The sequence below is a fragment of the Epargyreus clarus genome, unplaced genomic scaffold (assembly GCF_041222505.1).
Source record: "Epargyreus clarus isolate Ecla_fem2 unplaced genomic scaffold, WU_Ecla_fem_2.2 ptg000036l, whole genome shotgun sequence".
Classification (NCBI taxonomy): Eukaryota; Metazoa; Arthropoda; class Insecta; order Lepidoptera; family Hesperiidae; genus Epargyreus; species Epargyreus clarus.
Genome location: NW_027332241.1, coordinates 734,215 through 850,046, shown reverse-complemented (window position 1 = coordinate 850,046; position 115,832 = coordinate 734,215). Strand labels below are relative to the sequence as shown.

The 115,832-nt window shown below is 36.8% G+C and overlaps 1 protein-coding gene across 1 annotated transcript; it reads left to right on the top strand.

Moving 5' to 3' along the window:
• Positions 1-297: 297 nt before the first annotated feature.
• LOC140756908 (uncharacterized) lies at positions 298-95,803 on the top strand. Its single transcript, XM_073092445.1, has 13 exons — positions 298-419; positions 34,803-34,987; positions 82,341-82,434; positions 83,020-83,142; positions 84,051-84,205; positions 85,001-85,117; positions 85,591-85,700; positions 87,194-87,255; positions 88,131-88,350; positions 88,855-89,035; positions 89,694-89,886; positions 93,064-93,277; positions 94,074-95,803. The coding sequence occupies exons 2-13, from the start codon at positions 34,806-34,808 to the stop codon at positions 95,750-95,752; spliced, it is 3,330 nt and encodes a 1,109-aa protein (XP_072948546.1). The 5' UTR covers positions 298-419; positions 34,803-34,805; the 3' UTR covers positions 95,753-95,803.
• Positions 95,804-115,832: the final 20,029 nt, after the last annotated feature.

The following is a 115,832-nucleotide window of genomic DNA, read 5'->3' as shown; positions in this document are numbered from 1 at the left end:
TTACGCAGTATTAGTTATTTATTCGTAAATTTTCTCTTAAAAATGTTTTTATTTGTCAAGAATTCAAAAAAAGAACTTACTAAAATAAGCCATTTGTGGCTTCATTCAATTTCAAGGCGGCGAGGTATCTTTACTAATCTATGTTATAGTGTAAATATTTTGACGAAAACCTTTGTAATTTCACTTGGCCTTTTATTTTTTTAAGTATACACATTTGTGAGCATTCACTTGGCCGTCTTCCGGACAAAAACGTAAGCATCCTACGATAATCGGATCGGTCATTGCATATACCTCTAAGCGACGTCATCGGAGGTCGTCGTAAGAAATGACCACAGCTGTTACGAAAGACAGTGCCCACCAGTCAGTGTTGAGACGAAAGTAGCGTAGCACGTCCAGTGATAGTGGGAATTATTGTGGTGGTGAGTCTTTTTTTTTTTTAGTTTTTTTAGTGCAGGTTTTTTATGACGCTTCTGATTTTAAATTTAGAGTGTTTTTTTAAGTGTTTGTTCTTTTTTATTTAGAGATTTTTACATCATTTTAGATTCTTAATTTTGAGTTTTTTTAAGAGTGCTTAGGATGTTTATGACACTCTACAGTATTTTAAAATTACGGTGTTTTTAAATGTTTGGGATATTTTTATGTAACTTAAGATTTTTAAATATAGATGTTTTTTAATATAGTGCTCAGGATTTTATACGTTATTTTAAATTTTTAATTTAGTGTTTTTTTAAAGTACTACAGATTTCTAACGTACATTCAGATTCTTTAATATAGGGTGGTTTTATAAGCAGAATGCTTGGGAATTTTTTACACAACGTTAGGTTAGGTTAGATTTTTAAATTTAGAGCTTTTTTAAAGATTTTTTGGGATTTTTTTATACAACTTAAGATTTTCAAATTAAGTGTTTTCTTTTTTTAATACAATGCTGGGATTATTTTACGGAACTTTAGTTTTATAAATGTAGAGTTTTTTTTAAGTAGAGCGTTAGAATTTTTTTATAAACTTTTTTTAACCGACTTCAAAAAGGAGGTGGTTATCAATTCGGCCGGTATCTTTTTTTTTTTTTTATTAGTAAAGTGAATATATACCTTGGAATTAGTTCCTAGAATTTCTAATGACAGTTGTATTTTTTTTATTACAGAGTGAAATTGTACGATTATTTATCAAATTAGGTTTAAACGGTTTTTTATTTATTTATTAAATTTTTCTTTAAATAATCAATTCAAACTGACGGGTGATTTTTTAATTTGTAACTTTGTGAGCTGAAATTTTTATATGTAGAAAAATCTAGTTAAATGATTTTTTGATAATACCATTCGAAATAAATATTCTTACTATTTAAAAGTAATAAAACATTTTGGAAACTCTACAGTGGCTCAACTTTAGGTAGTATTTAAATTCCATTTTTATTTTTTATTCGGTAAATTTATTTACATTTCTCGATCCTTTACTTTTATAGACAGTGATCAGGAATACATTAAAATACGTTTAAAAATATTTCCATCTAAGCATCTAAAAGATTAAACAAATAATGTATGTATATTTAAAAATGTATTTTTATTATTTCCTTCATTTAAATTTTCGATAAAATATTGAATTAAGTTGATCACTAATATAATATAGTAAATAAAACGTTACAAGCATAAAGATGCAATCAAAATCGAATAAATCGCAGTAAAATAATAAATGATGCCATAAAATTAAAAATATTGCAATGTCGACAAGTTTTTAAGTTGAAATGCAATAAACTAACATACATAAAATTGCAATTAATCATTTTATTTCAATGTAGTTATCTTTTAAGTTTTATCGTTGATTTGAACCCAATATTATTATATTTCAAATCTTTATGCCGCTTGGCGTTTGCCGTAAACTCTTAAATAACTTTCAAATTTAAAGGTGATGATGATGAAGATGAGACCCTTTGTGGTTCGACTCTATTTCATTTTCATTTTATGTATTAATTAAAATTTTGCATACCTCTAAGAGGTGTAATATAGAGGACAATTTTGAGGATATAACAACTGTATACCTATATTAAGCAAAATAAATGATTCGATTTGATTTGATTTGATTTGATTCTGCTTAATAATAGCCGTTAAACCCTGCTGTGTTATAGTTTGAAGGGTGTGGTAAGGTATATATATTTTTCCGAGGAGTTCCAACTTATTCTTCAGGGGTAGCGACCTCAGGGAGGAATCTATTCCTATCTTGAGTTGATTATTAATGTCAATGAGCGGCAGAAGCCAATTACCATCAGGTGGACTGCATGCTGGTCAGCTACTCTTATATAAAAAAAAAAGAAAATAACTAGAGATAGAGCCATGTGACACACGGACTACGGGGGCTTAGTAATAGGGTTCCGTAATTACCCTTTGCGCACGAAACCCAAAATAAAATGCAAGCCGAATAAAAAGCAGTGTTTTACCCTTCGATCACTGTTTTACCTCAGATTTTTCTTATGTGCGTGTGTATGTCACTGAACTCCTCCTAAACGGCTGGACTGATTTTGATGAAATTTTTTGTGTGTGTTCATGGGGACTTGACAATGGTTTAGATTCACAATTTAGTCCGTGGGAAAAGGTTTTTTTAATTAATTTTTAATTCGTAAGTAGTTGTTGATTTTGGAATGTTTCACATTGGATTCGACAGACTTCGCTACCATCGCAGTTTCAAATATCTGGAGGCACGGCAGTGCCTCCGCCAAGTCGAGCCAAAAGAAGCGGCACGGCCGTACCATACTTTTCCCGAAGCAATTCGGCCCATTTTTGACCCCCTGTAACTTCGTTGCATATGAAGCTAGAAGCCTGAATTTTCAGGACCCAAGCAAGCATTGTATAGACACGGTACATTTAAAATTTCATGCAATTTGAACCAGTAGTTTAAGAATTACAAGTAGTTAAAGTTCGTAATTTTGTCACTCACTCACTGACTGACTGACCGATCATCAAAAGTTTAAGGCACTTCCAGCAGACATAGAAGGTTGAAATTGAGGGTACAATTAGTGTTTAGTATATAACTCATGGAAAAACTAAAATATTTTGCAATTTCTGTCCAGTTATCTAGATACACCAACTACATTAAATAACTTTGTATCCTATATAAGTTATATAGGATTACAAAGTTATATTTGCAGTTAATGAATCTGTGTTTCTGTCCGCGAAATGTACGAGTAGTAGGGGAGCCCATGATGTTAAATGGGTAGAAACTCGAGCGTCAATAGGACGTATACGATTGTGTAGATTACACGTTAGAGTGAAGAAAAGGTTGTGTGATATTTTTCGTTTCACCGTGGAAATAGTTTCTAGATGATTCGAAAAATGTAAAAAGCAGAGTCAGACATACTCAAGGCGCGGAAGGTTAGTGATAGAGTATATATCTCTGATGCCGGAAATATGTTTATCTGCTGGTTTGCATAGGGGGACAGCCATACGAGAGGTAAAAATGGAAAAAAAGTAACCAGCACATTAGATTTTCAAAGGGGATATGAAGTTACCCCAGATGAGTCCCCCATTCGAAAGTCTGACGATTCGATTCGAAAGACTGTCAGTGACTCTTCGAAAATGCAAAAAAAAAACGTTATCTTGACACACTCGAGGGCGTAAGATTATTATACAGGAAATTCCAGCTGATGTTTTACTTATCATAACCCTTCATCTGACGATTTAGTGGAGGGGTTTTTTATACTGACGATTTGAAAAAAAAAACAGAATGAGAATATATAAAGAATAATGTATTTTCCATAAAATTTGCCTTTTCCTTTAGTTTGTTGTACACCATTACTTTCCAGGGATCCATGCTAATAAATGGCGCTATCAGATAGTGCATATTTTCTAGCATTATTTCCTTTGTATTAAAAAAAATACCGCACTCGAGTATGTCCAGGTATAGATTTTTTGCAACCTTATTACTCCCTAACGCCGCCCTCAAACCATCAGATTATAAATTTATTGTTTTCAGCATGTAATTAAGCTACTATAGATAATACGATTTTTTATTAATGGACTTCCCTGGTTGAACCCCCCAAATGGATAGTTTAAGATACTCTATAGGATGTAAGGTATCTCCCATATCTTAATCTGCCGCGTTCGAGTCACTCTCGAAATCCCGTCTTGGGCTCCCCTACTATTATAGGCGACGTCAATTGTTTTTATTCTCGAGATAAAAGACGTTTTCAATTCCAACTTCAATTTAAATTCAATTCAAATAATGGGTGAAGTGCGAATCGAACTCGTACACTGAGGGTTCCGTACCACAAAAATATTTGTTTATTTTATTTTTATTTTTACTAATTGATGTTATAGCAGCCATATAATGCATTGTGAACATTTCAAATGAAAAACGCTAAAAAATAGCAGGTCCTTATATGTTTGTCTCTGTAGTTCCTGGACTAAAAAAGGGTTACGATATCCCGTGCCTGTCGTAAGAAGCGACTACAAGGGGGCTTCCGAAGTTGGGAGTGGCAACAGCGAGCTCGAACCGTCCAATAAGTGTCCCCGGGAAGGACGGCGGTATGTGTAGTCGCATACCGTCGTGAACACCGGATAGTTTAGGAGGAGCGAAAACTGTTCTCCCAGGGCAGAGCTCGATCGAGGCATCGCGCTTAAAGGACTTCTGTTACGTTCAGTCGGAGATCCCGGAGTTCTCCAACAAACGTTGAGGACGGCCACCGGAGGATTTTAGTGCGGCTAAAGTCCCACATAACCCGGCGTCACTCCCACGTCGTCGAGTACCTTTTCAAGATTTCCTTCTTATAAAGAAAAAGAAGGTCCTTGTATGGCAACTCTCCTTTATTTGAAAGTTTTTCGTTTTACTTTTAGTACTTATTGTTAAAGCCATTATACATATTCCGTAAAAAATTTAAATTTCTATCTATTAAGGTTCCAGAAATAGAGCTCTATGTCAGACAGACGAACGGACAGCTTAGAAATAGGGTTCCGTTTTAACCTTTGGGTATGGAACCCTAAAAAGTTATATAATATCAAAAACATTCCGAATTTCTGACAAATGTCATGAGAAAAAAACTAGATGTTACGGCTAATGTGCCTAAATCAGTTAAAACGCAGATTAGCTTGTCCATTACCTAAAGTACAAAACGAGATTGTATCAATTTTCACCCCTTGACGTCGACCCGTGCATGCCATGATGCGTCGTCGTGTCATGAATTTACGACAAACATTGTATATTTTCACGAAACAATATCGCTTTGCGGCACGATGTCGCTATGTGTCACGATACGTCGTCGCGTCGTAAAAAGGCATGTGTTTTAGCCCTAAGAATAAGTCTGAAAAGATGTTTCGAATTTTGACTACATAGTTAATCTGCATATTTTCTAGCTAATCTTAAGCCTAGTTAATGTGTATGCTAACGTATTCTACAATCTAACGGTAACATACAAAAAATACAATAACTGTCGTGAGGTTTAGCAACTGTCACCGCATTATAAAATAATAATAAGTTTGTTTCCAAGGAAACAAGTGTTTAGGCAAAGGAGATGTTTCATTTTCGGCCATCTCATGTACATTATAACTAAAAAACACGAATAATTTGTATAATTGAAGAAAAATACACATATATTTTGATAACCTAAAGTATTCGTGTTTAAAAATATTTAAAATAAGCAATCCTCATTGAAATATTAAAAATGGCGGAATACTGTCAATGTCAAGTTTTCAAAACTGTCGATGTCGGGAACCTATGTGTACCCCATACATAGGTTACTATACTCTTTGGATGTCGGTAATTCTGTATTTCGCTGTTTTTGTCGTAAAGTTATTGTTACCTTAGTACTTTACAACCTGGCTTTTGTTTTGGGTATCCCGTCATTATTTCTGAATTTAATTAATTATTTATAACAATAATAACAAAACCACCTTTTAAATAGTATCTGGTTTTATAGATGTAAGTGACATGTCAAATTAAAAAAGAAGAAGTTGTCAATTTGATATGCGTAAAAGTGGATATATACATATTATAATAGTGGACTCCAATGTAAACGTTGAATAAATATGTAGGTACTGATGAGAAGATTCCATTTTAATCCTGAATATGTTTCTGCTCTGTGCTGCTTACGATTATGGAGTGATTCTACCTTACTTGTTTACCCAGCTTATGTTTTATGGACTCTTGTGATTTTCGTGCGATCGCTGTGGATTGTGTTGACAAGGATTCAATATCATCAGGTAAAATATACATCAGTTGTTGTATTAATCGTGAAATAATCGTAAATAATTTTAAACTACAGAAGCTAATATTTTTACATTTCTCTTTTTTAGATAATTACATTAGCAAGACTAGGACATTCTTGGGATGACAAAATAATCAGTTATTATTGCAACTGCATCGCTGGGCAACGAACCGTACTCGTAGGTAGTTGCGCTCACATTATGCCCATTGTTTGATGTTTGGGCTGAGCTCGTCACAGGATGAAAATATTGATAAGGGAAGATATTTAAAATGAATAAATAATGTATCTAAGTGAAGAGTAAGTAAAATATGATCAAATGTGTACTTAAAGTTGTTTTATTTACACACTTAAATGTTTTAACTAAAATAAATTGGTATAGAAGTACATATTTTGGTATGTTTGTTTTAAGTCAAGATTTATGAAAGTAAATATAATTAATGTTTATCAAATATAGGCCTTGTTTCTCAATACACATAATACAATGTTTATATATCTACGCCCATTCGCGTAAAAAATATATTAAAAAGTATATAATGTATATAGTAAGTTAAAATAGAATGACAGATGACATTATTATGGTAATCACTACCGCCATGATGTTTTTGCACTGTTGTGTTGCAAGTTTAAGTGTAAATTATTGTTTTTTAACAATTAAACGAACATGATTTGAAGAAAATTAACCCCCTTCTTTGCATGTTTTCTTAATTTTTAATATAGTGTACAAAAGGTGGCCGGGAGCCCATACATTTTGAAACATCTCCTTTCGGCCTTATTGAGCATAAATAAATGTCTATGAAAATAATTTTTATATGTAAGCACATAAAAAATTACAATGTTCACAATAGAAAATCCCTAATAACTTCTAAACGGATTACCCTAATTACACAATTCCTTTTGCCCTATCCGTTTTAGACATAAACCTACCAAATGGCATTAAAGACAAACCAATATATATACGAACAAAAAATCATGTTTTCAACTTACGTAATATTAGGTACGTAACATTTCAACGCAATATTACAAAAATTTAGTTAAGTTCGTTTCAAATGATTCGAAATAGGAAACTGTTATATAAATCGAGCTTAGATATCCACTTTATAACATATTCTTGCCATGATCACCAAAAATATCAGCTCCTAGTGGCTTGATAATTGATAGCTATAAAAAAACGAAAATCCACAGTTTAACGTTGAATTTAAACAACCGTCCATTGCACAATTAGGGTATTTTATTTTGCTCCATTGCTTGTACAAAACAGTTACAAACGCGTGTCAGAAATGAACTGACAGTCGCGCACGTATGCGCTCGAGTCCCCCCGAGATAACGAGTCGGTAAGTGGTGTCTACGTGTGCGTTACTCCAGCCCACTTTGTATGAAGATTGACTTCTGTTAGTTTTTATTTTGTGTTAGTACCTACCCGGAAAAACGTGGAAATTATTATAAGAAACCTTTTTAATATAAATAATTTTAAGTATGAATTTGTTAGCGGTGAGTAAACTTACTGAAAAAGGATTTACTGTTAATTTCTTGAAAAATGGTTGCACTATTAGTAACTCTATGGATATTATCATCGCAACTGGCCACAACGTAAATGGTATATATACAATTTGTCAAATCACCGATATGTAATTTGACAATGTCAAATAAATATTGGCATAGAAGACTAGCCCATATTAATCCGGAATATATGCGAATTTTAAAGAATATTATGACTGGTCTTGATAATGAACATTACCGACGGATATGACGACTAGTAAGAAACCATTTCCAAACCTCTGAACGCGAACGAACGATATACTGGAGATCGTACATACAGATTTATGTAGTCTCATGGAAGCTAGTTCACTCAACGGTTCAAGGTACATGTTATTATTTATCGACTATTATTCTCGAATGACACGATGAATGTTTATTTTCTAAAACATAAGAGTGAGTCTTTAAGAAATTTCAAAAATATAAAGTGTTGAAAAAGGAACTAGCAAGTCGAACAAATGTATGAGATCAGATGGTGGGACGACATTTTGTAATAGAGCTTTCAATATTTTCTTATCAACAAATGGAATTCTACATTAGAAGGCGATACTGTATACCCCTAAACAAATTGTTGTGGCTGAAACAGCTAACAGAACTATTATTGTATATGCGAGAAGTCTAAAACGAATGTTATCATTATTAAATAAATATTTCATTTCATTTCAGAAGTCAGAAGTCTATTATAAATTGAAACTAATTTGAGCAAGAGCAGTAAATACTGTGGTTTATATCAAAAACCGGAGTCCGACGAAGTCAGTGAAAGATTACCAATGATTTTTGTCGGATATTCAGAAGAAAGTAAGGAATGTCGATTATTTAATACGAAGACACGTTAAATCCCAATAAATAAATAAATAAATCACAATCAGTAGAGATGTTTTTAGAAGAAGTTTTTCCTGAGGATAACGGGCATAATTTCAGTTGTCAAAATAGTAACTTTTTTAGATTTAATTTATTGTCATGTTCGAATGAAAGTGATGATGAATGGCAAGATTATTTACATAACTACAAAGACTACCTAAACAATTTAATTGCCTTTAAAAAATCTGTTGTTGAGATTCAACTAGTGGAAGGTACCGGAAAGGAAAAGAGTAGAAATATCTACAAAAAGGAATGAGATGCCATCAAAAACAATGCTTGTAAAAAGATCCAAGTCTCGCCATTCAATTCTTCTACCGTAAAAAGTCTTGAGATCTATGTAATACCAAGCCGGTAATGTATGCAGTCCCTACTTAAGGGACCTTCTGTCTTAAGGTATTATCTCACTATCTAACCTAACAACATCTCATGGGACCATACCAATTTTAAAAATATTTTATGTTCTAAATAAATTGACGTGGCAATCGTACTTGTGTGATGCGATATGATAAGATGAAAACACAATGTGACTTGCAGTACGATTGCCACGTTAATTTATTTAGAACATAAAAGATTTTAAATATTGGTATGGTCCCATGAGATGTTGTTAGGTTAGATAGTGAGAAAATACCTTAAGACAGAAGGTCCCTTAAGTAGGGACTGCATACATTACCGGCTTGGTATTACATAGATCTCAAGACTTTTTACGGTAGAAGAATTGAATGGCGAGACTTGGATCTTTTTACAAGCATTGTTTTTGATGGCATTATATCTATTTTTCAAACCCGTAAGTAATAAGGGTTGGTCACCCTTAAGATTTTTTTATTTATATGGCAACAACGTTTGCCGGGTCAGCTAGTATATAAAATAAATTAATAATAATAATAATAATAACCATTTATTTCAGACAATATAGACAAAGATACAAAAGTATAATTGAATACAGAGGTCCATATCATATATACCTTACAGACTAACATACATATTAATATATACTTATAACTATATATAATAAAATTACATAACTTCATAAAAGTATTCATTGCTTGTATTCGATTATATACACGTGTGTATATAACTGATTGCTTACTATAAGGACATTTGCTACAACTAATACATGAGCAGTAAAAAGCAGTGATAGCCTAGTGGTTAAGAAACGCGGCCTCTCGATCGAGGGGTCCGAGGTTCAAATCCCAGGCACGCACCTCTGATTTTCAAATTTATGTGCGTATTAGAAATTAATTATCGCTTGCTTAAACGGCGAAGGAAAACATCGTGAGGAAACCTGCATACCTGAGAGATATATAAAAAAAAATGTGAGCCGTCACGGGACGCCTGGCAGATGTGAAACATCGACATTATTTTGTAAAAGTAATATGCAGAAAAGAACATATTGTGATAGGAACTAAATATGTCATAATGATAAAATAAAATATTACGATTTTTTTCCAGATAACGATGACTATTTATTGAATAAACATTTATTTTCATTAAATACAAAAATTTACGAATTTATTTCAAATCGTGACTACTTAATTCGTTTAATCAGTGACTTCGGTAATAGTTATTGCGCATGGCGACGCGTCGCCACACCGTACACACTACTGCATATAGACTGTATATATATACCATCGTATAGCGTGTCGCCACGGCATGCGTCACCACGCCAGAAATCGGTTTTACGTGCGGCTATAGATGTTTCACATCAATAACTAACTGAAAAGGGAAGTAATTAGACGTATAGTGTACCACAAATTAGACGTAGTCACTCCCATACTTTAGACGAATCCAACGACACCTCATATGTGAAATCGGTCAAGCCATGAATGGGAATAGGACATACATACATACAACATACATACGTAAAAAAAAGAAAGAGAAAGCAATAAAAAAAGTCTTCGAGAAAGAGCTCGAACGACTGGTAGGAAACAATACGTGGAAACAGCTTATAAGCAGCTAACTTCTTTCCAAGTGAAGAAATAAACTAAATAAAATAACCTAACCTAACCTAACCTAACGTGATCCCACGGGGAGCAATGAAGGCAGACGAGAGAGTTTTTTAGTCGGTAAGGTCGCTACCAGGCCAAGCCCGACATACGGGGTCCAAAAAATCTAGATCCTATGATACGTAATAGTATTTTTACCCTCAGAACGAAAAAAAATGTGAGCCGTCACGGGACGCCTGGCAGATGTGAAACATCGACATTATTTTGTAAAAGTAATATGCAGAAAAGAACATATTGTGATAGGAACTAAATATGTCATAATGATAAAATAAAATATTACGATTTTTTTCCAGATAACGATGACTATTTATTGAATTCGATTGCGCATGGCGACGCGTCGCCACACCGTACACACTACTGCATATAGACTATATATATATACCATCGTATAGCGTGCACGGCATGCGTCGCCACGCCAGAAATTGGTTTTACGTGCGGCTATAGATGTTTCACATCAAAAATATCTCAAAAGGTATGTGAAGTCTACCAATACGCACTTGGCCAGCGCGGTGGACTATGGCCTAATTCTTCTCATTCTGAGAGGAGACCCGTGCTCAGCAGTGGGACACAGTAATGGGTTGATGATGATGATACATGAGCACGCCTGCGTAGTGAATAATTGGCCAAGTGCAAGTTGAACTCGCACGGAGGGTTCCGTACCAATACATTTTTTTAATTGATAACTTCGTCGTTTATGAACCGATTTTGATGTTTTTTTTGTTAAAAAAATAGAACAAAGGTGATCCCATTATAAGGAAATCATTTTATTTTAGTATTCGTTATTATAGAAGTTATTAAAAAAATGCATTGTGAAAATTTGCACTGTCTTCCTATTACGGTTCAATAGATAGAGCGAAAGACGTCGAAAAATATGGGTGTCTTTTATGGAAACCCTCATTTATTTTCAACTTTTTTATTTTTAGTATTTGTTGTTATAGCGGCCACTAAATACTTGTAAAAAAATCAAGTGTCTATCTATTACGGTTCAGGAGATAGAGCCCTGTGACAGACGGACAGACAGAGGAGGCTTAGTATTAGGGTTACGTTTTTACCCTTTGAGTACGGAACCCTAAAAAAGTACAGGGTTTTTACAAACTTGCTTTATTACATACAGCGAATCTTGCAACCGAATTTTAATTTAGCGCTCGTTTTAAAGAATTGATCTCTATATTTTTTTATGTAACAAAGATGTAAATACAAATTTTAATATTCAGGCAAAAATTTAATTATTTTATTTAAGTATGTTAAATACAATAATTATAATAGTTGTACTATTATTAGATAGTATTATAGTTTTTATATGCCATGTGTTTTTTTTTAAATGTGCTTATTTTTCTCATTATTTATAAGTGAAGGTGGTAGAACCCCTTGTGGTTCGACTCCGGCGGCACCACCGCCACACCTATTTCTACCTAATAACACCAGTGTTAGGCGCTGCTGTGTTCCGGTTTGAAGGGTGTGGTAAGGGAAACAGACTTTTCCGAGGCGTTCCAGCTTAGTCCTCAGGGGTAGCAGCGCATCTGTGGCTGACCTCAGGTAGGAATAATCCTATCTGGAGTTGATTACAGATGTCCATGGGCGGCAGCAGCCACTTACCATCAGATGGACTGCATGCTCGTCTGCTACTCCAATATTTTATAAAAAAAAAAGTGAAAGAGTTAGTTATGTGTACCTATATGTGTTATACAATGTTGTAGAACATAAGGTACTCGTTATAAATTTAAAATCATTGTAAAAATACAATGTTCTACCAAATAAATGATTTCACTTGATTTGAAAACAATAGTTTGCAAAGGGCGAACTTCGTGTCAGTTAAGCCTTGGTCATAACGAAAAGTTATAGTGGGTGGCAAAAATTTGGCAAATTTCGATCTTTGGCACGCAGGGCATGTATAGAATGGATATTGGTAACAGGTGTAACCTGAATTGCAAACACGTTTGGTTCGGATAACAATTTAGTGACGTCATTGTACAAATTCAAATTCAAATTCAAATCTCATTTATTCAAAATTGATTCAGATATACATTTTATGAAGTTAGTTTAGTTACATATTTATGAAGTCGGCGTTCAATATATTTCGGTGGAAAACGGCGTAAACAGTGTGTCCAATCACAGCAGCGCTTCACTGCCGTCATTTTATAATATAGGAGTAGCAGACGAGCATGCAGTCCACCTGATGGTATATGGCTACTGCCGCCCATGGACATATATAATCAACCCCAGATAGGATTAGATATTCCTACTAATAATGCGCCGCTACCCCTGAGGACTAAGCTGGAACGCCTCGGAAAAGTCTGTCTCCCTTACCACACCCTTCAAACCGGAACACAGCAGCGCCTAACACTGCTGTTATTAAAGAAATAGGTGTGGCGGTGGTGCTGCCTTCGAACCACAGAGGGTTCTAGCACATTTAAAAAATATTTCTTATTCTCAGTTTTTCTACTTTTTTAACCAACTTCTCAAAGAGGAATCATCTATTCGACGCGTGTATTTTTTTTTGCAAATATATTCGATGTATAGACACACAAATCGTATTATATGTAGGTTTAGACTAGTGGTGCCCGCGGCTTCGCCCGCATTTTAAAGAAATAATATGACATACATAAAACGGAAAATTTGTACCTGCATTGGAATGACAGTGGTGCCATCTGTCGAAAATTGGTCTTACCAACTCCCAAGCCCTCGTGGGCTCTTGAACAACAACTCTGCTAAAGATCATCACTTAATAAAATGCATAGTTTCCGATTCTATAACTACTTACGAATTAAAAATTAATTTATAAAACCTTTCCCCACGGACTAAATTGTGAATCTAAACCATTCAAGTCCCCTTGAACATACACAACAAATTTCATCAAAATCAGTCCAGTCGTTTAGGAGGAGTTCAGTGACATACACACGCACATAAGAAATATATATTTATATATATATATAGATTTAGAAGTAACTTGATAAATAATGTATGTTACGAGTGAACGTAAGTAATTTGTAAACTATTGCGATTAAAATAAACGTATGTTTCCATTACTTTAATTAACACATAAATTAACAATTTAATTAACCCATTGTACAAATCTAATAAATATTTACTTCATATACATATTTTAAATGTAATAGATATTATATACAATGTGACTATTTGTACAGGTACTGGACTAATAAATTATATTTATTCGTACATTTATTCAATTTCTTTTTTCTTTAAACAATGTGACAAATTCATTTTTTTTTAAATATATTTATTCGTACATTTATTCAATTGGTTAGGTTAGGTTAGGTTAGAATTAGAAAGAAAGAAAGAAAGAATTAATCGATTTCGAACGGGCTGATGGCGATCGACGTCATTTTTTGATGTTAAGAGCTTAGTTTCTAAAATCGATCGGTAGAGCCGTTTAAAATTTATAAAAAAAAAACATTTCAAAAAATTTTTTTTTGTAGTTTTTTTGAGATTTCTCAAAATCTACCGGATCGAATCGGATAATAATAAATTGTTTGTCCAGTACCCGTATTAATAATTATAAATTATTTGTACGGTAACCGTATTAATAATTATAAATTGTTCGTACAGTACCTGTATTAATAGACTCAGCCTATTATATACTGTAAATAAATAATCGTTTAAAAAAACTAAAAAAATACACTTTTTATAGAAAATCCAACTAAAAAATAGAAAATATTTTTTTTTAAATTTGAATTAAGATATAAAAAAATCGTGGGGTGCATGGTGTCAATAGTTATAAATATTTTATTGATAGTAGTAGTAGTATTGATAGTAGTAGAAGGATTATAATTTTGATAATATCTTAAAAAGCACCCCACGCTTTTTTTAATCAAGTTAATCCGACGTTTTGAAGGGGGTTAAAATCATGTTCAAAGATTCCGTTACATACTAACATACCAACATACATACGTCTGAAGCTAATAAAAGCGTATTAAATACGTTTTGTTGATTGCATAAACACTTAGCATTTTTGTACGGGTTATGTTTTTCATGCGTATGTATGTATGTGTGTGTATGTATGTATGTATGTTTTTTGTCTTTTTGATGTGAAACATCTATAGCCGCACGTAAAACCGATTTCTGGCGTGGCGACGCATGCCGTGGCGGCGCGTCGCCACGCTATACGATGGTATATATATACAGTCTATATGCAGTAGTGTGTACGGTGTGGCGATGCGTCGCCATGCGCAATCGAATTCAATAAATAGTCATCGTTATCTGGAAAAAAATCGTAATATTTTATTTTATCATTATGACATATTTAGTTCCTATCACAATATGTTATTTTCTGCATATTACTTTTACAAAATAATGTCGATGTTTCACATCTGCCAGGCGTCCCGTGACGGCTCTCATTTTTTTTTCGTTCTGAGGGTAAAAATACTATTACGTATCATAGGATCTAGATTTTTTGGACCCCGTATGTCGGGCTTGGCCTGGTAGCGACCTTACCGCTTAAAAACCTCTCTCGTCTGCCTTCGTTGCTCCCCGTGGGATCACGTTGGGTATTTCTTCACTTTGTCCCTGTAGTTCCGGGACTAGAATAGGGCTACGGTATCCCCTGCCTGTCGTAGGAGGCGACTAAAAGGGGGCTTCCGGGGTTGCGGGCGGCAAGAGTGGGAGCTCGAACCGTCCAGCTAGCGACCCCGGGAAGGACGACGGTATGTGAGGTCGCATATCGTCGTAAACACTACATGGTGTGGGAGGAGCGAAAACTGCTCCTCCAGGGTAGAGCCCGATTGGGGCATCGCGCTCCGACTCCGGTTGTGTTCCGTCGGAGATCCCGGAGTTCTCCGCCAAGCGCTGAGGACGGCTACCGGGGGGGTTTTAGTGCGGTAAAAGTCCCACATTACCCGGCGTCGCTCCCACGTCGTCGGGTACCTTTTGAAGGTTTCCCCCTCGTCAAAGACTATACGTCTAATTACTTCCCTTTTCAGTTACTTATTTTTAACAGGGGTGCTTTTTTAATAAATACTAGTTTAGACTGTATGTGGGAGTGATATTTTTATCAATTTATTATTTTACCAGTGGTGGCATGGATTCCACAGAGTTAGAGGGGATTTGGCCATAATCCAGTGGTAGCGGTTAAGAAACTCGGCCTCTTGATAGAAGGTTCTGGGGTTCAAATCCCAGGCATGATTTTTCAAAGTTATGTGCGCATTAGAAATGTATTATCTCCTGCTTAAACGGTGAAGGAAAACATTGTGTGGAAACCTGCATACTTGCGAAATCTAAAAAAAATATTCAGAGGTACGTGAAGTCTACCAATACGCACTTGTCCAGCGCGGTGGACTATGGCCTAATCCATTTCATTTGAGAGAAGACCCGTGCCCAGGAGGTGCGCCAGTAATGGGATGATCATGATGAGGATGAGGATAATCTACATCTGGCCAAGTTCGTGGAAGATATCGAATTAAAAGTCTAGACGAACCTATTTTTAGAAGTTATGTGTGAAATCAAGTCATCTTGAAGGTCTTGAAGTCATGTAATAATATAGTCACATAAACGGTACAGAGTAACGATATAACAATTATACGTAAGTAAGTTCACACTAGTGATTAGAAGTATTATAACTACACAAGTATCTCCGTTATTTGACTGCTCTTGCTGAAGTCTCCGACCAGAATGTCGCTCTCTGTTAATTCGAGCGCCGCCATAGTGTCGTCCCCACTTCACCTACCCGCATCTGTTTTTAAACTGTAGTATCAAATGAGTCACTTATTACTTTAATGTAACGTTATAAAAATGTGATATTGTTAATATCCAAGCTTCTTATTAACGACGATAACATGTGCGTATTAGAAATTAATTATCACGTGCTTAAATTCTTAAGGAAAACGTGATAAAACCTGTTCATATGGAGTTCTCTAACAAAGTAACGTGTGAAGTCTACCAATCTGAACTTGACCAGCGCGGGGCACTATTGCCTATGTCACAGTCACATCACTATTTTGAAGGTGGTAGAACACTTTGTGGTTCGATTCCGGCGGCACCACCGCCACACCTATTTCTGTTATAACAGCAGTGTTAAGCGCTGCTGTGTTTTGGTTTGAAGTGTGGTAAGGGAGACATACTTTCGGAGGCGTTCCAGCTTAGTCCTTGGGGTAGCGGCGCATCTGTGGCCGACCTCCGGTACGAATACCTAATCCTATCTGGGGTCGATTACAGATGTCCATGGGCGGCAGTAGCCACTTACCATTAGGTGGACTGCATCCTCGTCTGCTACTCCAAATTATAAAAAAAGATTAAGTTGTGATAACCTTTATCATTCATTGATAAAGCGTCTCATTACACACATAATAAGACGATGTTGCTTCCATATGCTCGGCACTTGCCGCATACGACGATTGGCGACCCGCGTGGTCGAGCGATCACCACACCGGTCCGATGCGCAAAGGGTCGATCCCCGAGTTCGATCCCCGGCCAGACAGATATCTAAAAGATGAATTTAGATTTCTGTTTCTGGGTCTGGGTGTTTGTGTATTTGTCTGTGTGTGTCCATGGCACCCACGACGGAGAACCCTAGTGTGGGGCTATGAGTGTAGAAAGCGTTTATTTATAAACGCCAAACCTCTTCAAACGGAAAAAACCTTCTTATTGTCGTAAGGAAGAATACCTTCTAATTGTACGGAAAAACCCTTACCCCCTCTACGAAGAGCCCTTATGCACTCTAATTGTAAGTTAGAGCCCTTACCACCTCTAAGTATAACTTGTAAACAACCGAAATTTCGGCAAATCCTTGGCCAAAAAACAAGTTTCGGTCGAAGTTTTGCTTCCGGCCAGAAATTAACCAAACTTACCGTCCGATAAATACATTCATAAAATCTTTGATTGGGTTCCTTATACACGATATGCGAAGGATACGATATTTATCATTATTTTAAACGAGTTGTGCCTGCGACTTTGTTCGCTTGGATGCAGAATATGACGTCAATTGTAAATTTCCATGTATGAAGCTTAGAAAACGCCGGTAAACTGACACTCTCTGCTCTGCACACGTCATGCAATGTTAGAAAAAACTTCTGACTTTAATTTACTTTGATAAGCATAGATTAGTAAAGATACTTCGCCGCCTTGAAATTGAATGAAGCCACAAACGGCTTATTTTAGTAAGTTCTTTTTTTGAATTCTTGACAAATAAAACATTTTCAGAGAAAATTTACGAATAAATAACTAATACTGCGTAATTTACTTAATAAATAAATAATTATTTCAAATATTTTAGCATTATTTTATGGATATTTTAGCACGGAGACGTGGCAAAACTTTTTTACGCAACTATTTCAATTCTCAAAACTGGGTACATTTTCTTGTTAGGAGTGAGTAATCTTCACTAATCTATGTTGACAAGTAAAATATCTTGTTTCTGACAAAAAATATCATCAAAATCGGTTCATAAACGACGAAGTTTATCATCAACCCATTACTGTCCCACTGGGCACGGGTCTCCTCTCAGAATGAGAAGGATTAGGCCATAGTCCACCGCGCTGGACAAGTGCGAAAGATACTTCACCGCCTTGAAATTGCAGCAACAAAAGGATGTTTTTATCATTTATTTTTCGAATTCTTGACAAATAAAAAAACATTTTTAGAGAAAATTTACGTAATTATAAGTAACTAATAATACGTCAATTAGGTAATAAATAGGTATTTCAAAAATTTTAGGGACATTTTAGAACGGACATCGCAACACGATATTTATTTACGCAACAATTTCAATTCTCAAAACTTTACACTTTCTTGTTAGGAGTGATCAATCGATCTAAGTTAATTTGTAATGACTTCTCATAGAGTTGACCGATTTGAATGAAATGAAGATTAAACTTTAGGTCAAGAAACGGACTATGAATATATTATATTAGTTCATTGAATTAAATTTAACTTGGCAGTGTTGGTTTGACGCGATTTCAAACACAGATTTTTTTTTTAAATATTACAATGTAAATGTTATATTACAAATATTTTTTTTTTATAATATAAGGGTAGCAGACGAGCATGCAGTCCACCTTATGGTAAGTGGCTACTGCCGCCCATGGACATCTGTAATCAACCCCAGATAGGATAAGATATTCCTACCTGAGGTCGGCCACAGATGCGCCGCTACCCCTGAGGACTAAGCTGGAACGCCTCGGAAAAGTCTGTCTCCCTTACCACACCCTTCAAACCGGAACACAGCAGCGCCTAACACTGCTGTTATTAGGTAGAAATAGGTGTGGCGGTGGTGCCGCCGGAGTCGAACCACAAAGGGTTCTACCACCTTCAAAAAATAAAATGTCTATTATTAGTTAAACGTCACTTTTACCACTCTTTTATTAGCTGAATCTGTATGTATCTAGGTATGTAACGGAATCTTTGAACTCGATTTTTACCCACTTTGAACGGTCAGATTAATTTAAAATTTTGAATAATTATCAACCGTTAGAATTTTTACCCGATTTTAGCGTGATCTTTGATTGTTTAAACTATATATTTTTTATAATATAGGAGTAGCATACGACCATGCAGTCCACCTTATGATAAGTGACTACTGCCGCCCATGGACATCTGTAATCAACCCCAGATAGGATTAGATACCTACATGAGGTCGGTCACAGATATGCCAGCTACCTTTGAGGACTAAGCTGGAACGCCTCGGAAAGTATGTCTCCCTTACCACATGACAAAACAGAACACAGCAGCGCTTAATACTGCTGTTATAACAGAAATAGATGGGGCGGTGCTGCCGGAGTCGAACCACAAAGGGTTCTACCACGTTCAAACTTTTTTATAACCATACTATAATTATTTGTAAATATATTCGATGTATAGACACGAAGCATGTCTTATTGTATGTGAAGAGTAATAAATATTTATACAGTATTTTAATGGTACAGGTTTTTCCCTATAGAGTTACTATACATATTATACATACATTTCTTTGAAATGCTATACTATTACGAATAAGATTATAATAAAGATTTCTATGAATAAATAAAGTTCTAGCTAAACTCGACCACAGCTGTAGCTAAACCAGATATAAAGGTGATTTTCCACCAGTACCCTTACCATGCGTTTTTACGGTTTGACAAATATTACTGTTTTGGTGTTTGTTTACGTATTTGCCCATACAAATTCAAATCAGCGCCCCTAGTGGATTGTATCAGAAGTAAAGTGTCAGTAACGTAACATTATATGTGTAAATTGACAAAATGGCGCTTTATGTTTGGTCTCTCTTTTTTGCGAACATGTGAGGCAGACAAAAACACTTGAGCACTAACTTTTTTACGTTTACTCAGTCTACTGAATCAAACGGAACAGAATAATGGATTGAGGAAACGTAACGTAAAATTGTGGGATATTTTGAAAACTCATGGTAAGGGTAGAGAGATGTGTGAGGTATACTAAGTTTAGAACCCTTTGTGGTTCGACTCCGGTGGCACCACCGTCACATCTATTTCTTCCTAATAACAGTGTTAAGCGCTGCTGTGTTCTGGTTTGAAGTGTGTTAAGGAAGACATACTTATGCGAGGCGTTCAAGATTAGTCCTGGGTAGCGGTGCATCTGTGGCCGACCTCAGGTAGGAATCTAATCTTATCTGGGGTTAATTACAAATGTCCATACGGCAGTAGGCACTTAACTTCGGATGGACTGCGTGCTCGTCTGCTACTCCTATATTACAAAAAAGATTAGGTGAATCTCAGCTTCAGTTAATATTTTTGAGGTTTTTATATTAATGTAATACTTCTTTTGGTAATAAAACAACGTCTGACCTACTCAATGACAGCTAATGTCAACAAAAAATCTGTAATAAAACAATAGGTATAAACAGGCAAGTTGTGTAAATCGGAAATTTACATTGTTTTTATAATATAAAGGAGCAGAGGGCTTTGTGGTTGAAACTCGGCCTTTCGAGGTGTCCAAGGTTCAGATCCCAGGCACCTCTAATTCGTAACCGACTTCAAAAAAGGAGGTTTCTCAATTCGGACGTATATATGTTTTGTCGTATATGAACCGATTTTCATGATTGTTTGTTGTTATGTGCGTATTAGAAATTAATTATAACTTCCTTGAACGGTGAAGGAAAACATCGTGAAGAAACCCGTGAGGAAAAAAAGTTCTGAAAGGTATGTGAAGTCTACCAATACGCACTTGTCCAGCGCGGTGGACTATGGCCTAATCCTCATTCTGAGAGTAAACCCGTCCGCAACACGACAGTAATGGGTTGATGATAATACTCGAGAGACTTTTTTTTTATAATATAGGAGTAGCAAACGAGCATGCAGTCTACCTGATAGTAAGTGGCTACTGCCGCCCATGGACATCTGTAATCAACCCCAGATAGGATTAGATATTCCTACCTGAGGTCGACAACAGATGCGCCGCTACCCCTGAGGACTAAGCTGGAACGCCTCGGAAAAGTCTGTCTCCCTTACCACACCCTTCAAACCGGAATACAGCAGCGCCTAACATTGCTGTTATTAGGTAGAAATAGGTGTGGCGGTGGTGCCGCCGGAGTCGAACCACAAAGGGTTCTACCACCTCCCAAACTGAGTTTAAACATATTTTTTCACAGAAAATCTACGTTTCACGGAAGAGTATGACTAGGTATTATTAATAATTTCTTTCGTAACAACAATACAATGTACAATTATTATTGTTCTGTTTACGTTTTGTTTCCTCAACAACCTGACATTGCAATGTTTGTGGACTTATTCTACTAGGAACTTTGTAATTCTACTACTAATTTGAAGTTGGTACAAGCCTTCGTGTTTTTTTATATAATATAAAAGTAGACAGGCATGCAGTACACCTGATGTTAGATGATTAGCAAATGCCGTCCATGAACATCTGCAAGCAATACCAGACAAGCCGGATTACCACCTGAGGTCGGCCACAGATGCGCCGCTACCCCTGAGGACTAAGCTGGAATGTCTTGGAAAAGTATATCTCACTTACCACCCTTTAAACCACAACACAGCAGCGCTCAACATAGGCAGAAACTAGTTTGGCGGTGGTGACGCCGGACTCGAAAAACAGGGTTCTATCACCTTTAAAATGACCCTCTTTTTGATGGTGGGAGAACCCTTTGTGCGTCTCATCGAAATCCGTTAAGCGTTTTCGGAAATATTAGACATACGAACATAGTGACACGTGATTTGTATATATAGGACTATAAACTGAAGTTAAGTTATGCAGATTTGTCATTAAAATACCTGCTGGGCCGGTAATCGAATCCGGAACCGTGAAAACCGGTATTGTGACTGTCGAGCATACGTTGATACGAATTTCCCGTGTATTTTTGATATCATTTTCGACGATTTTAAACTATTTTTCATGCTTTTTACCCGAATGTATGTTTATATATCTTATTTTTTGCATGCCCTTCTTTTTTTTGATATTATAGGAGTAACAGATAGACTGCATGTCCACCTGATTATAAGTGGCTTCTGTCGCCCATGGACATCTGGAATTAACCTCAGATAGGATTAGATATTCCTACCTGCGGTTGGCCACAGATACGCCGCTACCCCTGAGGACTAAGCTGGAGCACCTCGGAAAAGTATGTCTCCCTTACCACACTTCAAACCAGAACACAGCAGCGCTTAACACTTCTGTTATTAGGCAAAAATAAGTGTGGCGGTGGTCCCGTCGAAGTCGAACTACAAAGGGTTCTACCACCTTCTCGTAGTGACCTACCTACCTACCTTTAAAAGTTATCCGGTGTCGTGGGAGCAAAATGACGTTATGTGGGATTTTTACCGCACTAATAATATGCGTATCAAACGAGATGATTTTTTTGAGTTTACGTTACCAATGGTATCGGTACGTAATGGTATCTACATTTATAATCAACCACAGATAGAATAACAATTCTACTTGAGGTCGGTCTCAGGTGCATTTGACCACACTTCAAACCAGAACACAGCGCTACACTGTTGTTATAACAAACATGAAATAACTTGAAGGTTGTCGAACCACAAGAACCCTTTGTGGTTCGACTCCGGCGGCACCACCGCCACACCTATTTCTACCTAATAACAGCAGTTTTAGGCGCTGCTGTGTTCCAGTTCGAAGGGTGTGGTAAGGGAGACAGACTTTTCCGAGGCGTTCCAGCTTAGTCCTCAGGGGTAGCGGCGCATCTGCGGCCGACCTCAGGTAGGAATATGTAATCCTATCTGGTGTTGATTACAGATGTCCATGGGTAGTAGCCACTTACCATCAGGTGGACTGCATGCTCGTCTGCTACTCTTATATTATAAAAAAAATAATAACAGACATAGGTTTGGCGTTGCCACCGGAGTCAAACCACGAGAGTTCTACGGTCTTGAACACCAAATACCTAACCTTAGTTCGTAGACCAAAGTCGTAAATATTTTCTGGGTTAAAATACCTATTAAGTAATCAGTCAACAACAACGGTGAAGGAAAACATCGTGAGGAAACCTGCATATCTGAGAATAAAAAAAAGTTTTTAAAGGTATGTGAAGTCTACCAATACGCACTTGTCCAGCGCGGTGGACTATGGCCTAATCCTTCTCATTCTGAGAGGAGACCCGTGCCAGTGGGACAGTAATGGGTTGATGATGAATCAACAGGCGAATTTTTAATGAGTAATTTACCCAGCTGTGTTATGTATTTGACATTAAATTAATTTATTTTGCATACAGATGCATGCTTCCGATTGTATTGAATTTCAAATGATGCTTATAAATCTGATTTATATTTGTCATTAATTTTCCGGTGTTATTAAATTTAATTTACTCCTTGTTTAATATTTGTTGCATTTTAGGGTTCCGTACCTTTTTTTTTGTTTACGAGGGAACCTTCAAAAGGTATGGCATGGCAGCGACACGGGGTTATGTGGGATTCTTACCGCACTAAAACCCCCCCGGTGGCCGTCCTCGGCGCTGCGTAGAGGACTTCGGGATCTCCAAAGGAACGCAACCGGAGTTCTCTTAGCGTGTTGCCCCGTCGGGCTCCGCCCAGGCGAGCGTGGTGCTCGCCACTCCGTCTGATGTGCACGACGGTATGCGACCACACATACCGCCGTCCTTCCCGGGGTCGCTTGCTGGACGGTTCGAGCTCCCACTCTTGCCACCCGCAACCCCGGAAGCCCCCTTTTAGTCGCCTCTTACGACAGGCAGGGGATACCGTAGCCCTATTCTGGTCCCAGAACTACAGAAACAAGGATTCCGTACCCAATGGGTGAAAACGGAACCCTATTAAGACGTCGCTGTCTGTTACCGTACTTCTCCGAAACGGCTTTAATAATGTTCACCAAATTTTATATGCATATTCAGTAGGTCTGAGAATCGGCTATTATCTATTTTTATACCCCTAAGTGATAAGTGTTGTTCACTTAACATTTTTTTCTTTATATGGCAACACAACGTTTGCCAGGTCAGCTAGTACGTACATACATATAACGTAACCTTCGTCTTCGAGACCTCAGATTTGTTGTTTTTTACTTTTACACTTTCATTCTTCAATCTTATTACAAGTACACTTTCTCTCGACATTAGATCAGATTCTCGTAACACTTTAAATTAATAGTTACGTAAAATTAGCAACTTCTTAAAGATAAGATTAAATAAAATCGCGTTGCAGCACGTACCTGTCAGTTTGATATAAAAACTAATGAAGGAAGCGAACTTTGAAGGTAGAACCCTTTGTGGATCGACTCCGGCAACACCGCCACACCTATTTCTGTTACAGCAGTGTTATGCGCTGCTGTGTTCTGATTTGAGGTGTGGTAAGCGAGACATACTTTTCCGAGGCGTTCCAGCTTAGTCCTCAGGGGTAGCGGCGCATTTGTGGCCGACCTCAGGTAGGAATATCTAATCCTACCTGGGGTTGATTACAGATGTCCATGGGCGGCAGTAGCCACTTACCATCAGGTGCACTGCATGCTCATCTGTTACTCCTATATTATAAAACCGTCTGTCATAACATATTTAGCTAGAAAGCTTAATACAGACATGTAAGGCATAGTAATTTCTTATTATCACATATATAGACATACATTAGGTAAGGCACCTTACACATTAGTATTGTACCGTGTTATTGGATGTACAACGGATTACAAAGATATTTTTGAAGGTAGGGTAGGTTAGGTTAGGTTAGGTTTGTCCCTGTAGTTCCGGGACTAGAATAGGGCTACGGTATCCCCTGCCTGTCGTAAGCGGCGACTAAAAGGGGGCTTCCGGGGTTGCGGGCGGCAAGAGTGGGAGCTCGAACCGTCCAGCAAGCGACCCCGGGGAGGACGGCGGCATGTGTGGTCGCATGCTGTCGTAAATACCAGGTGTGCGGGAGGAGCGTAAAGTGCTCCCCCCAGGGCAGAGCCCGACCGGGGCATCGCGCTCGGAGGACTCCGGTTGCGTTCCTTTGGAGATCCCGGAGCCCTCTACGCAGCGCCGAGGACGGCCACCTGGGGGGTTTTAGTGCGGTAAAAATCCCACATAACCCGGCGTTGCACCCACGTCGTCGGGTACCTTATGAAGGTTTCCCCCTCGGGGAAAAAAAAGGATAGGTTAGGTTAGAGTCCATTGTGGTTCGACTCCGGAGGCGCCACTTATGTAATAACAGCTGTATTAAACGCTGCTGTGTTCTGGTTTGAAGTGTGGTAATGGAGACATACTTACATGAGGCGTTTCAGCTTAGTCCTCAGGGATAGCGGCGTATCTGTGGCTAACGGTAGTAATCTAAACTTATCTGGGGTTGATTACAGATGTCCATGGACGACAGTAGCCACTTACCATCAGGTGGACTGCATGCTTCTTTGTTACATTATTAAAAAAAAAACATTTCAGATTTATAAAAGCAGTGTCTTTTAAAGGGTAGGGTCTTCGGTAGGATACACGAAACATTCTCCTTTAGTTCGCGACTTTAATTATTTCATTCTTACCTATTAACGTCAATTTTTAGTATTCAATCCATCTAACTACCAAAGATGTACCAGAGACCGATTGACAATTTCATACATGATCAAGTTTTAATCTTTGGTAGGTAATAATAGTTAAATATTAATAACTTTGCCCTTTGTAGAACAATTTAACTATTTCGAAGGATAGGGCAGAGAAGCATTCTAATTTAGCCTTTAGGGCAAGCAAGGACAAACAACAATTACAAAAAAAGACTATTTTGTCAGTTCACGATAGTTTATTTTATTTAAATTACTATGATGTCTACTGATCGTATTACTTGATATTCTCGTTTTATTTTGTTATTATTTAAAGTGGTTTGTATTTACAGTTACTTAAAGGGTAAAAAACATAGTAGGATAATATGCATAATAACAACGCAACCGGAGTCCTCAACGCAGCGTTGAAGACGGTCACCGTTTTAGTGCGGTAAGAATCCAAACGTTTAAGAAAGTTTAAAGGTGGTAGAACCCTTTGTGGTTCGACTCCGGCGGCACCACCGCCACACCTATTTGAACCTAATAACAGCAGTGTTAGGCGCTGCTGTGTTCCGGTTTGAAGGGTGTGGTAAGGGAGACAGACTTTTCCGAGGCGTTCCAGCTTAGTCCTCAGGGGTAGCGGCGCATCTGTGGCCGACCTCAGGTAGGAATATCTAATCCTATCTGGGGTTGATTACAAATGTCCATGGGTGGCAGTAGCCACTTACCATCAGGTGGACTGTATGCTCGTCTGCTACTCCTATATTATAAAAAAAGAATCCCACATAACTCTGTCTCTCCCACGGCACCTATTTTAAAGTTTCCCCCTCGTTAAAAAAAAGAATAATATATCTATGGTAAAAACGGAACCCTATTACAAAGCCACTGCTGTCTGTCCGTCTGTCACAGGGCTCTATCTCCCGAACCGTAATAGATAGACACTTGATTTATTAGAGTTCCGTTCTCAAAGATTAAAACGGAACTTTTACTAAGCCTCCGCTGTCTGTCTGTCTGTCACAGGGCTGTGTCTCCTGAACCGTAATAGATAGATACTTGATTTTTTACAGAACACAAAAAATAAAAAAACTTAAATATAAATGGGGGTCACTATACACGAAAACGCTATTTTTTGACGTTTTTTGATTTATCTATTGAACCGTAATAGGTAGACAGTTCAAATTTTTGAAATATATTTACTAACTGGACCTTATATAGCGGTCACTGTTACGCAAAATGTGTAAAAAAATTAAAAGTCTATCTATTACGGTTCAGGAGACAGAGCCCTGTGACAGACGGACAGACAGCGAAGGCTTAGTAATCGGGTTCCGTTTTTACCCATGGATACGGAACCCTAAAATAGTCGATTTTATGGCAAATATTTGAAACAGACCTCAGAATTGAATATTCTAGATCTAGACTAAAGTGAAGGGGATTGGTTGCACTTATTACTAATTAGGTACTTTAGTAGGCTATTTACGATTACGAAACATTCTATCTACTGATCTAGGAATTTCTAGAAGGTTTGCAGAACATTTTAAATAGATAAAGTAGTAGGTATTTTTTAACCAACTTCAAAAAACGAGGGTATATATTTGACCGCTTTGTATGTATGTATGTGTGTATGTATGTGTATGTTTGTATGTATGCATGTATGTATGTATGTATGTATGTATGTATATATATTAGAGATGTGCCGAATAGTGGTTTCACCGAATAACCGAATACCGAATAATATTCGGTTTAACCTTTACCGAGCCGAATATTCGGCCAAATTATTTGGTTTACCATTTCTTTATTGTCAATTTGCCAGTTATGTGTGTTCATTCACACTTTAAAATGTTGATTTGAGTTTTAAAAATGAATACCGACTTTAGCTTTAAAATAAATGTTGACTATACTATCTATAGATTAAGTAATAAATGTGTTGACTTGAGGTTTCAAAATAAATGTTGATTTGAAGTTTAATTGATTTGTTTTATTAGCTTTATTCTATATATTCTTCATAGGATTTGAGTTTGACTTATAATATAACATAAATCGTATATAAAAAGGTTTGTGGTTTAGTCCCGTACCATGTCGTGTATACAAGAAAATAGAAATACTCCTACCGAATATATTCGGCACCAAAACCGAATAATTCGGCCGAATACAAATAGCAAAAAAGATGCCGAATACACCGAATACCGAATACCAAACGAATATTCGGCGCATCCCTAATATATATGTATGTTTGTGTGTCCACTACTTTCTCAAAAAATACTAATCCTATTTGGGACTAACGCCTTGGATAAGTATGTCTTCCTTACCACACCCTTCGAACCAGAACACAGCAGCGCTTAACACTGCTGTTATAACAGAAATAGGTGTAGCGGTGGTGTCTCCGGAGTCGAACTACAGAGGGTTTTGAAGGGCGTGGTAAGGGACACAGACTTTGCCGAGACATTCCAACTTAGTCCTCAGGGGTAGCGGCGCATGAGTGGCCGACCTCTGGTAGGAATATAATTTTAACTGGGGTTGATTACAGACGTCCATGGGCGGCAGTACCCACCCAAAACAAACTATCTTTGTGAAGTCATCTTGCCCAGCAGTGGGATGAAATAGGTCAATGATATATAAAGTAAACATAAAATACCATAAAAAAAAACCAACATAATATACATAAATTGATAAAAACACGTGAATAAAACCAGTTTGCAAATTTTTGTCATTATTATTCGTCTTCGCCATTTTAGACTATGATGACTTGATGACGCATATACTGAAATAATGTCAAGTGCGAGTCGAACCCACATACTAAGGATTCCGTATAAACTATTTTTTTATTTCGTTTTTAATTCATAATATTTTTTTATCATAGTATAGTCCGATTAAAACTGCTAGTCCGCTCTGAATATAGATATGAATCGCGTCGCCATAGCATATTGTAGACTACACCTGCTCGCAATAACTTCAGAGCGGACTAGCAGATTGGTGCAGACTTTTTCTTTTTATATAAGAGTAGCAGACGAGCATGCAGTCCACCTTATGGTAAGTGGCTACTGCCGCCCATGGACATCTGTAATCATCCCCAGATAGGATTAGATATTCCTACCTGAGGTCGGCCACAGATGCGCCGCTACCCCTGAGGACTAAGCTGGAACACCTCGGAAAAGTCTGTCTCCCTTACCACACCCTTCAAACCAGAACACAGCAGCGCCTAACATTGCTGTTATTAGGTAGTAATAGGTGTGGCGGTGGTGCCGCCGGAGTCGAACCACAAAGGGTTCTACCACCGTCAAAGCTATAGAATATGGACTATAGAAGCACATTATAAGAGGCATTATAATAATAAACATGCACTGTGAAAATTATTTATTTATTTTGAAGTTTTTATAGCGACCATAATATACGTCCTGTAAAAAAAATCAAGTAAATAAGTACACCGGTTCAAGAGATAGAACCCTGTGACAGCGGTGGTTGAGTTATAGGGTTTTGTTTTTAGCCTTTGTGTACCGAACCCTAAAAAGTCATTATTTAAACCAATTTGCATATTAAAACAGTCAAATGGATACCTTTTACGGGTATGTTAAATAATTACTGATGGGATTTTTATTACTTTACAACTTAGTAATGAATATAGAAGTTTACACAACTATCCAAAACCACATAGCAACATACATATTATTATGTACTGTCAACGGCAAAAGTAGATGATCAAAATCGGACACACAGTACTAATGATCGTAATTTGCGTCAAAATAGTGTGACGGTGAAGTTTCTAAAGCACGAGATTGTCAAGTGTACCAAATATTAAGTAATAGTACTGCCGCCCAATATCGATGATCAATCATATACACAAGATATATAAACTTATTTAGCGTCAAAACTAAGAAATGAAAAATTGTTTCAAAAGAAGATGAATATCATATGTGTTGGGAGTATCTCCAATGAAAGACTTGAATCCAGCTAGTTATTTTTAATTAATTCCATGACCTCCACAAACATCGTCCTTGACATCTGCCGTTTCCCGCCATAATCCACTTTTGTTTTTTTTAAATCACGAATACAGCGTTACAGCCAATTTAAATATGTGGCCAGCATTATTTTTCGAGTGAAAGGTGTTAAACTTATTTTAATTTTATTTATTTTTATAATGTTAAACTAACGCAATAAGGTATAATAATAAATGTGACCTTACATATGTATCAAAAATTAGATGATGTCAAATATTCATGCTACACAGTGTTTATCACTAAAACTGCCGCGAGCCTTATTATACTAGCTGTGCCCCGCGGTTTCACCCACGTTAAAAAAAATCTTACATCATGACGACCCGCGTGGCGGAGCGGTCACTATACTAGTCGGACGCGCAAAGGGTTCCAGGTTCGATCGCCGGCCAGACAGACATCTATAATTATGATGAATTTGGATATCTATTCTGGGTCTGAGTGTTTGTGTATTCGTCTGTGTGTATGTGTCCATGGCACCCACGATACAGGGAATCCTAGTGTGGGGCTATGAGTGTAGAAAGCGTCTTTATCATAAACAAAAAAAAATCGTCAAGACTAAGGTTTTTGAAATGTGCCTCCAGGGGCCATAATTTAATTTCAAGGTCTTCCTTTGGGATATACACGTAAAATAATACACAAACGCTATTTTCCCCCCTAAATGTGTAAACCTTGGTGAACCTTCGTTCCCGAAAAGCTACACCTTTTTTTATGCGGCTTTCTAGAATGTGATCTGCTTATAGTATATGATGGCTATTTAAATCCCCACGCACTCAAATCACCTAAAAAACTAAATATTTATGTGCAATAAGTTATTCATGTGTGTCACAGATAATATTGAAAATTAATTCTTAAATATACGAAGGAGTTTCTATATACATTTGAAAAGAGAACCGAAATAAACGCATGAATACTCATTGAAATCGATTCGAATTGTGATTTTGTTTTACATCCGTCACTTTTTTGTCATTATTTTTGGCACCAGTATTATCACCAATTTTGGTATATTTGACAATCATCTTGTTTTGAAACAATTTTTCATTTCTTAGTTCTGACACTAAATAAGTTTAGAGATTTTGGGTATTTGAATGATCATCGATATTGGGCGGCAGTACTATTAGTTAATATTTGGTACACTTGACAATCTCGTGCTTTAGAAACACTTCACCGCCACACTATTTTGACGCAAATTACGATCATTAGTATTGAATGTCTGATTTTGATCATCTACTTTTGCCGTTGACCGTACTAGTATATAATAATGAATATTTGTATGTAGGTATGTTCTTTATAGAATCGTAAACTATGCATTTGATCATGTGATCTTTAGCAAAGTTGTTGTGCATGAGCCCACGATTATTTCTGGGTTAGTACGACCAATTTTCGGCAGATGGCGCCACTGTCATTCCAATGAAGGTACAATTTTCCAGTTACATACATGTATGTCATGCTATTTTTTTAAGCAACAGACATTCTTAGTAAGTATGTTAATAATAATGTGTAATTTTGTAACGCCATCTTTGCGAAATATAATAATTAGTTTTCAAAGTAGATAAAACGATAACAATGTTTTTAGAAAACATTACAAAATCTAAGATAAGTATGAACCGAACAGTTATGTTGAGATGTAATCAAATAACTAACTGTAGCTTGCACCATTCACTAATTTCTACGCACGGCAGTGGGACAGCCAAGTTATGCTATTTATGACTTATTATTTATAACTTACTTATATTATATTGAAGTAGCAGACGAGTATGCAGTCCACCTGATGGTAAGTGGCTACTGCTGCCCATGGACATCTGTAATCAACCCCAGATGAGATTAGCGTCCTACCAGAGTATTGCCATAAATCGATTGGTACTGAGGACTAAGTTGGAACGCGTCGGATTATTATCTCCCTTACCACACAATAAAATTTGTGCGCTGTCGATATTATATAAAACTTCATAAAGAACCCTTTACATACAGGGTTTTACTTGAAGCTGATTACAGACGCGTTGTCACTCCTGAAGACGAAGACGGCTTTTTCAAATCAAATCAAATCAGTCTTTATTTGCAAATAAGTTTTATATATGTCTTTCGCCGCTTCTTCTCCATAACTAGAACACCTTGTGAAGTGGTGATAGTGGTATTGACATTCAAAAAGTGCTCTGTAAAGAACCTATTATAAATTAAAAAAAAATTGAATTGATTTTGATTTATAAGTCAGCCGGTATTCACACTCATTCATTGAAACACAAAACTCATCATCAACCCGTTACTGTCCCATAGTCCACCGCGCTGGACAAGTGCATATTGGTAGACTTCACATACCTTTGAGATTTTTTTTTATAAATCTCTCAGGTGTGCAGGCTTCCTCGCCGTGTTTTTATTCACCGTTTAAGCAAGTGATCATTAATTAAACACAAATATTTCACGCTAAGAAAATGATGTAGAGGTCGTACCTTCTCATTTAGACCTGTTTCTATTTCTACCAACTTCGTTGACAAGGAACTCGTTGACAGAAACGGGACAGACAGATTTATGTTCATTAATCTACTTTTAAACAAATTGATAGCCAACTTTTAAAATTAATTTGCAACTTGGCTGTTTTTTTACAGTCAACTTCCGTCACTCGTACTGGCCTGATTAATAACAAATTAATCAAGATTGTAATTATATTCAATGTTGAATATAGTATTTTTTAATTATTTTTAATCCTTTGCTAAATAATTTATTTTTATTTAGCAAATGAGTATGCAATTCATGTGATGGTAAGTGGCTACTGCCGCCCATGGACATTTGTAATCAACCTCCGATAACATTAGATTTCAATCTGAGATTGGTAACGGATACGTTGTAGGACTAAGTTTGTAAACCTCGGATAAGTATGTCTCCCTTACCACACTCTTCAAACCAGAACACAGCAGCGTTTAACACTCAGGGGTCCGGGGCGAACCACCCCTTCCGCCTCCCCTAATTCCACTAGAGATTCAACCCCAGACAGGATTCGTTATTCCCACCTGAAGTCGGCCACAGATGCGTCGCTACCCCCGAGGATTAAACAGGAACGCCTCGGAATAGTACCACAACCTTCTAACCAGAACACAGCAGCGCTTAACACTGTTGTTAAAAGGTAGAAATAGGTGTGTCGGTACTGCCGTCAGAGTCGAACCACAAATGGTTCTACCACCTTCTAACTTCCTTTGTATAATAATCAGAAAATCTCACATTCTTACGTGCACACACACACACACACACACACACACACACACACACACACACACACACACACACACACACACACACACACTCACACGCACACACACACACACACACGGGCACGAACGTACGCACAAACAAACATAATTGTCTATCAGTGTAATCCTATTCAGGCTTTAACAACCTACTGTATTATGCGAAAATATTCTACATACCACTCCTGGATTACATAAATAAATGAATAATGAAAACTATTTACTACGGCTGACCTGCAAAGGTGCCGAAACAGTATTCTCTATAGAATTGTAATTTGTCTGTATGTACATCACGTAGGATTACTAAACGGTGATCAGATCGTTCTATGATTACCTAATGAGTATATTAGGTATTTCTAGTATTACGTAGTTGTCATACGAATGATGTATACTATAGAAGTAGTAACATAATTTAGATTCACTTATGTATTGAAACTCTATATTGTTTAAAATGTATATTAAGTATATAGTTTTAATTATATCGTTTGTATATCGAAAAACAATATATCTATACTAATATTATAAAGAGGAAAACTTTGTTTGTTTGATTGTAATGAATAGGCTCAAAAACTACTGGACTGATTTTAAAAATACTTTCACCATTCGAAAGCTACATTATCCACGTGTAACATAGGCTATGTTTCATATGAAATATATTTGATAAATAGATTTTGAGGGTCAGCTAGTGTTATATATAGGGAAAACAAACATTATTTTTTTCATTAGTTTTTATTCATTGCAAGGTATTTAGGCATTTGGTAATTGAATCAGGAATTTATTAATTTAAAACGAGTTTGGGAATTTTAAAAATGGTGTGTGATTTAAAAAAGGCTGAGTCTATTAATACAGGTACTGTACGAACAATTTATAATTATTAATACGGTTACCGTACGAATAATTTATAATTATTAATACGGGTACTGGACAAACAATTTATTATTATCCGATTCGAACCGGTAGATTTTGAGAAATCTCAAAAAAACTACAAAAAATTTTTTTTTGAAATGTTTTTTTTTTTAATAACTTTTAAACGGCTCTACCGATCGATTTTAGAAATTAAGCTCTTAACATCAAAAAATGACGTCGATCGCCATCAGCCCGTTCGAAATCAATTTAAAAAAAAAAACAAAAAAAAAACCTAACCTAACCTAACCAATTGAATAAATGTACGAATCAATATATTTAAAACAAAAAAAAATTGAATTTGTCACATTGTTTAAAGAAAAAAAAATTGAATAAATGTACGAATAAATATAATTTATTAGTCCAGTACCTGTACAATAAGTCACATTGTTTAAAAAAGTGAATCGAATAATATAGAAATTTGAATTAGGAATGTATGAATTTAGATCACAATGTTACGAATTGTTTACAAAATTTGGGAATTTCAATAAAAACATGAGAAATTCGAACTATATAGTAATTTAAAAATTCAAAGTTATACGTAATGCAAATTAGAATTGTTGTAATTAAAAATAAATTATTCGAATCAGGAATTTACGAATTTGAATAAAGAATTTAAAAAATTGAATATGAATGAGATATTCGGGAATTTGAATAAGCTTAATAAATCGAATTCTAAATTTAGCAATTTTAATAAGTAATAATTACTTTTAATAATTCGAATATGTAATTTCGAACTTGTTAAGGAGTTATTCAAATTACATATTTTAGTATTTACGAGTTAAGTTTGAATAAGTTATTAATTTACAAATTTGAATATGAATTAGAATTCCGTTCATGAACACATTGTTCATGAACCGTAATTGAAGGTGATAGAACCCTTTGTGGTTCGACTCCGGCGGCACCACCTCCACACCTATTTCTACCTAATAACAGCAGTGTTACGCGCTGCTGTGTTCCATTTTGAAGGGTGTGGTAAGGAAGACAGACTTTTCCGAGACGTTCCAGCTTAGTGCTCAGGGGTAGCGGCGCATCTGTGGCCAACTTCAGGTAGGAATATCTAATCCTATCTGGGGTTGGTTACAGATGTCCATGGGTAGCAGTAGCCACTTACCATCAGGTCGACTGCAAGCTCGTCTGCTACTCCTATGTTAAAAAAAATATGAACAACTACGGGAATTTCAGAAACACTAAACATTATTTAATTTCGCAGAACATGGCAGTGACAACACTGAGTTATCCAGAGAAGCAGGGTGGAGACATCACGTACGAGCACATGGTGGATGAAACGGAGGCCCTGGGTGACTCTCAGATCCAGAAGCTGTTTACTGGAGCCACCGTGCTGCTGACCGGAGGCACTGGCTTCCTTGGGAAGCTGCTTGTGGAGAAGCTGCTGAGGTTAGTCGTTACTTTATTTACATCCTAATTTCACGGCTGGATCTCTTTCTATCTTACTTTTAGGGCTTTGAATCAAAAGGTAAAAACGGAACTGTTTTACTAAGGCTCCGGTACCTGTCTATGTGTCCATCTGTCTGTCTCTCCGTCGACGTACGTGTCCGTTTGTTCGTCTGTCCATCCGTCCATATCTCTGTCTGTCTGTCCGTGTATCCGTCTATCGGTCTGTTGGTCTTCGGTCTATCGGTCTGTCCGTCTATCGGTCTGTCGGTCTATCGGTCTTTCGGTCTATCTGTGTTTCACGGGGATCTATTTGTTCAACCTTAATAGATAGATACTTGATATTTTAACAGAGTATGTATAACGATGTCGACTATATATATATATATATATATATATATATATAACAACAAATACTAAATAAAATAAATATAGTGCAAAAAACTAAAAACACGCTTTTATGATCAAATCAACTAAAAAGCTTTCGGTATTCTATTTCATTCTTTCATACATGCAGGGTAAGATAAGGATGTATGTTGATCTCTTTCTTCTGAAAAACGGAGTTACTCACTGACAAACATACAAGTGAAGCTAATATAAAGCGTGTAAAAATGAAGATATCTTCAAAATTTAGGTCTCGCATACATGAAATCGCTATTTTTCGACGCTTTTCGCTCTATTTTTTCAATCCTAAAAGGTAGACAGTTCAAATGTTCACTATGCATTTATTTCTATAGCTGCTATGATTACAAAACAATGAAAATTTTGGTAGTACGGAACCCTCCATATGCAAGTTCGACTTGCACTTGGGCAATTATATATTCAAATTCAATATGACTAACAACTTTTCAGAAATTAAATAAACTTCCTTATATATAACTATATAACTACGGCTTATAACTATATTCCACGCTTAATCGATTACCATTGATTTGCGATAATTATACCAGATCCATAATTACCTGTCTTAGATAAGTAAAATACATAGATATGTCACTCCTAACAACTTGATTTTTTTATATAATATGGGAGTAGCAGACGGGCATGCAGTCCACCTGATGGTAAGCTACTGCCCATGGACATCTGTAATCGACCCCAAATAGGATTAGATATTCCTACCTGAGGTCGGCCACAGATGCGCCGCTACCCCTGAGGACTAAGCTGGAACACCTCGGAAAAGTCTGTCTCCCTTACCACACCCTTCAAACCAGAACACAGCAGCGCTAACCCTTCTGTTATGAGGCAGAACTTGTTGCGTAAATAATGTGTTGCCACGTCACCGTGCTAAAGTCCCTAAAATGTTTGAAATACTTATTTTTTTGGTACTTAAATTACGTAGTATTTGTTATTTATAATTATTTTTTCTCTAAAAATTTATTTTTTTCCAAGAATTAAAAAATAACTAAAAGCAGTGATAGCCTAGTGGTTAAGAAACTCGGCCTCTTGATCGAGGGGTCCGAGGTTTTAATCCCAGGCACGCCTCTGATTTTTCAAAGTTATATGCGTATTAGATTTTAATTGTCACTTCCTCAAACGGTGAAGGAAAACTTCGTGAGGAAACCAGCATACCTGAGAAATCCCAAAAAAATGTTTTCAAAGGTATGTGAAGTCTATCCAGCGCGGTGGACTATGGCATAATCCTTTTCATTCTGAGAAGAGAACCGTGCCCAGCAGTGGGACAGTATTGTGTTGATGATGATGATAAAAAAATGACAAGACAGCCTTGTGGCTGTATCCAATTTCAAATGAAGTATCTTTCTATTTTACTTATCAAAGATTACCTATAACAAATATCACGTGATAATCTAATATCATTGAGCCGTGAGAGTGGAAGATTTATAAAGGAAACTTAGACTATAAAATCAGATAACACCGCGAAACCACCGTTCGGTACCCGATAGGTAAAAACAGTACCCTACTATTACTAAGCCTATTACTAAGCCTCCGCTGTCTGTCCGTCTGCTCTATCTCCTGAACCGTAATAGACACTTGAAATTTTGACAGAGTGTATATAATGGTAGCCGCTACAATGACAAATACTAAAATAAAAAATAGGGGTCGCAATAAAAGAAACCGCTATTTTTCAGCGTTTTTCGCTTTATCTTTTAAACTGTAAAAAAATTCACAATGTTTTTTTTACTGCTATGATAACAAATCCTAAAAATAACAAAAATATAAATTTGATGCATAGATTAGTAAAGATACTTCGCCGCCTTGAAATTGAATGGAGCCACAAACGGCTTATTAGTAAGTTCTTTTTTTGAATTCTTGACAAATAAAAACATTTTAGAGAAAATTTACGAATAAATAACTAATACTGTGTAATATACATAATAGATAAATAATTATTTCAAATATTTTAGGGACATTTTTCTCGGAGACGTGGCAAAACTTTTTTACGCAACTATTTCAATTCTCAAAACTGGGTACATTTTCTTGTTAGGAGTGAGTAATCTTTATAGTCTAGTCCACAAGTTCAAAAACGTGAAAAATAGAGATAAAGGTCCTAAAAATATGAGCGATGACTCATTCGATTCGTAATCACCTCTAGAATAATGTTTTTGAAGGATTTTGGTCCAGGTTAAAAATTGCAATTGTTATTAACAAAATAAGATGAAAAAAATGATGTTGGCAAATATTTCGATCCCCGGCAGACATATATCTGAATAATTAATTTATATATCTTTTTTGGGTCTGGGTGTTTCGTCTTTGTGTGTGGCACACAGAACAGTGTTAGTTATAAAATGAAATGAAATATATTTATTTCGTATGGGCATATGGAGGTACTTACAAATTGTCTTACAATATTTCTTAAACTATACGACCTCAACTGAGAAGATCTAGTAAGAAACTCTGGGATTTTTCTTTCTTCAAGTTGAAGGCTAAGTCTGTATTTTTAGTCTGTGGTTGCAAACAACTTGAAATTTAACATTGACGTCAATAAAATACGGCGAAGTACCCTCAGGGGCATAGATAATGGCCTTAGATCCGGCTTTATGGTTTTTTCAATCATTTTTTTTAAACTAACATACCTTTTTTATAATATAGATGAGCATGTATACTGCCTTATGGTAAGTATCCACTGCCGCCCGTGGATATCTGTAATCAATCCCAGATAGGATTAGAACCACAGAGGGTTCTACTACCTTCTTATACTTAATACCAGGGGGCCTACCTCCATCTTTTAAAAACCATCATAGATCAGGAAAATTTTATTTCCTCCTTAAAACAGTAAAATATTCCGTCATACACAGCTGAACAAACTTAAACCCCTATTAATGTTTGCTTATCCATTGTATAAAACCAACTGAAATTGTCATATTTTGCATCAAAATAATATTGTTTTAAGATATGGTAATAACCCTGACCGCGGAAGGTAATGTTTTTCGAGCGTATGTACGTATTACTGTGGATTTTCAGAACGATATGCTTGATCAGCTACATTTTTTTATAATAGGAGTAGTAGACGAGCAGACCACTTGATGGTAAGCTACTGCCGTACGGACACCTGTAATCAACCCCAGATACGATTATATTCCTACCTGAGTACGGTCACATGCGCCGCTACTCAGGACTAAGCTGGAACGCCTCGGAAAAGTATATCTCCCTTACCACACTTCAAACTAGAACACAGCAGCGCTTAACACTGCTGTTGTAACAGAAATAGGTGTGACGGTGACGCCGCCGGACTAAACAAAGGGTTCAAACCAAACAAACAAATTATTAGAATTTAATTACATATTTTACAATAGAGCTGAATCAATGAATAGTAGAGGTGTAACTGCCTAAACGTTTGGCTGCAACATTGTTATCTAAAATTGCAAATTCGAAATTGAAAGAATTTATTTAATGTCATAAATTTTATTATTATTATTATTTATTATTAATCTCCAACTACATAAAGAAAAGGCAATTCTGTCAAGTTAGTCTTGTTACCAATGCAGTCTGGATCTCAAGACCCATTCTCGTGTTTTCTCATAGAAATGTGGTTTAAAGCGAGATAACCCAGATGATTGACCTCAAAAATCCAAACCCCTAGCAACGGGCCACTGTCATAAATTTTAACTAAGTCCAGTAAGTTAAGTCAGTACCAAGGTCAGTCCATTAAGTTAGTACCAAAATCTACTTCAGTGTTCAAAAATAACAACCAGGAAATTAAATGTCTTAGTGTATAAAATAGTCATATAGATTTAGTTTATATAGCATCGAACAGGTCTTCATGTGTGGACCTCTTTTTTATAGCCATTCTCACATCAAAGGTATTGTGAAGCTAGAAGTTTCAGTAAATATTTGACTTCCGAGCTATTTAATACCCGTGTTCCTTTTGCGATTGGTTAGGGATACCATCTAAACATATGACAAGAATATGAACTTCACATATCTATACAACAAATATTTTTTTTGCATGAGAATTAATTAGTAGTAATAAGAGATTGAGAATAAGTAATAATATCAATTTACATAGGCTTTATACTTGGGACATAGTCCGTTCAAATTCTCATTAAGAAACATTTATAAATGCTTTTCTACAAATCTATAGTAAATCTGTAACTCATTTGAGAAGGTATTAAATTAAAAGAAAACTTTTGTAAAAATATCCAAATTCATATAAATTTAGCCATTTCGTGTGTAAGTAGGTAATAATATCAAAATACTAAATAAGTCATTTTAAGCCAATGGACAAACAGTCTACTAGCCTCTTTAGTCCGGTGAACAATCATAGTTCACCAGCTTCATTCATTTAATCCGGAATGTATTGAATCCCTAGAACAACAGTGATCCCAGTGAACAATGAACAGTGATCCTAGATCCCTAGAGTAACAGTAGTGTTAACATTACGTTTCTTAGGGTGGGTTGCATCATGTAATTTTAACGCAAATTTTAACCGGGCTTTCGATGCAACGCACCCTTACCAGCGAGCATCATTGCTCACTCAATTATTATCCAGCGTACATCATTGTCCGCTCAATCATTATCTAGCGAGCATCATTTCTCACTCAATCATTATCCAGCATACATCATTGTCCGCTCAACCGTTATCTAGCGAGCATCATTGCTCACTCAATTATTATCCAGCGTACATCATTGTCCGCTCAATCATTATCTAGCGAGCATCATTTCTCACTCAATCATTATCCAGCATACATCATTGTCCGCTCAACCGTTATCTAGCGAGCATCATTGCTCACTCAATTATTATCCAGCGTACATCATTGTCCGCTCAATCATTATCTAGCGAGCATCATTGCTCACTCAATCATTATCCAGCATACATCATTGTCCGCTCAATCATTATCTAGCGAGCATCATTGCTCACTCAATTATTATCCAGCGTACATCATTGTCCGCTCAATCATTACCCAGCGAACATTCATTGTTCGCTCAACCAGTATCCAGTGAACATCCTTGTTCACTGGATACTGGCTGTCCCAATCCCACTGTCACTGTCACTGTTCCCACAAACATGTTAATTCTCCACTGTCTAACCGTTCAAAGCGATAATTCCAACTGACATTTATACAAAAAAAAAAAAAAGTAAGTAAATGATTCGCACAAAAATAAAGTCTCATAAATAAAATAGAAACCTATTATATTTTTCTCTGTTGGGAGTTGTCGCTTGTATAACTATAAAATCATTACCCATATTAAATTTCAAAATATCACGTAAAACGTTTAAAATTCCGAAGAATTCAAAGTAGGTAGTATCATCATACATCATATACATTAAGTAAATTGAAAATACGAGGTTAAATTACATTTAATACCTTATAAATAAATATTTTCAAAGTCTTTAACATGTACGCATGACTTGCATTTTTGGAGAATAGCCCCGATCAAATGCAGTGTAAAAGTGTCATACTTGTGCATTACCGGAGAGTAGCCCCGATCAAATGCATTGTTACGAGTATGTAAAATTGTCGTAAGTATTTGTGCATTACCGGAGAGTAGCCCCGATCAAATGCATTGTTACGAGTATGTAAAATTGTCGTAAGTATTTGTGCATTACCGGAGAGTAGCCCCGATCAAATGCATTGTTACGAGTATGTAAAATTGTCGTAAGTATTTGTGCATTACCGGAGAGTAGCCCCGATCAAATGCATTGTTACGAGTATGTAAAATTGTCGTAAGTATTTGTGCATTACCGGAGAGTAGCCCCGATCAAATGCATTGTTACGAGTATGTAAAATTGTCGTAAGTATTTGTGCATTACCGGAGAGTAGCCCCGATCAAATGCATTGTTACGAGTATGTAAAATTGTCGTAAGTATTTGTGCATTACCGGAGAGTAGCCCCGATCAAATGCATTGTTACGAGTATGTAAAATTGTCGTAAGTATTTGTGCATTACCGGAGAGTAGCCCCGATCAAATGCATTGTTACGAGTATGTAAAATTGGCGTAAGTATTTGTGCATTCTTGGAGAGTAGCCCCGATCAAATGCAATGCTATGTACAAGTGTGGTGCTTTTGTGCATTACCGGAGAGTAGCCCCGATCAAATGCAATGTAATAGTGTCATATTTGTGCAGTATCGAAATAAAATAAATTTTAACAAGCGTTATAGTTACATTTTGATGTAAGTTTAACTAGAGTTTCCTCCTTTTCTCTTTTTTGCTAATAATATTTAAAATTCTGAGGGCGTACATACCTGGATTTTTATATCCCCCTTCTGAAATATCAGAAAAACTCCCAAGTCGCAGCACATTAAATACTTTTATTCCATTTTTAACACTTTTATCAGCCAACTAGCATAGTTACCACTAAACAACTTATCACCTTGATGGTTAACGTACGAATCCCCAACTGACTACTCGAGCCGACGTTATCACAGACTTTTAGGATTTTTAGGTGCATACTACCCACAATACAAGTTTATTTTAATATCAAACTACCTATTTTAATATTAATTTTTCAATCATTGCTGTTAAGACTACAACAAAATAATTATAAAATTCAGAAATCATGACACGTTCAAAAAAACATTATACTCCACAATTAGGTAAAAGAGGAAATCAAAAATAGTATATGTAATTTATTACCGGAGCTTTTTTTCCAAAATATCTACCTTATTCCTGTATTTTTATTTATTTCCTTAATCCTTATAAGGCTTTAATTTCTGGCTTTTAAATTGTAGGTCAGACGGAAGTAACCTACAGAAGGTTTGCCAAAAATAGGTTTTAAAATTACAAACTGGTTTTAGTTTACTCAAACACGAAAAACAAAAACAATATTATTTGAAAGTAGATTTTTTACAGAACGTCTTTTTAATGTCAATCGACTACCACTTCGCAAGGTGTTTCGTTATGGAAAAGAAGCGGCGAAAGAAACTCCATAACACACATCTTTTAAATTTCATAACATTAATTGACTCAATACCATCCCACTGCTGGGCACGGGTCTCCTCTCGGAATGAGGATTAGGACATAGTCCACCGCGCTGGCCAAGTGCGTATTGATAGACTTCACATACCTTTGAGAACATTTTTTTAAAGTTTTAAGGTATGCAGGTTTCCTCAAAATATTTTCCATCACCGTTAAAGCAAATGATAAATAATCTACGACTTAATTTCGAAAATCAGTGCATGCCTGGGATTTGAATCCGGATCTTCGTAAGCTATTTAAACCACCAAGCTACTATTGTATTACATACAACAGATTAAATAATATTAAATGAAAAACGTCATCTTGTCGTAATATTAAACGAAGGGATGTCCGTTATGATGTTTTTATCGAAATATCGATACAACACTAAACTTATTATGAAATAATCGACTACCCATTATTGTCCCACTGTTGGGTATGTGTCTCATCTTATTATCAGAAGGATTTTTTATGGACTTTCTTTCGCCGCTTCTTCTCCATAACGAAACACCTTGTGAAGTGGTGGTAGTTGTATTGACATTCAAAATGTGTGTAAAGTACTGTGTGTGTGTGTAATTTTGAATAATAAGTAATAGATCTGATTGATTTGATTTGATAACGGCAATTTCTGATATTCCTTGGTATCCTCGTTGATATTCGGATAGCAAGTATAAAAGCAAAATTGATATTCCTGTTCGGTCCACACACGAAGAATTAAGAAAACAAGCCTGATTATATTTGATATCGTTAAAATATATCGATTTTGTGAGGCATTAATATTATAAATCTATGTGTTACATATTTAGTCTCCAGGCAACGCAATTGTTGATTGTCGTAATTATGTAAATATGGAAATAATCGATTAAAATAATATTATACATATCTTTATTATTTTTATTTTAAATTAATTATTTCCATATTTATATATTGATCAATAATTTCGTTGCCTGGCGACTAAATATGTAATACTATGTAAATTCGATACGATTACGATTTATCGATAAAGTAGCCTTTAATGGGCATCCCTAGTTAAGATGCAGGTCACTTCTGCAGGTTTTATTAAGGCCAGTAAGTTAATTATTCGTAAAATGTCAAGCGATGACATATAGCCGTACTAGTTTTTGCTGGCGGCTTCGCCCGCGTTTAAAAGAATATAACATACTAACATACATAAAACTGAAAATTCGTACCTTCAACTTTGCTTAAGATCATCACTTGATCAAATGCATAGTTTACGATTCAATCCTTACTAATATCGATTAAAATAATCGATTATTTGGGTCCAAAAGATCGATTCTCCGATTAATCGATCTTAAATCGCATCGCTCATAACTTGTGCTTATGGACAACAACTTTGCTAAAGATCATCACTTGATCAAATGCATAGTTTACGATTCAATGCTTACTAATATCGATTAAAATAATCGATTATTTGGGTCCAAAAGATCAATTCTCCGATTAATCGATCTTAGATCGCATCCCTAGTTCCCGTGGGATTTCCGGGATAAAAACTATCCTATGTCCTTTCTCGGATCTCAGACTATCTTTGTACAAAATTTCATTAAAATCAGTTCAGTGGTTTGGGCGTGAAGAAGACACAACCAGACAGACAGACAGACAGAGTTACTTTCGGATTTATAATATTAATAAGGAGTAAGGATTATGAAGCTCCGTTTATATCTACAAACATTAACCGTGTCAGACAAGGAACGTCACAGACAAAATCAAGGTAGAACCCTTTGTAGTTCGACTCCGGCGGCACCTCCGCCACACCTATTTCTGTTATAACAGCAGTGTTAAGCGCTGCTGTGTTCTGGTTTGAAGTGTGGTAAGAGAGACATACTTTTCCGAGGCGTTCCAGCTTAGTCCTCAGAGGTAGCGGCGCATCTGTGGCTGACCTCGGTAGGAATTTAATCCTATCTGGGGTTGATTACACATGTCCATAGGCAGTAGTCACTTACCATCAGGTGGACTGCATGCTCGTCTGCTACTTCTATATTATATAGAATCGGTATAGCATTGGTGCCCTATACCCAGTGGAGGACTAAGCTCGTAGGAGGCCTGGGGCGGAAAGTTGGTCGCGTACCGTCGTACGCACCAGACGGTGCGGTGAGCGGTAAGCTCACCTGGGCGGAGCCCGACGGGGCAATGCGCTAAGAGGACTCCGGTTGCGTTCCTTTGGAGATCCCGGAGTCCTCTACGCAGCGCTGAGGACGGCCACCGGGGGGGTTTTAGTGCGGTAAGAGTCCCACATAACCCTGTGTCGCTCCCAAGGCATCGGGTACGTTTTGAAGGTTTCCCCCTCGTCAACAAAAAAAAAAAAGGGGCGGAAAGTTGAATGGAGACCCCCAGTGTAAAACGTCGATCTGGAAGCACGGCAGTGCCTCCGCCAATTCGAGACAAAATAAAAAGCGGCACGGCCATACCATTCTTCTCTCGAAGCAATTCGGGCCATTTTTGACCCCCTGTAACTTGTATATGAATTTAGAAGCCTGAAATTCAGGAATTTAGGAACCAAGTAAGCATTGTATATGCACGGTATATTTCGAATTTCATTCAATTTGAACCAGTAGTTTAAGGATTAGAAATCAAAGTTCGTAATTTTGTCACTCACTCACTGACCGATCATCAAAAGTCTTAGGCACTTCTAGCAGACATAGAAGGTTGAAACTGAGAATATAATTAGTGTTTAGTATATATATCATGATAGATCAACAGCAGTGATAGCCTAGTGGTTAAGAAATTAATTATCACTTGCTTAAACGGTGAAGGAAAACATCGTGAGGAAACCTGCATGCCTGAGAGATTTATAAAAAATCTTAAAGGTATGTGAAGTCTACCAATACGCACTTGTCCAGCGCGGTGGACTATGGCCTAATCCTTCTCATTCTGAGAGGAGACCCGTGCCCAGCAGTGGGACAGTAATGGGTTGATGATGATGATATATATCATGGATAAACTAAAATATTTCGCAATTTCTGTGCAGTTATTTGAATTTACAAAATAACAGATGTGTCATACACTTATTCGCACAAATACGTATGATTTTGGCGACTTTTTTTCGCTGTTTAAAATTTCACAGATTATTTGCAGTGACGACCTTTTTAGGGTTCCGTACCCAAAGGGTAAAAACGGAACCCTATTACTAAGCCTCCACTGTCTATCAATCACAGGACTCTATCTGTGAAACAGTAATAGATAGACATTTGAAATGCAGTTTATATTTTTACAATGTATTTACTTCCATGGCTGCTATAATAACAAATCCTAAAAATGAAAATTTTGGTAGTACGGAACCCTCCGTATGCGAGTAGGACTTACACTTGGCCATTTTTTTTTACTACTGAGCAACTGTTTTGGAGCCTCCAGGGTCGTCCTTTCGCCCCCTTCCTTTAGTCCGCTAGAGCTTATAGCACTTCGGGAAGACGGGATCTTGACAACAAGGTTACATATATAGGTCAAGCTAGTAAAATAATATTAAAGGTAATATTTAAAATGATTCATTAATAGTTTAAACTAAATGTCATTAACGACCCAAGGCGAGGTACCGGGTGACCTTTGCGAAATAAAGTTTTGCATTATTTCGAGATACGGCCTTGCCCTTGTGTGGTCATTACGTAGGCATAATAGTTATCTAATGATGTGTAATATAAAAAGCAGTGATAGCCTAGTGGTTAAAAAACTCGGCCTCTTGATCGAGGGGTCCGAGGTTGAAATGCCCTACGATTTTTCAAAGTTATGTGCGTATTAGAAATTAATTATCACTTACTAAATCGGTGAAGGAGAACAACGTGAGGAAACCTGCATACCTGAGAAATGTAAGAGAAATCTAAGAGTCTAAAACTGATAGGGAAACAAAAGGAATTGTGTAATTAGGGTAATCCGTTTAGAAGTTATTAGGGTTCCATTGTGAACATTGAAAAATGTGAAATTTTGTGCGTTTTGTTTTTGTTGTGTGAACTATTTGCATTTTAAAACTATATTTAGTGCTTTGTTATAATATTGTAGAATATGTTTTTTCTATACGGGGTCCAAACCCACGCTGGGTTTTGGAGTATGGGTGCATAAGCTAATGGTCAACCCTAGCGCGACCGTCGAGCGTAGGTAAAAGAAATGATATATATTGTCCCTGTAGTTCCGGGACTAGAATAGGGCTACGGTATCCCCTGCCTGTCGTAGGAGGCGACTAAAAGGGGGCTTCCGGGGTTGCGGGTGGCAAGTTGGAGCTCGAACCGTCCAGTATACGACCCCGGGAAGGACAGCGGTATGTGTGGTCGCATACCGTCGTAAACACTACATGGTGTGGGAGGAGCGAAAACTGCTCCCCCAGGGTAGAGCCCGATCGGGGCATCGCGCTTGGAGGGCTCCGGTTGTGTTCCGTCAGAGATCCCGGAGTTCTCCAACAAGCGTTGAGGACGGCCACCGGGGGGGTTTTAGTGCGGTAAAAATCCCACATAACCTGGCGTCGCTCCCACGTCGTCGGGTACCTTTTGAAGGTTTCCCCCTCGAGAAAAAAAAAAAAGGTAAAAGAAATGAGGCACATACATGAATTTCGATTGACGTCTGTACCCTTACAGTCGTCACAATTTAATAGGCCCTTTTTGACATCCCGTCCTAACGTCATTAATGTCTTAAACTAACTTTTTTATATGCAGTTTACCACCACGTGATGGCTAGAGCTTGCGCCTTCAAAGCATTCAGAAGAAACTATAATCGATTAACTTTAAAATAATCGAAACATAGAATTACCAATAACTTTATCCCTTTTTCATCATAACAACAATAAAATAATCAAGACTTTGTTTCTTAGTGAATAATAAAACGAAAAAAAATACAGTTTACGAGCGATGTTTTATTTAATCTTCTAAACATAATTAAATTTTTAAATTACACAAGAATTTATTTTCTTTTTTACTTTTTAATAAATATTTGATAATTTAGAAAAATATTAAATAAATATTCCGTTAACAAAATATTAAGTAATCTATACAATACGATGTGGAGTTGTAATCGACTTGTCGTATAAATCGGTTTCTTTGGTTATCGATTTGTATGTGCTTAGAGCCTTTTTTTTTTTGTTTACGAGGGGGAAACCTTCAAAAGGTACCCGAGGACGTGGGAGCGACGTCGGGTTATGTGGGATTTTTACCGCACTAAAACCCCCCCGGTGGTCGTCCTCAACGCTTGTTGGGGAACTCCGGGATCTCCGAGGGAACACAACCGGAGTCCTCCAAGCGCAATGCCCCGATCGGGCTCTACCCTGGGGGAGCACTTTTGGCTCCTCCCACACCATCTGGTGTTTACGACGGTATGCGACGACACATACCGTCGTCCTTCCCGGGGTTGCTTGCTGGACGGTTCGAGCTCCCACTCTTGCCGCCCGCAACCCCGGAAGCCCCCTTTTAGTCGCCTCTTACGACTGGCAGGGGATACCGTAGCCCTATTCTATTCCCGAGACTACAGGGACAATGTGCTTAGAGCCTAGCGATGACATGTGTCAAAATGGGCCTATTAAATTGTGACGACTATAGTATGAGTTTTTACGTTTTGACACAAATGAGTGTTTTTGTATTTGTTTACGTATTTCCCATATATTTCCAATCAGTTCTGATACAGTCCGATACAGTCCGAGTCCGGGGCGCTGTTTGGAAATGTATGGGCAAATACGTAAACAAATACCGAAACAGTCATTTTTGTAAAAACGTAAAAACTCATACTAAGGGTACTATTCCTTTTTATTTTGTGGTACGGTACCGGGTACCCGAGCGTCCCGTGCTACCGACGTGCGTTTGACCTGTACTGGCAAATCTGCGCACATAGATATTATTATGTTATTAATAAGTATAGATATCTCACCGCCTTGTAATTGAAGGAAGCCATAAATGGCTTAACGGCGGACAATTATGTCAGCTGTTTAATGGCTGTCATGGTGTAATTTACGCGGAACAATGCCGACGAGCGCAGTTAAGTAGTGCAAAAACACGAAATCGAAGAAAAAGTGCGGAGAAATATCGTTGCATTCGTAAACGATCTAAAAACTACATTTCTTTAATACTTTTCGAACACGAAAATAGATGACAGTGACAATTTCAATTGTCAAAACTGGTTACATTTTCTTGTTAGGAGTGAGTCATCATCAACTCATTACTGTCCCACTGCTGGGCACGGGTCTCCTCTCAGAATGAGAAGGATTAGGCCATAGTCCACCGCGCTGGACAAGTGCGGATTGGTAGACTTCACATACCTTAAAGATTTTTTTTTTTTTATAAATCTCTCAGGTATGCAGGTTTCCTCACGATGTTTCCCTTCACCGTTTAAGCAAGTGATAATTAATTTCTAATACGCACATAAATTTGAAAATCAGAGGTGCTAGGGATTTGAACCTCGGACCCCTCGATCGAGAGGCCGCGTTTCTTAACCACTAGGCTATCACTGGTTTTTAGGAGTGAGTAATCTTTATTATTCTATGCGCAGGTAACTATCCGGTAGAACGTAGCGTGTATGGCTTCATCATCATCATCAGCATCAACCCATTACTGTCCCACTGCTGGGCACGGGTCTCCTCTCTTAATGAGAAAGATTAGGCCATAGTCCACCGCGCTGGACAAGTGCGTATTGGTAGACTTCACATACCTTTTTTCTTTCTTTCTTTTTTTTTTTTTTTTTTATAAATCTCTCAGATATGCAGGTTTCCTCACGATGAACGTAGCGTGTATGGCTTGCGTTTATGTATTATTTGCACAACTAAACGCTTAAGTTAAGTTATGCAAGCACAGTTCGTGTAATGTTTGGATTACAAAGTAAATTGACGTGTTATCAAATTTGCACTATACTCTGTCAAGTATGATATTAGCTTATGCGTAGACTTTTAGGGTTCCGTACGCAAAGGGTAAAACGGAACTATTACTAAGCCTCCGCTGTCTGTCAATCACAGGGCTCTATCTCTTGAACCGTAATAGATAGACATTTGAAATTTTCATGAAGTATGTATAAGTATAAATGTGGCCGCTGTAACAACAAATATTAAAAAATAAAAATAATTGGGGGTCGCCTTACAAGAAACCGCTATTTTTCGAATTTTTTTAGTTTTATCTATTAAAGTATTACGTAACGCAATTTTTGAAGATTTTACGTAACGTGTATTAAGAAAGACCCCCTCCCGCCCCTGTAACGCATCGTAACGTTTTACAAGACCCCCCTCCCCCCCAAATTGCGTTACGTAATACTTGAACGCCCCCTTAACCGTAATACTTAAATAGGTAGTCAGTTAAATTTTTCACATTGCATTTACTTCTATGACTGCTATGATAAAAAAGATACTAAAAAAAAAATAGGAGTAAAATTGGTACGGAACCTTTTATGTGCGAGTTCGACTCACATTTGGCCAATTATTTAAAATATGTAAGTAGTAGACGAACCGGCCTGATGCAATGTAATTACTGCCTCCCATGGTAAGCCTTAAACCATGAAGGTTTAAGTATCTAAGTGAATTTAAATTTAAAGGTAGAGTTCTGAAGGTGGTAGAACTCTTTGTGGTTCGACTCCGGCGGCACCACCGCCACACCTATTTCTGTTATAACAGCAGTGTTAAGCGCTGCTGTGTTCCGTTTTAAATGTGGTACGGACATACTTATCCGAGGCGTTCCAGCTTAGTCCTCATGGGTAGCGGCGCATCTGTGGCCGGCCTCAGGTAGGAATATCTAATCCTATCTGGGGTTCATTACAGATTTCCATGGGCGGCAGAAACCTGCATAACTGACAGATTTAAAAATCTCAAAGGTATGTGAAGTCTACCAATACGCACTTGTCCAGCGCGGTGGACTATGGCCTAATCCTTCTCATTCTGAGAGGAGACCCGTGTCCAGCAATGGAACAGTAATGGGTTGATGATGTTGTATAAAAACCAAGAGCCCTACAACAGCCTCGTAGACATTAGTTTATATAATTAATAGGCTGAAGCTACAATGGACAGCCGACGCCTTGTATGCATACTAAACATTTGCTCTAAAAACTCTCCATTAAAAAAGTAACCCTAAAATAAAGCCATAGAATTCAAATTCAATTCAACACAACATTCAATTTGCACAACGCATTTCTGTTGTATTTTCAACTGATTTCAACTTTAGTTTAATATATTTAGAGTTGTTATTCGATTGGGTGGTAGATTACGATAATCTCGCCTTGTGACCACCTTGTGCTAGAATGTACTGCTGTTTGTAATGTTGAAATGTTTCCGGGGATTTTTAGTTCACTTTTTTATTTCGACGTGCAGATCACTTGATGGTAGGTAAGTGCCCATTGTCCCTGTAGTTTCGGGAGAATAGGGCTACGGTATCCCCTGCCTGTCGTAAGAGGCGACTAAAAGGGGCTTCCGGGGATGCGGGCGGCAAGAGTGGGAGCTTGAACCGCCCGGCTAGCGACCCCGGGAAGGACGGCGGTATGTGTGGTCGCGTTCCGTCGTGTACACCAGACGGTGTGGTGATACAATATCACCTGAGCGGAGCCCGATGGGGCAGTGCGCTGTGAGGACTCCGGTTGCGTTCTGGAGATCCCGGAGGTCTCTCCGCAGCGCCGAGGACGGCCATATCCTAAGTTACTTAGTTTCTTATTCCTCAATTAATTCATAGTTTCAATATGTCGGTTTTTTCTAAAGTCGGTTTGTTGTTTTTTATCATTTATTAACTAAATTTTCCGCCATTGTGTTCCGAATTAGCATTTTTATTACCATGGCCATGATTCAGTGTATTTATGTATGTATGAGGTCATTATACCAGTAATTTAATAAAGATCTTTATATGCTAGTTTACCATATTTTTTATAACATAGGAGTAGCAGACGAGCATGCAGTCCACCTGATGGTAAGTGGCTACTGCCGCCTACGGACATCTGTAATCAACCACAAATAAGATTATTCCTACCTGAGGTTGGCTACAGATGCGCCGCTACCCTAGAGGACTAAGCTGGAACGCCTTGGAAAAGTATATCTCTTACCACACCCTTCAAACAAGAACACAGCAGCAATACACTGCTGTTATTAGGCAGAAATATGTGAAGAGGGTTCTACCTTTAAAATAATATACATCAAATGTAATTAAATCCAATAAATTAATATAATTGCCAGTTCACGGAATGTTAATTAATTTAAGACATTCATAATTAATATTATAAATGTAAATGATTAATTAAATCGAGTACAAAGTTTACAAAATAAATCCCAGTAGAAATATAGCATGATATGTTTAGCACTTGTTTGACTGTAAGCGAGTAACTTATTTTCTCGTAAGCATACATAATTTACTAAAAATTGAAGGAAATTAGGAAATCATTATAAAAACAAAAACCACTGCTTGAAATAATAGTTTTTTTTTTTATAATATAGGGGTAGCAGACGAGCATACAGTCCACCTGATGGTAAGTGGCTACTGCCGCCCATGGACATCTGTAATCAACCCCAGATAGGATTAGATATGCCCACCTAAGGTCGGCCACAGATGCGCCGCTACCCCTGAGGACTAAGCTGGAACGCCTCGGAAAAGTCTGTCTCCCTTACCACACCCTTCAAACCGGAACACAGCAGTGCCTAAAACTGCTGTTATTAGGTAGAAATAGGTGTGACGGTGGTGCCGCCGGAGTCGAGCCACAAAGGGTTCTACCACCTTCAAAGTTTAGATCACTTTCATAATTTAGACGAATCCAATGATACCTCTTATGTTATTCAAATTCAAATCTCATTTATTCAAAATTGATTCGCTATGGAGAAGAAACGGCGCAAGAAACTCCCGTTAAAACCCGTTAAGCCCGGGCTTGAGTGCCAAAGACATACATACACAATACACACACATATATAAGCTCGAAAAATATTACCTCCTCAGTTAAGTAAAAATACTATTTGAACGCTTTGTGTTTCGACTTCGGGGGCACCACCGCTATACCTATTTCTGCCTTTACCAGCAATGCAGAAAAAGAAAAAATGAAAATGCAGAAATTTGACCTCTCGAACGAGGGGTCTGAGGTTCAAATCCTAGGCACCTCTGATTTTTCGAAGTTATGTGTGTATTAGAAATTAATTATCACTTGCTTAAAACGGCGAAGGAAAACATCGTGAGGAAACCTGCATACCTGAGAGATTTATGTAAACAAAATCAAAGTTATGTGTAGTCTACCAATACGAACTTGGCCAGCGCGGTGGACTATGGCCTAATCGTTCTTATTCTGAGAGGATACCTCTGAGTGGGACAATAATGGGTTGACGTGATCAGCAATGCAATTCTGTAGGGTGTGGTAAGAGAGACACATTTATATAAAGCTTTCTAACCTTTTTTTTTTCTTAACGAGGGGGAAATCTTCAAAAGGTACCCGACGACGTGGGAGCGACGCCGGGTTATGTGGGATTCTTACCGCACTAAAAACCCCCCGGTGGCCGTCCTCAACGCTTGTTGGAGAACTCCGGGATCTCCGACGGAACGTAACCGAAGTCCTCCAAGCGCGATGCCCCGATCGGGCTCTGCCCTGGGGGAGCAGTTTTCGCTCCTCCCGCACCATTTGGTTTACACGACGCTATGCGACCACACATACCGCCGTCCTTCCCGGGATCGCTTACTGGACGGCTAGAGCTCCCACTCTTGCCGCCCGCAACCCCGGAAGCCCCCTTTTAGTCGCCTCTTACGACAGGCAGGAGTTACCGTAGCCCTATTCTAGTCCCGGAACTACAGGGACAAAAGCTTTCTAACCTAGTCTTCGGTTCTTCGATCAGTCTTTTTTATTCCGACTTCCTTCTCTTTTTTTTCTTTTTCTTTTATTTACGCTTCCATGCGACCTCTGAGGAATAATTTAAAATACCTCAGTATATAACTCTTAGCATACCCCTCAAACTAACAGCCGCGCTTAACACTGCTGTTATAACAGAAATAGATGTGGCGGTGATGCCGCTAGAGTTTACCACAAATATTTCTGCCACCGTCAAGTTGGTTTTACTCTTCTGCTAGTTCAAATAAATTATAAAATTTCGCTTATATTCATTCGCTTACAGTGAAACCATTACCCAATGGAAATATAAACTTATTTCAAGGTATTAAAAACCGTATCAAGATCTGTCATTATTTTTGATAGTAGCCATATGTTTTAATTCAATTCCACAATATGCTTTGATATTCGTGTTTTTAAAATTAAGATGCAATTGTGGATAAATAGGATTTTATTATTATTTTGCCCCGCGGTTTTACTCGCATTTAAAATTTATTTATTTATTTATTGGACCTCTATAAAAATAAAAAGATACAATAGAGCAAACTTAAATTGTAATTAATTATGTTAAGTTTTATCGTTCTTGTTATAAAATATTTGTGGCGATGGTAAAGTCGAACCCAAAAGGGGTAGAACCCTTTTTATCTCTGAGGACTAAGCTGGAACGCTTTGGAGAAGTATGTCTCCTTTATCACACCCTTCAAACCAGAACACAGCAGCGCTTAACACTGTTGTTATAACAGAAATAGGTGAGGCGGTGACGCCGGAGACGAACCACAGAGGATTCTACCAGTTTTGACTTTAATAATCATATAATAATCATTTATTTCAGACAATATAAACAAAGATACAATTTAGTTTCTAATAAAAACTAATATTTAATGTATCTGATTTTACTAGAAACTTCCACAGACTTCACTTTTACACTTCCTAACGCATTAACAAGGAAAATACGAGAAGTGTAAACTTATTCACTTTACTCAGTCACTTTACACTTTGTTACTTATTTATCTTTCTTATGTTTAACAAGGTCGCAAGTGTTATGTACTGTATGTCTGTATATATTGTTGATATATAATAAGCTGGCGATGCATTAGCGACTCCTCGGTGTTGCAAATGTCCATAGGCGGCGTTGACTACTTTCCATCAGGTAGCACGTTTGCCTAATCGTTAGGTTAAACAATAAGGAAGAAAATATATAGTTCTAATGAACGTTTCTATCAACTTTATCTTATATATAAAATTCTCGTGTCACAATGTTATTTACCGTACTCCTCCGAAACGGCTTTACCGATTTTCACCAAATTTTATATGCATATTCAGTAGGTCTGAGAATCGGCTAATCTCTATTTTTCATACCCCTAAGTGATAAGGGTTGTTCACCCTTAACATTTTTTTTTTATTTATATGGCAACATAACCTTGCCAGGTCAGCAAGTCTACGAGTATGTTTTAAAAATGAATGTTTGTATGTCCTTTATAGAATCGTAAACTATGCATTTACTCATGTGATGATCTGTAGCTAAGTTGTTGTGCATGAGCCCACGAAGGTTTCTGAGTTGGTACGACCAATTTTCGACAGATGACGCCACTGTTATTCCAAGGTAATTTTCAGTTATATATATGTCATGTTACTTTTTTTTAAAGGCGGGCGAAGCCGTGGGTACTACGAGTATATTTATAAAACTAGCTGACCCGGCAAATTTTGTACCGCCTCAAAATCTATTTTTCAAATATATTTCATATAAAATATAGCCTATGTTACTCGTGGATAATGTAGCTTTCGAATGGTGAAAGAATTTTTAAAATCGGTCCAGTAGTTTTTGAGCCTATTCATTACAACCAAACAAAGTTTTCCTCTTTATAATATTAGTGTAGATTTAAATATTGATCATTCATCACAAGTCAGGTTTTAATTATTCCCTACATTTTTTTAAAACCAGGGCCCTAGAATTTTTATGTGTCCATCGTCCCCGAATTCTTAGGTGCCCAGGGGCCCCCACATTCAGTTGTTACGCTCGGCACGCAGTTGTCAAAAAATGGTGTGGATTATTAATTAAAACAAGTTTATTAAACTATCTATATCCTTTGTGACTCACGTGTTTCTCGCAAAAAATAATTACAAATTCATCACGTGTAGTTAATTCACTAATAAATTAGATGATGTAATTATAAATTATATTTCGACGGTTCGTTTTGCACGGTAATTTATGCGTACGCGCAAAATGTGGTTTGAACTTCCTCCTGAGATATTCCCGGAGCGCTATGACGTGGGGCTTTTCAAGTGTGGAAAAAGAGCTCTCCTTCGAAGCCGGAAGCTGGCGAGTCCTCTGGTGTTGCAAATCTAAAAGGCGACGGTAAGTGATCCCGGGAAGGACGGCGGTATGTGGTGCCATACCGTCGTAAACACCAGACGGTGCGGAAGGAGCGAAAACTGCACCCCCAGGGCAGAGCCCGATCGGGGCATCGCGCTTGGAGGACTCCGGTTGTGTTCCGTCGGAGATCCCGGAGTTCTCCAACAAGCTTGATGACGGCCACCGGGGGAGTTTTCGTGCGGTAAAAAATTACATAACCCGGCGTCGCTCCCACGTCGTCGGGTACCTTTTGAAGGGTCCCCGTAAAAAAAAAAAAATGGTATACATATAAAAAACGTTAAGTAGCGATTGTTTGCTATTAAACTTACTCGTATCTTTTGAAGTGCTTGTCGGATTAGAATATTATTATTGAGGATGTTTTTAAGATGAAGTGAGATCGGTTTTAGTATGTGAATGACATCGCGGGCTTAGTGCAGTAAAAAATGTTTAGACCGGTATAACACGGAAACCTGATGCTAATCTGAGAACCACTGATCTGAGCTCTCAGGTCGATTAATCGGAGAATCGATCTGTTGGGCCAAAAAACCAATTTATTTATTCGATCTCCAGTAATGGATCGATTCAGCGAATCCATCTTTTCAAGCTTTTCGAAGTTGGTTGAATGTGTTATAGACTTTTTGACGGATACGTATTTCAGTGCTTGTTTGATCCTGATGACCCAATGACATTAGTAGTATCTATATCGATGTGATGACCCTTTTTGCTTTTTTTCGCTAAAAAGATCGAAGATCGATTTTTGGAGAATCGATTAATTGGACATCGATTTTTTTGTGAATTTATTGATTACACTTTGATTTGAATCGATTCAATAATTTTTCGGACAGAATCATCATCTCTACCGTACACACCACGTCACTACCACCGATGACGTTAATGCAATTTTTATAGATACAGGATATCGTAAAAAACTTTGATGGTGAGCATAATAAAAACATTATCTTTTTTGTATAAAATATAAAACATGTAAGTATTTTTTTCTTCGTAGAGTCGTAAATTTTAGAGATTTTTTATTAATTTTATTCCGAAATGGAGAATTAGTTTGAAGAATTTGTTACTTTTTATTATGATTCAAAATAAACGCGTGGTTTTTAGTTTGTTAACTATAATTTATTAAAAAAAAACTTAAAACCACTTTAAACCGTATAGTTAATCAAATTAAAAGGTAATCATTGTTGCAATGTATTAACTTTGCATTCTTTGTATAAAGTTCATGACTTTCTTTTATGCTAAGGGCTCGAACACAAAACCACGATGCGAATTCGCAATGCAGAAAATTTCGATGCGAATTGCTGCGATGCGATATCGTGCGGCGTAGCGTCTCTCAGGGTGACCAACAACAACAACCACTGTGCGATGCGAATCAATTCGCAAGTTCTTGCGATGCGTCGAGGGAGCTCGCAGATTTTTGCGATGCGACGTCGCATCGCAGTTTTGTGTACGAACCCTATCACCGTTCTGAAAAACGTTAATCCTGATAATCCTGATAAGGACAATGGAACAAAATTATTAAAATTGTGTATTGTCATCGGTCCTTGATAATTGTTCAGATTTTGAATTAAATTTACCCTTTTAAGTTGCTACAAACCGACTTTTTATCCTTACTAATATTATAAAGCCGAAAGTAACTCTGTCTGTCTGTCTGGTTGTCTCTTCTTCACGCTCAAACCACTGAACCGATTTTAATGAAATTTTGTACAAAGATAGTCTGAGACCCGAGAAAGGACATAGGATAGTTTTTATCCCTAACTAGGGATGGCGATCTAAGATCGATTAATCGGAGAATCGATCTTTTGGACACAAAACATCGATTATTTTAATCGATATTAGTAAGGATTGAATCGTAAACTATGCATTTGATCAAGTGATGATCTTTAGCAAAGTTGAAGATACGAATTTTCAGTTTTATGTATTTTAGTATGTTATATTATTTTCTTTTAACGCGGGCGAAGCCGCGGGCAAAAACTAGTTAATGATAAAGGAGTAGCAGACGAGCATGCAGTCCACTTGAAATTAAGTGACCACTTCTGCCCATCTGTCTGTAGTCAACCCCAAATAGGATTAGATATTCCTACCTGAGGTCGGCCACAGATGCGCCGCTACCCCTGAGGACTAAGCTGGAACGCCTCGGAAAAGTAACTCCCTTACCAAACTCTTACAACTAGAACACAGAAGCGCTTGACACCGCTGTGTGTCAGAAATAGGTGAAGCGGTAGTTCAAAGTCCGTTACATATACATACAGGTCAGGTTAATAAAAGCGTAATAATTACCTAAAATCTACATTATTTGCAGCTATTCGTATATCTCATTTTTATCTACATCTTTAGACTTATACACTTGTATCCTGGTATAAGATTAATTAATTAATTATTGCTAAGATTGTGGTACTAGATTTAATTGTAAAGTTTTATTAACTTGTGTAATTGTAAGACAAAAACTCAATTGCATTTTTAACGATACCTAATTATGTTAAATTACGTTAAGCCGTTTGTGATGCAGTGTGTGAAACTATCAAACAAACATACAAGTCCTCAAAAACATATGTAAATAAAACCAAGTGTCGCAATTCAGTTCTTCTACCGTAAAAAGTTGTGAGATCCAGGTAATACCAAGTCGGTTAATTTATTCAGTCCCTACTTAAGGGACCACTGTAAGTTATTACGTAATGAGCTTACATAACAACATCTTATGAGACCATATTAATATGAAAAATATTTTTCTCTAAATAAATAGGTTCAGAGAGTGGAGTACAAACAAGGAAAAAGCATTGAAAAAACAAAGATTTTTTAAACAAAAATACACTTAAAAGGTTATTAAAACATGATTTTGTAACGACTCTTTAAGATTTATAACATTCTTAAGAAAATATTGTCAATATTTTCCTCTAAGTAACGCGAAATACACAAAAAAGCATAAAAAGTTATGCTTTGTAAAATACCCATACCTCTATTTTTTAGAAGTTATGTGCATATTAGAAATTCATTATCAGTTACTTTAACTGCGAAGGAAAACATCGTGAGCAAACCTACATGCCTAAGAGTTAATTACAAAAAAGTTTTCAAAGGTATGTGAAGTCTACCAATACGCTCTTGTCCAGCGCGGTGGACTATGGCCTATCCTTTTCATTCTGAGAGGAGACCCTGCCCAGCTGTGGGACAGTAATGGGTTGACAACACCACGTTAGAAGTTTAAAAAATGTTTGTAAAATGTTAAAACTAATTACAATAAACCGCTTATTGACATTTCTAACCACAAAGTTTACAAAGTTATTTACACAAATGGCGTCGGCTGCCAATATTTACATTTTAAGTATTATATTTATATATTAAAATATGATTTATGGTTCTAATGGTCGGGTATCACCGTCATGCGGCACTTACACGAGGTTGCATTCCACCTAATGGTGGAATGCAACCTCGTTTGAAGGTAGAACCTTTTGTGGTTCGACTCCGGCGGCACTACCGCCACACCTATTTCTGCCTCATAACAGCAGTGTTAAGCGCTGCTGTGTTCTGGTTTGAAGGGTGTGGTAAGGGAGACATACTTTTCCACAGAGGACTATGCTGGAACCTGCTGTGGGAGTGACACAGGGTTATGTGGGACTCTTACCGCACTAAAACCCCCCCGGTGGCCGTCCTCGGCGCTGCGTAGAGGACTCCGGGATCTCCAAAGGAACGCAACCGGAGTGCTCATAGCACGTTGCCCCGTCGGGCTCCACCCAGGTGAGCTTGACGCTCGCCAAACCGTCTGGTGCGGACGACGGTATGCGACCACACATACCACCGTCCTTCCCGGGGTCGTTGGCCGGGCGGTTAGAGCTCCCACTCTTGCCACCCACGACCCCAGTAGCCACTTTTAGTCGCCTCTTACAACAGGCAGGGCTACGGTATCCAGTCCTATTCTTGTCCCGGAACTACAGGGATAAACGGTATAGGTACCTAAACTAAATTATTTTTGTTTTGTTTATTAAAAAATGCCTTACGGAAAAATACGACAAAATTCGGCGCTAAATGAAATTTGAATATTTTCAAGGTATTATCAAGATTTTGGGCGAGGTTAACATTGCGTACGATTTATATTAGAATAAGTTAATATCCTAACTAATATTATAAATGTGTGCGAATGTGTGTTTGTTTGTTACACTTTCAGGCCTTAACTACAAAACCAATTGTCATGAAATTTTGTACACACGTTGTCAGGGGTTCAGAGAAGGACATAGTGTACCTTTTATTCCGAAAATGTAACGTTCCCGAGGGAAAGATAAAGAAGCTCTGAAAGCACGTGTTATAAGTCGTCATCAGCCCACTGCAGTCCCATTGCTCGGCACGGGGTTACTCTCAAATTGAGGGATTTAGGACATATTAAAATGAAAAAACTATTTTTTTTAATCAACTTCAAGAAAGGAGGAGGTTTCTCAATTCGACTGTATATGTTTTCTTCCAGCTCTCAATATATTTCGTTGGATAACGGCGTAAACAGCGTGTCCAATAGCGCGCCGACTTGATAAATATGTGCTAAACCAACATTTATTTCAATTATTTTTTACTTTTTAGTGACATAGAAGTCGGTTCATTTTTTTGTTATTTTTTTTAAATCCACCCATATTTATCCTAGTAGCCCAAAATACGCTATTCTATTTTCGTTCATTTTAACGGTTCCTTATCCTGCCTATCAAATCTAAGACATGAAGTGAATATTTAATGATATTTAGTCTGATGAGTTCTTTAACCTTTTGTGACCCCAAATATATTCATTACGAATAGTTTTAGTAGCTTATATAGCTGTAGCTATGGTTTAAAAATTCGGCTTCTCAATTTGAGGGTCCGAAGTTCCCCAGGTATGTGCTTTTTCGAAGTTATGTGCGTAGAAATAATTATGTGGCGACTTGGTATTCGTCAAGAGATGGCGCGACTAGTATTCTGAATGAGACTGTTGGAGCACGGCCGTTGTCCAGGCATGATCATCTAGTCTTCAGGGAGATCTACCGCCGACAAAGTCATTGCTTGCTTTAAAAATGAAGGAAAACATCGTAAGGAAATCTGAGCTCTTAAAAAAGTTTTCAAGGTGAAGTCTACCAATACGCACTTTTCCAGCGCGGTGGACTATGGCCTAATCCTTTTCATTCTGCGAGGAGACCCGTGCCCAGTGGGACAGTAATGGGTGGACAAGTTTTGTACAATGTATATGAGCAAGGCTTTTAAATGTTGGTCAAGGTTAAAATTTGCAAATTTAGGTCAAGTCTTAATAATTATATATGTTAATAGTATTGTTAATTAATAAATATTGCATAATTAGTGCATTTTTTTGTAGTCACATAGCATTAGAATTTATAATTATTGAAAACTACTCCCGTTCTCGCAAGCTCGGGTGGTACGGCAGCTCTGCTTTTTTATAATATAACTAGTGGTGCCCGAGGCTTCGCCCGCATTTTAAAGAAATAATATGATATACATAAAAGAAATAATATGACAGTGGGGCCATCTGTCGAAAATTGGTCTTACCAACTCCCAAACCCTCGTGGGCTCTTGGACACCGACTTTGCTAAAGAACATCACTTGATCAAATGCATAGTTTCCGATTCTATAACTACTTACGGATTAAAAATTAATAAAAAAAACTTTTCCCATGGACTAAATTGTGAATCTAAACCATTCTCAAGTCCCCTCGAACACACACAACAAATTTCATCAAAATCAGTCCAGTCGTTTAGGAGGAGTTCAGTGACATACACACGCACAAAAGAAATATATATATAAAGAGATAGTAGTAGACGAGCATGCAGTCCACCTCATGGTGAGTGGCTACTGCCGCCCATAGACAACTGTAATCAACACAGATAAGATTAAATTCCTACCTGAGGTCGGACACAGATTTGTTGTTGCCCTTTTTTTGTGTGGAAACCCTTCGTAGGTTCCTCTCGGCTGCGAGGCAGTGGAGATGATATCCCGGACTCCTACAGGCTAAAACCCCGCGGTGTTCTTCTGGACGCTCTTTGTCGGTACCACGACCCGACGGATGCCTTGTTACCCCTGAGAACTAAGCTGGAATGCCTCGGAAAATATGCCTCCCTTATCACACCCTTCAAACTAGCACAGTAGCGTAACACTGCTGTTATTAGGCAGAAATAGGAAAGAAATATAATTCACATAGGTGTCGCAGTGGTTTAGTCCCTGTAGTTCCGGGACTAGAATAGGGCTACGGTATCCCCTGCCTGTCGTAAGAGGCGACTAAAAGGGGGCTTCCGGGGTTGCGGGTGGCAAGTTGGAGCTCGAACCGTCCAGTATACGACCCCGGGAAGGACGGCGGTATGTGTGGTCGCATACCGTGGTGAACACCAATTTTTGTGGAAGGAGCGAAATCTGCTCCCCCAGGGCAGAGCCCGTTCGGGGCATCGCGCTCGGAGGACTCCGGTTGCGTTCCGTCGGAGATCCCGGAGTTCTCACAACAAGCGTTGAGGACAGCCACCGGGGGGTTTTAGTGCGGTAAATATCCCAAATAACCCGGCGTCACTCCCACGTCGCCGGGTACCTTTTGAAGGGCTCCCCCTCGTTAAGAAAAAAAGGTGTTGTAGTGATACCGCCGGAGTCGAACCACAGTTTTAAAAATCCTTATCCTGAGAAAATTCGAGTCAATATAACGTTCTTGACCTTTGTAGACAAACATACAGTCATAGATTAGTAAAGATTACTCACTCCTAACAAGAAAATGTACCCAGTTTTGAGAATTGCAATAGTTGCGTAAAAAAGTTTTGCCACGTCTCCGTGCTAAAATGTCCCTAAAATATTTGAAATAATTATTTATTTATTACGTAAATTACGCAGTATTAGTTATTTATTCGTAAATTTTCTCTATAAATGTTTTTATTTGTCAAGAATTCAAAAAAAGAACTTACTAAAATAAGCCGTTTGTGGCTTCCTTCAATTTCAAGGCGGCGAAGTATCTTTACTAATCTATGCATACAGTAGCTAAATTGTTTAAAATTGTCTAGATTTGTACTTAGATGTTAAAAACAGCACTTATCTAGTAATTATATAGCTTACAGTGTCAGTTCTCACATAAGCGTAACATTTCAACCATTGTGTGTTGTCTGTTTGTTTTTTATATTTACATGTGTCATTATTGACAAGGTGAGATCACGTAACTAATGTTAGAGTTTGATCGCGAACAATTCGCCGAGTAATGTTCCGAATAATGATGAGTTTGTAGATTTTGCCCACGAAGAAAGACGCGTTATCCTTTGAAGAACTTTATGGTTCGACTCCGGCAGCACTACCGCCTTTCTGCCTAATAAGAATAGTGTTAAGCACTGCTGTGTTCTGGTTTGAAACGTGGTAAGGGAGACATACTTTTTCAAAGCGTTCCAGTTTAGTCCTCAGGTAGCGGCGCATCTGTAGCCGACCTCAAGTAGGAATCTAATCCTGTCTCGGGTTGATTACAGATCGGCAGGAGCCATTTACCATCAGGTGGACTGCATGCTCGTCTGCTACTGCTATATTAAAAAAAGCTTCTTTACAAAATTTTGTCTAAGCGACAATGTCCTAGTAATATATACTCAACATAATCTTATATATAAAATTCTCGTGTCACAATGTTAGTTACCGTACTCCTCCGAAACGGCTTTACCGATTTTCACCAAATTTTAGATGCATATTCAGTAGGTCTGAGAATCGGCTACTATCTATTTTTCATACTCCTAAGTGATAAGTGTTGTTCACTCTTAACATTTTTTTATTTATATGGCAACACAACGTTTGTTGGGTCAGCTTAGTATATAACTCAAATACATATTATAATATTAGTATACAAATACTCCTCCTTATCTGAAATGAAATGAAATGAAATGAAATGAAATATATTTATTTGTATAGGCCAACGGCGGCACTTACAAATTGTCAGGTACAATATTTTCTTAAACTACTACCGGATCGGAACGCGACCTCTACTGAGAAGATCCGGTAAGAAACTCAGCGGGTTTGTCTTTTTTAATTTTAAAAATAATTATTCTCTTTTTATTTTATTTTTTTTAATTGCCATTATTTTTACATATAATTAATAAAGAATTAGCTCCAGTATCTTGCTTTACATTTATCTAAAAAAAAAGAAGTTTGTCTAAAGGATCTAAAGGATCACTTCCAATATAGGTTTTTAACGCATGATAAAACGCTGCGGTCGTCCAATAATTTAAGAGCCGGTATTCCACTGCATTGTAGCGGTTTTTTTCATTTCTCATTTTCTGTTCAGGCGGTACTACTTTGGAACACCTTGCCCGTGCATGTCCGGAAAGCCCCCAGTAAAGCTGTGTTCAAAAAGCTTATCCGAGAACATTATCTGCTGCTGTTCCGCTGCTGTGTTCCGGTTTGAAGGGTGTGGTAAGGGAGACAGACTTTTCCGAGGCGTTCCAGCTTAGTCCTCAGGGGTAGCGGCGCATCTGTGGCCGACCTCAGGTAGGAATATCTAATCCTATCTGGGGTTGATTACAGATGTCCATGGGCGGCAGTAGCCACTTACCATCAAGTGGACTGCATGCTCGTCTGCTACTCTTATATTATAAAAAAAAAAAAAATCTGAACTCCTCATCTAACTCTTAATCGCCTGTTGTTATTACCTGTGTTTATTTTGTTATTTATATTTATATATATGATAAATGTTATGTATGAGTTTATTTATGTATTTGTATATAAGTATATTATAATATATATTTATTTTATTATTTAAATATGTATAGTCCGTTATTTTTATCACATATTGATATGTCTGCTGTTTTTATTATTTTCTGTCGCTTTTGTTACTTTAGCACAACACCTGCTGCAAATTCTCTTCATCCACCCAGGGTTGCTGGTAGAGAATGCCATCAGGCATTATGTTTGCCCTTTTGTACATTTCTTCTTAGAGGTGATGCAATATTTTTTTAAATAAATAAATAAAATATTTACTCTCAAGTTCTACCTTTACAAATGTGTCAGTGGCAATATTTCTTGTATTTGCATTAATAAATAAAATGTATCTGGAGGCACGGCAGTGCCTCCGCCAAGTCGAGCCAAAAGAAGCGGCACGGCCGTACCATACTTTTCCCGAAGCGATTCGGCCCATTTTTGACCCCCTGTAACTTCGTTGCATATGAAGCTAGAAGCCTGAATTTTCAGGAGCCAAGCAAGGATTGTATAGACACGGTACATTTCGAATTTCATTCAATTTGAACCAGTAGTTTAAGAATTACAAGTAGTTAAAGTTCGTAATTTTGTCACTCACTCACTGACTGACTGACCGATCATCAAAAGTTTAAGGCACTTCCAGCAGACATAGAAGGTTGAAATTGAGAATACAATTAGTGTTTAGTATATAACTCATAGAAAAACTAAAATATTTTGCAATTTCTGTCCAGTTATCTAGATACACCAACTACATTAAATAACTTTGTATCCTATATAAGTTATATAGGATTACAAAGTTACATTTGCAGTTAATGAATCTGTGTTTCTGTCCGCGAAATGTACGAGTAGTAGGGGAGCCCATTATGTTAAATGGGTAGAAACTCGAGCGTCAATAGGACGTATACGATTGTGTAGATTACACGTTAGAGTGAAGAAAAGGTTGTGTGATATTTTTCGATTTACCGTGGGAATAGTTTCTAGATGATTCGAAAAATGTAAAAAGCAGAGTCAGACATACTCAAGGCGCGGCAGGTTAGTGATAGAGTATATATCTCTGATGCCGGAAATATGTTTATTTGCTGGTTTGCATAGGGGGACAGCCATACGAGAGGTAAAAATGGAAAAAAAAGTAACCAGCACATTAGATTTTCAAAGGGCATATGAAGTTACCCCAGATGAGTCCCCCATTCGAAAGACTGACGATTCGATTCGAAAGACTGTAACTCTTCGAAAATGGGAAAAAAAAGTTATCTTGACACACTCGAGGGCGTAATATTATTATACAGGAAATTCCAGCTGATGTTTTACTTATCATAACCCTTCATGTGACGATTTAGTGGAGGGGTTTTTTATACTGACGATTTGAAAAAAAAAATAGAATGAGAATATATAAAGAATAATGTATTTTCCATAAAATTTGCCTTTTCCTTTAGTTTGTTGTACACTATTACTTTCCAGGGATCCATGCTAATAAATGGCGCTATCAGATAGTGCATATTTTCTAGCATTATTTCCTTTGTATTAAAAAAAATACCGCACTCGAGTATGTCCAGGTATAGATTTTTTGCAACCTTATTACTCCCTAACGCCGCCCTCAAACCATCAGATTATAAATTTATTGTTTTCAGCATGTAATTAAGCTACTATAGATAATACGATTTTTTATTAATAGTCTGATGGACTTCCCTGGTTGAACCCCCCAAATGGATAGTTTAAGATACTCTATAGGATGTAAGGTATCTCCCATATCTTAATCTGCCGCGTTCGAGTCACTCTCGAAATCCCGTCTTGGGCTCCCCTACTATTATAGGCGACGTCAATTGTTTTTATCCTCGAGACAAAAGACGTTTTCAATTCCAACTTCAATTTAAATTCAATTCAAATAATGGGTGAAGTGCGAATCGAACTCGTACACTGAGGGTTCCGTACCACAAAAATATTTGTTTATTTTATTTTTATTTATACTAATTGATGTTATAGCAGCCATATAATGCATTGTGAACATTTCAAATGAAAAACGCTAAAAAATAGCAGGTCCTTATATGTTTGTCTCTGTAGTTCCTGGACTAAAAAAGGGTTACGATATCCCGTGCCTGTCGTAAGAAGCAACTACAAGGGGGCTTCCGGAGTTGGGAGTGGCAAGAGGGAGCTCGAACCGTCCAATAAGTGTCCCCGGGAAGGACGGCGGTATGTGTAGTCGCATACCGTCGTGAACACCGGATAGTTTAGGAGGAGCGAAAACTGTTGTCCCAGGGCAGAGCTCGATCGGGGCATCGCGCTTAAAGGACTTCTGTTACGTTCAGTCGGAGATCCCGGAGTTCTCCAACAAACGTTGAGGACGGCCACCGGAGGATTTTAGTGCGGCTAAAGTCCCACATAACCCGGCGTCACTCCCACGTCGTCGAGTACCTTTTGAAGATTTCCTCCTCATAAAGAAAAAGAAGGCCCTTGTATGGCAACTCTCCTTTATTTGAAAGTTTTTCTTTTTATTTTTAGTACTTATTGTTAAAGCGGCCACCATTATACATATTCCGTAAAATTTTTAAATTTCTATCTATTAAGGTTCCAGAAATAGAGCTCTATGTCAGACAGACAAACGGACAGTTTAGAAATAGGGTTCCGTTTTTACCCTTTGGGTATGGAACCCTAAAAAGTTATATAATATCAAAAACATTCCGAATTTCTGACAAATGTCATGAGAAAAAAACTAGATGTTACGGCTAATGTGCCTAAATCAGTTAAAACGCAGATAGCTTGCCCACTACCTAAAGTACAAAACGAAGATTGTATCAATTTTCACCCCTTGACGTCGACCCGTGCATGCCATGATGCGTCGTCGTGTCATGAATTTACGACAAACATTGTATATTTTCACGAAACAATATCGCTTTGCGGCACGATGTCGCTATGTGTCACGATACGTTGTCGTGTCGTAAAAAGGTATGTGTTTTAGCCCTAAGAACAAGTCTGAAAAGATGTTTCGAATTTTAACTACATAGTTAATCTGCATATTTTCTAGCTAATCTTAAGCCTAGTTAATGTGTATGCTAACGTATTCTACAATCTAACGGTAACATACACAAAATACAATAACTGTCGTGAGGTTAAGCAACTGTCACCGCATTATAAAATAATAATAAGTTTGTTTCCAAGGAAACAAGTGTTTAGGCAAATTTCGGCCTTATTGAGCATAAATAAATGTCTATGAAAATAATTTTTATATGTAAGCACATAAAAAATTACAATGTTCACAATAGAAAATCCCTAATAACTTCTAAACGGATTACCCTAATTACACAATTCCTTTTGCCCTATCCGTTTTAGACATAAACCTACCAAATGGCATTAAAGACAAACCAATATATATACGAACAAAAAATCATGTTTTCAACTTACGTAATATTAGGTACGTAACATTTCAACGCAATATTACAAAAATTTAGTTAAGTTCGTTTCAAATGATTCGAAATAGGAAACTACTATATAAATCGAGCTTAGATATCCACTTTATAACATATTCTTGCCATGATCACCAAAAATATCAGCTCCTAGTAGCTTGATAATTGATAGCCATAAAAAAACGAAAATCCACAGTTTAACGTTGAATTTAAACAACCGTCCATTGCACAATTAGGGTATTTTTTTTTGCTCCATTGCTTGTACAAAACAGTTACAAACGCGTGTCAGAAATGAACTGACAGTCGCGCACGTATGCGCTCGAGTCCCCCCGAGATAACGAGTCGGTAAGTGGTGTCTACGTGTGCGTTACTCCAGCCCACTTTGTATGAAGATTGACTTCTGTTAGTTTTTATTTTGTGGTAGTACCTACCCGGAAAAAACGTGGAAATTATTATAAGAAACCTTTTTAATATAAATAATTTTAAGTATGAATTTGTTAGCGGTGAGTAAACTTACTGAAAAAGGATTTACTGTTAATTTCTTGAAAAACGGTTGCACTATTAGTAACTCTATAGATATTATCATCGCAACTGGCCACAACGTAAATGGTATATATACAATTTGTCAAATCACCGATATGTAATTTGACAATGTCTAATAAATATTGGCATAGAAGACTAGCCCATATTAATCCGGAATATATGCGAATTTTAAAGAATATTATGACTGGTCTTGATAATGTGAACATTACCGACGGATATGACGACTAGTGAGAAACCATTTCCAAACCTCTGAACGCGAACGAACGACATACTGGAGATCGTACATACAGATTTATGTAGTCCCATGGAAGCTAGTTCACTCAACGGTTCAAGGTACATGTTATTATTTATCGACTATTATTCTCGAATGACACGATGAATGTTTATTTTCTAAAACATAAGAGTGAGTCTTTAAGAAATGTCAAAAATATAAAGTGTTGAAAAGGGAACTAGCAAGTCGAACAAATGTATGAGATCAGATGGTGGGACGACATTTTGTAATAGAGCTTTCAATATTTTCTTATCAACAAATGGAATTCTACATAAGAAGGCGATACTATATACCCCTAAACAAATTGTTGTGGTTGAAACAGCTAACAGAACTATTATTGTATATGCGAGAAGTCTAAAACGAATGTTATCATTATTAAATAAATATTTCATTTCATTTCAGAAGTCAGAAGTCTATTATAAATTGAAACTAATTTGAGCAAGGGCAGTAAATACTGTGGTTTATATCAAAAACCGGAGTCCGACGAAGTCAGTGAAAGATTACCAATGATTTTTGTCGGATATTCAGAAGAAAGTAAGGGATGTCGATTATTTAATACGAAGACACGTTAAATCCCAATAAATAAATAAATAAATCACAATCAGTAGAGATGTTTTTAGAAGATGTTTTTCCTGAGGATAACGGGCATAATTTCAGTTGTCAAAATAGTAACTTTTTTAGATTTAATTTATTGTCATGTTCGAATGAAAGTGATGATGAATGGCAAGATTATTTACATAACTACAAAGACTACCTAAACAATTTAATTGCCTTTAAAAAAATCTGTTGTTGAGATTCAACTAGTGGAAGGTACCGGAAAGGAAAAGAGTAGAAATATCTACAAAAAGGAATGAGATGCCATCAAAAACAATGCTTGTAAAAAGATCCAAGTCTCGCCATTCAATTCTTCTACCGTAAAAAGTCTTGAGATCTATGTAATACCAAGCCGGTAATGTATGCAGTCCCTACTTAAGGGACCTTCTGTCTTAAGGTATTATCTCACTATCTAACCTAACAACATCTCATGGGACCATACCAATATTAAAAATATTTTATGTTCTAAATAAATTGACGTGGCAATCGTACTAATGTTACCTGTGTGATGCGATATGATAAGATGAAAACACAATGTGACTTGCAGTACGATTGCCACGTTAATTTATTTAGAACATAAAATATTTTTAATATTGGTATGGTCCCATGAGATGTTGTTAGGTTAGATAGTGAGATAATACCTTAAGACAGAAGGTCCCTTAAGTAGGGACTGCATACATTACCGGCTTGGTATTACATAGATCTCAAGACTTTTTACGGTAGAAGAATTGAATGGCGAGACTTGGATCTTTTTACAAGCATTGTTTTTGATGGCATATTATATTTCTAGCGAGGATTAGTTCTGCGTTTCGGTGTGCGGGTGTGGATGAGTTATATGACTAAACTGGAACGCTTTGGAAAGTATGTCTCCCTTACCACACTTCAAACCAGAACACAGCAGCGCCTAACACTGCTGTTATAACAGAAATTGGTGTGGCGGTGGTGCCGCCGGAGTCGAACCAAAAGGAGTTCTACCAAACAGATGAATATTTTGAATGAAATCAAGCTACCCTGATAAAATATTTTGATTTTTTAAACTTAAGTATTTGATGATTCACGTGTCGGAGGGGTCACCATACCGGTCCGACGCGCTAAGGGTCCCGGGTTCAACGCCCGGCCAGACAATTTAAGCGATGAATTTCGATTTCTGTTTCCGGGTCTGGGTATTTGTCTTTGTGTTCATGGCACCCATGACACAGGAAATCCCATTAGGGTTGTTCAAATGAAATAAAATCAGTATTTCATTTATCAGTCATTTAGACAAAAACAAGAAAAATATTCGAAAAAACTACTTTGTATCATTGTAAGGTAGAAATACGTCTTAATCTTCTATTCCTTGTGAATAGCGAATGAGTTAACTGTTTTCTTCAACTCAAAGACTTAAAGTAAGACTAGTGATGGCGATCTGAGATCGCTTTTTTTTCAAATCAAATAAACTTTTCTTATTCAAAATAGGTTCTTTACAGAACACTTTTTGAATGTCAAAACAACTACCACCACTTCACAAGGTGTTTCGTTATGGAGAAGAAGATTTAATAAATCAATTCATAAAAAAATCGAGCATTTCAAGTCGAATCGACTTTTTCGGGAAGAATCGCCATCCCTAGGTAAGACTAAACTAGGTAACATTGAGCACGATTTTGAGAACCTTATAAAGGAAGATTTCCTAGCAGTATGAAGGTAGAACCCTTTAGTTCGACTCCGGTGGCAACACCGCCACACCTATTTCTTTTTTTTTTTTTTTTTTTTTTTTTTTTTTTTTTATATGTAACCTAACGATAAGGCAGACGGGCTACCTGATGGAAAGCAGTCACCGTCGCCTATGGACATTTGCAACACCAGAGGAGTCGCCAATGCATCGCCGGCTTTGAAGGAGAGCTCTTTTTACACCCCTCTTGAAGAGCCCCATGTCATAGTCCTGAGGGAATACCTCAGGAGGAAGTTCATTCCACATTTTGCACGTACGCGGCAAAAATGAACGATTAAACCGAACCGTGGAGGACCGCCACGGGTCCAGTTGATGTGGATGGAACTTCATCCTTCGGCGAGTGGTGCGATGAAGGAAAGGCGACGTAGGCACCAGATCAAACAGTTCCTCAGAACACTCACCATTGTAAAGTCGGTAGAACACGCAGAGGGAACCTATGTCCCTCCGCAGGCTTAAGGGTTCTAACCGATCAGAGATCGCTGGGTCATCGACGATTCGCACCGCGCGTTTCTGTACGGAGTCAAGTGGGTTAAGCTGGTATTGTGGTGCCCCTGCCCAGAGATGCGAGCAGTACTCCATGTGGGGCCTCACTTGCGCTTTATAAAGCAGAAGGAGTTGCCCCCCAGTGAAGTACTCCTTGGCTCTGTTCAGGACGCCCAGTTTCTTTGAAGCCAACTTGGCTTTAACTTCCAAATGACTCCGATACTGCACGTCACACGAGATGTCAACTCCCAGGATCCCTACACTTTTACCAATGGTGAGCGGTGTACTTTGGAACTCAGGCGCTATGACGAATGGGGTTTTTTTAGCGGTAAACGCGCAGACTTGTGTCTTCGTGGGGTTGAACTCAACAAGGTTAAGACGACCCCATTCCGAGACCCGCTCCAGAGAGTTCTCGATTTCAGACACAAGTCGGATTCTGCTTTCTTCCACGAATGTCCGAGAGGTGTTCGCACGGCCTGTGTACACAGCATCTCCCGTGCTATCATCTGCATAGCAATGAATGCCACCGGTTTGTAGCAGCATATCATTGATATGCAGAATAAAAAGCGTGGGAGATAATACAGACCCTTGGGGCACGCCAGCGTTGATGAGCTTCGTGTCTGAGCAGCACCCGTCAACTACGACCTTAATATGCCGCTCAGACAGAAAGCTGGCTGTCCATGTGCACAACCTCTCGGGAAGACCGTAAGATGGTAGCTTCGCGAGAAGGGCCCTATGCCAGACCCGGTCAAAGGCCTTAGCGATATCTAGGCTTACGGCTAATGCCTCCCCATTGCTCTCAACAGCTTGTGCCCAACGATGAGTGAGGTACACAAGAAGATCACCAGCTGATCGGCCCTTGCGAAAACCATATTGGTGATCGCTGATCAGCTGGTGCTCCTCCAGGTACCTAAGGAGCTGCGTGTTTACAACACGCTCCATGGCTTTTGAGAGCAGTGAGGTTATCGCTATAGGCCTATAGTTGGCCGGGTCACTGCGGTCACCCTTTTTGGGAATAGGGTGTACAAGGGCAACCTTCCACGAAGACGGTACTTGTCCTGTGGTGTAGGAAAGCGAGAATAGGCGCGTTAAGACGGGAGCCAACTCGGGAGCGCACGTCCTGAGTACCACTGCGGGGATTTCGTCTGGCCCGCTCGACTTCTTGATATCGAGGGACAAAAGAGCTCGCCTGACAGCCTTCTGCGTGAAGCGAATATCTGGCATAGAGCTCTCACACCGCGGGATGGTAGGCGGTGTGGCCCCTGTGTCATCAAGAGTCGAGTTTGAGGCAAAGAGGGTACCAAGAAGATCGGCTTTCCCCTTTGCCGTATGGGCCAGAGAATCATCTGGTTTCCGCAGGGGCGGTAGTGAAGACCGACAGAAATTACCCTCGACAGCTTTGGCCAGCGACCAGAAGGCTCGACTCCCGGAGGGGTAACCAAGTAGCCGCTCGCCAATTCTGCCGATGTGCTTAGACTTCGCCTTGGCCATATGCTTCTTCGCTGAACGGGAGGCAGCATTAAACGCGGTTCGGAGCTCGGGGGTTTTTGGGTCCTTGCTAGCGTGTGCTGATGCCCAGGTTTGGAAGGCCTCCTGCTTAAGGCTTAGCGCTTTAGCACAAGACCCCCCAAACCAGGGCTGACTCCGTCCGCCGACGGACACGACAGAGTTTGGAATGAAACACTCCATACCCTGCCGTATCACGTCGGTTACAGACTCAGCACACGAGCTAGGGTCACCCGAGACGAAACATAGCTGCCTCCACGGGTACGAAGCCAGGAACTCCCGGAATCCGTCCCAGTCTGCTGACTTGTAATGCCAAACTTGTCGTCTCCCGGGGGGACGTGTCTCCACGGGGTACGACAAGGGCACAGTCGAACTTACCAGGCAATGGTCAGAGGATCCAAGGGGAGCCCTGACCATTACTTGGTAGTCCACCGGATGGGTAGTCAGCAGTAGGTCCAGCAAAGAGGCAGTATGGGTCTCTACATCAGGCACCCTAGTGAAACCGGGTACGACCTGAGAGAGCCCATATGCCAAGGAGAAGTCATATGCGGATCTCCCAGCAAAGTCGGTGGTCCGGGATCCCAGCCAATCAACATGATGAGCATTGAAATCACCAAGAACCACCAACTCTGCCGAAGGACACTGCTGCAGCATTCTGTCGGTTGCCCACTGGACGTGCTCGAATAATCGAGTTGTCTCCACATCTCCGCTATAGGACCTATATAGGCACGCGTAGACACGGGTAAGACCTCCGACGTCCGCGCGCAGCCACAACAATGATAGGTCCTTGTCTTCGAGAAAGCTGAGACGGCGATAGCAGACATCTCCCCGAACATACACACATACCCCGGCTCGACGCCTGAAGGCATGTTCTAAATTGTAGCCGGGGTAGTCCAAATACGATGTATCGTCCGGGGTAGATATCTGCGTCTCCGTCAAAAAGAGAAAAGCCGGCTTTACCGTCTCAAGGTGGTGGTGGACGGCATTCAGATTGGAATGGACTCCTCTGATATTGCACATATCCACAATAAATGTGGAAGAGGTCGCCGCTGTGCAACTTTTCTTCTTTTTAGGCTTTCTCATAGTGGTTGGTCGAAAAAAGGGCGGGAATTTGAAAGGATTTGCGATGCTCCGTCAACGCCTCACGGGACAAAGTATGAGTCTCGTGACACCGAGCCTACGGAGGTGATGTGGGATGCTGGCGCGGGGGACGGAAGGGCCCCCGGTCCCCCCCGTGCACGACTACCTGGCTCCACTCCGGTCTCTTACTCCGGCAAGGTAGCCGCGCAACGGGATTTTTCGCCGGTTGGCGGGACAGCCTCCCGGGCCAGAGGTTAACAGTGTTGCCCGGGTTCGGGTCCCCAACTAACCGGCGGGCGGCCAGCGGACAACCGTTTCACCGGGTCTCCCTGGCCCCCGCGCCAACACACCACGCCCCCAGGGGCAACGACGCTTAAAGAGACCCAACGGACCCGTAAAGTACGCCGTCGGAAGCACCACAAGAGGATGGGAAGGGAGGGATAAGGGGATGAACTGGCTCCCAGGCGCACTACCGAAACACGACGAGTCGTTATTAACGGTAGACTCCGACCTGAGGGTGGTAGCTAGCCAGGCAGATCCCACGAAGAGACCTTACCACCAAGCGGGACACCTTCGGGAATTACGCCAGGCGGTGTCAGATCCAGCAACCAGTGGAACCGTCGCAGTAAGATGTTAAATGCCCGAGTAGACGCTGCTGCCCATCTACCCGGTAGATGCCCTTAGTCGGCTTCTACGACACCCACGGGCAGGTATGGGGTGGTCTATTCGCCGCCGGAGCCACACGGCCAATTCCACACGGCCACACGGTCTGTTATAACAGCAGTGTTAAGCGCTGCTGTGTTCTGGTTTGAACGGTGTGGTAAGGGATATATGTTTCGGAGGCGTTCCAGCTTAGTCCTCAGGGGTAGCGGCGCGTTTGTTGCCGACGGCACGAATATAAACTTATCTGTGGTTGATTACAGATGTCCATACGACAGTAGCCACCATCAGGTGGACTGCACGCTCGTCTGCTACTCCTATATTATAAAGCCGGTTCTGTCTTCACTTTTTAATCTTTGTTCAACATTAATATTCTGAGCTCGTATTACTTTCTGCTTTATATTGCAGTCTTAGGTTCGATATCCGAGAGGTTAAAAATAGTTATGGTAAAACCCAAGTATACGTCCGTAAGTGGATTATGACGGCTAGTGGAAAATTACAATCTTTTACAATAATTGATCAAGTGCAAACCAAACTCGCACACGTAGGGTTCCGTACTATCATTTTTTTAAGTATTTATTATTATTATTATTTAGTATTGTTTGACCAGAGAGCTGGCACATACCACGGACAGCGAATTAGCCTCGCTATCCAACGAGGGAATGTTGCCAGCATTCTGGGAACTCATCCCAGGGACAGCAATTTAGATGTAGCTTTTTATATTTAATTTAAAATAAAGTTATATTATTTCATTATTTTTTTATATTACTTTAATTTATTTTAGTTAAAACATTTAAGTGTGTAAATGTCAAAAATAAAAACATTGTGGGTTTAGTATTTGTTTTCATAGCAGTCATAGAAGTAAATGCGTTGGAAATTTGAACTGTCTACCTATAACGGTTGTCATACAAGAATCCGCTATTCTTTTTGGCCTTTTTCGCTTTATTTATCGAACCATAATAAATCATAATGCATTTATTTCTATGGCGTCTGACAACAATTACTAAACATTAAAACATAAATGAATACTTGGTGGTACGGAACCCACCGCATGCGAGCTCGACTTGCACTTGGCCGATTATTTACGTATCTCTAGGGTCCGTTCACACAGACCGGATCGTGTACCCTTTGAATTGGCCGGAGCGGAGCCACCAACTATTTCACTGGTAAAGATTTGAAAGAGGGTGCGCTCGCTTTCGGAGCCGATCGGCTGCGCGAGGAAGAATGAGCACGCAGTCAGAGCCGGTGGGCTCCTCTCATTATTTCACATGAAGCGTGTTCAAGCATTCTTGGTGACAAAAGAAGTGCGCATGTAAAAATAAACCTTAACACTATTAGGTACTCAAAACTCTGTTTCCAGCGTGATAAAAATGTGCTCTCCTCTCCGAGCCGGTCTGTGGGAACGGACCCTTATGGTATCAAATGAACGGTATTTCCATATCTGTACTGTGGTATTTCTGAGAAAGACAATAAAATTATCTTACTAAAAAGATCGTTTTTGTATGATTTTTTTATAAGGAAATTCGTTAGCCAGAAGTTTGCCAAACAATTTTTTTTCTAGAATGCACGTCATACTTCTGTATTATGTTTTGTGAGTCTTCCATTAACTTTTTTGTAAACTTCAAATAATCTACGATTCGGTTTTCTAACAAAAACCATCCATTATTCCGAAATGCATCATCATGCATAATTGTTGTAGTAAAAAATAAACGGTTAAGTGTGAGTGGGGCTTGCGTGCATTTTTTACTGCTAAACTTTTTAGCGTTCCGTATCCGAAGGATAAAAACGGAAATTTTGCACTGTATAACAATACTAACTAAAAAAAACGTCTGATCGAAATAAATAACTAAAAAAGGAAATAATGTAACCTATGTCACTCCCACAATATAGACGAAACCAACGACACCTCATATGTTAAAATCCGTCAAGGCGCTTGGGCTGTAGAGCGTGCTAAAGAATGAGACATACATACATACATACTTACATACATACTTACATACATACATACATGAATAACAATGACAAGGCAGCCGATATAAAGAAAACCATCTCTGACATGCTTGGCAACGAAGCGACAGTTGTCAGTAAAGTCCCAGAAGTTACCATTGAAATTAAAGACCTGGATGAAACTACCACGAAGCAAGAGGTTTTAGAAGCATTGCTTAAAACTGTCGATGGTGATAACAGTATTACTCTCGATACAATTAAGTCATTACGGCGGACATTTGGTGGAACTCAGACGGCCACTGTCAAATTAGACGAGCAGACAGCTATAAAAATCCTAGGAGATCGCAGCAAAATTAAGATAGGCTGGGTGAACTGTAGAGTAAGAAGGATAGAACGTCCGACGAAATGCTACAAATGTTGGAGATATGGTCGAACGAATAACGAAAGTAGACGAAAGAGGCGGTTTTGTAGCTCTTTTTGCACCTTTCATAAAAAGGCCACCAATATACATTATGTCAATGTATACAGTCATATGTACAGGATTTGGTGTGAATCCTGCGTGTAACAATTAATAGTTTGAGATAACTCACGTATTCAGAAAAAATGAACAATTATCAAATTTTGTGGGCCATTTAAATTTTATTATCTGACATTTCAAAAAGTTGAAAAACCTAACATATTGACGTCTTTGGCGTAAAAATAAAATTACTTTTGCGAAAACGGCTAGATAAGTTCAAGGACAGACACTTTTTTGGTTTTGATTACGCATGCGTTCTACATATTTGTGTGGGTATAGAAATCTAAAACTTAAAAAGTGTCGAAATAGTATTGAAACGTACCAATTTCTACCGATTTGCGTATTTTTTTTTTTGATATCTAGGAGTAGCAATTGGGTATGCAGATGTTGAAGGTGGTAGAACCCTATGTGGTTCGACTCCGGCGGCACCACCGCCACACCTATTTCTGCCTAATAACAGCAGTGTTACGCGCTGCTGTGTTCCGTATTGAAGGGTGTGGTAAGGGAGACAGACTTTTCCGAGGCGTTCTAGCTTAGTCCTCAGGGGTAGCGGCGCATCTGTGGCCGACCTCAGGTAGGAATATCTATCCTATCTGGGGTTGATTACAGATGTCCATGGGCGGCAGGAGCCACTTACCATCAGGTGAACTGCATGCTCGTCTGCTACTCCTATAAGATAAAAAAAAAAAAAAAAATGGAGTCCACCTGATGGTAAGTGGCTATTGCCGCCCATAGACATCTTTAATCAACCTCGGGTAGGATTAGATATTACTACCTGAGGTCAGCCACAAATGTGCCGCTGCTCCTCAGGACAGTTTTGGGGGAGAGGGAGTCACAGGGGGAATTTGGTTATATTAGGCCAATTTTTTCTAACGCGTTTTAAATAATTTTAGTATTTACTAGCTGACCCGGCAAACATTGTGTTGCCATATACTTAAATAAAAAAAATGTTAAGAGTGAAAAACCCTTATCACTTAGGGATATGAAAAATAGATAGTAGCCGATTTTCAGACCTACTGAATATGCATATAAAATTTGGTGAAAATCGGTAAAGCCGTTTCTGAGGAGTAACATTGTGACACGAGAATTTTATATATAAGATTGTAAAGCCTGGTATATCATTTCCGCTACTCCCGCAGCAGAGAGGAATCCAAGAAGGGATTCTCCATGAAATGTGTGTGTGCCAAGTGTGCGTCGGACTCAACGATTTTGGGGGAAGGTCATGACATGCAGGGTTTCTCTACGAAATGGCCAAGTGCGAGTCGGATTTAATGGTTTTGCGCGGGGGGGGGGGGGCATAACCCCTTTGACACCCCCCCCCCTTGGGGGTCGTTCAAGTATTACGTAACGCAATTTGGGGGGGAGGGGGGTCTTGTAAAACGTTACGATGCGTTACAGGGGCGGGAGGGGGTCTTCCGTAATACACGTTACGTAACATTTTTTTAATATAAAAAATAGGGAATTAAAACTCCTAAATTGGCAACCCTTTTCATTTACGTTTTACGGGAAATCCCTTGAATGAATGGGTTCAGCCAAACTAAGTCCAGAGTATTCTGAGTTAGACTAAGTATAGTACAGTATAGCAGTATGCATGCTTTGACTATACTTAAACTGTAAAATACTTAAACTAGTTCGGCTGAACACGCTCTTTGTATATATAGTCTGGTTGTCATTTTTAATTTGTTCTCGCAAATTGGCAAATCTTTTCGTTCATATTTCACGGGGAATCCCTACATTGTATTGTACGTCATTTAATGTTGTTTCCTTTGTCAGTGTTCGTTAGTGTTTATAGATAAGTAGAGATGGGTTGTACTAGGTAAATTTGGGACTAGGTATGCCTGTTCCTAGTATTTAAAAAATACGTAATCCAGAAACCTTTTCCACCTAGTCCCATAAAGTCTCATTAGGTATTGCAATTTGGTGTGGACTACGTACTTATTCTTGGACTAAGAAGCTAGTTCGTTCATGCCTTGCATCAATATGTAAGGGCGGTAAGGTTTGCACGCGCACTCACTAGTAATAATGAATTGTAATCTTTCCTTCATACTTTATACAGGCTTAGGACTGTCAACGTTAGATTTATCGAAATAGTAGTTTGATTTATCATTAAAGGTTTCGTGAGCCGGCGCGGCGTCCACCTAAATGACATTCGTATAGATTCGGAATAGATGCACGACTGAACAATTCCGAATTTTCACACATTTGACATTTCATACTTAATTCGCATCGAGTATCTGTTTGATCCGACAGCGACTAGGTGTAGTTAAAAAGGACAAGTATATAGTTGCTTGCCCATGAGTTGATGTTTTATTAGTTTTTACTCTTATTCGGATTAAAAATCTCTTGTTTTATTTCTTAGTATTATAAAGTAAATATGTAAGTAAAAGTATCCCAAGAATAAAAACTATAACATAACTTTTTAGCGAGTTTTGGGTAAAACTTGACACTTGAGTGTTACGTAACGTTAGGGGGGGGGGGGTATAGAAAAACGTTACGGTGCGTTACAAGGGGGGGAGGGGGGGTCAATAATCTTCAAAAATTGCGTTACGTAATACTTGAACGGCCCCTTGAATGAAATGAAATGAAATATATTTATTTTGTATAGGCCAACGACGGCACTTACAAATTGTCAGTTAATATTTTTCTTAAACTACTACCGGATCGGAACGCGACCTCTACTGAGAAGATCCGGTAAGAAACTCAGTGGGTTTGTCTTTTTTTTTTGAATAATAATTATTCTCTTTGTTTTTAAATGCTATCATTTTTACATTTAATTATTGCACGGGCAAGTGTCTTCGTTCAAAAGATAATCTAACTGTAATAAATTGCACTTAGGTACGAAATATCAAATGTTGCCAGACGCGCAAAAACTTGCCCAAATGATGGTGATTAACGGAACCAAACATTCCGTTAGATTTAATCTGAAGTTTTTACAATCTTTTATTTATCATGCTTTGTTAGGACGTGTGTGAGGGTCAAATCTTGTTATTGAATTAAATTCTTTAAATTTCCACTTGAAATTTTGCACGTTTTTTGGATGACAATGCATAATAAGTTTCGTGACGTTTGTTTAAACTTTTACTCGCGACTACGCTCGCGGTTATTGATTTTTAACACGCTTTTATTAGCTTGGGTTGTATGTATGTATGTATGTATGTACGTAAAAGTAACGGAATCATTGAACCCGATTTCTATCCACTTTGAACGTTCAGTTTAATTCAAAATTATGAAAAAATATCAAAAACCGATGACATAATTTTGTACCATTGTCCTTATCAACATCCTCAGGATTAACGATTTTCGAGGCGACAGAAAGCGCCTTAGGGAGAGTTCAGGCAAAGTTACTAGATTGATTTTTAGTTTAGAAAAATAATAATGTTATTTCCCTATAACTCAAATGTACTGAAACATATCTATAATGCCATCTTGTAGAATGTTTTTTTGGATTCCGTACTCAAAGGATAAAACGAAACCCTCCGCTGTCTGTTCGTGAGTCACAGGGCTTTATCTCTTAAACCGTAATAGATAGAAACTTGATTTTTACACGCTTTTTATTAGCTTCACCTGTATGTTTGTATGTTTGTTTGTATGTTTGTAACCGACTTCTTTGGGCGCGATTTTGACCCACTTTAAACGGCCAGATTTCATTCAAACTTTGTAGATTTATTTCACAATTATACTATTTACTGTTCCTTAATTGATTCCTAGATTCATTTAGATTTTCTACTTTTTAGTTAATTTTATCATAAAAGCGTGTTTTTTAGTTTTTTGAACTATATTTATTTTACAGACGATGCATAATGATGGTCGTTATAACAACAAATACTAAAAATTAATAAAATAAATATAGTTCAAAAAACTAAAAGACACGCTTTTGTGATAAAATCAACTAAAAAGTAGAAAATAATTTTCAATCTAACAATCAATTAAGGAACAGTAAATTGTATAATTGTGGAAAAAGTGTGGGGTGCTTTTCGAAAATTGATAAGTGGAGTTTTTTTTTGTTTTCATGAACGAAGTGAATTGTTTTTGTTTATTTACATTTAGTAAGTTATTATTTTAATTTTAATTAACAAATAAAGACTGTAGTATTTATAGAGATGATTGGTTGCTAGATAACCAAGATTTACTTTTCTGTGGTAACAGTATCATAACACAAGATTGAAATAATTCAAACTTCTTTATAAAAAGAATCCAATCTTTTCAAAAATATTTTATTTGTATAATAAATAATTATTTCATATAGACTAGTAGCTTTTGATTATTGAGTTGGGTTGTCTTATTATTTTATCAAAAATAGATTTTTTTAATTCGATTATTTTTATTTAAAAAATCGATTTTTGGAAAATCAATTATTATTTGGTAATAAAAATCGATTTCTCCCCAGCCAAGTCACATCCCTATGAGGCAGAAATAAGTGTGGCGGTGGTACGTACCACCGGAGTCGAATCACAAGGGGTTCTACCACCTTTGATAATATCGCGAGAAATTTTTCATACTATCCGTATCGGTATATGTACATTTAAGGCCTTTGATATAAATATTCGTAGCTCATTGAATGGTTTCAAAAAATATGTTTACGCAGTTTATTATCTGTAGGTACTATATTTGTTATCTGCATAGACGTCAATCGTGATACGAATGACGTCTATGCACTCACGTCATTTGAATGAAATGAATTTAAAAATACATGTGTATTTCCGCCATTTGCATTTATATTTACATGACAAAAAAAATTATAATTAATTAATACAAGTAACTAAGTAGGTTCAAAATAAGTTGTAAATTGCATTTTATTTATATCTATTATTAACTTATGTGTTATAAATAAATAAATTCGAATAAATTGTATAATAAATTGCAAAAAACTTTGATTAATTATTCCCTTTTTTGACAACCGATTTTTTTATTGAGGTGTTTTAGTGTTATCCGTAAAATAGTATTTTGGAAAATGCATGATTATGTTGGATTTTCGACTACCGGGCGATCATTTGTTTAAATAAATATCTACTTTTACTTGGACTATGTTGCGTTTTTATAAACATAATCCACACTAGAATTCCGTGTCGTCATTCTGTCGTTACTCTAATATAAAAGGTGCCCCGAAAAACCAAAAAAAATCCCTTACACGTCACGTAGGATTTACCAACAATCAATATTTCTAAATGAAAACTTTCGCTAAATTAGATTTACGTTGACTTACTAGGCGATCAGGTTTTTATTTTTCCTTAAATTATTTCTACCCACCTCGGGCCCCTCTTGTGTGCCAGAGGCCCCGGCATATACAAACACGAGCTTTTGCCCACTGCTTCGCTCGCGTTACGAAGTAATATTTTCATCCCCTATTTTATCTGAGGTGCCGGGGATTTGAACTTCGGACCCCTCGATCAAGAGGCCGAGTTTCTAAACCCCTAGGCTATCACTGCTACTTATCTGCTACTTATTTATATCTAGTTTACTATATCCCTCGAGATTTATATCTCATACCGTGTTATCACCATCTTTTAAACATTATCTATTGTTACAGATCGTGTCCAGACCTGAAAAGACTGTATCTTTTGGCTCGACCGAAGAAGAACAAAGAAATTACAAAGAGATTACAAGAACAGTTTGATGATGTGGTAAGTTATTTAAATTAAGTTTCTTTTTGTAGTAAACGACCACTTGACGGTAAGTGGCTATCGCCCATTGACATCTGCGGGGAATAGGAATGAAGGTGGTGGAACCCTTTGTGGTTCGACTACGGCGGCACCACCGTCACACCTATTTCTGCCTTGTAACAGCAGAGTTAAGCGTTGTGTTCTGGTTTGAAGGGTGTGGTAAGGGAGAAATACTTTTCCGAGGCGTTCCAGTTTAGTCCGCTCGGGTAGAGGCGCATCTGTGGTCGACCTCAGGTAGGAATATCTAATCCTATCTAGGGTTGATTATAGATGTCCATGGGCGGCAGTAGCCACTTATCATCAGGTGGATTGCATGCTCATCTGCTACTCCTACATTATAAAAAAAATTGTAATCAACTTCAGATAAAGTTTCCTACCTGAGCTAAGCCTCTCTCAATCTAAAACGAAATCCGTGCCCAGTAGTGGAACAGTAAAGGATTAAGGACATCTCCAGCAGTGGGACAATAGTTACAATAACGAAAATAAACGAATACACGAATAAATGTATAATAAATGTATAATAATGTATGAATATGTTTGTCCTAGCTCTACGAAAAACTAAGGAAAGAAAGACCAAACTTCATGCAAAAAATCACGTTAATTGAGGGCGACGTTGGACAACTAAACCTCGGAATAAGCGAAGAGGACAGGACGAAAATTATAAATGAGGTAATGTATTAATTCTTGTATTAAATTCGTTTTTTAATCATCATTGACCTAGTAGATGCTTATAATTCTGAACTCACGGAAAGAATGTCAGATGAAAAGGAGTCTGAAATAAGGTTGCTTTTAAGAGTCATTTAACTAAAGACTAGCAAAAAATCGGATATTCTATTACGTCTTTACCTTAAGGGCACAAGGGCCTTTTTTCGTGAGGAAACCCTTAATTCCTTCAGCTGCAAGGGCTGTGAAGAGGATATGTCGGACTCCGCGGTGTTCCTCTGGACGCTCTTTTTGGGACCTTGGCTACGCTAGTAGCCCTCATCCGCGGTCCCGACGGCAAGGTCACAAGGCTGTGCCCAGGGCCACCGACATAAAAGGGGCCCCAAAAAGAAAATATATAGTTACATGACACGTTAATAATTGCGTTTACATTGGTAATTTTTCACTTCATATTATTTGAAGCAATTTTTCCTTTCTCATTCGCATTTTCAGTTTTAAAAAACTTTATTTATTGTATCACTTTTCCACTTAGGTATTTTGTAGGTCTTTTTAGCGTTTATGAACATAACCAGTCAACAAGTTAGATCAATAGTTTAAAGCTTGACGACCTGATTTCTATATGATGAATTTAGGTGTCTGTTTCTGGGTCTGGGTGTTTGTGTATTTGTCTCTGTGTGTGTCTATAGCACCCACGATAAAGGCCCTAGTTTGGGGCTGCGAGTGTAGAAAGCATTTTTTTCCCTTAACTTAAATTTAAAGTAAAAAGAAACAAAAAATAACTTGTTTACAAACAAAATATAAATAAAATAAGCTATCTAAATTGCCGTGTGAGGCATGGTTCCCAAAACGCTGGCGGCGTTTTCTTGCTGTTTCCTTGTTTGTTCCTTTTATTTATTTTTTATCACCATTCGCAGGTAGAATTCATATTCCACGGTGCAGCGACAGTCAAGTTCGACGAGGCTTTGAAAACAGCTGTCGAGATCAATGTCAGAGGTACCAGGGAGATATTGGAGCTCGCCAGAGCGTGTACGAAGCTGAAGGCACATGTGCACGTGTCTACTGCTTACAGGTATGTGCTCGAAACACTCCCCGAATGACAGACACGAAACCCACAAAGTTTTCTAACATGGGTGTAGAAGCAGACGAGCGGACAGTCCACCTCATGGTAACCTGATTGTAAGTGGTTACTGCCCATCTGTAATCAACCCCAGATAAGATAACATTCCTACCTCAGGTCGGCCACAGATCACCGCAAATCTTTTTATATATATATTTATAATATAGGAGTAGCAGACGAGCATGCAGTCCACCTGATGGTAAATGGCTACTGCCGCTCGTGGATATCTGTAATCAACCTCGGATAGGTTTAGATTCCTACCTGAGATCGGCCACAGGTGCGCCGCTACTCTTGAGGACTAAACTGGAATGCTTTGGAAAAGTATGTCTCCATACTTCAAGCCAGAACACAGCAGCGCTACACTGCTGTTATAACAGAAATAGGTGACGGTGGTGCCGCCGGAGTCCAACCACAGAGGGTTTCAAATCCGCTCATCCTCCATTGTATGATTTATTTGTAGCACTTTTAATTTTTGAAGTTTCGACGACCCGCGTGGCGGTGCGGTCACCATACCGGTTTGACGCAAAGGGATCCGGGTTCGATCCTCGGCCAGACAGATATCTGACTGATGAAGATATCTGTTCTGGGTCTGGGTATTTGTGTGTATCCACGGCACCCACGATACAGGGAATCCTAGTGTGAGACTGTGAGTGTAGAAAGCGTTAAAAAAGTTTGTCAGAGTATAAAAATTAAAAAGTGCATAAAGTCACGTATGTCATAGTTAAATCCTGAAATATTTCTTTACAGTAACTGTACGTTGCGAGAAATTGATGAAAAGTTCTATGAGATACCTCTGGCCAGTGAGAAGTTGGTGGACTTGGTGGAGAATATGGATGAGAAGACTCTGAACAGCATAACACCTGGGTAAGTTACTTGTACCAATTTTTCAAAATTAAGAAGATTTGATTTAATTTCAAAATAAATAGGCTACATTGCTAAAAGCAAACGAGCATGCAGTCCATCTGATGGTAAGTGGCTACTGCCGCTCATGGATATCTGTAATCAACCCCAGATAAGATTCCTATCTAAGGTTTGCCACAATTGCATTGCTACTCCTCAGGATATATATATGTGTCTTACCACATCCTTCAGACCAGAACTCAGCACTGCTACATTGCTGTTATTAGGCAGAGACATGTGTGACGTAGGTGCGCTGGAGTCGAACCACACAGGGTTTTACCAACTTTAGAACCTACCTGAAGGTAGAACCAATATAGTACCGGGAAGGTACTGTACACCGATCAAACCATAGAGAATCTACCACCTTGCCGACTACATTGTTTTGTTGAAACTGTAAAAACATTTTTATTTTATTTAAAACTGTATTTTGATTACAGATTACTAGGGGATTGTCCCAACACATATGCTTATACGAAGGCAGCTGCCGAGGACATCGTCAAGAAGTACGCTAAAGGCCTCCCTGTGGCCTTATTCAGGCCTTCTATTGGTAAGACTTTATAAACCACGTGGTATAGTCCGCGTAAAACTGCTAGTCCGCTCTGAATATAGAAATGAATCGCGTCGCCATAGCAAATTGTATGACTACACCTGTTCGCAACTTCAGAACGGACTAACAATTTGGCGCGGAATATACTATTCGTTTTAAAAGTAGAACCTTCTATGGTGCGACTCCGGCGGCACCACAGTCACACCTATTTCTGTGATAACGGCAGTGTTAAGCGCTGTTGTGTTCTGGTTTGAAGTGTGGTAAGGGAGATTTACTTTTCCGAGGCGTTCCAACTTAGTCCTCAGGGGTAGCGGCGCACCTGTGGCCGAACTCGGGTAGGAATCTAATCCTATCTGGGGTTGATTACAGATGTTCATAGGCGGCAGTAGCCATACCATCAGGTGGACTGCATGATTGTCTGCTACTACTATTTAAAATAATATTAAAAAAGACAGAATAAATGTTCAGATTCAACTGACTTTTACAATTTAAAAATTACGAATAAATTAATTACTTTAAAAATAAATTATTTAAATGTGTGTAGGTCAAATGAACAAGAATAGGTCTAATTGTAATTGCTAATTGTCTTTCTTAATTAATTATTACGTTATTTAAGTGTCATTGTGTACAATAACGTTTAAAATAATTCATTCAATTAATTTAATTTGGTATGTATAGACCGCGTTAAACTACTAGTCCGCTCTGAATATAGAAATGAATCGCGTCGCCATAGCAAATTGTATGACTACACCATAGATTAGTAAAGATACTTCGCCGCCTTGAAATTGAATGAAGCCTTATTAGTAAGTTCTTTTTCAGAATTCTTCACAAATAAAAACATTTTTAGAGAAAATTTACAAATAAATAACTAATACTGCGTAATTTACATAATTAATAAATAATTATTTCAAATATTTTAAGGACATTTTAGCACGGAGACGTGGCAAAACTTTTTTACGCAACTAATTCAATTCTCAAAACTGGGTACATTTTCTTGTTAGGAGTGAGTAATCTTTACTAATCTATGGACTACACATCGCAACAACTTCAGAGCACACTAGCCGTTTGGCATGGACTATATATAAATAAATAATGAGGTTAAAATGTATTTTTATGATAAGCAAATAAGCATGCAGTCCACCTGATGGTAAGTCACCGCCGTATGGACATCTGTAATCAAACCCAGATAAGATTAGATTCCTATCTGAGGTCGGCTACATGAGCCGCAACCCCTGAGGACTAAGCTAACTCTTCGGACAAGTATGTCTCTTACCACACCCGTTAAACCAGAACACAGCAGCGCTTAACCCTGCTGTTATAACAGAAATAGATGTTGTAGTGGTGCCGCCTGAATCGAACCTAAAGATGGCGTCACACGATCCTGAATCACGCTATCGAAGTTTTCTAAACATCTTGCATATATACAAGCTCTGAACTGAGACTATTATCTGCTTTATTAAGAAATCTAATCAATTTTTTTAATTAATTTACAGTAATTGGAACAGCAAGAGAACCGGTCGCTGGCTGGATTGACAACGTATATGGACCAACTGGAGTAAGTATATACTCTTCTTCTCCATAACGAAACACCTTGTGAAGTGGTGGTAGTTGTATTGACATTCAAAAAGTGCTCTGTAAAAAAACTATTTTAAATAAAAAAATGATTTGATTTGATTTAATTATTGGCCAAGTGCGAGTCGAATTTGCACACGGGGATTCCGTACCATCAAATTGTCATTTATTTGAAATTGGAACATTAAAAATGGAACTGTATACACATTAGGGTTCTATAGGTAAAGCGAAAACCGCTGGAAAATGACAGTTTTTTGTATGGCACTTTTTTTTATAATATAGGTGTAGCAGACGAGCATGCAGCCCCCCTGATGGTAAGTGGCTACTGCCGCTCATGGACATCTGTAATCAACCCCAGATAGGATTAGATATTCCTACCTGAGGTCGGCCACAGATGAGCCGCTACCCCTGAGGACTAAGCTGGGACGCCTCAGAAAAGTCTGTCTCCCTTACCACATCCTTCAATACGGAACACAGCAGCGCCTAACACTGTTGTTATTAGGTAGAAATAGGTGTGGCGGTGGTGCCGCCGGAGTCGAACAACATAGGATTCTACCACCTTCCAACTTTCATAGAGTCACTTAATAATAGAGCACATAAGATGACACTTAATAATAGAGTTCTATTTTTACCTTTTGGGAACCCTATAAACGTTTTTAAAAACAATCATTTTTCGTATTTATCTTCAAAAATCCTTTCACTTCAAACTCATATCTTGATGCATAATATTTCATCATCATCATCATATTCAATATCATCATCAATATTTAGCAAATAATTGAGCCATCTTAACAAATCCGCCATATTTAATTTTAAATGACTTGCCTAAGCTTACTCAAGGAAATTTATTAATTCCAGGTGGTAGTCGGAGCTGCAGTGGGTCTGATCCATGTCCTCAACTGCAACCCTACAGCCATAGCAGACCTGGTGCCAGGAGACATGGTAGTGAACGCCTGCATCGCGACCGCCTGGAAGACCGCGAGGGACTACCCTGGGAATGATGAAGACGCTCCCCCCCAGGACCAGCTGCCAGCTGTCTATAATTATATTTCGTCGGAGCAGCAGCCGTTGACCTGGGGTCAGTATTTCTGATCAAATCAAAGGTGGTAGAACTCTGTGGCTCGGCTCCGGCGGCACCACCGCCCCACCTATTTCTGTTATAACAGCAGTGTTAAGCGCTGCTGTGTTTGAAGTGTAGTTAGTAACATACTTTTCCGAGGCGTTCCAGCTTAGTCCTCAGGGGTAACGGCGCATCTGTGGCCAACCTCAGATATATATGTCCATGGGCGTAACCAGAAACCAGACCACAGCAGTGCTTAACACTGCTGTTATTAGGTAGAAATAGGCGTGGCGGTGGTACTGGTGGTGTCGTACCTTTCCGGTCGATACAATCTTTTCAAATACCTTTGAAAATCTAAGAGTACTCACAGAGCCACTAATCATCACACAATCTCTAAGAAAGATTTTCGATATTCCACCCCTAAAGGGCTAAAATAAATATTTATTTGATATTATACTCTACGCGTACGAAATCTACACCTAGTCCTACAATAATTTAACTAACCCCTTATTTCTATTCCAGCGAACTTCATGAAATACAACGAGGTGTACGGCCTGGAAGTGCCGTCCATCCAGGCGGTGTGGTTCTACCTGCTGTACCTCACGCCGTCCCGCTTCCTCTACACCGTCTACTGCTTGTTCCTGCACTGGATACCGGCGTACGTTATTGATGGGATCGCGATACTGATCGGGAAGAAACCTATGTGAGTATTCGTTTTATTAAATGAATAGAAAAAGTGTTCTGAATTAAGATTTTTTGATGGTGAGTGTTGGCGATGGGAGATGGAATGGGAGATTGATGTTTGAGTTGTTGGTCAACTGTAAGTAGCATTGTACGAATGCACTCCTCTCTTAAAGACTAAATTGGAATACTTGTTGGTATTTGTCGTATTACGACCGGCAAAGCAGAACAGTAAGGCGAAGCAGCTAAGTAAAATAAAGACTCTAAGCGGCCTAATATACAACCTGTCGCCGCCTCTTGCGAGCGACCGCTTATGACTCCGGTATCCTTATGACTTCGTCGTCAGAACCGACGGTAATGGTCGCTAACACGACCTGCTGTTGCTGTTTGCTCACTGTTACTCATATGTTACCTTACTAGTTATTCCTAAATATAGATGAATGCTAAACGGGATGGATTAAAAATACAGAAAATAGACATACATTTCCTTTACCACAGAATTTCGTCACCTTAGGGGCGGAATTCTGATAAAAACTCTCACAGTGCTCATCAACGTTATATTATAATACGGAACTCCAGTGCTAAAATGCATCTATAACTACTGACTTGAGCTACGCATTGTTTGTCAAACAGTGTCGATGTTGAATATGTTAATAAAAAAATGTATTAATTTGTTACAGGCTAAGAAAAGCATACAGAAAAATCGAGAAGTTCTCAGCTGTGATCGGTTACTTCGCGCTACGCGAATGGAAATTCCACAATAAGAACACACAAGCGTTATTCAAAGAGTTATGTGATGCCGACAAACATATCTTTGACTTCGATATGGGTTCTCTGGACTGGAGTGAGTACTTCCTTAGTTACATCCGAGGGGTCAGAGTATATTTGTTGAAAGACCCAATTGAAACCATCCCCCAAGGGGCCAGGAAGTATATTAAACTTAAGGTGATCCACTACGTCGCTCTAACAATCATCGTGTCGGCCACTTTAAGAATACTATGGTTTCTTCTTAAGTTAGTTTTAGGTTAAGTTTAATTTTAAATTATTCTTAAATATCAACTGTTCAGATTTATTTCATAATCAATTTTTATATCAGTGAAGATAAGCTTTAAGTATTTACTTTTTAATTTTTTTTACTTAACATTTTACTATTTGATATCTGCGTTTAATTCTTAAAAATATTTTTTAATACTTAAAGTCACCTTTTAACAAAAGAAGTTTAAACTTCAACTGTAAAATATCAAAATATAAATCAAAATAGTGAATCTATTTTTTATTATCAAATTCGAATTCATATGTGGTCAAATTATGAATAACATACAAATATTTTTATTAATACATTACAAATACTTATTACGTAAAAAATACAAAATCTTAAAATACCTAACAATATCTTTGAAAAGGGAATGTATTTTTCATTCTGGACAGTTGTACTATATTGAGACGCTTAAAATAGTTTAGAAAATAATTATATTGTAAAATGTGATTAAGTAATGTAAGGGAGCAAGGTTTAATGAGAGTAGAATAATTGTAGATGCATAATAATTGTTATTGCATTTTGTATTGTCGTCTAATAAAAAAAATAACAAAAAATACAACCGACTTCTATGTCACTACAAAGTAAAAATTTATTGAAATAAATGTTGGTTTAGCACATATTTCTGAAGTCGGCGCTCAATATATTTCATTGGATAACGGCGTAAACAGCGTGTCCAATATGAGCGCATTTTTTTCCAACCAAAAAAATCATCAAATTCAGTCCGTAAACGACGAAGTTATCCACGAATAAACATAAAAAAAACATTTATACTGTCGAATTCAGAAACCTCCTTTTTGAGTCAGTTAAATATAATATACGTTGTATACATTGTATACTGAAGTTAAATGATTTCTAGTTTTGACGCTAGATGGCGTTGTAAATATAATGTGTAAATATTTTCAAATAACTACAACGGCTCTGAGGTCGTTATTTTTGTTTCATTTTTTTATTATTCAATAATTTTAGAAAAAGATTTTGGAGTATTTTTTGCAATTATAAGTCAGATATGACGTCAGTAAGCCAAAATGCAATAACATATAGCAAAATCGAAGATTTTGTTTTTGTTATTGTTATTAAATAATCTTGTATAATATACGTGGGGATTTTTAGTAAATAATAATAAATTATATACTTATTGACCTTTATATGGATAGACTTTACTTTAGATATAATTACTTTACAACGTTATTACAACGAAATTACCCAACTGATCATCAATAACTAATAAGATATAGTCCGCGCAAAACTGCTAGTTCGCTGTGAATATAGAAATGAATTGAGTCGCCGTAGCATATTGTGGGATGACAACTTACCCTTCCGATGAGTTTTTACGTTTTGACAAATATGACTGTTTTGGTATTTGTTTACGTATTTGCCCATACAAATTCCAATCAGCGCCCCTAGCTGATTGTTTCAGAACTATAGTGACAGAAATATAGAGACAAAAAGACTTGAGCACTTACTTATCGTTACGTTTACTCAGTTTACTGAAGCAAACGGAACAGAATAATGGATTGAGTAAACGTAACGTAAAATTGTGGGATGTTTTGAAAACTCATGGTAAGCTCGCAACCACTTCAGAGCGGGCTACCAGTTTGACGCGGACCATACTTGAAAGATAACACGATAATGAAATATTTTATTTAACGAATATTTTGTCCCATCTGTAACTGCACTATTACATAATACAACTTTTTGTAGCGACCAGAGGTTCTCAAACTCATTTCGTTTACGCCCACTTTTAGAATCAATTAGTTTCTAACACATATCATGACAAAATTATGTTTATTTTCGTCTAATTTGGGGCATTCCTAAGAAAACGAAAGAAAAAAAGGATTTTTGTATAACAATAAACCGTCTCTTAAATAAGTTGACGAAAAGAAAGATCCTATTCCTGTCTAAAAAGACCTTTGGATTTTTCACCTTTTACACCCGGTTTTTGGAGCTTTCAAAAGGGGACGTTATCGTCAACTTTGAGAAACACTGACCTGTATCATATGATACGAATTGTAATTAATACATATTTTATTATCACTAAAACATTGTGTTCATTGGAAATTAAAAAAATACGTTCAATTTACGAATAAATTATTTTTTAACATTTTTATAAATTAATATTTTTTATCCACGTCTTCGTCCATCCATCTTGTATGTAAAACTGTATAATATAGATTGTATTTTAATTATAAAATGTATTGTGATAATATACAATTGCTCACTTAATTTAAGATGTATTTTTTATGTTACCTAATAAGTTGCCATTGAATAAACATATTTTTAAATATTTTCGGTTATTATTTTGTTAACATCAATTTTACGTAAATAACTCATTTTTCGGGATCCGTACCCAAAGAATAAAAGCGGAACCCTATTACTAAGCCTCCGCTATCTGTCCGTCTGTCACAGGGCTCTATCTCCTGAACCGTAATAGATAGACTGATACTGAACGCAAGAACTGCATTAAGATATCAGAGCTATGGTATATATTTGATATTTTAATATATATAAACTAGCTGACCCAGCAAACGTTGTGTTGCCATATAAATAAAAATATGTTAGGGGTGAACAACCCTTATCGCTTAGGGGTATGAATAGATAGTAGCCGATTCTCAGACCTACTGAATATGCATATAAAATTTGGTGAAAATCGGTAAAGCCGTTTCGGAGGAGTACGGTAACTAACATTGTGACACGAGAATTTTATATATAAGATAAGTTAGATTGTCTTTCCCTGTATAGTGTATACCACTGCATACCCACAAATATACATTTTTGAGGTTTTTATGAGTAAAGTGAGACATAATATCTATCCGAAAGAGAATACAAAAATTACAAATAAAATTAAAAAAACGAAACGATGAACACCAATTTGTAATCTGTGACAAATCTACAATTTTGACAAACTTGTCATGCTCATCAGTAATGTGTCGACATGATTGACAAATGTTCAGATGAATTTACAAAGTATTTTGTATGTTGTTTTTATAATACAATCGAAAACGTTTGGCGAGCAGAATTCTGAGGTCGTTATTTCTCAGAGTGGTGTTGAGAGGGTCACACCTTGTGGTGTTGGGTTGAAATTCTATGTAGAATTAAACAATACATCAGATGATCATGATTATGAGGTGCAGGTCTCAGGAGATCAGTGTTGCTTGGAGGCTGATGGAAGCTTAGACTGTGATGTGCTGGAAATAATTGGGGATTGTGTCGGATTTGTGCCTAGAGGTGATTTTCTTGTATTTCTATTTAGCAAAAGAAATTGTTGTTAGAAAAACTGAGGTACCAAAAAGCATGACATAGTGGCACTTGTTTATAATATAGGAGTAGCAGACGAGCATGCAGCCCACTTGACGATACGTGGCTACTGCCACCCATGGACATCTGCAAACGCTCCTAAATAAAATAAGATTCCTACCTGTGGTTGGCCACAGATACACCGCTATCCCTGTGGACTAAGCTGGAACGCATCTTACCACACCCTCCAAACCAGAACACAGCAGCGCTTAACACTGCCGTTATTAGGCAGAAATAGTTGTGGCGGTGGTGCTGGAGTCGAAACTGCAGTCTAGTCCAGTTGGACCTTCAGGGCGTTTATCGGCAGTTTTTCATTCCATTCAACACTAATATCAAATTACTTGCAGCTTTAACCTTGTCTTTATCCCTATCCCATTCTTTCACGCTATCTCTAATCTTATCTAACAATTTCGTTACTTTTCCTTTTTACTAAAACTGTTATTACTTCTTTTCACTTTTACCTTCCTTCTCCTTTTAGTGTATGTTCTATTCTATCATCAATTTAACTTCACTACTTTACTGTTATTTAAAACTGCACTCTATTTGCACCCTACCTATTTCTATCTCATCCTTACTTTTACTCCTCACCTTATGGTTGCCTGGAAGAGATCGCTGATTAGCGATAAGGCCGCATGTTGTATTGTTTTATATTTGTATGTTACTTTGTTATTTCATGTTGTGGGTACAATAAAGTATATTATTATTATCAAAATTACTTAAATTACAGGTTCTATCAAAACAGTCCGCATGGTCGCCCCAATTCTCGACCCGATTGACAGACACGGCTATTGCATCCTATATCTAGACTCAAAATGCAATTACAGTGGCAGAAATATGAGAGACACAATCAAAATAAGCTTCGACACTAGACTTGGAAATTTAAATAAAATTCTTGAAGCTAACATAAAACCGTGTAAGAATATAGATGAAGATCCTTTAAATGATTGCCAACCTGTTGATTGTGACTCTTTTTATAATAACAGGAAGCCGTATTATAGTAAAACATTTAAACGGTGCGTAGAAACTCCATCTTGTATTTCGGATATGGTTTCTGAGTTACCAAATGTTATTTACGACCCAATCACAAATCGTTGCGTAGTAGGAAAGGCTATAACTAAAAGAGATGTTGATTATATCAAGGATTTGAATGCAAAAAATAGAAGACCAAAAGATGTGCTTATTATAAAGAATTATGGTAAAAGTTCCGATATTAATGTTACTAGTAATGACCTGAATAACGCGATCGATATGGTACCGATGTGCAAGAAATGTAATAAGCTGCATATTCTAAACCCACCGTTGATTTCGCATATAAAAAAGGAGTGCTTTCCAAATTTCCTAAGTACCTACTTCGTAACTAACAAGTACACTGTATCAGTTTTCGCTGGAGTGATAATAGTACAATGTTGTTTGATTGGCGCGATGATATACTGCTTCACAAAGAGTTGCGCGTGCTGTAAAAAGAAGAAAGTTATCAGAAAGTTCTTTAATTATCGTCAAGACGCCTCAGTTACCACACCTTTAATTGGTACCAGTAATATGGATACAGAAACGGATTACCAATTTGAAAGCGAGTCTTCAAATGTCGACAATAAGATCAAATGTTACAAAGCGTGCCAAAAAGAGAGAAATAAAAACATGAAAATGAGTATGTCTGATGATATTTTATCTAAATGCTTGAATAGACGTAACTGGAGTCGTCACCAAAATAAAACTGATGTTATTCCCGAAGTTACTAATGAAATAGTTAAAAATATAGATAAGGTAGAAACCAGTAAAATACCTGCGACAGAATCAAAGAAAAGCGAAACCAAAGTTGTATTTGAAGACGAAAAACCTAAACCTAGTGAGAAAATAAGCAAGAAAATTGGTAGTATACCAAAATGCCTTAATAAAGAGATTATTGAGCGTGAAAAAGAAGAAATAGAAGAGTACGGGTCTTCAGAAAAAGAGATACAATGCCACAGCTACAATAATAACGGATCGAATATAACTGGCTTCAAACCAAAATCATTTAGAAATTTAGGATATTTTCAAACTGAGAGACGATTTAATGTGTCCGTATCATCAGATAAAGAGGCACAGGCGTACTTCTCCAACGATTCTATCGATGATTTGCTATCAGAAAAAGGTATTTATTTCGCGGAGAATATATCTAAATATAACTTCTCCACTGACACGAATAAGACGTCAACGCCGGTCTCAAGTAAGACATCGAAGAACTTTGTGAAGAATGTCTTATCGCTGTTACATAGGAAGTCGAAAACGAATACATCTGATCCCGGGGGGAAGGCGGAGAATACTGATGTGAAACTAATACACATGTCCAGAGCCTCCATTTATACAAGCACTGATTCTGAGTGTGTCAAGTGTCTTAAACCCAAGGACACGAGGACATCATTGTAATTTTCGAAGTTTGTTTTTAGGTGAAATAGATTTTATCAATATTGTGTTGTACATACTGAGTTTCCCAGTTCCATGAACACACACAAAGACCAACAAAACACCCAGACCCAGAGCAGATTTTAAAATCTTATATATAAAATTCTCGTGTCACAGTGTTAGTTACCGTACTCCTCCGAAACGGCTTTACGATTTTCACAAAATCTTATAGGCATATTCAGTAGGTCTGACAATCGGCTATTTATTTTTCATACCCCTAAGTGATGGGTTGTTCACCCTTAACATTTTTTTATTTATATGGCAACACAAAGTTTGCCGGGTCAGCTAGTATACTTATAATAATATATACAAAAATCAATGTTTGTCTGTATGTCCTTTATAGAATCGTAAACTATGCATTTGATCATGTGATGATCTTTAGCAAAGTTGTTGTGCATGAGCCCACGAAGGTTTCAGAGTTGGTACGACCAATTTTCGACAGAAGGCGCCACTGTCGTTCCAATGAAGGTATACATTTTCAGTTATATGTATTTTATTTCTTTTTAATGAGGGGAAGCCGCGGGCACTACTAATTCATTATAAAGTTTGTCTAGGGATTGAACCTGGAACCCTCTCGAAAGTGAGTTTGTGACACTTTCACGCCTTAACTACATAACCGATTGTCATGAAATTTTGTACACACGTTATCAGGAGTGCAGGAAAGGACATAGGGTACCTTTTATCCCGAAAAAAGTTCCTGAGGGATAGAAAAAATAGTTGATAACAGATGTCCATGGGCGGCAGTAGCCACTTACCATCAGGTATTCATAACAGCAGCGTTAAACGCTGCTATGTTGTAGTTTGAAGGGTAAGGGAGATATACTTATCTGAGGCGTTCCAGCTTAGTCCTCAGGGGTAGCGCATTTGTGGCCAACCTCAGGTAGGAATCTAATTCTATCTGGGGTTGATTACAGATGTCCATGGACGGCAGCTACATATCATCACGTGGACTGCATGCTCGTCTGCTACTCCTATATTATATAAAAAAAACTATTGTCATCGATGTCTTACCGCTGGTGTTGATTACAGATGTCCATGGGCGGCAGTAGCCACTTACCATCAGGTGGACTGCATGCTCATCTGCTACTCCTATGTTATAAAATAAAAAGGTGGACTACATGTTCGTCTACTACTCTTGTTGTTGTGTTAAAAGAAAACATATATACGGTCGAATTGAAAAACCTCCTCCTTTTTTGAAGCCGGTTAAAACAGGGAGTAAACCCGCGGGTTAAAGTATTTAAAATAATAGTCAACACAGTAATAATGGATATTATTTGTCAAAAGCCGGTAGATGTGTGGTATCACAGTCACAGACGCACGGCGGACACAGCGTGGTGGGTGGTTCCGTTGGCATGGTCACATACCGCTCTGGTGTTACCTGAGAACACAATTAAACCATGAGATCTTGTGTCCACGACGACAATTTTAAAAGGTAGACCCCCTGTGGTTTAACCTGAAGAGGTACAGAAGCTGATATTATCTTAGGTTCGACTCCGGCAGCACCGCCACGCCTATATCTGTTATAACAGCAGTGTTGAGTGCTGTGTTCTGGTTTGAAGGGAGACCTCAGTGGTAGCGGCGCATCTGTGATCGACGTCAGTTTCTAGTGTAAAGCAATTGCGTTATGGTGGTCCACCGAAATGCAGAACTGCTTCACACTAGATAAATGGTAGTGGTGCCTCGTTGGTCCAACCCATAGATTAGTAAAGATACTTCGCCGCCTTGAAATTGAATGAAGCCACAAACGGCTTATTTTAGTAAGTTCTTTTTTTGAATTCTTGACAAATAATAGTACATTACGATACGCGTGGCCAAAGTAGCCTATTTTTGCACGGCGTGAAGTTAGCGCCCGAGCGCAGCGAGGGTGCTAAACGCCATGCAGATAATAGGCTACTTATGTCACAAGTATCGTATACTATTTTATAGCTCGTGTAACATAAACCCGCTTATACTTGTGAAGTAATTTGAAAAAATATGATAATTATTTTGAAACTTATAAATGATTGAAACTAAAAATTATGAACTAAAAAAACAATAAAAATGTTACACAACCAAAACCATTGAAATTTGATGTGAAGAAGTGTTGATTTAGAAAATTTAGTAATTATTCTGCTCTTGTGTTAAAGACAAATCTACGAGTAATACCACACATACGTCGAAATCTATCAAGCCATTTAGGCTACATACAGGCGTCTAGACCAATAACTTATAATGGGAACTCAACCTAAACGTATTAACGAAACATATAATAAGCAATCCGAATGCCACAAATACATACGTCAGCAAATAGGTCGCTTAGTCGAGATTCTACTGGAGTAGTATTATGGCTGATTTTGATAATGATTCCTAATTTAAATATCTCCTACTATGGTGTGTAGCGAAAATACACAGTCAAAACAAACAATAAAACTCGATAAAGCCCAACAGTTAGTCTTATAATGATGCTATTGCTTAGTTTAAACACAATGGCAAAAACATTTATAAATACGTCCAAAATAAAAAAATTAACATAATTATAGCTTTAAAAAAATACTCATTACTGACTTTTAATTTTTAAATGGCATTTAAAAGTATGAAACGTTCATAGCTATGTTTATTTTTTACAACTGTGAGGGTAGTGCATTAATATTAGTACGATGTAAAAATCGGCTACTTTGGACACAGAAATACGTGGCTAAAATGCGGGTTTAGGTCATAGAGTGCTATAAACACATTTTTAGAGAAAATTTACGAATAAATAACTAATACTGCGTAATTTACATAATAAATAAATAATTATTTCAAATATGTTACGGACATTATAGCACGGAGACGTGGCATAACTTTTTTACGCAACTATTTCAATTCTCAAAACTGGGTACATTTTCTTGTTAGGAGTGAGTAATCTTTACTAATCTATGGTCCAACCATACTAGTTCGACCTTCAAGATGGTAAAGCATTAGATTAGCTTCATACTTTTTGATTATGCATACTTCATACTTATTTACCTTAATTTTCGGGAAATGAATGTTCCCGTACAATTTGAACTTCGGCAGAGGACCACGTGTCAAACATAAGCACTAGAATATAAAATATAATATAATATTATAAAGAGGAAAACTTTGTTTGTTTGTTTGATTGTAATGAATAGGCTCAAAAACTACTGGACCGATTTGAAAAATTCTTTCACCATTCGAAAGCTACATTATCCACGAGTAACAGGCTATATTTTATATGAAATATATTTGATAAATACATATTTGATTGAGGCGGCACAAAGTTTGCCGGGTCAGCTATAAGCAGCAGCAGTATAATATAAAAAAACTATTATTTTAATAATAAAATTAACAGTTTCGTAATTCCATTTATACAGATAGAAGGCAAAATAGGTATAGGTCGCAAGTTCAAAACTGAGAGTCAAATTCGTACACGGAGGTTACCATTTTCTAATTTATTTTTTTATTCTTAGTATTTGTTATCATTGCAGCCAAAACAGTAAATACATTGTGAAGATTTGAACTGTCTACCTATTACGGTTTAATATAGTATAAAGCGAAATACGCCGAAAAAAAGCGGATTCTTGTATGGCGACACTCATTTATATTTAGTATTTCTTGTTATAGCGGCCACCGTTATACACTCAGTAAACATGACAATTTTCTATCTTAGTATTATAGTTTAAGAAATAGTGCCCTGTGACAGACGAACAGGCAGCGGAAGGTTCCGTTTTTACCCTTTGGGTACGGGACCCTAAAAATCACATTTTGCTATAGTTTTTACGTCTTATGTAATTTGCTTAACGTGTACTTTTGATACTTACACCAGGCTAAAAAAATACAAAAGTCATATATTAGTAGCATTCTGAAAATATATAGTTTTTTGAAGTGAAAATTTGTTTGGCGGCGTTGTACTTTTTGTGATGGGTAAAAAATGTTAAACTTGCGTCAGGACACGTGGCCTGATCGAGAATTCGTAAAACGTCAATGCAAACTGCAAAAGTCAAGATGTCACCCGGTGTCAGCATAGAAAAAAATTGTAATGTGTGTCAGTTTCATTTTTTATGTATTATATTTTATTAATCAGGTAAGTTTTCGCTTCTGTCAGCACTCTTGGAGTGTAACCCGTCGATTTTCTCTTCATATCTTGCACGGACGCAATATACATAAGGTAAGCAACATAATAATAACGACGAATAAAATTAAGATTCGTACTTACTTTCTGCAAAGAAAAAATGAATATTTAAAAAAGTACGTGGATTTTGATTTAAATGTGTTTTATTAAAATTGATGTTCTCTTACCGTCGCTGGCTATAAAATAAATAAAAGAAAACCAATTTTATTTATGCAGTACTTGGTTATATACTTCGTAAATAATATCAATAATTATTCAAGTATAAAAATCAATAAATCATAAAATCGTGTAAAAAAGTAAAACAGAAAACTTATTACATTGAAATAAAGTTAAAATAAAATAATTATGAAATGTATTTTACTTACGTGTGTCTGTGAGGAGGAAAATTAAAAAAAATAATTGCAATGTATTTGTCGTGTATTTCTATATAATTGTTTGATTAAGTGCGAAAGTTCTTTAAATTCTTTGAATACAGATTGTAAAAATTTCAACTGTAACTCGTACTGTTAAAACGTATTAGGAATACGTTTTAAACGTATTAGAAATACGTTTTAAAGTTAGAAAAAATACCGGTTTGTAGTATTGAGACCCCTTTAATCTCCAATTTTATTTTATTTTTAGTATTTGTTGTTATAGCGGCCTTCGTTTTGCATCCTCTGTAAAACTCCAAGTGTTTATCTATTACGGCTCCAGAGATAGTCCTGTGATAGACGGACAAACAGACAGTCAGCGAAGTCTTAGTAATCGTCGTCTTACCCTGTGTTATTACGGAACCCTAATAATTAAGTTTTTAATACATTTATTATGTACATTAGCCATTACTTACATAGTACTGAAATTGATAATATTTCATTAGAAACGTATGACAAAAAAATAAATATAATTAGTCAATTTAATTAGTTTTTCATAATGAAATAAGTAGTATTGTGTCGTTATAAGAATTTAACAGTCTTACAAAAACTTACAGTTAGCTGCAATGACATATTATAATTCATATTAAACAATATCTGTTATAAAATAATTAATAATAATAAATATAAAAGCGAAAATAATAGTCAAAACTATTTTAACCGAAATTATGATAAGCGATTATTAAACTTATAATTTACATTACCCATTTCTGTAATTAATTATAATAATAGTTTAGTAAAGTATGTAATGTAATCATTATATAACATTTAAAATACAGTTTTAATTATGTACTTACTTCAGTCTAAACGGTATAAATAATATCATACATTAGTTATATTGTAATATTACGAGTAGATAATAATAAGGAATTATATAAAATATTGTTGCATATATTCGAAACTCAAGACTTGAGGGAACCAAAATGATTAAAAAACTTTCTACCGTAAAAATTACTAAAATACTTACATATATTTCCTTAAAAATAAATAAGTGATTAATTAATATATTAAGTAATTAATAATTACACCAGTGATAATTATAATTGTCACATTATATTGTAATTATAATGTATTTGCTTACCATGTACTGAAATAATAAAATAAATTCATATCATTTACATATTTAATAATATCTCTTAATATATTCTAATACAACAAAAATAATAAAATATTACTTACACCGCCGTTCTGTGAGTGGAACAGAATAAATAATTTATTTATTATTTGAAATAGCAAAGACTTTTATTGAATATAATATAGTTTTTTACTCAATTAATTTAATTTGGGTTATAAATTATGTTTACATCTATATAAATGACTATTTTAATGATAAATTATTTACAAATAATAAAATAAAGGCTAACTTACACCGAGCTAAAAGAAATTAATGTTGTATTAATTTATGTATTTATTTATAATATGAAATTTAATATGTTTCTAAAAAAATATATATTACCGTTATCTGAAATTTAAAATTAAATAATTAATTTTAATTGATTTCTATTTAATTTAATGACTTGTAAGAATAGAGACAAGCTCTTTATTCTTACTATATTATGACCGAATTATTGTATAAATGAGTATATGACTACGACTTACATTTAACTGTAATAATAAAAACGATTTATTTATTTGATATAAGTAAGTATAGTTAAATTAACATTTAAATACTCTCTAAGATAGTTAAATTAAAAGTTCGTTTAAATTGATTAAAAAATAAAATATTTCTTGGCACACTTACAATTTCCTATAAAAATAAACGAATACAGATTAATTTATTGATTTGATACATTAATATATAATGTGAACAAATTATTTCCAATTATTTCCAATAATAAAAAACGTCAAAAAATATAATTTTACTTACACTATCCTGAAACCATTAAACAAAAATTTAAATGTCCCCGTATTAGATTTAGAGTGACGTCACTAATCTTTGTATTGTTATCCCAATTAAAGTTCATGCAAAATTTCAGCTCAAGCGTTTGGGTTTATCAAATAAGTTGCAAGATTGACCCTCACATACGTACGAAATAACAAGACATGTTAAATAGAATCTTGTAAAAAAATAAAGGTTGGCCACCCGCCACTGAACCTTTAAAACCAATACAGGTTAGTCACCATTTACTTGAAAAGGCCTGGGGGGTTACTACCATCTCTTAAAACAATATTATTTTAATCACACTTTTAAGCAAAATATGACAATTTCAGATGGTTTTCATAATCATCATAATCATAATCTTTATTGCATCATGCAGTTATCACATACATATAGAGGTGTTATAAATTTTGATACAGTGGCGTGAAACCCTGTAAGAGTGTAGCAATTTAAATTAATTATAAGTAAACATACTAAGCTTATGTAACAATAATTTAAAATAAAATAATTTATACAATGGATAAGCGAAAAATTAATAAGGGTTTAAGTTTGTTCAACTGTGTATGACGGAATTTACTGTTTTAAGGAGGAAATAAAACTTTCCTGAACTATGATGGTTTTTAAAGATGGTGATAGGCTCCCTGGAATAAGGGGATATTCATCACTTTATGCCTTAGTTACTAAATAGTAAATAAAGTAATACCTTGACCTGTAAGAAAGATAAGGTATTATGTAACATTTCATTTAAATGAATAATTAACAAAATAATATTTAAAAATCTTATTTATGTTTTAAGAAATGTACTTACAGGTTCCTGAAATATAAAATAAGAAGATGAAATAATTTTAGGAATATTTTTTACATAAAATAAAAATTACTTTGTTTGAAAACACATGGATACATGTATTTTATTATATTTATATTGTGCTAATTCTTAAATTTTATTATGTGTACATTATATTTTTAATAAGAATCAAATGTTTTATTCAATTAATTAAATTCAAATGAATCAATTCAAAATGTTACTTACGCCCTTCACCTGTAAGTAATTAGTAATGTTAATTAATTTATTTATTACTTTAGTTGTAAACATGTTATTGTTAAATGTAATTAGTTGATCTATAAGTAATTACATATTAATAGTATATCTTTTTTAAATGAATTACGGAACATAAATAATTATGCTTTTTCATTTTATTAAAAGTTTAATAAAAATATAAATATGATACAAATCGTTGCGATGGAAAATTGTTACATTTTCAAATAAATTTTGTTAAACATATTTAAAATAAAATTATTCAAAACTTACAATTTTTAACATTACACGATGACATCAGCCAGCGTATGAAAAAGAAAAAAAATGATATTAATTTAACTGGACATTTTATTATGATTATATTATTATTAACTCGTATTACTTATATTCTTTATTTTAACATGTTGTCATATTATAAATTACATTGATTTGAAACGTCTAGTATTTATTTTCTTTATTTAAAAATGTTAACATTATTATAACACAATTGAATTGCTTACGTATCGGTTCTGTAAAAAAAACTAAAACTTTAATCATTTGTCATATTATTATAAACTTACATTAATTAATAATATTTATCATAAACTTATTTACGTAAGAATATAAAAATGTTAAAGTAATCTTTTTGAAAATGAGTTAGAATTAATTTTTAAAACAACTTATGCTATTTTTAAGTATGTTTATAGTTATATACATTATTTGTACAATTATACAGTTATTACTTACCGTAAACTAAAAGAAAAAGGAAAATGTAATTAAAAAACATCAATATTTTTTACTAATATTCTGGAGAAATTAACGAAAATAATTATTAATTTCGAAAAAAAAATCTTAAGTAACGCAAAATCTGAGAATAAAAGTGAGATTTTCAACTTACTATGTTCTGTAATAAAAAACGGTGTATTAATAAAAAAATAAACATATTTATTGGCGATCATTTGATGATAGATCATCCTTTTAGGCCCCTTCTTTATTAAAAAAATTAACTTCATTCAATTAAAGCTCAAAGAAAATATTTTTTAATAAACCTGGTATACTTTTTATATTAACATAAAGTTTTTTTTGAATTTTTTACATCTTTTGTTATGTAGCTCTATGTTCTAGCTCTAGTTTTATGGACACACCTTCACTACTTACATACTACATACTTTTTAATAAAATATATCTGAACGTATGTAAACGTCTAAATATTAAACAAAATAAGAAATACCTTCGGCTAAAATAAATCCAAAAATGACCAAAATTAATGTATTAAAAAGTAATTTCCTTCTTTTAATTGTATTTCAACTTCATAATTACAATTATTTTTAATAAAACGTAGTAAAAAACAGTTAAAGATAAATTTATACTCACTGTAGTCTAAAATAATTAGAATTAAACAATAAGTAACATATTATATAGTAAAAATAATGTACATGATTTGGTTAATATAAGAAAATTACTACATAAATTAATGAAGATTCTGAAGTAAAAGGCACTTACTGCTTCAGCCTAAAATTATAATAAATATTAATTATTATTATATATAATACAAAAATATTTAATAATTAAAATAGAATGCAATTATACTACCGGCATCTGAAATTAAAATGAAGTTTTAATTATTTCATATTTTTTAAAATAAAAAAGTTTTATCATTTATTCAAATATTATTTTAATATTTTTTTTACGTAAATGTAATCGTTGTTTAAAGCTTACCGTTAGCTAAAACATAATAACATTTTTTGGTAAATAATCCTTCTATTTTGAATCATGTTAATAATGCAAAAAAAAATTAAAATAAAGTTTTCCATTCATTTCTACTTACTGACACTCCTTCAGCGGGCTGTAGTACAAAAATATTAAATGTTTTCATAAAATTATATACTTTTTTTTATATAAACTTTAGTGGATGAATATTAGAGTATATTTTCATTTAATAATGCTTTATTATTATTAAATATTTTTTAGAATACCTGATTATCAAATTATTTATTGTCAATTACGGATAAGAAATTTGTAACTAAATAACAAGAAATTATTAAAGCTAAGATATATACAAATTATTTCTAATTAACAATATATACAATCAAGAGTAAAAAAAGATAAAATCATAAATAAAATAAACCATCTAAAATTGCCGTGCGAGGCATGGTTCCCAAAACGCTGGCGGCGTTTCCTTGTTGAACGGCCAGGCTTAGCCTTTGAGCAAAGTAGCCGCCAGCTTTTTGGTCACCGGAAGCAGTTACAAGCTTGGCCGACATATCTGACATGAATTTTTTCATGTCAGATGACCATGGACCCATTGTCTCTATTGCAAGCGCCGCAAACAAATAATTGTCTAATAAATTATTATATTTACGGCGCTTCAGAGTTTGGGCATGGTCGGCTGCGGCCCCCGCACACACAGATGTATTGCTTACGTGCGATGGGGCCAAGGTGTCTACGCACGTCGCGTCCCATACCAGGGGTCGTCCGAGACTCCATGGAACTAGAGTGATTCCATCGGGTCTCTTGCCATCGTCTCTAAAAAGGCCTGGAGGTTCTAACGTCGCAGGTATAGAGACGGTAGCAAGTGCCCGACGAATCAAACTGTTCAGAGTCCCGTGACGATACAACCTGCCGGCACTCCTGGTACAGGACAAGCCATGCCGACCCAATGTGTCCACCTCCTGCCCACACGGACAAAAATGAGGCTCGCAAATCCTGGCACCGAGCCGGAGACCTATGGAAATACGCAAAGTTATAGGATCCAGCACGGTGCCAATATTGTTGGACGGGAGTGCGTGTAACCAATACCCTGAATCGCTTTGGGCAACAGCTAATAACCGGGCCCTATCAGTGTTGTCCGGACATCCTTCCAGAAGGCAGGCAAAAACAGATTTAAGACCAGGTGTGTCCCAAACTGATTGTTTGGTCTTTTCTGACATAGAGGTGTCCTCAGACGGAAAACGATCACTCCAGACCTCCCCGGCCTCTGACATGTACGCCACCCGAACATCATTTAAATTAGTGTTCAATATTTCAGTGATGAGGGCGAGCGTACTATGGCAAGAGGCCAAGAAAGCCGGAAGTGCTAAACCTTCCGTCGTGCGGACACCTATGCCACCAAACCTAACTGGAAGAGTTGCCTGCATCCAGGAACGATCATCAAATTTTAAATTTAAAATTTTGGATAAGCAGTTTTGTAATAAAGTATCTAAAATATGAGTAACCGATGGGAATTTCCAAAATGGACAACAACGAAGTAAATACATGAATTTTGGAGCGAATAAGCAAAGGCGCAAAATGTACATAGCCATGTGAGGTTTTAAATCAAAAAGTCGTTCCGAAATGTTTTCAAAGTGATGTAATTTAGAATTTATAATGGGAACAAATGCATCATCAAATATTGGAGCACCTAATAGTGTTAAATTTTCTTTTTCTAAAATAGATATATTAGGGCATATTGAATTGAACTGATCATAAATATTATGACATTGTTCTACAGATAATTTTTCCGAAAAAAAGATTTCACATTTGTTAAAATTTAGACTCAAACCTATGTGATTAAAACGCTGTATTATTATTTTTAGGTCCTCCAATACAGTTGATGCAGTTCCTCCCAAAGAACCATCATCTAGGTACCATACATTAAATTCAGAATTTAGTTGTGTGATTATTGGTTGTATAGCCAAACTAAAAATTAATGGGCCAAGAGGGTCGCCTTGCTGACATCCCACACACGATTCTATAACATTATCGCCGAATAACAATTTTGAGGGGGTCCCATAAGATTGCCACATATAACCAAAAACTTCAGGCATTTCTTTTTGAATTTCTGTAAGTAGGGCCCCCCTATCTAGGGAATTGAATGCATTCTTGACATCTATTTTTAAGAAAACCTCATAATTTTTTCTATTCAAAAAAGTACGAGCAGCGTGTACTGCTGCTTCGCAGCCACCCTTGACTCCGAAGCCGAGCTGCCGAGGTCTAAACCGACTAGCCAATGGCTCGTTATAATTACGACAGCACAACTTCGAAGCCAATCTTCGTAGAGTACAACCTACAGCGATGGGCCTAATGCCTCCATCCTTTTTTTTAAGAGCAACGAGGTTGGCTCCATAAAGTACAGGCGTAATTTCGGGAGGAACTCTTCCTGCTAACATTAAATTAATGAGAGCAGTGAGCTCCTTCACCAAATTTACACCTGCTTCGCCTAAAAAGGGATCAGTTAAATCCTTCAAATGCTGTGGAGTAAGGCCGTCTAAACCACCAGCAGATCCGCTCGAAAATGAACGGATAGCTAACTTGGTGGCTTCCTCGCTGACCCTCAAAAATTCATGCTGCGGATTGTACGAAGGGTAAGGTAACTGCGAGGATGCCTGTGTGGGATGCTTATCGCGAAGTGCCCCAAGCGTTTCAGGTGAGCGCGTAGCCATAGTATCATTAGAAAATAGAATTTTTGCAGCGCCTTTCACATCTCCGTCGGAGATTTTATTTTCTATTAATTTTAAAATATTGTTTCGAAAAGGAATACAGTTTTGGTTATTTGTAGGGATGTTAGGAATGGGAAGAACATTTTGAATAGTATTATATTTTATTAAACTACATAGTGATTGCTTTTGTTGTCTATTGCTTAAATGTAAATTTTTGTATGGAAATAGTAATAGGTCTTCCCAAGCATTAAAGCTATTTTCTGCAACTACCTTGGCCACACGCTCGGTAAGTGACACGGCCACAGTCGAGCGCGCTCCTTTCGGGATTCGCTTGACCACCCGTACATTATGTTTAAGATTTGCGAGTCTTAGATATAATGGTTCGTTATTACGGGCCCCATCTGAATTACTTACGAAATTTGCAACAGAGGTGGTACTAATGGGATCGATTCGCGGTATATGGATTCGGCTGCAATGTATCCTTAAGCCTCTTTGTCCTTTGTAATGTTTATTGTCTGCACAAATGGAGCACCGTAATAACGAATCATTAGGCATTTAGTAACTAAGTAAAAAAGTTAAATTAAATAAAGTATGATAGCACTTAGAAATCTATTAAAAATATATATGTATGTTAGTAAAAAAGAAAACAAAATTATATACGAAGTGTAGTTGAAATTAACAATTTTTTTCTGGATGGGTATCCTCCTAAAAGCACTGGACTTCTTGGAAATATGGACAATGGATAGATATGCTTTCATCAGAGGTCGAACACATGCATTACTGTCGTTACTGCTGCTCAAGACATCCCCAAACAAGAGGACAGTAGCTTTGAATCTAACGAAAATACTGAAATTGTATAAAATAATGTCATGTTCCCATTTTTCACTTTCACAATAAAAATATTTACAAATAAATAGTGGTGACAACAGCTGTCAGTCGTCAGAGCGCTCATAACATTATAAAATGTTATTTTTATAAAATTAATAGTGCGCACTGCGCAATGAAAAAGTTCTAATAAATAACCACTTTATACTAGTACTTTTACTCAGTTTATATATTTATGAATCACATATTGTTATAATATTTCACAAAATTTTTATTCCATGACATGATATTTTGACTTTCTCAATAAAGTCAAGTTATTAATTTATCTAAAATATATTTTATTTTAATACCTTTTGATCTTTATCATCCTGAAAAATGAAATATAATATATTACAATCATTGTTAATGACGTACAAAGCGTACGCGGACGCGCGTGTTATGTATGTTAAATATATTTTTTTTTCGTTGTATAAAAGCGAATTCATAAAAACAAATAATTTGAGTAATTCCCTGAGACTTCTTAGGTATATTATTAGTAAAATAAGTACTTACTGACGGAACTTCATTCTGGAAAACACAAAATTATTATAAAATTACATAATTTATTAGTTTAAATTAAAGTACCGAAACCTGATAATAAGTGGGTACCACCCAGATACACCCCATACTGCCATTTTTAGGAACTTACATAACAAAATCAAGGCGTTGAAACAGCTACGAAACTACTGCGACTTGTTAGGATCTTTCATCAACCCCAGGTGAGATTGGATTCTTTCTTGAACCCTCTGTGGTTCGACTCGAGCGGCACTTCCGCTACACTTATTTCTGCCTAATAATAGCAGTGTTAAGCGCTGCTGTGTTCTGGTTTGAAGGGTGTGTGGGTTATGTGGCGACCTTATGCTACTCGTCAAGAGATGGCGCTGCTGAACCACGCTATCGAAGTTTTCTAAACATCTTGCATATATACAAGCTCCGAACTGAGTCTGTCGGAGCACGGCCGCTCCCCGGGCATGATCACCTAGCCCCCTTTGCCAAAGTGGACCAAACTTTGAGAAAGGGAGATAAAGTCCAAATGCCTATACTGACGTGGCGAACAGTTACTCTTCCGTTCGTGGAATGCGTAACAAAGTGGCCTGTGGTCGGTATAAACTGTGAAGTTGGTAGCCTCTAGCATATGGCGGAAATGCCTAATACTCTCGTATATGGCAAGGAGCTCACGATCATAAGGTGAATATTTTGATTGTGAAGGGCTCAACTTGCGTGAGAAGTACGCTAGAGGTTCCCAGTTACCATTCATGTTTTGTTGTAGCACTGCACCTATCGCCGTGTCAGAGGCGTCAGTGACAAGTCCTAGCTTAGCCTCACAATCAGGACGTACAAGAAGGGAGACATACTTTTCCGAGGCGTCAAAGCTTAGTCCTCAAGGGTAGCAGCTGCCTCAGGTAGGAATCTAATCTTATCTGGGGTTGATCAGGTGGACTGCGTGCTTGTCTTCTACTTCTATATTATAAAAAATAACTTACTTCCGCAGCTGAAGGAGTTGTAGTATCACTCTGGTAAATATGAATAATTTAATTAATTAATTAATTATTTATTTATTAATCACAATAAAACAAAACTTCTACACCATATGCACCGACTACGGCAAAGATTTTCGCATGAATAATAGATAAAATTTGTCTTTATTTTGGTACTACAATACAATGATATATAAATATAAGTTATTATATCATTACTTACCCCACCTTCTTCGGGTTTGTCAGCAGCCTGTTAGAAGGTAATAACTATAGGAATAGTTATTTATAAATTAACCCAATAAAGCGTTAAATGTAGGGAAGAGTAAAAGTTCCTTTAAATTAACATTTAATTTAATTTTAAATAATAATTCATTATCAATTAAATTTGTCCAATTTTAAAATTCATTTTAATTAATTATGAATTAAATTATTAACCCGATTTAGTTCACTTTTTTTTGTTATAAACCAACAATAAGTGTGGCGGTTTTACCTTATTCCGAAGTTTCATCGAATGCCAGGTAAAAAGTTTACATTTTAATATCGCATAAAAATTAAAATAGATGCTACTTACAGCACCGTCTTCGGGCTTTGCTGCGGCCTGTCGGTTAAAAACAAAACTGAATTGAAGTAAAATAGAGCAGCGCTGACAGAAGCTGGATAGAAACTCGGCACTCTCAATCATGGGTCTATGGTTTAAGGTGATTTTAAGTGTCTGATTTTTGAAAATTATGTGTGTATTAGAAATTAAAGTGACGGTACATGGACACTTAAAAGTTCTTTAATAAAAGAGTTCTCATGTATTTGTGAAGCCTAATCCGCAATCGGCCAATGTGTTGGATTATGGCGTAAGACTCTAAGAGTAGAGACATGCCCAGTAGTGGAATACTAATGGATTGATGACGTCACAGAAATCAATCGTAAGTAGAATCATGATGAGGCTTCGATTCCCGGATTTAAGACCAGCACTCGCCTTGAGCTGAAGATAACTTTTAGGCCAACAGTGGGACATAAAAAGGATTTCAAACACATTTACTTACTCCATCATCTACTTCTTGCTGAAATGAAATAATTATTATTTCGTATTAATTACATAATTATTTATCATTAAAGTTTGTAATTAATAATACAATTAATAATCGCCGAAATTATTTTTACTTACAAGTGGAGAGGGTGAATCGGCTTCGGCCGCAGGCTGTTGAGATAAAAAAATATGTAGTTAATAATATTTTTTTTTTTTTATAATATACGAGTAGCAGATGAGCATTCAGTCCACCTGATGGTAAGTGGCTACTGTGGCCCATGTACATCTGTAGGATAGGATACAGGTACATACGATTAGATATTCCTACCTGAGGTCAGCCATAGACGCGCCACTCCTGAAGACTAAGCTGGAACGCCTCGGGAAAGTATGTCTCCCTTACCTTCGATTGAATTACATGCCGACTGACTTGCATACAAGGCGACCATCTTAGTTCTCAAAAGTAGGTGTGTTCGGCTTCAGGTAGAACCTGTTCTAAATGGAGTTGGTTACAGGTTATACAGCAGTGACCACTTACCATCAGAAAAACAACATGCTCGTTTGCTTTTTGCTAGAATGGCAAGCATTTACCAAGGTATTTTAAATGACAGTTGGTAGAACCCTTCGTAGTTCGACTCCGGCGGCACCACCACCACACCTATTTCTGCTTCATAACAGCAGTGTTTGTTAAGCGTTGCTGTGTTCTGGTTTGAAGTTTATGGTAAGGAAGACATACTTTTCCGATGCGTGTCAACTTAGTTCTCACCAATCTTATCTGGGGTTGATTACAGATATCCATGGATGTACAAGGACTTAACAGCAGGTGGACAGCATGCTCATTCAACATTTCAATCCCATACAAATCAACTTACTTTCGCGTCATTAGCAGGCTCTTCAGCTTTCTGGAATAAATATTAGTATTATTAGTCTCAATATAGTATACAAGCCAAAATGGCTTAATAATCTGTGAGAGAGACACAATACAAAACTTGCAATTAAAAAATAGTTGTCAGTAAGAACATTCTTTGTTGACACTTAATACATTACATTATTACTTTAAAAATAATCCATATTATTACATTATTAATTATCATCATTTATTTTATAAATAATGATACAATTTTATTAAAAATAAAAAATACGTCTTACAACATCAGTCTCTGCCGGTTTCTGAAAAAAAGTACGACATTTTTTATAATATTTTTTATTAAATTCACATTTTTTTTTTAATTTTAAGTTAAAATGTCATACTTCAGCGGCATCGGCGGCATCTGCAGGTTTCTAAAATAAAATATTTTTAAATAAATTATTAAAAAATAAAATTTATCAAATATAATGTTTTATAATGCAAATGTGACTTACATCAGCCTCTTCTGCAGGTTTCTAAAATAAAATATTTTAAAAATAATATATTAAAAAATGAAAATATTTCAAATATAATGTTTTATAATGCAAATGCGACTTACATCAGCCTCTTCTGCAGGTTTCTAAAATAAAATATTTTTAAATAAATTATTAAAAAATAAAATTATTTCAAATATAATGTTTTATAATGCAAATGTGACTTACATCAGCCTCTTCTGCGGGTTTCTAAAATAAAATATTTTAAAAATAATATATTAAAAATGAAATTATTTCAAATATAATGTTTTATAAAGCAAATGCTACTTACATCAGCCTCTTCTGCAGGTTTCTAAAATAAAATAATTTAAAATAAATTAATAAATAAAGATTAATTTAATTTAAATATTTTATTTGTAAATGAAACTTACATCATTCTAAAATAAAATAATTTTAAATAAATTAATAAATAAAGATTAATTTAATTTAAATATTTTATTTGTAAATGAAACTTACATCAGCCTCTTCTGCAGGTTTCTAAATTTTTAATAAATTATATTAATTCGTTATTTTAACAATTAATTTTATTTGTAAAACTTAATAAATTTATTTTTGTCGGAAATATTTATTTAGTAAACATTACTTACTTCAGCGGAGCCTTCTGGCTTCTAAATTCAAAATAAATTAAATTAACATTATTTTAATTTAAAATGTTTAATTTATTCAATATCAAATTAGCTACTTCTTCTAGCTAAAAATAAACTTTTTTATATTTTACATTTTCTACTTACAGCCTCTGCAGCTGGTTGCTATAAATAATAATAAATAATTAATAATAATTCGATATATAATGAAATGTATGTTAAACTTAATTATTTTATGTACATACTATTTTTGTATATGCATATTTGTATTAAGTTAAATAGCTGGATTGTGGAAGGTACTCGGGAGAGCAATTTTAAGTGTTTTCTTTGTGTCCGTTTATACTTGCACGTGACTAAATACTACATTCTTTGTTAAATTAATTGTATTTTGCCAATAATTTTTGAAAGACTCCATAGATTTTCTCTGTATTTGAAAATAATTAGGAGCCTCCAGTTCTTCCTTTAATCAAATACCTTCAGATTTTCAAATCCGACCCTGCTTCTATAAAATATAAAACAGTATAATTACTCACATCTTCTGCATCTTCACCGTCAGCCTGCAATTGATTACCACGCTTTTATTACCTCGACCTGTACGTATGTATGTATCGGAATCTTTGAACTCAATTTTTACCTACTTTGAACGGTCCGATTAATTTAAAATTTTGAACAAATATTAAGAACCGATGACAAAACACGATTTTTATTTATCCCATTCTCCTCATCAGGATCGTCAGGAATCAGGATTAAAAAAATCCTTGTGCGTGTTTTAGCGTGGTTTTTAGTTTTTAAACTTTAATTATTATATAACTAACTCATATAAATACAGAAAAGGAGTATTAAAATAAAAATATACTTACGACTGGATAAGTCCTTACTAAAGAAATTGTAAGAATTAGGATGATGCATCCTAAAGAAAACCTGTGAAATTGAATAAATATATATATTTTTAATCAATTCTAAGCACATTTAGTAAAAAATTATTCGAATAGAACTATTTTTCAATATGAGCAATTGATATTTCGGTACAGAGAAGCGACGAAAGAAACTAGATAGGTTTTTTTTATAATAAAGGAGCAGCAGATAAGCATACAATCCACCTGATGGTATATGGCTACTGCCGCACATGGACAACTGTAATCAACCCCAGACGAGACAATATTTTTACCGGATGTCGGCCGCAGATGCGCTGCTGCTCCTGAGGACTAAGCTGGAATGCTGCACAAAGTATGTCTCCCTGATCACACCCTTCAAACCAGAGCACAGCAGCGCCTAATTCTGCCTAATAACATTCGTGTTATTAGGCAGAATTAGGTGTGGCGTTGGTGCCGCCGGTCTGCCTGGTCGGCCTAGTTTTAAGGTCGAGCCACAAAGGGTTCGACCTTTAAACCAGATGAACTACAAGCTCCTTAACCTTCTAGTACATAAATTACCTGTATTTATAAAACATTTCGTAAACACTTCACAATAATTCAATCCAAAATAATGTTTCACTCAACACAAGAAATATTTCTTTGATACAAACTTATGTCGTAAAAAGTAAAATGATTTAACAAGTACTAGTAGGTTATATTTATTGCTTTTGAGTTTTCGCAATTCTTTTACATACAACATAATAGTAATAAAATAAAAATAGGAATTGCTTTTAGTGGCATAAGTTCAACTTTTTGGAACAGGACTTGAATGACATCTGATATGACTTGGATTCCTTTCAAAAATTCGTTGCAGCCTTCATATCCCACGGCTAGGCGTGGAACTGTCCCAAAAAATGCGAGGCACAAATTCAAATCTCATTTATTAAAAATTGATTCATATAGAACCCTTTTTGAACGTCAACAAACTACCACGACTTCGGAAGGTGTTTCGCTATGGAAAAGAAGCGGCGAAAGATAATCCATGTGGTATACTCCACTATTTTCAAACGTTATGTAAGACATCCTTCTACGGTAAAGCAAAACATCGTGAGGAAACCTACACATCTGTGGGATCTTTAAAAACCTCCCAAGTGTGTGAAGTTCACTTGGCCAGCGCGGTGGACTAGGGCCTAAAGTCCTCTTACTCTAAGAGGAGACTCGAGTCCAGCAAGAGGACAATAATAGGTTAAGGATTTCTTAATAATTTCTTAGATAGTCTTAAAAATAAAAACACAAAATTGATAACTAAGCAATATTTATTCACCAACAACACAAATATAATAATGCAATTATAAATTAAAGTTAAATTAATAACAATAATTAATTACAATTACAATTATAAAACGAGGAATAAAATAATTTGTGAAATTGATATATTTTGTGCCAAAAAACTCAAAATGAGGTGACAATATAGTTACTATTATTATATTTTTATAAATGATTGCAATTATTACATTTATAGGAATTATTAATTATAGTTAACATTTAATGCAGCACTTACTTCAGTATTAAATATAATTATAAATTTGGTTGATATCATAAAATTTAAATTTAAAAAATGAATCCTCCTCAAAGTATCATTTTATAAATATTTGAAATAGCACAATAGCATGCAATCTACCAAATGGTAAATTTCGTATGGTCATCTGTAACCAATTCCATATAGAATAGGTTCTACCTGAAGCCGATCAGCATTGCCATTCCTGAGGTCTAAGGTCGCCACTTATATAAGTCAGTAAGTCACCCCATTTTGAGTTTAAATGCTACTGTCGGTTCAATACTTTAATATTTAAATTAAGTATACATTACTAATACTACAAAGTTTATGAAATTTTCTTCATATGTCTTATTAAGCAATCATTACTTATCTGATATATTTTTTACATCCTTTATCAAATCCAATTGTCAAGGCGTTTTTCAAACGAGCATACATTCCACCTGATGGTAAATCA

What these genes read in the sequence shown, in the direction of transcription:
- LOC140756908 (XM_073092445.1), top strand. Translation starts at nt 34,806, where the DNA reads ATGGCAGTGACAACACTGAGTTATCCAGAGAAGCAGGGTGGAGACATC. An exon ending in GGACGAAAATTATAAATGAG is followed by an intron (nt 83,143 to 84,050) that starts GTAATGTATTAA and finishes CACCATTCGCAG; the next exon opens with GTAGAATTCATATTCCACGG. An exon ending in CTGATCGGGAAGAAACCTAT is followed by an intron (nt 89,036 to 89,693) that starts GTGAGTATTCGT and finishes AATTTGTTACAG; the next exon opens with GCTAAGAAAAGCATACAGAA.